This window comes from Mytilus californianus, unplaced genomic scaffold (assembly GCF_021869535.1).
Source record: "Mytilus californianus isolate M0D057914Y unplaced genomic scaffold, xbMytCali1.0.p SCAF_20, whole genome shotgun sequence".
Classification (NCBI taxonomy): domain Eukaryota; kingdom Metazoa; phylum Mollusca; class Bivalvia; order Mytilida; family Mytilidae; genus Mytilus; species Mytilus californianus.
This window is the reverse complement of record NW_026262669.1, coordinates 1622852-1767030: the sequence shown is the minus strand read 5'-3', so window position 1 is coordinate 1767030 and position 144179 is coordinate 1622852. Positions and strand designations below refer to the sequence as shown.

Sequence of the window (144179 nt, the reverse complement as noted above, 5' to 3'; positions counted from 1 at the left end):
GTTCCACATCTTATTATTCACATTACATATGTCTTTGATGAAAGTTTGCTAGTTCCACATCTTATTATTCGTTTGTTAGTACCACATCTTATTATTCACATAACAAATGTCTTTGATGAAAGTTTGCTAGTACCACATCTTATTATTCACATAACAAATGTCTTTGATGAAAGTTGGCTAGTACCACATCTTATTATTCACATTACAAATGTCTTTGATGAAAGTTTGCTTGTTCCACATCTTATTATTCGTTTGCTAGTACCACATCTTATTATTCACATAACAAATGTCTTTGATGAAAGTTTGTTAGTACCACATTTTATTATTCACATTACATATGTCTTTGATGAAAGTTTGCTAGTTCCACATCTTATTATTCACATTACATATGTCTTTGATGAAAGTTTGCTAGTTCCACATCTTATTATTCGTTTGTTAGTACCACATCTTATTATTCACATAACAAATGTCTTTGATGAAAGTTTGCTAGTACCACATCTTATTATTCACATTACATATGTCTTTGATGAAAGTTTGCTAGTTCCACATCTTATTATTCACATTACATATGTCTTTGATGAAAGTTTGCTAGTTCCACATCTTATTATTCGTTTGTTAGTACCACATCTTATTATTCACATTACATATGTCTTTGATGAAAGTTTGCTAGTTCCACATCTTATTATTCACATTACATATGTCTTTGATGAAAGTTTGCTAGTTCCACATCTTATTATTCACATTACATATGTCTTTGATGAAAGTTTGCTAGTTCCACATCTTATTATTCGTTTGTTAGTACCACATCTTATTATTCACATTACATATGTCTTTGATGAAAGTTTGCTAGTTCCACTTCTTATTATTCACATTACATATGTCTTTGATCAAAGTTCGCTAGTACCACATCTTATTATTCACATTACATATGTCTTTGATGAAAGTTTGCTAGTTCCACATCTTATTATTCGTTTGTTAGTACCACATCTTATTATTCACATTACATATGTCTTTGATGAAAGTTTGCTAGTACCACATTTTATTATTCACATTACATATGTCTTTGATGAAAGTTGGCTAGTTCCACATCTTATTATTCACATTACAAATGTCTTTGATGAAAGTTTGCTTGTTCCACATCTTATTATTCGTTTGCTAGTACCACATCTTATTATTCACATAACAAATGTCTTTGATGAAAGTTTGCTAGTACCACATCTTATTATTCACATAACAAATGTCTTTGATGAAAGTTTGCTAGTACCACATCTTATTATTCACATAACAAATGTCTTTGATGAAAGTTTGCTAGTACCACATCTTATTATTCACATAACAAATGTCTTTAATGAAAGTTCGCTAGTACCACATCTTATTATTCGTTTGTTAGTACCACATCTTATTATTCACATAACAAATGTCTTTGATGAAAGTTGGCTAGTACTACATCTTATTATTCACATTACATATGTCTTTGATGAAAGTTTGCTAGTACCACATCTTATTATTCACATTACAAATGTCTTTGATGAAAGTTGGCTAGTACCACATCTTATTATTCACATAACATATGTCTTTGATGAAAGTTGGCTAGTACCACATCTTATTATTCACATAACAAATGTCTTTAATGAAAGTTTGCTAGTACCACATCTTATCATTCGTTTGCTAGTACCACATCTTATTATTCACATTACAAATGTCTTTAATGAAAGTTTGCTAGTACCACATCTTATTATTCACATAACAAATGTCTTTAATGAAAGTTTGCTAGTACCACATCTTATCATTCACATTACAAATGTTTTTAATGAAAGTTCGCTAGTACCACATCTTATTATTCACATTACAAATGTCTTTGATGAAAGTTTGCTTGTTCCACATCTTATTATTCGTTTGCTAGTACCACATCTTATCATTCACATAACAAATGTCTTTGATGAAAGTTTGTTAGTACCACATTTTATTATTCACATTACATATGTCTTTGATGAAAGTTTGCTAGTTCCACATCTTATTATTCACATTACATATGTCTTTGATGAAAGTTTGCTAGTTCCACATCTTATTATTCGTTTGTTAGTACCACATCTTATTATTCACATAACAAATGTCTTTGATGAAAGTTTGCTAGTACCACATCTTATTATTCACATAACAAATGTCTTTGATGAAAGTTGGCTAGTACCACATCTTATTATTCACATTACAAATGTCTTTGATGAAAGTTTGCTTGTTCCACATCTTATTATTCGTTTGCTAGTACCACATCTTATTATTCACATAACAAATGTCTTTGATGAAAGTTTGTTAGTACCACATTTTATTATTCACATTACATATGTCTTTGATGAAAGTTTGCTAGTTCCACATCTTATTATTCACATTACATATGTCTTTGATGAAAGTTTGCTAGTTCCACATCTTATTATTCGTTTGTTAGTACCACATCTTATTATTCACATAACAAATGTCTTTGATGAAAGTTTGCTAGTACCACATCTTATTATTCACATAACAAATGTCTTTGATGAAAGTTGGCTAGTACCACATCTTATTATTCACATTACAAATGTCTTTAATGAAAGTTCGCTAGTACCACATCTTATTATTCACATTACAAATGTCTTTGATGAAAGTTGGCTAGTTCCACATCTTATTATTCACATTACATATGTCTTTGATGAAAGTTTGCTAGTTCCACATCTTATTATTCACATTACATATGTCTTTGATGAAAGTTTGCTAGTTCCACATCTTATTATTCGTTTGTTAGTACCACATCTTATTATTCACATTACATATGTCTTTGATGAAAGTTTGCTAGTTCCACATCTTATTATTCACATTACATATGTCTTTGATGAAAGTTTGCTAGTTCCACATCTTATTATTCACATTACATATGTCTTTGATGAAAGTTTGCTAGTTCCACATCTTATTATTCGTTTGTTAGTACCACATCTTATTATTCACATTACATATGTCTTTGATGAAAGTTTGCTAGTTCCACTTCTTATTATTCACATTACATATGTCTTTGATCAAAGTTCGCTAGTACCACATCTTATTATTCACATTACATATGTCTTTGATGAAAGTTTGCTAGTTCCACATCTTATTATTCGTTTGTTAGTACCACATCTTATTATTCACATTACATATGTCTTTGATGAAAGTTTGCTAGTACCACATTTTATTATTCACATTACAAATGTCTTTGATGAAAGTTGGCTAGTACCACATTTTATTATTCACATTACATATGTCTTTGATGAAAGTTGGCTAGTTCCACATCTTATTATTCACATTACAAATGTCTTTGATGAAAGTTTGCTTGTTCCACATCTTATTATTCGTTTGCTAGTACCACATCTTATTATTCACATAACAAATGTCTTTGATGAAAGTTTGCTAGTACCACATCTTATTATTCACATAACAAATGTCTTTGATGAAAGTTTGCTAGTACCACATCTTATTATTCACATAACAAATGTCTTTGATGAAAGTTTGCTAGTACCACATCTTATTATTCACATAACAAATGTCTTTAATGAAAGTTCGCTAGTACCACATCTTATTATTCACATTACAAATGTCTTTAATGAAAGTTTGCTAGTACCACATCTTATTATTCACATAACAAATGTCTTTGATGAAAGTTTGCTAGTACCACATCTTATCATTCACATTACAAATGTTTTTAATGAAAGTTCGCTAGTACCACATCTTATTATTCACATTACAAATGTCTTTGATGAAAGTTTGCTTGTTCCACATCTTATTATTCGTTTGCTAGTACCACATCTTATTATTCACATAACAAATGTCTTTGATGAAAGTTTGTTAGTACCACATTTTATTATTCACATTACATATGTCTTTGATGAAAGTTTGCTAGTTCCACATCTTATTATTCGTTTGTTAGTACCACATCTTATTATTCACATAACAAATGTCTTTGATGAAAGTTTGCTAGTTCCACATCTTATTATTCACATTACATATGTCTTTGATGAAAGTTGGCTAGTACCACATCTTATTATTCACATTACAAATGTCTTTGATGAAAGTTTGCTAGTTCCACATCTTATTATTCGTTTGTTAGTACCACATCTTATTATTCACATAACAAATGTCTTTGATGAAAGTTGGCTAGTACCACATCTTATTATTCACATTACAAATGTCTTTGATGAAAGTTTGCTAGTTCCACATCTTATTATTCGTTTGTTAGTACCACATCTTATTATTCACATAACAAATGTCTTTGATGAAAGTTGGCTGGTACTACATCTTATTATTCACATTACATATGTCTTTGATGAAAGTTTGCTAGTACCACATCTTATTATTCACATTACAAATGTCTTTGATGAAAGTTGGCTAGTACCACATCTTATTATTCACATAACATATGTCTTTGATGAAAGTTTGCTAGTACCACATCTTATCATTCACATTACAAATGTCTTTGATGAAAGTTTGCTAGTACCACATCTTATTATTCACATTACAAATGTCTTTGATGAAAGTTGGCTAGTACCACATCTTATTATTCACATTACAAATGTCTTTGATGAAAGTTGGCTAGTACTACATCTTATTATTCACATTACATATGTCTTTGATGAAAGTTTGTTAGTACCACATTTTATTATTCACATTACATATGTCTTTGATGAAAGTTTGCTAGTTCCACATCTTATTATTCACATTACATATGTCTTTGATGAAAGTTTGCTTGTTCCACATCTTATTATTCGTTTGCTAGTACCACATCTTTCTATTCACATTACAAATGTCTTTGATGAAAGTTGGCTAGTACCACATTTTATTATTCACATAACAAATGTCTTTGATGAAAGTTGGCTAGTACCACATCTTATTATTCACATTACATATGTCTTTGATGAAAGTTGGCTAGTACCACATCTTATTATTCACATAACAAATGTCTTTGATGAAAGTTGGCTAGTACTACATCTTATTATTCGTTTGTTAGTACCACATCTTATTATTCACATTACAAATGTCTTTGATGAAAGTTGGCTAGTACCACATCTTATTATTCACATAACAAATGTCTTTGATGAAAGTTTGCTAGTACCACATCTTTATATTCACATTACATAAGTCTTTGATGAAAGTTTGCTAGTTCCATATCTTATTATTCGTTTGTTAGTACCACATTTTATTATTCACATAACAAATGTCTTTGATGAAAGTTTGCTAGTACTACATCTTATTATTCACATTACATATGTCTTTGATGAAAGTTTGTTAGTACCACATCTTTATATTCACATTACATATGTCTTTGATGAAAGTTTGTTAGTACCATATCTTATAATTCACATTACAAATGTCTTTGATGAAAGTTTGCTAGTTCCACATCTTATTATTCGTTCGCTAGTACCACATCTTATTAATCACATAACAAATGTCTTTGATGAAAGTTTGCTAGTACTACATCATCTTATTATTCACATTACAAATGTCTTTGATGAAAGTTTGCTAGTACCACATCTTATTATTCACATTACAAATGTCTTTGATGAAAGTTGGCTAGTACCACATCTTATTATTCACATTACATATGTCTTCGATGAAAGTTTGCTAGTTCCATATCTTAAATTATTCACATTACATATGTCCTGTTTCCCCGGAATATTTGTTAGTATTCTATTTTGTTTATTTGTGAGTATTGAATTTTGTATGTCTTGGTGACAATCCTGTTTTTGGATATTAAACAAATAACTGATTTGATATGATTCATTGTAATATTTGAAAAAAAGCTATGTCGTAAATTAAACAACATTCGATAAATCGATTTCACAAATGTAACGAAGCTCTTAGAGCAATAATTTAATGAAGTTGTTGATTGGAGGATCAGTAAACAATGATAAAAAATTCTGTTAAAATGACAAATCAAAGAAATCAAAGAACCTTCATATGAGATAGCTGAAAGGAAAAGACACACAGATGTCATAATTTAGCGCACTTTTCCGACGTATCTTAAAGGAATTAATTGTATATTTTGTTGTATGTCGGATAATCTTTTTCAATATGAAATATCAATGTTTCTAATAAAATACCAGTATATGTTATACATTTTATATTAACTTTCAACATTATGATAACAATTTATCTTGTATTAATTTTTGTAAAACGAGATTTGAAACTCCCATGGTGATTTAGTTTTATCATTTTAATGAGACATCAATAATCAACATGTAAATTATTTAATAAAGTGCAATCAAGCTGAACTTGTTCATTGTTTATCAAAATGCAATTAGGCCTTAGTTTAGTTTCGTATGCAGGCATCAAGTTGAAAAGTACAAACCGAAGTACTTTTCTATGCATTCACTGAATGCGAATGTCTGAAACATGACAGGTCAGAAGGATGTGAATTCGAAGAAGGCAATATACTTACATTACAAAGAATGAAGAAGAATATGTAAATGAAGTATATGACCGTCAATTGATTATGCCTGACACTGTATGTTATTTTAAAAGAAACAAGACCACTTATAAGTTAACAAAATAATATTACTAATTTAGTAATTTTGTAAAACGTTTTGGAACACAAATATAACTGATTCATCTTCAGACGACAATTTCAAAATTTTACTCAGACATTTAAATAATCAGTTCTGTCTGAAAATACAACTTTGAAAAATGGACAGACGTCGGATAGTTTTAGGGCTTATATTTATCTGGATACACCGCAATGACTGTGAACTGTTGAATGATGTATGTTTCAAGGACGACGTAGAATGTAAAAGACCAAACATTAAAACAATCGGAAAGCTGCAACATGGAAAATGCCGGAAGGAGAACATTTTACGTCAATTGAGCGGGAAAAGTCTGCTTGAGTGCGTCAAAGAATGTTTGGTGACGTCACAATGTTTTGGTATAAATTATAGGAAGGCTTGGCCACTTTGTGACGTAGTTGGACGGTCAAATGAATCTCTCAGTGAAGAAACAGGGTGTATGTATAGCGACATTATCACGTGGTCTAAGGTAAGTTACTGCATTACACCTATATTATATTGATCTATATTGACTGTGTGTATTTTACTTTTTGAAATAGGCTACCTGTGGCTGTGAGTGTTTTTTGTTAAGTATAATAAAAAAAGAATGCGTTTCGGTCGCAACCAAAAAAAAAAAAGAAAAGAAAAGAAAAACTTACGTTATGGTTTTTTCCTAAAAATATATTCTGATCCCTAATTTGATGAAAACAAAATATTGTGTTCAAGCAGATTCTGACTCCAGATTTTCTCCATACCTTATAGTGTTCAATTTTGAAAAATATAATTTGATTGATAGCGTCGAAAAACTAAATTCTGACTCAAACAAAAAAACCATACCCCCCCCCCCCCCCCCTCTCTGAAGTTAATTGCTTGCTCAGTTACAGAATTTCACAAAACAATGTATTTTTCTTTTTTTTTAATACTAGTTAATGGCGTTTCAAACAATGCTCGCTGTTTAAGCAAGACACATCGTGTCGTCTGCTGATATGAAATAATTTCGACCTATCCTCTAATGCCGATGGTTTTACATACATCAACGTCATTACAGTACAAGACAAACAAACGGATCTTGTTCAATGTCCAGAACAAACCTGTCATAGAATTTTAACTTATTTCCTCAAAGTTCCAACATTTGAGCCTTGCTTAGTGAAGATTCCATACAGGAACGGGAGTTGAGTGGACTAAAATCGGCATCATAACTGTGTGTTATTAATTTACAGGACCTTGCAGGAAATTGTAAAGACGTAAAATGTGACGCTGGAAAACAGTGTAAACTGGACGATGCTGGACAACCAATATGTATACAGTCATGTAAGTCCTTTGACATGTACTTGTTAACTCGATGCTAGATGACCTTTGATGTATTCCGCTTCTCTGTCTTTTACTTTCCAGTTTGCCGTTTCAGAATCTAATGCATTCTGGGTAATATTTACAATTCTTTAGATTCTAAAAGGTTGAATCGTCTTATTCGAGATTTAAGTAGATCGGGTGTCTTCCTCAATCTTGTATTGTAAAATATCAAGACACAATCGGCACAGATCATTTATTAAATATGTAAATTTTTAGACAGGAATGCAATTAAATTTAAATCTTTTTTTTTTATCTAAATGAAGGAAAATATATATGTGATTTATCGTATTATGACAACTGTTGTACATATACTTAGTTATATTTATACTAAAACTACAAAAAATAAAAATAAATCCAATACTTCCCGACAGTAAAATGGAAAAGCTAAAACCTGCCTCTAATATTTCACAACCTTGATAATAGGAACTATGCCACTACAATTTTTCTGTTTTGTTGTTTTAAATGAGTTTATATTATTTTTTCTTGATTCTAATAAACTCCACAGACTGTGCTGAGGAACCTATGACTTCTAACGCGACCAGTACTGATAAGTTTGGTATGCACCGTGATATTGGGAAAGGAAACAAATACAAATGTGACGATGGTTACACCATGAGAGGACGTCCTTTCTTAGTTTGTAGGATGAATGGTACTTGGACATCTCTGTTTTGCTGTATTCGTAAGTTTGTGTTTTATACATGTTCTATTAAGATTGAGACAACCTTTATCATGAAAACGACTTACATATTGTAATAGTATGGTCACAGGAATACATTGTAATAGTATGATCACAACAAAACGTTGTAATGGTATTGTCACAGAAATACATTGTAATAGTATGGCCACAAAATACATTGTAATAGTAAGGCCACAGAAATACATTGTAATAGTAAGGTCACAGAAACACATTGTAATAGTAAGGTCACAGAAATACATTGTAATAGTATGGTCACAGAAATATATTGTAATAGTATGGTCACAGAAGTACATTGTAATAGTAAGGTCACAGAAATACATTGTAATAGTAAGGTCACAGAAACACATTGTAATAGTATGATCACAACAAAACGTTGTAATGGTATTGTCACAGAAATACATTGTAATAGTATGGCCACAAAATACATTGTAATAGTAAGGCCACAGAAATACATTGTAATAATAAGGTCACAGAAACACACATTGTAATAGTAAGGCCACAGAAATACATTGTCATAGTATGGTCAAAGAAATACATTGTAATAGTAAGGCCACAGAAATACATTGTAATAGTAAGGCCACAGAAATACATTGTAATAGTAAGGCCACAGAAATACATTGTAATAGTAAGGTCAAAGACATACATTGTTATAGTAAGGCCACAGAAAAACATTGTAATAGTAAGGTCACAGAAATACATTGTAATAGTAAGGTCACAGAAATATATTGTAATAGTAAGGTCACAGAAATACATTGTAATAGTAAGGTCACAGAAGTACATTGCAATAGTAAGGCCACAGAAATACATTGTAATAGTAAGGCCACAGAAATACATTGTAATAGTAAGGCCACAGAAAAACATTGTAATAGTAAGGTCACAGAAATACATTGTAATAGTAAGGCCACAGAAATACATTGTAATAGTAAGGTCAAAGACATACATTGTTATAGTAAGGCCACATAAATACATTGTTATAGTAAGGCCACAGAAATACATTGTTATAGTATGGCCACAGAAATACATTGTAATAGTAAGGTCACAGAAATACATTGTAATAGTAAGGTCACAGAAACACATTGTAATAGTATGATCACAACAAAACGTTGTAATGGTATTGTCACAGAAATACATTGTAATAGTATGGCCACAAAATACATTGTAATAGTAAGGCCACAGAAATACATTGTAATAATAAGGTCACAGAAACACACATTGTAATAGTAAGGCCACAGAAATACATTGTCATAGTATGGTCAAAGAAATACATTGTAATAGTAAGGCCACAGAAATACATTGTAATAGTAAGGCCACAGAAATACATTGTAATAGTAAGGCCACAGAAATACATTGTAATAGTAAGGTCAAAGACATACATTGTTATAGTAAGGCCACAGAAAAACATTGTAATAGTAAGGTCACAGAAATACATTGTAATAGTAAGGTCACAGAAATATATTGTAATAGTAAGGTCACAGAAATACATTGTAATAGTAAGGTCACAGAAGTGCATTGCAATAGTAAGGCCACAGAAATACATTGTTATAGTATGGCCACAGAACTACATTGTAATAGTAAGGTCAAAGACATACATTGTAACAGTAAGGCCATATAAATACATTGTAATAGTAAGGTCACAGAAATACATTGTAATAGTAAGGTCACAGAAATACATTGTAATAGTAAGGTCACAGAAATACATTGTAATAGTAAGGCCACAGAAGTACATTGTAATAGTAAGGCCACAGAAATACATTGTAATAGTAAGGCCACAGAAAAACATTGTAATAGTAAGGTCACAGAAATACATTGTAATAGTAAGGCCACAGAAAAACATTGTAATAGTAAGGTCACAGAAATACATTGTAATAGTAAGGTCACAGAAATACATTGTAATAGTATGGTCACAGAAATACATTGTAATAGTAAGGTCACAGAAACACATTGTAATAGTAAGGTCACAGAAAGACATTGTAATAGTAAGGTCACAGAAATACATTGTCATAGTAAGGTCACAGAAATACATTGTCATAGTATGGTCAAAGAAATACATTGTGATAGTATGGTCAAAGAAATACATTGTAATAGTATGGTCAAAGAAATACATTGTCATAGTATGGTCAAAGAAATACATTGTCATAGTATGGTCAAAGAATTACATTCACTGTGGAACTAGTGGCACTAGTGACACAAACTCTTCTGTTGTAAAAGTAAGTAAGTGATTGTCAAAATAGTGATTTGTAGACAACTCACTGTCCATTTTTAACGTTAGTTTGTCTACATCAGATTTTCGACAGGCACACAAATCCTACCATAAACTGAGTATGAACTCAGGTGCTCAGGTTAAGTGGCTCTTGCTCATCTAGTGGCACCAGTTGATTTGCTCATGACATTTGCTTAGGGCATGGCCAACCATTTCTTATTTTCTTTTTTAAAACTACATATTCTATAACATCTTGTGAGTACATGTGAACACCAACCCAACAACATCAAAAATAAAATAAGTGCAAGACGTCTAATGATGTCAATATAAGTCTTCAACAACATATCGATAAGTGCAATAATAAAAGAAACATATCAAGTGGAATGGTGGTCATTGATATAAACAATACATTGTCAACAACAAGACTATAGAAACTTAAAACAGCATCGTTTCCAATGTCAACAACAAGACTATAGAAACTTAAAACAGCATCGTTTCCAATGTCAACAACAAGACTATAAACTTAAAACAGCATCGTTTCCAATGTCAACAACAAGACTATAAACTTAAAACAGCATCGTTTCCAATGTCAACAACAAGACTATAGAAACTTAAAACTGCATCGTTTCCAATGTCAACAAGACTACAAACACTTAAAACAGCATCGTTTCCAATGTCAACAACAAGACTATAAACTTAAAACAGCATCGTTTCCAATGTCAACAACAAGACTATAGAAACTTAAAACAGCATCGTTTCCAATGTCAACAACAAGACTATAAACTTAAAACAGCATCGTTTCCAATGTCAACAACAAGACTATAAACTTAAAACAGCATCGTTTCCAATGTCAACAACAAGACTATAAACTTAAAACAGCATCGTTTCCAATGTCAACAACAAGACTATAGAAACTTAAAACTGCATCGTTTCCAATGTCAACAACAAGACTACAGAAACTTAAAACAGCATCGTTTCCAATGTCAACAACAAGACTATAGAAAACTTAAAACAGCATCGTTTCCAATGTCAACAACAAGACTATAAACTTAAAACAGCATCGTTTCCAATGTCAACAACAAGACTATAAACTTAAAACAGCATCGTTTCCAATGTCAACAACAAGACTATAGAAACTTAAAACTGCATCGTTTCCAATGTCAACAAGACTATAGAAACTTAAAACAGCATCGTTTCCAATGTCAACAACAAGACTATAAACTTAAAACAGCATCGTTTCCAATGTCAACAACAAGACTACAGAAACTTAAAACAGCAATCGTTTCCAATGTCAACAACAAGACTATAAACTTAAAACTGCATCGTTTCCAATGTCAACAACAAGACTACAGAAACTTAAAACAGCATCGTTTCCAATGTCAACAACAAGACTATAGAAACTTAAAACAGCATCGTTTCCAATGTCAACAACAAGACTATAGAAACTTAAAACAGCATCGTTTCCAATGTCAACAACAAGACTACAAACACTTAAAATAGCATCGTTTCCAATGCCAAAACAGGAAATAATTCAACGAAAACGAAATGGAAAAAACAACTTCAAAAGCTTTTAGTCTTCATTATCAGTCAAGCAGTTTAACTTAATTCAAAAGTGAACGAAATCAAAATGGAAAAATAACGTCAAAAGCTTTTCGTCTTCATTATCAGTAAAGCAGTCTAACTTGCACAACGATGAACTCACACGGTAAAGAGTCACTGAGTGACGTCACTTACGACTTGGACCAATTGAAGATCCTGTATGAGACATATATAAAGTGACTTGTTTTCTTTCCTTCAGCAAAGAAAGGCATCGTAGATTGTGGAGACCTACCTAGAGATAGCCCCTCTGGAGTGTACACAACAGTCTACAAGTTTGATGTTTACTGTGAAATAGACATCGCTGGGAGCGGATGGACAGTAATTATTGTTTAATTCATTTATCCATTTATCAAAACTTTATTTATAATAACTTTATTTGACAAATATAGTTTAATTCTGTAAAGAAAGCTTCATTTGGTCTCTGGTGGAGGGTTTTTTCATTGGCAATCATACTACATCTTCTTATTTTTATTATTAAGCCATACGAATATAATAAAAAGGAGATGAGTATGATTGCCAATGAGACAACTATCCACCAAAGTTCAAATGAAGTGGATGTAAGTAATTATAGGCAACCGTACGGCCTTCAACAATGAGAAAAACCGATACCACATATAGTTGGCTATAAAAGGCCCCGACATGAAAAATATGAAACAATACAATTGAGAAAACTAACTGACTTTGTTTTGTGACTACAATGACGGTCAACTTGAAAACAAGACATTGGGACAATAATTCTTTTAAAAAATTATAAAAAAGCACGAGGTTAAACAGTTCACACGATCATCGTCTATCGTTCAAATGTTACATTTAATATTTACTAACTATTTCTTTAAAAGACATTTCGCTAACTTGAAAGAGCGACATTATTAAAATGTTGCAATCTAAATGAGGAGATATTTCATTTATCAGATTAATCTTTACAACATTTTCTCACTGATAGTAGCAAGATTTCCAACAACCCTAAAACCATACGACTGAAGCTATTTGATGTACGTTTTACAATTTTATATCCAAAGATAATACAGAGGAGAACGAATGGTGCCACAGATTTCGATCGACTCTGGGATGAGTACAAACAGGGATTTGGTAGCGTTTCAGCAGAGCACTGGCTAGGTAATCAATATAGTGTTCAATATAAAGATAAATAAAAGCACACGTAACTTCCGTAAGGTATACGCCAGTTAGACACAACACAGCGAAATATACTAAAAAGACTCATATAGATCCACATACGGTTTTCACGTGTCTTGTTTCAGAGTATGATTTTCATTGGAATCCTTTCGTGTTTCCTTAATTTCTGACGTTTTTTACAAGCCCAGAAATTTTTTTTTTTCAACATTAAACACTGAATCAAAAGCAGTATACCCAAGTCATCTTTCAATCTAATAATTCGTATCAATTAAAGATAATATGGCAATTCTTAACTTGAGAAGAAAATGATATAACGGAGATTTGGTAAAGCGTCAATGATACATCAACCCACAATACAAAAAAAAAAACCAATTGACCGAAGAGAACAATATATCATGACGGTATTCAACAATTAACAGACGTCTATACCGTGACAATATGTAAAGCTCAAAATTACCCGAATCTTAGTTTTTTTTAAAGTAGTCAGTTGGACAATTTACCAATATCCTTATCATCTTTCAGTTAGAGACAACAGAAGATTTCCCATGTTTAAATCTCGTAAATTCTTAATGAATATACAAATAAAGATAAAAAGCAAAACTGGAAGCGCCAAAACGATCAAGACCAGGTGCCCTGCTGATCATGAGCAAATCGCTGTTAATAAATCCGTATTACATGGACATGTATGCGAGTTACGTATCAATAGAGATATGTGAACGCCATACGTTGGGACAGAGGGTTCTTTACAGCTGAAAACCAGGAACATGCCAAATTGAAAGTTGAAATCGTTTGTCAACCTCTATATACGTACTATTTGTAGGAAACAGTAAAATCCACAAAATGACGTCATCAAAGCACTACAAACTATTTATAGAGCTGGAAGATTTTGATGGCGAGGTTAGATATGCTGAGTACGGACAGTTTAGTGTTGGTAAAGAAGATTCAAACTATAAACTCACAATAGACCATTATACTGGGGATCTTGGTGTGTATACTCATTTATACTGTTACGTGTTATAACCTATTTAACCATTTGGTCTTACTCGACAGGTTTAGCGATATAGATAAATGGAGATGTGGGGCTTACGTCAATGATATAAGAACCCAACCGCGCAAATATCCAAATATATGCACAAATATCCAAATATATGCACAAATATCCAAAAGACACTTAGAAGTCTAGCCAAATTAACAAAATAATATGGAACATAATGATATGAAAAAATACGAACTTTGCCAAAACTGGCGGTAAACGCGTACGCTGGTGCTCCAGAAGGTAAAGCGGCTCCTGATTCGCCAAAGTTGTGTTACCCATAATATTATTGTTATATATATGCTATGTTAGGTATCACTGTAATTTCATTATTTTTCCTTTGAAGTACAATCCGCCCATTCAGTACAGTATTGGCATACTGTTTATGTACAAGTTCATTGTGAGAAAAAACATATGTATCCTCGTCTCATTTCGTGCTATTAAGAATGCACTGTGACGTCACAATTTCCATTGAAAAAGAATGCATAGTACGAATTCATATGACGTACGAATAAATATGATCTGACCATACGGAGAAGTAAGAACTATCTACAGTGTGACAGTGCTCCGTTAAAATAAGACTTAGTAAAAGATTGTAAATCTAGCAGAGCTGGACGTTTTGTACATTCTTTATGAAAAATGTAATGATAGTGCAACTAATAAGTTTTGGCAGACCATTCCAGATTCTCATGGTGTCGGGGAAGTCGGTTGGGACGGGTCGGTTTCTTTCAAATAGTTGCATAAAATCAATTCAAAGCGTGCTATACGTAATACATGTTTTCTCGTATATTTCTTATAAGTTATTGCATGAAAAGTTTTGTGATTTAACGTACCGAATAAGAATCCCGAGCTCGTCGCCTGTCTTTTCATTTTTTATTAACAAAGAAATTTTTTTCTGAACTTCTAGGAAATAAATTGTGTGAGGAGGCTTTGTATTAACTTATTCGTTTTCAATTTGTGCCACTTTATATCTAGACGATTCTCCTTCCAGAAGTATACAATGTTGTCTATAGATTTATTCCGTAATGGTATATTTTATATTATTATACTTCATGTCGAAAAGACATTGTCAACCTTGGCTTCGCCTCAGTTGACAATGGTTTTCTCGGGGTAACAATCTGCTCTATCACCCTCTCAGCTATGTGTTATTTATATATTGGAGCCACTCGTATGAAATTTTGTCGAAGGTATTTGAGAAATCTAATAGAAATATATATGTTTGTTGTTGATGTTCATCGAAAAGTCCTGAATTGAGTATTAGTTGGGATATACAAGACCGTTCCGTTTTCTAAAACATTATAATCAATCAATAAAGATTGGAGTGCATACCTCGTATAAATGAAAACAATCTTTATTTTTGTTTTTTAATAGTGTCGGGCTTTTCCCGACTTTTTTTAAGATTTTGTTTTAATTACAGGTAATGCCATGCATAATAACAACAACACGATGTTTTCGACGATTGACAAGGACAACGATAAACGGCTCTCTAGTACTTGTGTACACACTGGCGGATGGCAAGGGGGTTGGTGGTTCAATGGGGAGAACAGACCATGTAGTCTCTGTAACCTAAACGGAAAATACCTCCATAAAGACCAAACTAAAGACGTTTACAAAGGAATAGTCTGGAAAACATCGAGGTCAAAATCCTGGTATTCTTTTAAATCATCGAAAATGACAATTTTCCCAGCGGATGGGTTCAGTGATGATAGCAATTTTAGGAATCAGCAAGTGGATGTGAATCTTGATTATGGGAGTTTAAACAAACGTAATGACAATTAATAGTTAAATTAATGTTTTTTTTAAATTCGTGTTTGTCTTGACCTTAATAGGACATAACCATGACCCATAAACTGTGTCTATAATTATACCTTACTTTTCGTATTGTGTTTATAATAAAACAAATTCAATTGTTTACAAAATTGAATACGAAAATTGACCACTTCTTATTTTCATATGAGTCGGAGTTCCTTCAGATACTTGTCAAAAACAAGAAGATCAAAGAAGCCAGATCATTTGATTTCACATTCAGATATATTGATGATGTTCTTTCCATTAAGAATTGAAATTGTTTGGGTTCCATTGATATATCCTCCAGAACTAGAAATTAAAAAAACAAGAGACACGGCTTCCTCCGCCTCATTTTTAGACTTACACCTCGAATTTGACAAAAGAGGTCATCTCAGTACCAGAATCTATGACAAGCGAGACGACTTTAATTTAGAAATTATAAATTCCCCCCATCTTAGCAGCAATATACCAACTTCACCTGCATATGGCATAAACATTTCCCAACTTATTCAACAGCTTGCAGCTACTACTCAGATTTTATAAAGCGTCATAAGTGTCTGAGCAGAGAGTTGATAAACCAGGGTTACGTCAAAGAACGTCTCGTCCTTTTTCTAAAAAAGTTCATCGGAAGATATCAAGACCTTGTTGATAAATACCAACTTCACAAATTATACCTGATGGTCTTGAAGTAGTAGATTCTAGGTACTGTCGTTGTTTATCATCTTAATTACGCGTTATAGTGTTCTTTGTATTGGCTTTGTATAATTTTAACTTTTACTGTTAAGTCAGTTTTGGTAATACGTCGTCCGTTAACTTAAAACAAAGATCACCTTCTCTGAAACTACACAGCCAAATTTAACCATACTTGGCCAAAATCATCATTAGGGTATTTAGTTTTTAAAATCTGTCCGATGAACCCGCCTGCAAACCAAGATGGCCGACATGGCTAAAAATAGATGTGAAATGTAAGTTTCGTCTATTATTTTGGAAACTGCTATTATTAGAGATAATCTGACACGAGTAAAAATGTTCAGAATGTTGAGCTCTACCTATTTACGTCGAAAGTGTCAGACAATTTCTTATTAGAGTTATTGCCCTAAAATTACGCATTTTACAACTTTTTTCCAATTTGCTTATTATCTTTAAAACTATAATAGATAGAGAGAAACTTTAAACAGCAAAACTGATCAGCAAGACAAGATCTTCAAATAAGTCAAATATAGCGGAAATCGTCAATCGACTCCTTATAAGAGTTATTGCCCTTTAATGACAATTTCTACCATTTGTTTTGCGTCTTTGCCTAAAATCTTAAAAAACTAAAATAGATGAGGGGCCTGATGGGTTATTTTCGTTCTTCGTGATCGGCGCATTTTCGCTATCGTGATCCGTTTTTCTACAGATTTTTTTTTTATATTTTCGTGATCCGTGATCATGGAAATTTATTTTCTGTGAATCGTGATTGACAAAAAAATCAACTCGTGAATCGTGATGAGACCCCCCCCCCCCCCCCCCATCAGGCCCCTCATAGATAGATAAAAAAACTTTAAACAGCATAAGTAATCAACAAGACAAGATCTACAGATAAGTCTATAAGACGAATTCTTCAGTCGACATGTTATTGAAGTTATTGCTCATTAATGACGATTTTAACCAATTTTTGGCGTGTTTGCCTATATACCTTTAATCTATAAAGGATAAATAGTAACTTTAAATAACAAATATGATCAGTAAGACTAGATCTACAATCAGGTCAAATTCTGCCAAAAAAAGTTTGTAGATAGGAATGATTGCCCTTACCTTAAATGACGATTTGTTATTACCCTCCTTTGTGTTATGTTTGGGCCAAAATAAGATAGAGAGGAACTGTAAATAGTAGTCAGTAATGTTGAAGATGCACATAGACCTAGGTGAGTGACAAAGCTCTTTAGAGTCTCTAGTTACCTATTGTGTCTGTTAGTTTTGCTCGCACATTGTTGTCAATATAATGGAATTCTCCTTGTGAAGGTAATTCAAGAAAACCGCTTTCGACGCACCAAATTTCATTGGCAAACCAAAACGCAAAGAAGCGCAGATTTTATTGGTATTATTCATTATCAAAATCACATTGAGGCCTTCTAAAAATAAAAAATCTAACACATTACTTCAAGTTCACGACGGCATTTATGTTATCATCGGTTTGATTGAGTTGCTGTGGAATTACAAGGGTGTTAAAATTTTCATATGTGATATATATCCTTTTCCCAGCTTTTTAATTAGGAAAGGTATTTGCGACTGTGTAGAATTTAATACTAGTACATATCTTTATATTTTTGTTATTTGGTCACCGAGGGTATCATCAGCTAAGTATTCAGTACTTTGGTACTGACATGATTTATAACAAACTTTTCTAAAATTGTCCGTTTATAAATGTTTGAATTAAAAAAATCGTAAGGGGTTCCACGGAACCCAATGTCTCGCCTGCTATTGCTGCTGTCAGTGTAAAAGTGTGATATTGACTTTAAAAAGTTAGTCCATTTATCAGTAAATACAGAAGTTAAAAAAAAAAATAAAAAAAAATTCTTTAGATGCTATTTCTTGGTATTGAAGATTAGCTTATGTCCAAGTTTCATAACAATGGATGAAGGGTTACAAATTCATCATGTCAAAAAAAATTAATCCCAGACTGTCTCTAAATGTTAACTGTAAAAAACTAAGTCTATCTATCAGAAAAAAAAACTGAAAATGAAAAAAATATATTTTCAAAAGTTTGCTTCAGACATTATCTCTTAATCATAAAAAAGCTTCTGCCAAAGTTTCATAAAATTCTATGAAGCTTTGACAAAGTAATTGACCTGCAACAAACTATAACCCCAGACTGTATCAACTTAGTAACTATAAAAAAAAGTCCATTTATCAGTTAAATACGGGAAAATGATAATAAATATTTTGTTCTGGATACTGTATTTTGGTCATTTTCAAGCTTCTGTCACAATTTCATAAAATTCCTTGAAGGTTAGACAAAGTTATTGATGATTGAAAAACTTTAACCTCAGGCTGAATCTAAATGTTTATTTGTAAAAAAAAACTAAGTCCATTAATCAGTAACATACGGAAAAATAAAAATAGATATTTTCAAAATTTTGCTCTGGATACTGTATTTTGGTCATAAACAAGCTTCTGTCCAAATTTCCTAAAATTCCATGAAGGTTTGACAAAGTTATTAATGTCTAAAAAAAACTTTAGCCACAGACTGAACCTTAATGTTGACGCCGCCGACGACGGAATCGAGGATCGCTATGTCTCGATTTCGCGACATAAATGTCGCAGGCTCGACAAAAAACCTAAGGTTTCAACTCCCTCAGGTAAAATTGTCCTTAGATGAATTTGGCTATTTTATAGGTTCTTTTTGGTCTTATAGCTCTTCAACTGTTCTTAATATCCTTTGCTTTCAAATATTTGGCTTTGTGCGTTCCTGATGAAGGTAAATCCAGAAAAGCACTTCGGACGCATGAAATTTATGACTTGTTATTTTCAGTTTTTGGAGAAAGTTATGTTGACGGCAAATCTTTGATTTTTTCTGTTTAATTTATTCAAAACTTTATGCGCATTTTTTTTTTTTCTTTTTCTAATTCCTGATTTTGATCTTACTTTTAAGATCAAATTACCATGAGGGCCTAACTTTCCCATTTGACCTTAATCGCAAGTTTATCCAAAAATATCCCATTTTACACTCAGAATGATTTATCAAGACGTTAGATATATACAAAAATAAGAAGATGTAGAACTTAGTAACTATAAAAAAAAAGTCCATTTATCAGTTAAATACGGGAAAATGAAAATAAATATTTTGTTCTGGATACTGTATTTTGGTCATTTTCAAGCTTCTGTCACAATTTCATAAAATTCCTTGAAGGTTAGACAAAGTTATTGATGATTGAAAAACTTTAACCTCAGGCTGAATCTAAATGTTTATTTGTAAAAAAAAAAATAAGTCCATTAATCAGTAACATACGGAAAAATAAAAATAAATATTTTCAAAATTTTGCTCTGGATACTGTATTTTGGTCATAAACAAGCTTCTGTCCAAATTTCCTAAAATTCCATGAAGGTTTGACAAAGTTATTAATGTCTAAAAAAAAAATTTAGCCACAGACTGAACCTTAATGTTGACGCCGCCGACGCTGACGCCGCCGCCGACGACGGAATCGAGGATCGCTATGTCTCGCTTTCGCGACATAAATGTCGCAGGCTCGACAAAAAACCTAAGGTTTCAACTCCCTCAGGTAAAATTGTCCTTAGATGAATTTGGCTATTTTATAGGTCCTTTTTGGTCTTATAGCTCTTCAACTGATCTTAATATCCTTTGCTTTCAAATATTTGGCTTTGTGCGTTCCTGATGAAGGTAAATCCAGAAAAGCACTTCGGACGCATGAAATTTATGACTTGTTATTTTCAGTTTTTGGAGAAAGTTATGTTGACGGCAAATCTTTGATTTTTTCTGTTTAATTTATTCAAAACTTTATGCGCATTTTTTTTTCTTTTTCTAATTCCTGATTTTGGTCTTACTTTTAAGATCAAATTACCATGAGGGTCTAACTTTCCATTTGAGACATGTCTATTGTTAAGACTGCATGTTGTCCTTTAGATGTCTTTTTTGTTAATGTGTGTCTTTGGGTTGCTATCTAGACTGCATGTTGTCCTATATATGTCTTTTGGTAATGTGTGTCTTTGGGTTGCTATCTCTACTGCATGCTGTCCTATATATGTCTTTTGTTCATGTGTGTCTTTGGGTTGCTATCTAGACTGCATGCTGTCCTATATATGTCTTTTGGAAATGTGTGTCTTTGGGTTGCTATCTAGACTGCATGCTGTCCTATATATGTCTTTTGGTAATGTGTGTCTTTGGGTTGCTATCTAGACTGCATGCTGTCCTATATATGTCTTTTGTTAATGTGTGTCTTTGGGTTGCTCTCTAGACTGCATGTTGTCCTATATATGTCTTTTGGTAATGTGTGTCTTTGGGTTGCTATCTAGACTGCATGCTGTCCTATATATGTCTTTTGTTAATGTGTGTCGTTGCTATCTAGACTGCATATTGTCCTATATATGTCTTTTGGTAATGTGTGTCTTTGGGTTGCTATCTCGACTGCATGCTGTCCTATATATGTCTTTTGCTAATGTGTGTCTTTGGGTTGCTCTCTAGACTGCATGTTGTCCTATATATGTCTTTTGGTAATGTGTGTCTTTGGGTTGCTATCTAGACTGCATGTTGTCCTATATATGTCTTTTGTTAATGTGTGTCTTTGGGTTGCTCTCTAGACTGCATGTTGTTCTATATATGTCTTTTGGTAATGTGTGTCTTTGGGTTGCTATCTAGACTGCATGTTGTCCTATATATGTCTTTTTTGTTAATGTGTGTTTTTGGGTTGCTATCTAGACTGCATGTTGTTTCATATATGTCTTTTGGTAATGTGTGTCTTTGGGTTGCTATCTAGACTGCATGTTGTCCTATATATGTCTTTTGGTAATGTGTGTCTTTGGGTTGCTATCTAGACTGCATGTTGTCCTATAGATGTCTTTTTTGTTAATGTGTGTCTTTGGGTTGCTATCTAGACTGCATGTTGTCCTATATATGTCTTTTGTTAATGTGTGTCTTTGGGTTGCTATCTAGACTGCATGTTGTCCTATAGATGTCATTTGGTAATGTGTGTCTTTGTGTTGCTATCTAGACTGCATGTTGTCATATATATGTCTTTTGGTAATGTGTGTCTTTGGGTTGCTATCTCGACTGCATGCTGTCCTATATATGTCTTTTGCTAATGTGTGTCTTTGGGTTGCTCTCTAGACTGCATGTTGTCCTATATATGTCTTTTGGTAATGTGTGTCTTTGGGTTGCTATCTAGACTGCATGTTGTCCTATATATGTCTTTTGTTAATGTGTGTTCTAGACTGCATGTTGTCCTATATATGTCTTTTGTTAATGTGTGTCTTTGGGTTGCTATCTAGACTGCATGTTGTCCTATAGATGTCTTTTGGTAATGTGTCTTTGTGTTGCTATCTAGACTGCATGTTGTCCTATAGATGTCTTTTGGTAATGTGTGTCTTTGGTTGCTATCTAGACCGCATGTTGTCCTATATATGTCTTTTGGTAATGTGTGTCTTTGGGTTGCTATCTAGACTGCATGTTGTCTTTTAGATGTCTTTTGTTAATGTGTGTCTTTGGGTTGCTATCTAGACTGCATGTTGTCCTATAGATGTCTTTTGTTAATGTGTGTCTTTGGGTTGCTATCTAGACTGCATGTTGTTCTATAGATGTCTTTTGGTAATGTGTGTCTTTGGGTTGCTATCTAGACTGCATGTTGTCCTATATATGTCTTTTGGTAATGTGTGTCTTTGGGTTGCTATCTCGACTGCATGCTGTCCTATATATGTCCTTTGCTAATGTGTGTCTTTGGGTTGCTCTCTAGACTGCATGTTGTCCTATATATGTCTTTTGTTAATGTGTGTCTTTGGGTTGATCTCTAGACTGCATGATGTTCTATATATGTCTTTTGGTAATGTGTGTCTTTGGGTTGCTATCTAGACTGCATGTTGTCCTATATATGTCTTTTTTGTTAATGTGTGTTTTTGGGTTGCTATCTAGACTGCATGTTGTTCCATATATGTCTTTTGGTAATGTGTGTCTTTGGGTTGCTATCTAGACTGCATGTTGTCCTATATATGTCTTTTGGTAATGTGTGTCTTTGGGTTGCTATCTAGACTGCATGTTGTCCTATAGATGTCTTTTTTGTTAATGTGTGTCTTTGGGTTGCTATCTATACTGCATGTTGTCCTATATATGTCTTTTGTTAATGTGTGTCTTTGGGTTGCTATCTAGACTGCATGTTGTCCTATAGATGTCTCTTGGTAATGTGTGTCTTTGTGTTGCTATCTAGACTGCATGTTGTCCTATATATGTCTTTTGGTAACGTGTGTCTTTGGGTTGCTATCTCGACTGCATGCTGTCCTATATATGTCTTTTGCTAATGTGTGTCTTTGCGTTGCTCTCTAGACTGCATGTTGTCCTATATATGTCTTTTGGTAATGTGTGTCTTTGGGTTGCTATCTAGACTGCATGTTGTCCTATATATGTCTTTTGTTAATGTGTGTCTTTGGGTTGCTCTCTAGACTGCATGTTGTTTTATATATGTCTTTTGGTAATGTGTGTCTTTGGGTTGCTATCTAGACTGCATGTTGTCCTATATATGTCTTTTTTGTTAATGTGTGTCTTTGGGTTGCTATCTAGACTGCATGTTGTTCCATATATGTCTTTTTGTAATGTGTGTCTTTGGGTTGCTATCTAGACTGCATGTTGTCCTATATATGTCTTTTGGTAATGTGTGTCTTTGGGTTGCTATCTAGACTGCATGTTGTCCTATAGATGTCTTTTTTGTTAATGTGTGTCTTTGGGTTGCTATCTAGACTGGATGTTGTCCTATATATGTCTTTTGTTAATGTGTGTCTTTGGGTTGCTATCTAGACTGCATGTTGTCCTATAGATGTCTTTTGGTAATGTGTGTCTTTGTGTTGCTATCTAGACTGCATGTTGTCCTATAGATGTCTTTTGGTAATGTGTGTCTTTGGTTGCTATCTAGACTGCATGTTGTCCTATATATGTCTTTTGGTAATGTGTGTCTTTGGGTTGCTATCTAGACTGCATGTTGTCTTTTAGATGTCTTTTGTTAATGTGTGTCTTTGGGTTGCTATCTAGACTGCATGTTGTCCTATAGATGTCTTTTGTTAATGTGTGTCTTTGGGTTGCTATCTAGACTGCATGTTGTTCTATAGATGTCTTTTGGTAATGTGTGTCTTTGGGTTGCTATCTAGACTGCATGTTGTCCTATAGATGTCTTTTGGTAATGTGTGTCTTTGGGTTGCTGTCTAGACTGCATGTTGTCCTATATATGTCTTTTGGTAATGTGTGTCTTTGGGTTGCTATCTAGACTGCATGTTGTCCTATAGATGTCTTTTGGTAATGTGTGTCTTTGGGTTGCTATCAAGACTGCATGTTGTCCTATATATGTCTTTTGGTAATGTGTGTCTTTGGGTTGCTATCTAGACTGCATGTTGTCCTATAGATGTCTTTCGGTAATGTGTGTCTTTGGGTTGCTATCTAGACTGCATGTTGTCCTATAGATGTCTTTTTTGTTAATGTGTGTCTTTGGGTTGCTATCTAGACTGCATGTTGTCCTATATATGTCTTTTGGTAATGTGTGTCTTTGGGTTATTATCTAGACTGCATGCTGTCCTATATATGTCTTTTGGTAATGTGTGTCTTTGGGTTGCTATCTAGACTGCATGTTGTCCTATATATGTCTTTTGTTAATGTGTGTCTTTGGATTGCTATCTAGACTGCATGTTGTCCTATATATGTCTTTTGGTAATGTGTTTTTGGGTTGCTATCTAGACTGCATGTTGTCCTATATATGTCTTTTGGTAATGTATGTCTTTGGGTTGCTATCTAGACTGCATGTTGTCCTATAGATGTCTTTTAGTAATGTGTGTCTTTGGGTTGCTATCTAGACTGAATGTTGTCCTATATATGTCTTTTTTGGTAATGTGTGTCTTTCGGTTGCTATCTAGACTGCATGTTGTCCTATATATGTCTTTTGGTAATGTGTGTCTTTGGGTTGCTATCTAGACTGCATGTTGTCCTATATATGTCTTTTGTTAATGTGTGTCTTTGGGTTGCTATCTAGACTGCATGTTGTCCTATATATGTCTTTTGTTAATGTGTGTCTTTGGGTTGCTATCTAGACTGCATGTTGTCCTATAGATGTCTTTTGTTAATGTGTGTCTTTGGGTTGCTATCTAGACTGCATGTTTTCCTATATATGTCTTTTTTGTTAATGTGTGTCTTTGGGTTGCTATCTAGACTGCATGTTGTCCTATAGATGTCTTTTGTTAATGTGTGTCTTTGGGTTGCTATCTAGACTGCATGTTGTTCTATAGATGTCTTTTGGTAATGTGTGTCTTTGGGTTGCTATCTAGACTGCATGTTGTCCTATAGATGTCTTTTGGTAATGTGTGTCTTTGGGTTGCTGTCTAGACTGCATGTTGTCCTATATATGTCTTTTGGTAATGTGTGTCTTTGGGTTGCTATCTAGACTGCATGTTGTCCTATATATGTCTTTTGGTAATGTGTGTCTTTGGGTTGCTATCAAGACTGCATGTTGTCCTATATATGTCTTTTGGTAATGTGTGTCTTTGGGTTGCTATCTAGACTGCATGTTGTCCTATAGATGTCTTTCGGTAATGTGTGTCTTTGGGTTGCTATCTAGACTGCATGTTGTCCTATATATGTCTTTTGTTAATGTGTGTCTTTGGGTTGCTATCTAGACTGCATGTTGTCCTATATATGTCTTTTGGTAATGTGTGTCTTTGGGTTATTATCTAGACTGCATGCTGTCCTATATATGTCTTTTGGTAATGTGTGTCTTTGGGTTGCTATCTAGACTTCATGTTGTCCTATATATGTCTTTTGTTAATGTGTGTCTTTGGATTGCTATCTAGACTGCATGTTGTCCTATATATGTCTTTTGGTAATGTGTTTTTGGGTTGCTATCTAGACTGCATGTTGTCCTATATATGTCTTTTGGTAATGTATGTCTTTGGGTTGCTATCTAGACTGCATGTTGTCCTATAGATGTCTTTTAGTAATGTGTGTCTTTGGGTTGCTATCTAGACTGAATGTTGTCCTATATATGTCTTTTTTGGTAATGTGTGTCTTTCGGTTGCTATCTAGACTGCATGTTGTCCTATATATGTCTTTTGGTAATGTGTGTCTTTGGGTTGCTATCTAGACTGCATGTTGTCCTATATATGTCTTTTGTTAATGTGTGTCTTTGGGTTGCTATCTAGACTGCATGTTGTCCTATATATGTCTTTTGTTTATGTGTGTCTTTGGGTTGCTATCTAGACTGCATGTTGTCCTATAGATGTCTTTTGTTAATGTGTGTCTTTGGGTTGCTATCTAGACTGCATGTTTTCCTATATATGTCTTTTTTGTTAATGTGTGTCTTTGGGTTGCTATCTAGACTGCATGTTGTCCTATATATGTCTTTTTTGTTAATGTGTGTGGCTTTGGGTTGCTATCTAGACTGCATGTTGTCCTATATATGTCTTTTTTGTTAATGTGTGTCTTTGGGTTGCTCTCTAGACTGCATGCTGTCCTATAGATGTCTTTTTTGTTAATGTGTGTCTTTGGGTTGCTATCTAGACTGCATGTTGTCCTATAGATGTCTTTTTTGTTAATGTGTGTCTTTGGGTTGCTATCTAGACTGCATGTTGTCCTATATATATGTCTTTTGGTAATGTGTGTCTTTGGATTGCTATCTAGACTGCATGGTGTCCTATATATGTCTTTTTTGTTAATGTGTGTCTTTGGGTTGCTACCTAGACTGCATGTTGTCCTATATATGTCTTTTGGTAATGTGTGTCTTTGGGTTGCTATCTAGACTGCATGTTGTCCGATATATGTCTTTTGGTAATGTGTGTCTTTGGGTTGCTATCTAGACTGCATGCTGTCCTATAGATGTCTTTTGGTAATGTGTGTCTTTGGGTTGCTATCTAGACTGCATGCTGTCCTATAGATGTCCTTTTGTAATGTGTGTCTTTGGGTTGCTATCTAGACTGCATGTTGTCCTATATATGACTTTTGGTAATGTGTGTCTTTGGGTTGCTATCTAGACTGCATGTTGTCCTATATATGTCTTTTGTTAATGTGTGTCTTTGGGTTGCTATCTAGACTGCATGCTGTCCTATAGATGTCTTTTGGTAATGTGTGTCTTTGGGTTGCTATCTAGACTGCATGTTGTCCTATATATGTCTTTTTTGTTAATGTGTGTCTTTGGGTTGCTATCTAGACTGCATGCTGTCCTATAGATGTCTTTTTTGTTAATGTGTGTCTTTGGGTTGCTATCTAGACTGCATGTTGTCCTATATATGTCTTTTGGTAATGTGTGTCTTTGGATTGCTATCTAGACTGCATGGTGTCCTATATATGTCTTTTTTGTTAATGTGTGTCTTTGGGTTGCTATCTAGACTGCATGTTGTCCTATATATGTCTTTTGGTAATGTGTGTCTTTGGGTTGCTATCTAGACTGCATGTTGTCCTATATATGTCTTTTGGTAATGTGTGTCTTTGGGTTGCTATCTAGACTGCATGCTGTCCTATAGATGTCTTTTGGTAATGTGTGTCTTTGGGTTGCTATCTAGACTGCATGCTGTCCTATATATGTCTTTTTGTAATGTGTGTCTTTGGGTTGCTATCTAGACTGCATGTTGTCGTATATATGACTTTTGGTAATGTGTGTCTTTGGGTTGCTATCTAGACTGCATGTTGTCCTATATATGTCTTTTGTTAATGTGTGTCTTTGGGTTGCTATCTAGACTGCATGCTGTCCTATAGATGTCTTTTGGTAATGTGTGTCTTTGGGTTGCTATCTAGACTGCATGTTGTCCTATATATGTCTTTTTTGTTAATGTGTGTCTTTGGGTTGCTATCTAGACTGCATGCTGTCCTATAGATGTCTTTTTTGTTAATGTGTGTCTTTGGGTTGCTATCTAGACTGCATGTTGTCCTATATATGTCTTTTGGTAATGTGTGTCTTTGGGTTGCTATCTAGACTGCATGTTGTCCTATATATGTCTTTTTTGTTAATGTGTGTCTTTGGGTTGCTATCTAGACTGCATGCTGTCCTATAGATGTCTTTTTTGTTAATGTGTGTCTTTGGGTTGCTATCTAGACTGCATGTTGTCCTATATATGTCTTTTGGTAATGTGTGTCTTTGGGTTGCTATCTAGACTGCATGTTGTCCTATATATGTCTTTTGGTAATGTGTGTCTTTGGGTTGCTATCTAGACTGCATGTTGTCCTATATATGTCTTTTGGTAATGTGTGTCTTTGGGTTGCTATCTAGACTGCATGTTGTCATTTATATGTCTTTTGGTAATGTGTGTCTTTGGGTTGCTATCTAGACTGCATGTTGTCCTATATATGTCTTTTTTGTTAATGTGTGTCTTTGGGTTGCTATCTAGACTGCATGTTGTCCTATATATGTCTTTTGGTAATGTGTGTCTTTGGGTTGCTATCTAGACTGCATGTTGTCCTATAGATGTCTTTTTTGTTAATGTGTGTCTTTTGGTTGCTATCTAGACTGCATGTTGTCCTATATATGTCTTTTTTGTTAATGTGTGTCTTTTGGTTGCTATCTAGACTGCATGTTGTCCTATATATGTCTTTTTTGTTAATGTGTGTCTTTGGGTTGCTATCTAGACTGCATGTTGTCCTATAGATGTCTTTTGTTAATGTGTGTCTTTGGGTTGCTATCTAGACTGCATGTTGTCCTATATATGTCTTTTGGTAATGTGTGTCTTTGGAATGCTATCTTATTGGCATAAATCCTATCTTTTTTCTTTTTATTGTACAACGAGTCGATGGTTTATAATAGTTAACATGTCTGTAATACTATTTTCAATATACACAAAATATAGTGACCCTATTGCTTATGCCTTATAGTATATGAGAAATTATCCAAACATCAAAAATTAAACAATGTCCAATGAACCATTAAAATGAGGTCAAGGTCAGATGAAACTTGCCATTTGGACGTTTACATCTTACAATCATTCCATAAACCAAATAAAGAGGCCCTTGTGTTTATATAGTATATGAGAAATACATCAAACCACAAAAACTAATCATTGTCTACTGAACCATGAAAATGAGGTCAAGGTCAGATGAAAAGCTGTCAGTTGGACATGAACACCCTACAATCTTTCCATACACCAAATACGGTCGACCTATTGCCTATAGTATCTGAGATACGGACTTGACCACGGAAACTTAACCTTAATGACTGATCCATGAAATGACGTCGAGGGCAGGTGAACCCTGTCTGACAGACATGGATACATTGCAAGGAACCCATATACCAAATATAGTAATCATATTACTCATAATAAGTGAGTATTTTACATGACAATAAAACTATAATTTTTTTATCAAGCAGTCACTGAACCATGAAAATGAGGTCAAGCACAACGGAATGTGACAGATGGAAATTTCCTAATATAGGGTATCTGCGTACAAGGTATGAAGCATCCAGAACTTCTACCTTCTGAAATATAAAGCTTTATACAAATTGTTTACGCCGCTGTCGGATTGCTATCCCTATGTCTCGCATTGTATGACTTTAGTCTCAGGATAGACAATTAAAAACAAAATATTTTAATTTCCACATGGTATTTTTGTGACATTCAGGATAGAACATATAAAAATGTGTCAAACATACCAAAGTTCTACCTGCACAAGGTATTCTACTATATTCTTACATGAACTTAATTTTATGCGCTTTGCTGAGTGGTAGTCTTTTGATTGACAAGTTAGTGTGAATTATGAAACTATGATTTCCTCCAAGCACACGCCTTATAAATAGATGTGGAATATAATGTCAAAGGGACAAACACAAAACCCCAAATAAAAATGCATTAAATCATGAAATGGAAGGATGTGTTGCATTAATATTTCTCTTTTATAAAGGACTAAACAATCAAATTAGGATGTTCCACTTTCGTTTTTCCATCCACTTCGAGATAAAATATGAGGACTCTTGCAATTTCCAATCCAGGAGAGTACATGTAATAGTGAAAATATGTCGATTAGTGAATGATAAAATGAGGTCAAGGTCAGATGGGACATGTTCACCTAACAGTAATTCTATAGACCAGATATACTTGACCTATTACTCATAGAATATTAATAATCTGACATAAGAACGAAAACTTAACATTGATCAGCCACGGAAATAAGGTAACGGTAACGTGACTCCATCAGAGACCTAAATTGATAAGTTCTCATAACTTAGAAAATAACCTAAGCATAAAAACCCAATGTTTGATCATTGAACCATATAAATGAGGTTATTGTATGATGTTCCCTGCCATACATACATGAACTCCCAGATTTTATGGTCCAGTTGACCTACTACTGATAATAAAAGAGAAATGTGCCTAGTAAGTTCAACAAAAATAATATTAATCATTGAGCATGGAATTTAGGTAAATTCTGTTGCCCAATAATATTTTATTTATATATCATAGTCACAGTTATACTGACCTCAAAATGAAAACTTAACCTTGCACATGAGACCACTAAAATGGTCAAGGTCAGATGACTTTCGTCAGATTGACATGCACACATGTTAAACCTTTAAACTAAATATAGTTAACTTGTTTTAACAGTGATAAACTGACCTAGGCTGAAAACTTTAAATTGATCAATGATACAGGATATCAGGTCAAGGTCAGGTGACCTCTATAAAATTGACATGTATATCTTACAAAGATTCTATTAACTAAATATAGTTGAGGTATTAGTAAATGAGAAATTGACCTATGCCAGAGGTTATAAAGTTTACTTTACAAATACAAGTTACATACATACATAATAAAGTTGGAGAGTCAATGAACCATGCTAATGAGTTCATGGACAAGTCAACAGATAAATTGAAGAATGAAACATCACAACAAACTTTATTATTAAGCTTCTTACAATAATAAGACACTGTTGCTAAAGTCTGATATTGTTTGTATTACTTTTACAATATAAAGACTTCGGTGTGAGCCAATGCTCCGTGTTTAAGGCCGTACCTTGACCTATAATGGTTTACTTTTATAAATTGTAACTTGGATGGAGAGTTGTCTCATTGGCACTCATACCACATCTTCCTATATCTAATTAGTCTAGATAGTGGGTTTTTTGTGCAAGTAAAAAAAGGTTTAATTCCCACATTTTGTGCCTGTACAAAGTCATTCTATCTGGACTATGTGTTGTTCTATATTGTTTGTACATCAAATTCTTCAGGGAAGAGAGTTTGTCTTGAAATTTTTTTGTAATCAGATGTACAACTGATGTTAAACAATAGTGACAGCTCATACTTAAGACTAGCTGAGATAAATGTTGACACAGATATATGTCTCTCATTTATGTAATTATAGTATAATGTAAATGTTGAAATTGAAATAGCAATACTTTAACATGTAAACTATGCAAAACATTCAACTTCAGTGAACCATGACTAAGGTGCAAATAATCTCCATTGAAATGAGATGTGCCAATTCTTATACAACTGCATACCAAATATCATTGACATGCTACTAGTGGTTCCCTTAAACTGACTAAATCGTAAACTGGCAAAGCAAAAGTTGCAAAGTCAATAGACCATGACCGAGGGGGTGGGGCAAAAAAATTCTCTATGAAAATGAGATGAGCCCATCCTAATACAACTGCATACTAAATATCATTGACCTACCACTAGTGGTTCCCCTCGAACTGATCTAATCATGAACTTATACATTGTTGTCAATGTTGATGCTGCCACACTGGAAACAGCATGCCTGTTTTCTTTAATTCCATGAGGCGAAACAAAAAAATCAAATAAATCAATGTGTGTGAGCACAGAGAGGGTAAAGATTGCTTTTATTGTGGATTGTGAACTTAAAACTAAACATATTTGGATATATTGTGCACTATTTTACATGTAATTATCTCCCTCTGTCCATAACTACATAGACTTCCACACCATGAACTACTTTCGCACCTTGTGCAATTTGACATAAAATAGTTTTCTTGAAAAGAATGGTAATGTCTATACATGTCATTTTGAAAATTGAATTACTAGTATTTAATATTGTATTATTAATAAATTACTTGATTTGGAATTGGTAGGATCTAAAGAATGGTCTTCTAACTGCACTATAGTATATACACTCATGGTAGGATCTAAAGAATGGTCTTCTAACTGCACTATAGTATATACACTCAGGGTAGGATCTAAAGAATGGTCTTCTAACTGCACTATAGTATATACACTCAGGGTAGGATCTAAAGAATGGTCTTCTAACTGCATTATAGTATATACACTCAGGGTAGGATCTAAAGAATTGTCTTCTAATTGCACTATAGTATATACACTCAGGGTAGGATCTAAAGAATGGTCTTCTAACTGCACTATAGTATATACACTCAGGGTAGGATCTAAAGAATGGTCTTCTAACTGCACTATAGTATATACACTCAGGGTAGGATCTAAAGAATGGTCTTCTAACTGCACTATAGTATATACACTCAGGGTAGGATCTAAAGAATGGTCTTCTAACTGCACTATAGTATATGGGTCATTATCAAAAAAACATGCAAAACTAATAGATGTTATTTGGTCTTTTCAAGTCAAAAGACATGAAACTATATCAAAATGTATCAAAATAACTATTGCATATGAAAGATATGAATGTTTTGTGATATACTATACACAGTTTACAGTATGAAATGTTATAAAAACATTCTTAATTTTTTCTCAAACCCTTGGATATAGCCAGAATCAACTGTTATTTTTCACTATAAATCCCTTCAGACCTGAAATAGGGCTATTATTCATATCATTTGTTATTAGAAATTATCACTTTTTATTGCATTTGATACATACAAACATTTTTTTAATGATTTGGAAGGTGTATGTTGGTTTTATAATAAAAAATTTAACCAAAAGGAAAAGTCTCATTTTTTAAGTCAATGGTGTAACCAAAAGACAAATTGGTAGGGTAAGAGTTATCTTTCTCAATATTTCAGCATTTACAATAGTTTCTCCCTTAGCAATGTTACCTGTAAGCATGTTATGCAAAAGAAAACAAACTTTTATGTTGAAAATTTAGTAAAAAAATATTAAAAGTAAGTACAAGCTATATCGTAATTGAAAATAGTGTCCATGGTGTACCCTTATAAAAATCTGTTTTTTTTTAAATTCCTAAACTTTGAATTATGAAATATATTGATTGTAGAAACATGCACCAGGAACACCATATAAAATAGGGGAATGGAGCCCTTATTTTGTAACTAAACCTTAAAATACACCTGAAAATCAATGGTATTACTGTCAATGGTGAGACCATTTTAATAAAATAACACCATTGACCAGCTTAGTAACACCACTGAATATATTATGACTATCAGCATTTTTTGGTGTTTCTTTCATGTTTAACAGGCGAAACATCATATTATTTATAACAAACAATACTTATTTAACAATGTTTTAACAATATCATGTATTACATATACAAAGTTTTCAAAAAATGGTGTATGCTGGTAACACCAATGACACTATTTAGTAACACTACTGACATTTTTAGTTACTGATATTATGTTATATAATTTGAGATTTTTAAGCCTAAGAATTATTTTTTCTTCTTTTTCTTTTGCTCAGTGTTCTCTGTTTTGTGTTCAGTACTTAATAAAAGTAAAATTTGAAATGTGTTGTCAATGGCGATACTTTTGTGTCATTGGAGTTACTGAAGAGTCAGTGGTGTTACTATATAAAATTGCGATACTTTTTAATTTTTATTCATAAATGAAAGCGTTTTTAGGTTGTATACGAAGGATTAAGCATATTCTTATCATTTCATCTTATACATTATACATATATTCAATTTAAGTGTATTTTTTAGTATTTACAACAGCCATAATTAGGACAGCCAACTTTTTTACGACAATGTATTCTGAAATTTATGTTTAAAAAGAATGTATAGCTAGAGGAATAATGTCAATAAGTAGTAATTTAAACCTTAACAACAAATTGGAACAGTTGTTTGATGTTTAACAATAATATTTAGTACCTAAATGCATGTTTTAAATTGGTAACACCATTGACACGATTCTATCAAAGGATGACCTAAAATTGTTGAAATTGAAGGAACCCTTCATTTTTCCCATTGCATATTTCTGAAAATAGTTGCTACCATACTATAGAATAGAGAGACACATTTAAATGTTTTAAACAATGACATCGTTTTTCCAAATATTACTTCATCGAAATTTGCATGTTTTTTTATAATGACCCATATACACTCAGGGTAGGATCTAAAGAATGGTCTTCTAACTGCACTATAGTATATACACTCATGGTAGGATCTATAGAATGGTCTTCTCACTGCACTATAGTATATACACTCAGGGTAGGATCTGAAGAATGGTCTTCTAACTGCACTATAGTATATACACTCAGGGTAGGATCTAAAGAATGGTCTTCTAACTGCACTATAGTATATACACTCAGGGTAGGATCTGAAGAATGGTCTTCTAACTGCACTATAGTATATACACTCAGGGTAGGATCTGAAGAATGGTCTTCTAACTGCACTATAGTATATACACTCAGGGTAGGATCTAAAGAATGGTCTTCTAACTGCACTATAGTATATACACTCAGGGTAGGTTCTGAAGAATGGTCTTCTAACTGCACTATAGTATATACACTCAGGGTAGGATCTAAAGAATGGTCTTCTAACTGCACTATAACATATACACTCAGGGTAACAAAGAACATACAAGAAAGTACTTTATATTTTTAACAAAATAGTTCTATACTGTAACTTTTTCAATAAGCAAAATATTTGGGTCATTTTGATATCAAATGAAAGCTCAAGGACTTAGGATTACTGTAGAAAATTTTCTCTTGAATGATAAAAAAATATATGGGGAATGCGTCCATGGGACACAGATGATGCCCCCAATTGCATATAACATTATAAAGGGACATAACTCAAGAATGATAAAAATGATGCCACCAAAATTCAAACTGTGGTAATAAGCATTGTGTATAAGAGTCATAACATTTGGTTGAGGCAAACTTAAGTTAGAGAATGCAAATGAATAATTCAGCAAATTTTCCATTTGTAAAGGGGTATAACTCTAGAACGGTAAAAGTGATGCCACCAAAATTCAAACTTTATCTGTGTTTTGTGGTAATAAGCATAGTGTGCAAGTTTCTTAACATTTGGTTGAGGCAAACTTAAGTTAGAGAATGGAAATAAATAATTCAGCAATTTTTCCATTTGTAAAGGGGTATAACTCTAGAACGGTAAAAGTGATGCCACCAAAATTCAAACTTGATCTGAGTTTTGTGGTAATAAGCATAGTTTGTAAGTTTCATAACATTTGGTTGAGCCAAACTGAAGTTAGAGAACGGAAATGAAAAGTTCAGCATTTTTTCCATTTGTAAAGGGGCATAACTCTAGAACGGTAAAAGTGATGCCACCAAAATTCAAATTTTATGTGTTTTGTGGTAATATGCATTTTGTATAAGCTTCATAACATTTGGTTGAGGCAAACTTAAGTTAGAGAATGAAAACTAATTTCGGGACGTAGGTATGTACCTACGGACAAGGGTAAAACTTAATGCCCCCTCCGCTACGGTGGGGTTATAAATATGAAATTAAAATTGGGCATGTTTGCCCTGTTACTCAGATCAGAGGTACCTGTTTTAGTACTACCAAACTAATGGAAGCCAGTGCACTCTAATATGCAATTGAGGGTATGATGAATTTTTCAGTCCAAGTCAGGATAAGGTATAGTTTTGATATGAAATGAATGTCACTTTATTTGAACTTGAAGAAATAAATTGAGGACTGAACACTTCTTCCTATTTTTAATGACAATTAAATTCCCAAGCTGTTACAGCAGCTGATCGTAACCTGTTCCAATGAAGCCGACCCTCAAGAGACAACTACAAAATGTAACTTTTACTTAATATGTTAAAACACAACAATATAGCACAGGTACATTTATTTGCCATAAAACTGTAAACAATGTACAAAGATAGCACATGTGACTAAAGTAACAGTAATAAAGGTCATCACAATATATGAAGGTCAACTCCATGGTAACAGAATAATTCACCATTATTTTTCTACATTAAATTGATCATATTCTAATTTTCAATACTGATTTACATATGAAAAACCAAGGAGAAAGTGCAGTAGCTTAACAAAGCTAATGTTTTTTTTTAAATTAAGAATTTATAATTATGTATTCATTATCACTGTTTGCTTCTTAAATTGTAAGACGAGAAATAAAAAATAAAAATGTCATCTTTCGTTTGTCATTTCATGAAACAGTACATATCTAAAGTGTTGTTATAATATTACAGTTTACTTTTGGAAACGCCATAATGTCAATGAAATATGTCGATTTACATGTAACATTTATGAGTATCTGTTCTCTCTTGTCATATCTGAATGGCAGACATGGTTGACTTGTTTGTTATACCTAGACTTTTGAAGAGGATCCACTTTTAGCCTGGAATTTAAAATTATACCAAATGGTCTTAGAATATAGAATGGCGGAAGGACCTTCTTATGGAATTCAGGATGGAGTAGTTTAATTCATGGCCAGTTAAATTGTCAGTTATTTTGGAATTAATTATATTAGATGCCCGAACTTACACATTATTTTCATAGGAATTTAGGGATTTGGCATTCATTTTCTCAGGAAGTTGGGATGAGACCCCCTCCTACCCGACTAAATATACAAATATTTAATAAACCAAATATTAATGATTCTTCAAATAAATATGTTCAGAGCAGCTGATCTACAAAACTGCATAATTTCCAAATCTAATTATTAAATCTCCTCTTACTATGGGCTTACTTTTTGATTAAAATAAATTTGTTACCAAGGTGCCAAATTAAAATATGCATTAAAGCACAAAACCAGGTACCAAGCACAGCACATCATAAAAGAGCAAACTGATTCTAATTCTTTGTAATGTAACTGATTGGGAACCAGATTAAGGTTATATGATTTTCATGACATAGAGACATTACATATAACACACTAATTGTGGAGAATAAAACAAATATTTAATAATAGTGTATTTACTGTGTGACCTCTAGTTACAGGTCAACCTATTGTTGTTTAACTGAACCAGAAATAAATTTCTATTTGTAAAATTACCTTTTATGGACAATTTTAACAGTTGAAACATGATTTGTTATATTTGTATAATCAACAAACAACAATACACATAAATCTTTGATGCATAAAATGTAGGTCACAATTACCAGCTTTATATTTTCTACTTCCTATATTTTTGTAATTATAATTTTACGCACAGGTAAATTTGCTCTTTCCAATAGCTTACCATTGTCAATGAATGGTTCCCCGGGTTGATAAGGGACAAGGGAGGTAACCAAAGTTGATATTCATGGTTATTTTTCCCTCCCAATTTGGTATGGAAGTGATAAAATTATTTCAAAGGCAAATTTCAAATGTACTCTTCTTTGCCCTTCTTTACATGAAATGAACCAAAATTGTTTCCTCTATTTTATGGAACAATTGTCTTTAATTTTCTGTTATGCAAAAACAAAGGTAACATTGTTAATTAATTAAAAATAACATGTGAACTTTGACACAAACAGAAGAAATACTGTTTGGCCATTGTGATATAAGTAACATAGGATTTAAAATCAATGAGTCTACATAATTATAAAGCACCATTGTAATGTGTGAAACAGGTTGAGAAAGCTACTAGTTATACATATCACTCCTCAAACTTTAGGTCTCGACTCTACATTGTATCTGAAAAGGGTTATTTTAATAGATGCAGAGAACATCCCCACTAATGTTGCTATTATATGTTTCATTCCAAAAAACCTTTACCTTATAACATTTAGTATTCTGTCAATGTGATTAAAAAAAACTACATGAAAAAGTCTTTGGGTATTCCTGTTAACTATCTTTCAATGTGATCTAAGTTACAAGTCAAAAATAGTTCTACCATACATTTGATGGTCTTTTAGCAAAATCAACAATAAGCCACTATTTTGAAAAAGCTTTCAACTAAAAATAATTTACCTGATTTTTGAAAGAAATATTTGTAATATACAGAAGCAATGTACAAGCTACTATAGAAGGGGAAGTAACTCTATTGGTCACCGGTATCATTATAACATCCTGAGGCACTTTACACATCAGAGTTACCCCCCTTAGTTTTGGCATTATAATATTTACAGCATCACACAACATTCTATTAAATAAATGTCTTACACCAGAAACCACTCATGTGTAAACCAATTCTCTTCCAAGTATTCAGATATATCTGTAATTTTATAAGAGCTATCAAAAAAACATTCAGAAGTTGGAAACATAATATATCAGCCAGAATTTGATTGATTGATTGTTGGTTGCTTAACGTCCAGTGGCAAATATATCATGTATGCTCAAGACAAAGCCAGACTTTGGGTGTCTCAAAAACAAAATGACCACAATTGATGTTTTTCACCAGAGCAATATTGAATTTAACACCAAACAATGTTGTTTAGAAAGCTCTTTAAAAATCAACTGACCTTTAAAAAAAATAGTAATTTACACATGAGTAGTTTTGTTGTAAAATAAAAAGCATGTCAAATTCTTCCATTACTGGGTGCCTTCATAAAACCCTCAGCCAGTTGAGTCAAATTCTCCCATTATTAGGTGCTTTCATACACCCCTTAACCAGTGAGTTAAAATAGTTTTAACTACATGTCTGTTTAATAATTTTATATTTTTTGGCACAAGAAACATATAGTTTCCTGAGTTGTGATTAATATCTACTGTAAATTCAGAAATAACTGCCAGAATTTTATTATTGTGAATAATGTGACTGGGTGAGTATCACAATAGTGGGAACTCCCATGTGACTGGGTGAGTATCACAATAGTGGGAACTCCCATGTGACTGGGTGAGTATCTCAATAGTGGGAACTCCTATCCCAATTTCTGTTACATATATTTGTTTGCAGCTTTTCCTGCAATCACAATAATTATTTTCACATTTGGTCTGTCATGTAAAAAATGCATGTAATAATTTCTGTATTTCTTGATAACATTGCATTGTTGGAAGTTTTGTTAGCAACAGAGCTATTGGTGTCTTATCCAATCATAAGGTTTTACACAAGAGAGATAAATCAGATTATAAAATTTGGTACTGGAGCTCCTTGTTAATTCATACTTCTTTTAAAGCCTTTTTTTTCTTTTAACTTTTGACCCTGTAAATTGTCTCCCTCGTATTGGCCAATCAAAATCTGGCATTTTGACATGAAGTATAATACATATCAATATTCTATTCTTGTAAGCATTATCTAAAACTGCACATACAATGAAGAAACAAATCCCTTTTAAGAGAAGCAGACTTGCCTGAGAAGTAAATTTCTTGGTGGTCAATACATAACATCAATTTAACTTTAAAATTCATTGACAGTTCAACATTGAAAGAATATATCACCATACGTTTTATTTCACTTTAAAAGGAATCAAAATTTACAGGTGAAAAAAAAATAGTACTTTCTAAAAAATAAACAGTAACGACTACATTTGTATCTTATCAGTATACTGTTCACTGATCACAGATTGAAAATGAAATTAAAAACATTATAAAAATTGACAATAAATTTCTGTTTTAAAATATCTTAATTTACACAATTTAAAAACATGCAATCTATGAACATAATAATCAGCTAAGTAAAACCATGAAACCCTTGCTCTTCTTATAACCTCCCACTTACTGAAGTGGTGGTACAGTAATCAGTCAAGTGAATTATGGACACTGGCTCTTCTACAAACCACCCACTTACAAAGTGGTAGGTATAGTGGATCATTGTGCTAGTTGGTTAATTTATTTATCTAAATTTCTCCTTATCCATTCATTTCCATAAGTTTAATTACCATAATAGCATTGTTGAACTCCTGTTTTATTTTTAATCCATATTTATGTTAAATTAAGCTATGTTTAGATTGTCAGTTGGTCAATTTTCATAGAGTGGCAATTTAAGTGCATAGTTAAATTCAAGCCAACAAATTGATTCAGTTTTGTCAACAACCATTCTATCCAATGTGATTAGGAAATATGTACGAAAAATAAATTAAGCCAGGGTTCCAAGCTTTCTCTCTTAACAATGAAAAATCATAATTATGTATAATGTGTATATAAAATCAATGATCAGCAATGTGATATACAATAAAATACAGGGGTAAACACATACAAAGCACATGACTAATCTAACTTTTCTACCTCCATCTATAGAGAGCAGTTAACAACTTTTCTATCTCCATTACAAAAGAGTTCAATTACAACCTTTATTTCATGACTTTGTCAATAACAATTCAACATAACAATGCCACTTTTCAGTTCATTTGATGACTATTTTGACCTTTTGACTTTCTGACCTATGACATACTAGAACATGGAAGTCCTGGTGACCCCATCTGACATAATACTCTATCAAGCCATTGCAGTGGTCCATTCAGATGGATCTCAATCCAACATGGTGTACTGGTTACAGTTTGTCGTCTGCAAAATTAAACCACCATTAAATATTTTACCGGTATATATAAATCCGCTATAAAAGATGCAGTTGAACTTGCAGTGAAAATCTACTGATTGTTATTGTCAGACAGTTCTAACTAAGTTTTTAAATATTTTTTTTAATATTCATATAAAATTGCTTGAAATCTGTATTTTTTTGGTAGTTGCATGGCTTTTAATATTTAGTTGTATGTTTCATATGTGCATGAAGATTTTATTTTTGTTTTGTATATGTTTTTATATTTGGTAAAAAAAGAGCTTATGTTAGTATGTTTTATACCATGCTGAATCAAAATAAAGTGGTCTATGTGAAGTGTAAACTTTGCTCTGTGTTGAAGGCTGCACTGTCAATGTTAAGATGAAGAACTGCATATAAGAGCTATTCCTTTGCTTTAAGGTTTTCTGACGGTCATGAATGGATTTTATGACATCGAGGACAGTGGATATAATCCAGCAACTCTCAGTAAAATAAATTTCTATGACTGACATTCAGGTTTAAATTCTACAATGGAGGTCTACTTCACATAAATATAAAAAGCACAGCTAAAACTTTTTGGGTGTGTGTGCTCCAAATGAATGGAAACCTTCTATGATCCCAATGTATGTAACTAGTTACTTACATACACACCACTCGATTGATTGATTGATGGATTGGTGTTTTTTTAACACCACTTTCAACACTATTGTGCTACTTCGAGGCGGTCAATTTTTATTGGTGGAGTAAGCCGGAGTGCCTGGAGAGAACGACGACCTTCAGTAGGAAAACTGACAATCCTAGTCAATTAAGATTGGAGTTGAGTGCACCTGCCCTGTGCGGGATTTGAACTCACAACCTCAGTGTTGACTGGCTATCGATACAGTAGTTGGACTACTTAGACCACTCGGCCACCGAGGCCCCTCACACACACCACTCGATCTCTGGTGGATACTTAAGGGCAATCAAACTAACATTACATATTGAGGGGCCTTGGTGGCCAAGTGGTCTAAGTACTTTAACTACTGTATCACTAGCTTAACACTGACGTTGTCAGTTCAAGCCCCACATGTGGCAGGTGGGCTGGAATCCTATCTTAATTGACTTAAGATTTTCAGTTTTCCTACTAAAGGTCGAAGGTTCCCTCTGGGCACTCCAGCTTCCTCCAAAACTGGCCACCACGAAATAGCAAACAGTGCTAAAAGTGGCCTTAAACACCAATCAATCATCTAACATTACATAGTCATTACCTGTACTCAGCTCCCCATCCTTTGACAAAACTCATACGAATAGTACACATGCGAGTTAGTTGATAAACAGATTCAAATCCTTGATTGACAGACTGGGCAAGCAATGCAGCAAATTCTTGGTTGTTAAAGATCTTTAAATTACATCCTGAAAAAAAGAAACAAAAGTCAGAGATAATATTTAAAATTTGCAAAACTTGAAATATTAAGGGTTACCTCCCTTCTACTAAACTTACTTGAATTATTTTATAAAGAACCCCTGTACATGCTATTTATAGCTTTCATGGGTTAGCATAGGTTTAAACTAGATGAGTCGGAAAGATACAAATGGCATGCTCGCAAAAAAAAGGTTGAAACAATTTTTAGGAGTGGAAATTTGAGAATGAATGTCTGTATAACTGTTATTTTCACGAAATATTCAGAGGCGTTTAGAAAAAAAGTCTGTAAAACTGTTCGTTTAGGAATGACGGAATGATGGATAAGGGTAACACTATATGGCCCGAACACTTTGTGGTGGGGCCATAAAAATAATCAGCATTGTTTGAGGCTATTAAAGCTTCAACTATTGATCAAAGGTTATGTTCTACTTTTAATTGAGTAATGAATGTTTAATCATCTATGTAAATTTAAACACAAGTGAATCAACGCCTGGTAAATCTTCTGTCAGTAGATTCCATAAAGTGGATACCTCGGGTATGAAGGGTCGTTACGATAAAAACATAAAATGTAGAAGGTCCAGTAGCAACAACACTTTAAGGAATGCTCCAGTAATTTATTGAGATCGACATGTTTCAGTGGCTAGGCCACCATCATCAGGATAGAAAACAATACATAAAATCATGCTGAGGTACAAAATCGGGTTGAGAAAATTAAAACGTCACAATGTTGCTATGGTGAGTAACGTTATAAATAGCAATTGAAAGAGAAAGTAAAAGTAAGTATATATGGAAGTGAACTATTAAAATAAAATAAAATAAAAATACAATGTTTTTGTTGTTAAAATGTTTGTTAAAATTATTCTATGTAAATTGTTGATATTTTCAACCTGAATATAATTTATCTTTTTACCTGTACTCATATGGATACTGTGACGGTAGATAACTGACAAAGAAACTGTAAAGGGGGAGACTTACAAAGAAACTGTAAAGGGGGGGGGGGGGGGGGACTTACAAAGAAACTGTAAAGGGGGGGGACTTACTTACAAAGAAACTGTAAGGGGGAAAACTTACAAACAAACTGTAAGGGGAAGACAACTCACCTGGTGGTATTTTACATACTGTAGCAGGATGCCAACCATATCTTTGGTTACAATTAGGACTTTGTACAAATACAGCACTTTCACTCAGACATTCAGCAAATACCTCTCCTCCTATGTAATATAGTCTCACGCCTTTACCTAGAAATACACAAACACGTAACGTTAAAACACTTTTTGCTGTTAGTTGAGACAGTGAGTAAATAATCAGTTAACTAACAGTTGCAATTTAGACAGAATATCAATATTTAATATCAGTTTACTTAAAATTTCAAGGAAGACCGAATTTGACTTAAAATCACTGAAAATTTGAGGTTTGACAGGGTTTAACTGTATTATCGATGTAAAATTGTGATTAGACAGGGTTTAAACTGTATATTTGAGGTTAGACAGAGTTTAAACTGTAAAATTGAGGATAGACAGAGTTTAAACTGTATAATTGAGGTAAATTTGAGGTAAGGCTGGGATCAAATGTATAACTGAGGTCAAGTAGAGGTTAGGAAGGGTTTAACTGTATAATTAATTTACATTTGAGGGGTAACACATGGTTTAACTGTATAATTGATGTAAATTTGAGGTTAGGAAGGGTTTAACTAAATAATTGAAGTAAATTTAAGGTTTGGAAGGGTTTAACTTATAATCATTGTCAAGACAGGGTCTCATTGTATAATCATTGAACAGACAAGGTTTAACTGTATAATCATTGTAAAGACAGGGTATAACTGCATAATTGTTGGAAAGAAAGGTTTAAATGTATACTCATTGTTATCAAGGTTTAACTGTATAATATAGATAACAATATGTCTCCCTGTCATTGAGGTTGGGAAGGGTTTAACTTATAATCATGTCAAGATTGGGTTTAATTGTATAATCATTGTACAGACAAGGTTTAACTGCATATTTATTGTAAAGACAGGGTTTAATTGTATATTCACTGTAAAGACAGGGTTTAATTGTATATTCATTGTAAAGACAGTGTTTAACTAAAAATCATTGTAAAGACAGGGTTTAACTGTATATTCATTGTAAAGACAGGGTTTAATTGCATATTCATTGTAAAGGCAGGGTTTAACTTAAAATCATTGTAAAGACAGGGTTTAACTGTATATTCATTGTTAAGACAGGGTTTTAATGTATATTCATTGTAAAGATAGGGCTTAACTGCAGAATTGTTGGAAAGAAAAGTTTAAATGTACAAGCATTGGAAAGACAGGGTTTTACTGTATAATAATTGGAAAGAAAGGTATACTTGTATAATCAACTAGATGTAAGTTTGAGGTTAGGCAAAGTTTTACTGTATAATCAACTTGATGTAAGTTTGAGGTTAGTCAAGGTTTTACTGTATAATCAACTTGATGTAAGTTTGAGGTTAGGCAAGGTTTTTCTGTATAATCAACTTGATATAAGTTTGAGGATTAGGCAAGGTTTTACTGTATAATCAACTTGATGTTAGTTTGAGGTTAGGCAAGGTTTTTCTGTATAATCAACTTGATATAAGTTTGAGGATTAGGCAAGGTTTCACTGTATAATCAACTTGATGTAAGTTTGAGTTTAGGCAGGGTTTAACTGTATATTTGATGTAAATTTGAGGTTAGTCAAGTTTTAACTGTATAATGTAGTTGTGATAGACAGGGTTTTACTGTATAAAAGATTTGATAGACAAGGTTTAACTGTATAATATAGATACCAATATGTCTCCTTGTCATTTCCACTTGTTGTGTTCTGTTGATATTAGACAACAGACCGAGACAGAATCTCTCAGAGTTTGATGGATCAGTGAACCCATCTACTGTCAACGAGGGCATTGAAGCATGAAATGTCTCCCCAACACGATTATTTAGTTCATAATATGCAATGGAGCACCAAAATGCTGGCTCCTTGTAAGTGACTGGTTCTGCATCTAAAAATAACAATAGTATCATATAAGTGACAGAAACTGCCACTGGAATATTAACAGGCAATACATTCCTTATATATATATATCTATCTGTTTATAATTAAGATCCATTTATCACACCAGGTGATCCGTTTATTTGGCAATCGCCAATGGCAGTCAGCAGGGTTTAAGAACATTTGTTGTTCGACCTGTTAGTCAAATGCGTTTTGTTAAAATATACTTTTTCACTTTTTTGATCTTTTGGAAAATGTTGTTTGTGCTGTATTTAGACCCCTCTAACAAGAAATTTGTTTTGCATGCACACGTATAAAAATTGCGGTTTTTATCCGACGCAATCATAGGTTTGAACGTTGTTTTCAATTTAGACTTGTGTATATCTATCTTCTTATATACTAGCCCCTTCCCATCACTCCATTGTTACTGATATCACTGATTGCTACTTGCTTAATGTCTATAGGCAAATATTTCATGCATATACATGACAATCATCCCTTTGTGCTCTAGATTAAGTCAGAAGCATTTATTCCTTATATAAATTAATATACCTATATGGAGCTTTTTCCTTTCAGAACAACAGGTCATTCTTTTCAAGAAACAACCTGGATGATACCAAGTTTCAATGAAATGGGCTTCAAGGCATAAAACAATGACCTGCGTCAGGTTATTTACCATGATTAAAATGATTAAACTACAGAGTACTTAAACATATAATTTGTGTGTTGTTGCCAAATGGGGTTTTACTGTAAAATTTTCTATCTTGAACATTTCTTAAAAGTTTAGGCCGAAACAATCCTTTCCTCCGTTTATTAGGCTGAAATAAATACCATTTACTCTATTAAAGAACAAAATATTCCTATTTAAGAAAGGGAACAGCCACGTTCTTTAAAAAAAGGGAGTGTAATATTTGATACTGATTCTCAATTTAAAAAAAAAATTGTATTGCCAGGCATAAGAGAGAAAAAATTAATCTGAAAAGTTTGTTAAAAATTATTGAAAAAATAATCTGTTTTTCCTTGATAAAAATATCGTGAAACGTGAGAACAAAATATAGCACCCCTTATATATAGCTTATATGATAAATTACTTACAAAGTGACTTGTATTTTTCATCATCATACAATTCATTTGCTTCTTACTTCATGCAATAACTGTAACATTTATATTGTAACTGGACAGTGATTTCTAACGTTTATACCTAGATTAATTAGTGAGTTTTATTTCACATTTATTTTTAGCCTATTAGGCGTGTACATACCTAAACGCTTAAGAAAAGAATATCCCATTTCAATGTGATCAGTAAAATAGGATACAATTCTTAAAATATTTGCAGAAAATGATATTTTTTGACTGTATATAAGTCAGATAATGTATATTTCATGGTTTTTCTTGTCGTATAACACACCTTGTGGTGTCAGGATTGCCCCAAAAAAGACCTCCCTACAATCGGTCTTTCATTTGATCAATCCTGACACCCCTCGGTGTGTTATACAACAAGAAAAACCTTAAAATATACATTAATTATCTATAACATATACACCTATTCCCATGACAGAGGAACTATCAACCAAATGCTAGTAAAAAATTCACTGGAGAACAATCATGGATACATTAATATTTGTATATTTACCTGTGAATCTGTTACCTAAATAGTAATTACAACGTTGAACCTTTTTTCAATTACTTTTTTTCCCATCCCGCCCAATGTCTCTTCCTATATATAAGCCTGGTTTAACAACCGCCCACTGTCCCTTCCTATATATAAGCCTTGTTTAACAACCGCCCACTGTCCCTTCCTATATATAAGCCTGGTTTAACAACCGCCCACTGTCCATTCCTATAAAGACCTGGTTTAACAACCACCCACCCTCCCTTGCAATATAAGCCTGGTTTAATAACCACCCACTGTCCCTTCCTATATAGACCTGGTTTAACAACCACCCACCCTCCCTTTATGTATATAGACCTGGTTTAAACAACCATCCACCATCCCTTCCTATATAGACCTGGTTATACCACCACCCACCCTCCCTTGCAATATAAGCCTGGTTTAACAGCCACACACCCTCCCTTCCTATATAGACCTGGTTTAACAACCACCCACTCTCCCTTTATGTATAGGACTGGTTAAACAACCACCCATCCTCCCTTTCTATATAGACATGGTTAAACAACTGCCCACTGTCCCTTCCTATATAGAATTGGTTTAACAACCACCCATCCTCCCTTTATGTATAGACCTGGTTAAACAACCACCCACCCTCCCTTCCTATATAGACCTGGTTTAACAACCACCCATCCTCCCTTTATGTATAGACCTGGTTTAACAACCACCCACCCTCCCTTCCTATATAGATCTGGTTTAACAACCACCCACCCTCCCTTCCTATTTAGACCTGGTTATACAACCACCAATCCTCCCTTCCTATATAGACCTGGTTTAACAACCACCCACCCTCCCTTCCTATATAAGCCTGGTTTGACAACCACCCACCCTCCCTTTATGTATTGAACTGGTTTAACAACCACCCACCCTCCCTTCCTATATAAGCCTGGTTTAACAACCACACACCCTCTCTTTATGTATAGAGATGTGTTGTGTTTCTTTAAATGATAAACTTACCAAGAGGAGAACTTGGAGAAACATCCACGCCATCTATAAAAACAAAAACAAAAACACTTTTACAATTAAACAAGGAGTTGCATACAATTTCATGCAAAAAAATATTTCTATTCATAATCAGACATTGCACAAAAAACATACATCCTCACAAGGTATAATAAAAATTCAAACTATCATCAAACTGTTAGAAACTGTCGAGTAGAATAGCCTGCATTCAGTGGTTGTCATTTATTGCTGTATATCATATTTGTTTTTCATATATTGTTTTGTACATTAATCCGGCCTTTAGCTTTTTTGTTTGAATTGTTTTACACTTGACCATGTCAGGGACGTTTAAAGCCTGCAATGTGGTTTTTCTCATTGTTGAAGGCCATACTATGTTGCTAACTTCTACATCATATAATATCTGATAGATGGTTGTGACATAGGCAATCATACCACATCTTTTTATTTTTGCATGGTGCATTTGTACAACTCAAATTATAAAGTTCTTGATCAAATATTAAATCAGGACTTGTACAGAAACTGAAAATTAAGTAAGAAGGAAAAAAATCTCTTAGTCTAAAAATGCTCTGATGAGTCTGTATAACAAAGGTTCAAAGTCTTATTAAGCAGAGGTTGACTTCCTGGCAGATCTGATGCTGGTTTACTACTCAACATTCAAAAAATTTCTTTCCTTAATAGATTTATAAGCTGAGTAATATGTAACAAATTCCATGTTCAGTGTGTATATTCAACAAAAGTTTTACAATAGAGTATCGCCAAACAGGAAGTGACTACCCAGTAGATCTAAAACAAACCACAAACTTGATCCAATAGCACTGCATCAGATTATAAATCAACCAAATCATCTCAATATCTACAGGTATGAAGAAACAAGAATGTGTCCATAGTACACAGATGCCCCACTCGCACTATCATTTTACATGTTCAGTGGAATGTGAAATTGAGGTCAAAACTCTAATTTGGCATTAAAATTAGAAAGATCATATCATAGGGAACATGTGTACAAAGTTTCAAGTTGATTGGACTTCAACTTCATCAAAAACTACCTTGACCAAAAACTTTAACCTGAAGCGACCAAAAACTTTAAACTGGAGTGGGACAGATGGACAAACAGACGCACAGACCAAAAAACATAATGCCCCTAGATGGGGCATAAAAATAAACAGACAAGCACAATTTTCATGAAATTTTTTTAAGACAATTATTTCATGAAAAGTAGCTAGGTCATACAAAGGGTAATACAACGCCAGCTCCATCTGTAACTCACTATTATTATATATTTTAACAATCAAAATTCACTTCATAGTGGAAAAAATAAAGCTTAAACTGTTGAATTTCAGAATAAATGACTAACAGAAAAGACTTAAGACTGTAACACTGACTATATACCCCTAGCAACTGGCCAAAGTTATCCTGAAATAGCATAAGGCTGACAGACTTAATACTGTTGTGTCAAAATATTGAAATAAAGCATTTAACAGTATATTATCACATGTCTTTTTAAATATTTAAAATCAATACCATACTGAAATTGCCAATATAAAAAATTTATCAAGTAATACTCTGAAAGTTCAAGGTCAAGGCAAACCATGTGTTGTCACTAACATCCGTGTACATTTAATCTAACAAAACCCTTATTATTAATATTGGGTTATACAAAGTCATTGCCATCCTGAGTATAATTTTAGTAAATATCAAATATAAAAATTTAAGTATTTCTAAATCAGATTTGAATAAATCTTCTGGGACAAGGTGCTAAACGATCTTATTAAATTTATCAAAAAAATACCATGTCTAGTCACGAAAAAGTATACATGGGTAATACAAATTCCTAGTCATCATTTCTGTTATTGATTAAAACCAAATATTTTATTATATGGTACTTCAAAGTCCAATTAAATGAACCTTCTGAGTAAATAAAGCATTTTTTGAATGTTTTCAAGGGAATCACAATGTAAAAATCAACTAATAACTTCCGAGAGGTTAATGACTTCTGGGACCAATCTTCTCTGACTGAAGAAATAAATTAGGTTAGGAAATAATCTTCTGAAGGATGATTCCTTGGAAGAAGGCTGAACATTTTTAAACCTAGATAAGTCACGATTTCTTGTATTTCCTTATTGTCTTTTTGACCTCATTTAACCAGAAAAATCTGCTTTTGCTTTCAAATTTCATTTCATGGTAAAATGGGCTGAGATGTAGGTCAAATTTGTGCAGGTTGAACTGTATTGGAGAAACAGTCATAAAATATGTACACTTATTCTGCTTATACAGCAAAAAAATCTAGTATGATCATTTGCAGTCAGACATGTTGCTGTCTAGCTGATTGACATGCTCTGAACGTTTATCTTAGATGACAATTTGTTGTTGGGTTGCTGAAGTATACCCCACATCTCCATTTTATGTATACTTACCCATGCCCTGTGTGTCTGTGTTGTCACCATCCTCACTCATGTACCCAGGAGGAGGGGTATCTGTAATAAACAACAAACACATGTAAAGATCTAAAACAACACATATGTAAATCTAAAACAACACATGTATAGATCTAAAACAACACATATGTAAATCTAAAATAACTCATGTATAGATATAAAACAACACATATGTAAATCTAAAACAACACATGTATAGATCTAAAACAACACATGTATAGATCTAAAACAGCACATATGTAAATCTAAAACAACACATGTTTAGATCTAAAACAACACATGTGTAGATCTAACTAACACATATTTAGATTTGAAACAACACATGTTTAGATCTAAAACAACACTTGTAAAGGTCTAAAACAACTTGTATATAAATCTAAAACAACACATATATATAGAAGTTAAAACTCAAATAACCTCTACAAGTCATGTAAGAGGGTATTGGTATGGTTTACAGAATACAGAATAGTGGGATAAATAAAAATAAAGAATAGAGAAAAACAGGCAAACATAAAGAAAAGAGTATGATGGGCAAACATATATAAATGTGGAAAAAATTATAGAATACAGACCCTTATTCAATGCTCCACATTTCATCATCTACTCATACAGTGGGTATCCCAAACAGTGGATATACACTAAAACAGTACACATTGATCACATGATATTTGTTACACCTTTTTATACTTCAGTATTTCCAAGCTCTTAAAACACGAGGGAGGGGAGTTGGAGATATGGCAGGTCCTTGTAAAGGGGGGGGGGGGAGTTGGAGATATGGCAGGTCCTTGTAAGCTCAGGGGGGGGGGAGTTGGAGATATGGCAGGTCCTTGTAAGCTCAGGGGGGGGGGGGAGTTGGAGATATGGCAGGTCCTTGTAAGCTCAGGGGGGGGGAGTTGGAGATATGGCAGGTCCTTGTAAGCTCAGGGGGGGGGGGGGAGTTGGAGATATGGCAGGTCCTTGTAAGCTCAGGGAGGGGGGGAGTTGGAGATATGGCAGGTCCTTGTAAGCTCAGGGGGGGGGGGAGTTGGAGATATGGCAGGTCCTTGTAAGCTCAGGGGGGGGGGGGGGGGGAGTTGGAGATATGGCAGGTCCTTGTAAGCTCAGGGGGGGGGGGAGTTGGAGATATGGCAGGTCCTTGTAAGCTCAGCAAAGTCTGGATACAGATGTTTGGATTCTTAGTTATAATTATATAAACAAGTAGATTGATTGATTGATTGGTTGTTGGTGTTTAACACCACTTTCAGCACTATTGGCTAAACATTCAATGGTGATTGGATTCTATACATGGATAATACAATTGAAAACAAATGATATTAAATAACAAATTCTAAGTAGTTACTGCAGTCTTTATCAGCAATTTCCCCTTTGGATCTTACAGCCGAATATTTTTCTATATCATGGACAGGACCTGATACTCGAAATTATTCCACCCGGGTAAATTAGTGACGTTATAATTGGTTTAACGCCCTCACATGGTGAGCCCCTATGGGTCAGTCTACTATTATCGCTTAATATTCTTGCTGATAAAGTCTGTATCAAAAACAAAAATGCCATTATTGTATATATCTGCCAGCTATCAGGAAGACATTTGTAACCTGTGTCACTCACAGTCCACCACAGTGGGATGATAAACAACAGTTTAATTCTTTCTATATATAACTTATCCTAATGACCAGTGATTTTTTTATCGATCCATGCTGAGCTTCTAGGATAAAGTGTTTTGAATGACAACTGCTAATTAATTCCATCTTTCTACTGACAGTCTATATATAGAATTAATTTTTGTACTTCTGGTGGAATGAGCAACATCATTCAATCACATCAAACATTATAGTATCCTTTTTATTCAACATCATTCTTTTTTTATGGTATAATAAATATTAAGAAGATTTGAATTAAAACAAATCAATTGTGTGAACTCAAATTTTGTTCTTCTATTTATTCATGAACAGATAAGAATTTTATTAATAATTTTCAATATCTATGATTTTCTACTAAGAAATATTTAACCCCACATAAACAACATGAGAAATTCTTAAATATCTTCTTCAACAACAAATATTCTTTCCTAATCTTAAAGTATAACTTTCATTGCTGTCTTTAATATGTCGTTCTATAACAATGTTTTTAATTTGTTGTGAAAAATAAAATTACAAAAATACTTAACTCCAAGGTTAAAGTTCAAAAGGAGAAATCCATTATAACAACCCAACAAAACCAAACACTGCGCTATATTAACCTATGGAATGATAGGAAAATAAATGTCATATTCCTGAATTGGTACAGACATTTTCCAAAGAATTGAATGACGGGTCAAACACTAGCTAAACATCCCATTAGTATGACAGTTGACTATAGTTCTGTTATATATTGACAAAAATCATTGTGAGCAGCCCAAACAGAGATGACAATAATTCAGATCCAGTTGTAATATATAACACAACTAAATTAAATAATATAATTACAAAAAACAAAACAATCATCAAGAACTCCATACATATCTAACAAAAAATTGATAGCAAAATATCTTCGACATACACACACTTTCCTGATAAAAGAACAAGTAAAACTGTGAGCTACTGCTCAGTGATGATACCCCTGCCATAATATTTCAGTAAACAGGAAGTTGTTGAGTGATGAATCTGAAAACGCATCACACGGTAAAGCTGACTTATATAAACCCTGAAACCAAATTTCAGAAATCCTTGTCAAGTAGTTCCTGAGAAAAATGCGACAAAAATATTCATGGGACGGACGGATGGACTGACGGACTGACGGAAGGACAGACAGAGGTAAAACAGTATACCCCCCTTTTTTAAAGCGGGGGTATAATTAATGCGGGGATATAAATATAGTATGGTAAAATATCTTTGACATACACATACTTTCCTGATAAAAGTACAAAAGTAACAATTAAAATGATTTTTTTCAATCACATCTTGTTTATAATTAATGGCTTAATGTTAATTGTCATTGTGGAAATCTAATGGCAGATCACTGATAAACTCTTGTTAAATTTTTAGAATTTTGGGTCCTCAATCAGCTCTTCAACTTTGTACTGGTCTTTTTAACTTTTTTTATTCAAGAGACGTTGTTTCAAATTTTTATTGAAAAAGATTTTATCCTGTTCTAATGTTGTTTTCTTGTCTAAAACATGTAGCTTATGTTGTTGGCAAAAATAAAATAAGTCTTTAACTACCTAACTAACCTTAAGGATGTACTTGGGTCAGGTTTAGGAATTTTTGTCAGATGTTCGGACACCTTTGTTTTTTTCCTATGATACAATTAAGGTAAAATATTTTGCCCCAATTTAACACCCATTTTTCTTTTCATATAAGACTTCAATAGATCATAAAAGGTCATTTACCAAAATTTAAGCAGATTCTAAATATTCTTTTCTTTTGATTTGAGACCCAAATCATACCAATGCAAATATAAGGTAAAATTCAGAGTCAGCCTTTTCCTGCCATTTTTTAAAGATTGAAGATCTCAAAAAGGAGCTCCATAACCTATCAATATTTATAGCTTATTTTGTTCCTTTACTAATGCTCTACTGACTAATTATAGTATCAATTTTAAATTCTAGATTTTTTAATTTCACCTAAGTACATCCTTAAGAGGCATGGGTACTGGCAACATCAAACAAATAATTCTTGAATGGTGGCCTGATGTGAAAACATTGACTTCAAAATTGTATTATGGTTAAGATTTCCAAACATAGCATTTAATCCCATTGTGTAATTGACATTAATCTTAATCCACGTAATATTTAACATTTTGTTATATCTATAATAATCCACGTTATATTGAACATTTTATTATATCTACTATAATCCACGTCATATTGAACATTTTATTATATCTATTATAATCCACGTTATATTGAACATTTTATTATATCTACTATAATCTTCTCCTTTTGTTAATAATGATCTCTGTTTAGAAAAACTTCAGGCTATGAGCATAAGGGGCCGACCTCCCTTAACTTCAGGCTTTGAACATAAGGAGCCGACCTGTCTAAACTTCAGGCTTTGAACATAAGAGGCTGACCTCCATAAACTCCAGGCTTTGAACATAAGGGGCTGACCTACCTAAACTCCAGGCTTTGAGCATAAGGGGCTGACCTCCCTTCACTCCAGGCTATGAGCATAAGGGGATGTCACCTCCCTAAATTCCAGGCTTTAAAACTAAGGGGCTGACTTCCATTAACTCCAGGCTTTGTACATAAGGGGCTGAACTCCCTAAACTTAACACTTATTTAGAATCATTACTAATGTTATAATGTATTGAATGATTTGTATGAAGCCTCCCATACTAATTTTTCCAATTTATATTTTCTTCTTTTTACATGATTTTTGCATTGCAATAAATCATCAATTATTTTCCAGCCTAAGAACTGCTATGGACTACTATCAACTAAATCAATTAATCACCACAAGTAAAGATCTACTTAACTTCTATACCACTATTTTCTTTTTTTATCTGGGCTTGTAGTCACTCAGTTTTATCCACTTCTCTAGTTTTAATATATTTTAATCCATATTTCCCCCTATAGCTGTTTTTTCTTACCTTTTTTCATTAGTTAATTAATCAGTCAGGAGAAAGATTTAATATTCTATACATTTTTTTAAGCAAGCCAATGTTCACTCTATGTCCTTGATGGGGAACAACTCTGATTATAAGCATCAGTGAAGTAAAAATGGTTTTAAGCTAGCCAATGTTAAATCTATATCATTACTCAGGATTCTAAGAGGGGAACAACTCTGAATATTGAGCATCAGTGAAGAGAAAGATGTTTTCAAGGTCGCCAATGTTAAATCTATATCATTACTTAGGATTCTTAGATGGGGAATAACTCTGAATATTAAGCATCAGTGAGGAGAAAGATGTTTTTAAGGTAGCCAATGTTAAATCTATATCATTACTCAGGATTCTTAGAGGGGGAACAACTCTGAATATTGAGCATCAGTGAAGAGAAAGATGTGTTAAAGGTAGCCAATGTTAAATCTATATCATTACTTAGGATTCTAAGAGGGGGAACAACTCTGAATATTGAGCATCAGTGAGGAGAAAGATGTTTTTAAAGTAGCCAATGTTAAATCTATATCATTACTTAGGATTCTTAGATGGGGAATAACTCTGAATATTAAGCATCAGTGAGGAGAAAGATGTTTTTAAGGTAGCCAATGTTAAATCTATATCATTACTCAGGATTCTTAGATGGGGCACAACTCTGAATATTGAGCATCAGTGAAGAGAAAGATGTTTTAAAGGTAGCCAATGTTAAATCTATATCATTACTTAGGATTCTAAGAGGGGGAACAACTCTGAATATTGAGCATCAGTGAGGAGAAAGATGTTTTTAAGGTAGCCAATGTTAAATCTATATCATTACTTAGGATTCTTAGATGGGGAATAACTCTGAATATTAAGCATCAGTGAGGAGAAAGATGTTTTTAAGGTAGCCAATGTTAAATCTATATCATTACTTAGGATTCTTAGATGGGGAATAACTCTGAATATTAAGCATCAGTGAGGAGAAAGATGTTTTAAGGTAGCCAATGTTTAATCTATATCATTACTCAGGATTCTTAGATGGGGCACAACTCTGAATATTGAGCATCAGTGAAGAGAAAGATGTTTTAAAGGTAGCCAATGTTAAATCTATATCATTACTTAGGATTCTAAGAGGGGGAACAACTCTGAATATTAAGCATCAGTGAGGAGAAAGATGTTTTTAAGCTAGCCAATGTTAAATCTATATCATTACTTAGGATTCTAAGATGCCCCGGGAACAACTCTGAATATTCATAAAACAATAGTAGTTTAAATATCTAGCAGAAGGTATTTTTACATTAATTAAACAACTCTGGCCAAACTGTTCATGTGTAATTTGCTCTTAAACCAATTCAAATGAAATAAATTGCTTCGCTGAGCGCAGCTGGATACGACCGCAGAGGTCCAACCCTGAACAGTTGGGGCAAAAATGATTTCAAAAAGTCTCAATTCAAATTTCCAATGGAGTTTGCAACCATAATTTCCCATTTTAATACATCATCAAAGTCTTAAAATAGAAAATGACATACATAATTATGGCTAAAATTAATATTCCTTAATCAGTATTTTTAAATAGTAACTTCTAAAAATAAATTGACAGCTAATCACTTCAAGACAATACAACATTTCTTTATACATAATTTAAAAGCAGTGTAAGGGAGGTAATCCAAACATAACATTGTACTTTTTTTTAATTGTCTATTAACTAGGAAACCCTTGATTTTCCCCCTTTTTTGCTCCTAATTCCTCAACGGTTTGAGCCATAACCCCCCAAAGCCAATCCTAACCATCCCTTTGTGGTATGGAAACTTGTGGTATAATTTCAGAGAGATCCATACACTGTTCCACAAGTTATTGTCTGGAAACTAGAAAAATGCTTACTTGGGCCCCTTTTTGGCCCCTAGTTCCTAAACTGTTAGGACTATAACCCCCAAAATCAATCCCAACCTTCCTTTTATGGTTATAAACCTTGTGTTTAAATTTTATAGATTTCTATTTACATTTACTAAAGTTATTGTCCGGAAACAAAATGTCTTTGGACGACACTGACGACGATATGATACCACAGTCGTATAAAAATTGAAGGCAAGCAGTAACTTTTCCTGTGACTAAATCAAAACTAATAAAATATGATTGGAAGTAAAAAGGTGATAAATCACAATTAACTCTTTAATAAGAAATTACGATAGTATTTTATCAGTATCTTATGCTTGTGAAAATAATTGAATCTAATTCGGTACAAACCATTGATATAAGATTGATTTCCCACTTTTTTTAAAAATAGATTCAATATTGTTTTCCAAATATTAAATCGACACAAAGAGATTTTTCATTTATAATAAGTAATTATGCTTCATTACAAAATTCTAAAAGAATAAGACTTTTGATCTGGAAGAAGGTGTGAAACCCCTTTTTACAACTGATATCCTTGACCTTTTCTTGGGAAACTGTGAAGGTCATGTCCTTACCATTTTGCTCATCTTCCTGGCATTCTGTTTTCAGTAAAAGCCCCCAACTTTGTAGCCACTAACTTAGTTTTTAAAAATACACAACAAAATTGAAAAAAAAAGTATTATCTGTCAAATTTATTTTTAAAAACTTTTTTGCTTATTGCAAATAGTGATTTCCATAAAGGTTAATTATGTGCTTAATACCAGAACCCAACTATTTGGGGATATAATATCTTCAGCTTTTTATATAAAATCTTTACCAACCTTCCCAATGCAATAGACTTTAAGGGAATTTATAACCCTAAATGCACATATTTGCTCTTCTTCTCTGGAAATGTCAAAATAATAGATATTGTTGAGAAAATCAAAGAATTTATCAAGAAAATCAATTTCTATATACAGGAATTTATTAAGAAGAATTCTTTCTGACAATTAGAGCAATTTTTTCCCTTAAATAAAAACTGTTAGTGAATCTTGGTTTGAAATATTTCTAAATTGAAATTCCAACAACTATTTGGAATAAAACATTTGTAAAGAAATTGTTTACATGTATGAATATGATGTTACAGTGAAAATTAAATTCAGCTGGCTAACATTAACCGATGGTGCTTTGATTTATATTCCTAAGTGTTAAAATTTTTTTTTATAATCAGATACTAATGTTCTTTTTTTCTGTTCTGTTTTTTTTTTTTATATAATTCATATTTTGTCTGTCGCAGTATGCGAGACATAGGTTTTACTATCCAGCGGCGGCGGCGTAAACTTTTTATATAAAGCTTTATATTTCAGAAGGTAGAAGACCTGGATGCTTCATATCTTGTATGTAGATACCTTATGTCACGAAGTTTCCGCCTGTCATATGTCCAGGCAATGTCCTTGACCTCATTTTCATGGTTCAACAACTAATTGAAAAATAATTTGAGTTTTTTTGTCACGTGAATTTCTCACTTATTATGAGTAACAGGATAACCATATTTGGTATATGGGTTCCTTGCAACGTCTACATGTTCATCAGGCAGGGATCACCTGACCCCGACCTCATTTCATGGATCAGTGATCAAGTAAATTACACTGTATTCAATCTTTATAATGTCCAATCAGAATGGATGTAGTAAATTACACTATATTAAATCTTTATAACGTTCAATCAGAATGGATGTAGTAAATTACAGTCTATTAAATCTTTATAATGTCCAATCAAAATTGATGTAGTAAATTACAATGCACTAAATGGAATAGGATCCCAGTTACAAGATACCAGTCCAGTACACACGAATGAAGTCCCTTAATAAATCTACCATCTTTTAAATGGGATATTGTACCAAGATGAAAATTATGTAAAGTTGCTTAAATTTGTAGTATATCCAAAGGGTATTCATTAAACTTTCAACTTCTGTTAAATTTTAAGTGATTCTGAAATGTATAGGATGGATGATTGTCTGAGTAAATGGTCCAGTTTTTATTTTCGATTTTAACCAGAAAGTTAATAAAATTACCCTATTTAATTATACTCAAAATAGTATTGACCCTTCAAGAATTCTCCAAGAAACCATGCAGGGGGCTACTAGTATGATAAAGTAATAGAAATTTTGCAGTCTTATATAGGGAATAAAAAATCTGCCCCTCAATTATGATGACATTGCATTGAAGTAATGGGGGAAGTAATTGGGTCCTTCCAAATCTTCATATCTACAATAACCTGTCCTGATAATTGATGGATGACTATATATATAGCTAACTATTGGAAATCAATATCATCAGGTCAAAAGTGGTCAGTGACTACTAATGAGTGGCCTTAAAAGGGTAAATCATTCAACATACTGACCTGTTATGAATGGTCTTTATAATCATTCATATCTACACATATATATTTTTTCTTTATCAAAACAAGTTTAAAGTAAAAGTGATAAGAAAAGTGCAGTTTGTAAGTGAAAAACAATTTATAATCTGAGAAAAAAAAGTGAAATTATCTGGAACTGAATCCCTGTTTATTCTTATAAAACTGTTACTTGTTAAACCAAGAGTTAAGACATGCTAAAAATTTGAGCATAACGAAAACTATATAGTAGAAATCTTAGTTAAATGACTTTTATAACAAAGTGATTATTTAACAATGCCAGTATCATAAGATCTGTCAGGTTTTTATCCTTAAGAAACCAGCAACTTGGCAATAAAACGTAAAGTCTGAATTTAAATTAATTTCTTGACCATCTCATTACACAACTAGCATTTAATAGCAAAGACTTTATAACCCCACTGTCCCCTACACATGATATACATCTCACAAGGTAAAGTCTGAATTAAATTAAAATTAGTATAAAACAGTTTAATCTACTAAAATTGAATTTCTTGGCCATCTCATAACACAATTTGCATTTATGTCACTATCAGGTATACATATGCTACCATTAGATCCTAATTAAATGGCAAATCAGGGTTACTTATGCTACCATTAGATCCTATTTAATGCCATATTAAGGCTGCATATGCTACCATTAGATACTATTTAAAGGCCAAATCTGGGCTACACATTCTACTATTAGACCCTATTTTAAATGCCATCAAAGTCACATATCTCCTCATTGGTGCTATCTGCATGTGTAAAACACAACTAATTCTCATGAGGATCAAATGTCAAACAGACGATAGTTTGTTTGTTGATGTTTAACGCCAGCTATTTATTGGCTATATGGTGGCACCTAGTTTTTATCGATGCAGGAAGCTTGAGTGCACAGGGAGAACAAATTGGCAACGCATTTCTATAAGAAAATTGGAGTCGAAAGCACGTGCCTTCTGAAGGGTTTGAACTATCAACCTCACTGTTGACAGGCTAGTGATACTCAGCCACTGAGGCCCCTGAAAGAGCATATGAACTATGATATACATGTATATCAAAGAAAAACTATTGAATATTCTTTAAAAGACCCAGAAAGCCAATAATATCCTTGATAATTTTTATTAAATCATGCCACTAGACAATATATTTTATTCATAACATCCTATCAATACAAATTTACATTGATTTTGTAAACTGAGATCTATCTTTTGTGCATGGCTACAAAATTTATTTTAGAAAAGATCTTATGTATTCTTTGGTTTTAAATAATAACCTGTGTACATGTGAACAACCTGTTTACCCATCAACAATGGGTGAACAACCTGTTTACCTATCAGAGATGGGTGAACAGCCTGTTTACCTGTCAGAGATGGGTGAACAGCCTGTTTATCTGTTAGAGATGGGTGAATGTCCTGTTTACCTGTTGGAGATGGGTGAACAGCCTGTTTACCTGACAGAGATGGTTGAACAACCTGTTTTCCTGTCAGAGATGGGTGAAACAACCTGTTTACCTGTCAGAGATGGGTGAGCAACTTGTTTACCTGTCAGAGATGGGTGAAACAACCTGTTTACCTGTCAGAGATGGGTGAAACAACCTGTTTTCCTGTCAGAGATGGGTGAACAACTTGTTTACCTGTCAGAGATGGGTGAGCAACTTGTTCACCTGTCAGAGATGGGTGAAACAACCTGTTTTCCTGTCAGAGATGGGTGAACAACTTGTTTACCTGTCAGAGATGGGTGAAACAACCTGTTTACCTGTCAGAGATGGGTGAAACAACCTTTTTACCTGTCAGAGATGGGTGAACAACTTGTTTACCTGTCAGAGATGGGTGAAACAACCTGTTTACCTGTCAGAGATAGGAGAACAACTTGTTTACCTGTCAGAGATGGGTGAACAACTTGTTTACCTGTCAGAGATGGGAGAACAATTTGTTTACCTGTCAGAGATGGGTGAACAACTTGTTTACCTGTCAGAGATGGGTCAACAATTTGTTTATCTGTCAGTGATGGCCCCACTGATGAGTGAACAACTTGTTTACCTGTCAGAGATGGGAGAACAACTTGTTTACCTGTCAGAGATGGGAGAACAACTTGTTTACCTGTCAGAGATGGGTGAACAACTTGTTTACCTGTCAGAGATGGGTCAACAATTTGTTTATCTGTCAGTGATGGCCCCACTGATGAGTGAACAACTTGTTTACCTGTCAGAGATGGGAGAACAACTTGTTTACCTGTCAGAGATGGGTGAACAACTTGTTTACCTGTCAGAGATGGGTCAACAATCTCTTTATCTGTCAGTGATGGCCCCACTGATGAATGAACAACTTGTTTACCTGTCAGAGAGAGGTAATATTACCTTTATTAGACAGGTAAAAGCCCTATATATATGTAGGACTCAAATCTATGGTGGGTTCCAAATCTATGGCAGATTCCTAATCTATGGTAAATGTGACGTCATGCCACCCCAAATCTATGGCAGATTGTTTTACAATCCTAATCTATAATGGCAAGTTTTGTAATTTCCTAATCTATGGCAGGTTTTTTGTTGTTTTCAAATCTATGGCAAATTTGTGCAAATGGAAAACAATGCAGTACATATACGACCAATGACTTGTCTTATACAAGTGGGCATGTACGACGGGAGCATGTATATAAATATTTGTGAAATTTCATAATGGTCAACCAAATCGTGTTGGCAACCAATCAAATTCGTAAATGATGAAATCATATACCTTAATACAGACTTCAAGATTGAAATGATGTGCACCGTAAAAATAAACATTTTTTAATCTGTGAATGTTACCTATTTAACCCATTCATTAAACCAACTAGTAAGTCCCTTATAAACAAAAAAAGGGGATATTTTTTTTATAAAACAAAAATGATAAATAAAAATGAACAGTTTGAGTTTTCAAATAATATTTACTTCATCGTTAATATCATTTTTATTTGAAGACGATTTAAATCAAATTGGTATCCGGTAATTTTATCGTTCACTTTATTAACTTTGCCAGCTGTAGACAGTAAAATATTTACTATAACTCCTTTTCTAAAATATCCGGTACTGAAAAAAGCGGTGCCCTTGTTCATCGCGGGTTTCGGCCGGTACAGCACATTTTGTCCCTCTTCCGGATAATAAGTCATATCTTCCTTTAAACCATCCGCAAATTGTTGTCGAGGGAAATACCTTCATCTGGAATCGTGTTCAAATCTATGAGTTCCGCTAACGTTTGCGGCGGCGACGATGTAATATTGCGTTATTCTATTGTGACGTAATTTAAAGATCTGCCATAGATTTGGAGAAAACAAAAATCTGCCATAGATTTGATTTGTTTGACGTTTGTTACGTCACATTTGCAATAGATTAGGAATCTGCCATAGATTTGGAACCCGCCATAGATTTGAGTCCTACATATATGCAAGAAATTTTTCGAAAATGTTGTTTTTCACATACTGTGAAGTGAATTAAGAAATTTTCTGTGCATTTATTATTGAAATTTTTTTAACAATGAACAAAAATGTAAGTAAGTTATTCTTTTATATTTTTGTTACGTTTATACGATATGATAGGCACAAGGGCGAAGATTTCACTGCATTGTTTGTCTTTTTGCAGATTGTTCCAAATTGTTTTCTTATAATTTTACTTAAATTCAAGGTTGAAGTTAGAAACAAATGTAGCGTTCATACTAACAAACGATGAACGACAAACTGTAGACGCACTTTTAGCGAGTGCATAGTTTGTCAAAGTTTATGTAAACTTTGCAAACGTATGTTAGAAACAAATGATCAAAACGCTTAGCCGTTTGCATCATTTGTGTTAGAAAGAAATGCACTCTTATTCAGATCTTAGGAAAAGCTGTGAATACAAAATTGCTACCATAATTTTAAAATGTGAGTTTTTATTTTCAAGAAACCTATTTATCACATTGTAATTTTTCACAATAATAAAAACAGTCCCCATCTTATTTCCGTCTTATAAACAACAGATGTCCATAATTAAAAGTAGAAGATCATTGATTTCTCCTTCAATACAAGGAAGTAAAAATAGTACTGCACAACAATCCATACATAATCTATAAGCAGTTGTATGTTATTGTTTGTATAATGAAGGCTATGAGTTATTATAAAGCAATAATATATACTGTAAATAAAAATTATTGGGATGTTTTTATTGTTTGGAATAATGCAACTTGGTGAGTGTCGCAATAATAAGAGCTCGCATTTTGATATCAGAGATACATACATCATCCTTTTATTTACTTATAATGAAATAATAAAAAAATAGAAAGGTTTTAACCTGATGAACCCCGTCTTTCCTGCCATGAAGTTCTTATCACTTTAAAAGTGCAATGTTGACTGCAATAGACTTCACCTATTTATCAGTAAAATATGGAAGATATAAAAAAATATTATTTTTTCTTTAGATGCTATTTCTTGTTCATGAAGAATTTTCCATACATGATTGGTAATATTTCATGTTTTGAAAGTTATTGATGTTTATCAAATTTAAGCTCTTCAACGTTTTGAATTTTCTAATATTTTGGCCTCGACCATCACTGGAGACATTAATTGTCGAAATTGTGTATCTGGTACAGTAAAATTGGTACTGTGGCGTTTTTATTTAAGGAATGACTGAAATAACATAAAAAATGTGGTGCGCACTGAATAATTCCCACGTAGCGGGTTATTTAAACGTGTGCACCACATTTTTTATGTTATTTCGAATAGACAGAAAAAATATTACAGTCATTCCTTATAATTTGATTCTAAAAAGGAGTAAATAATGATAAAAATGTTGATGACGTCGCAGTCACATGACAAAATTATGTCTATGAGATGATAGACAAAACACTTTCAGCCAATCAGAAGCCGTGTTACATCCAAAATTAAATCATTATTAAATGTATGTAATTGTAACTGTAAATTGTAAGTCAATCTATAAGTTAAATACAATAAGAATAAAAAAAAAAAGAACAATGCTTCTGAGGACATAAATCTCCCCGCTCAAGCTTAAAAAGGTGCATAACTCTAGAACGGTAAATGATTCCCTGCCCAAATTCAAACTTTGTCTGCGTGTTGTGGTTCTTAGCATTGTGTATGAGTTTCATAACATATAAATGAGTCAAACTTAAGTATATAAGAGTGTGGAAACCAAAAAAAATTGCAATTTTTCAAGTTATCAAGGGGCATAACTCTAGAACAGTAAGTTACTCACTGCCCAAATTCAACTCTATCTGTGAGTTTTGGTTCTTAGCATTTTGTATGAGTTTCATAAAATTTGGATGAGAAAAACTTAACGAAAATGGGACTGACAGAAGGACAGTCAAAGGTAACAAACACTTTATGCCCATTGCGTACAGTGAGGGCATTAAAAATATATTGTCATAGTTTTGCTAAACTTAGATGTTGACTATTTTCATAAAAAATTAAGATAGTGTTCCAAGTTTTAATTAAATTTTAAGACAGTTTGATCATATGATTATTTAAATAAATGGGGAATGTATCCATGGGACACAGCTGATGATGCCCCCACTTGCATATAATGTTATAAAGGGACATAACTCAAGTACGGTAAAAGTGACACTACCGTACTTGAATTTTGTGGTAATAAGCATTATGTATAAGTTTCATACCATTTGGTTGAGGCAAACTTAAGTTAGAGAATGGAAACGAAAACATTCAGTAAATTTTTCCATTTGTAAAGGGCATAACTCTAGAACAGTAAAAGTGACGCCACCAAAATTCAAACTTGATCTGTGTTTTGTGGTAATAAGCATTGTGTATAAGATTCATAACATTTGGTTGAGGCAAACTTAAGTTAGAGAATGGAAACAAAAATTCAGCAATTTTTCCATTTGTAAAGGGGCATAACTCTAGAATGGTAAAAGTGACGCCACCCAAATTCAAACTCAATCTGTGTTCTGAAGTAATAAGCATTTAAACCTTAATGCCCCCCTCCACTACAGTGGGAAGAATAAAAACAAATTTTACCAAGGACTTTATCTAAATGTTTGTTGTAAAACTTATTAAGTCAATTTATAATTTAAATACAGAAAAAGGAAAACAAATCAAATATTTAAACTCTGGACATTATATTTTATCCTGAAGAAGCTTCAATCCAAGTGTATGTGTTTTCAATTTCAGATAATTTAATAGAAAAGTAACTGCAACAATTCAAAATTAAGGTACAGAGCACCTAAGGGAGTTCACTCTTTAAAAATCAGCTGAACGTTTTAATCACCTGCTATTTGTAAAGACATATCAAGCTTCTAAATGATCAAAATTAGTGTTTGTCAAACTGCTATCTACCCAAAGAAATTATTCATGTAAATTGTGTGGTTCAAATTTCTTGAAATTTCTAAATTTTTGTTAACAGATCAAAGTAAATATTTTGTCAATTTTTTTTTTAAATAAACAAGTAACATCTATTTTAGTCAAAGTGTTGGGTACCACCTTAATATACAGATATATATTATAATATTTTGACAATGCTCATGAAGATAAAATCAATACATTTTTTCCATTTATTTAATGAACATATTTCATCCAAGAACCTATATATTTTGAACTAAACTGAATGAAGAATATAAGACTATGTGCAAAAATAACATTTGTAATTAATAATTTAAATTTAGTAATTTAAAAAATATGATTTTATGACATTCGGTTCAATAATTTGCATTGTAAATAAGTGTGTTAATTCTTTTTTAATTTACTATAACCTTAAGGAATCTAATTGCAGCTCAAAAACAATTTGAACATACAGAATACAGAATTTTTCAAATTTTGAAATTGTTCATTTAATACCAGTTATAACTAAAAAATGATATACTGGATTGTGAAATTAAAAGCCTGAAAATTTCTTCTGCATTTCTGTCTTTGGTAAACAAAGGTTTATCATACATGTTTCTCCTTCTCTCGATCTTTCCTTTCCTTTTTCTTCCTTTCTTTAGTTTTCAAAAACCTTGTTTAATGATATACATGTCAAAACTTTTGAACTGTTTAATAGTCCCTTACCACTTATAGTGCATAAGAACCATTCAGTATATCATTGTACTAAATACGAAAAACAATCAAAACTTGTTGAAATGATCAAAAATGGCACAACAGAACTAGAAAACTTCTGCAAGTATAATCATGGAGGTCAGACTGACCTTTTATTGATATATCCAATTGCAAATCAATTCAAAAATAAAACTTGAATAATCAATTATATAACATTAGAGAGGTAACAGGTTCTCTCACTTTCAAACCAGGTCCATTTGCAAAAAGTTTATAATCTTTACTAAAATTCATTCTTTTATGTGTGTATTTTGAGGACAAATTATAAATGCTTAAATATTGGCTGAATATGGTTACCAAATTATAAATGCTTAAATATTGGCTAAAAATGGTTACCAAATTATAAATGATTAAATATTGACTAAAAACGGTTACCAAATTATAAATGATTAAATATTGACTAAAAACGGTTACCAAATTGTAAATGATAAAATATGGACTTAAAACGGTTACCAAATTATAAATGATTAAATATGGTTAAAACCTTTTTTACCAAATTATTAATGTTTAAATATGGATAAAACTGTTACCATATTATAAATGCTTAAATAAGGCTAAAAAAAGTTCCCAATTTTTTTATTTATGCTTAAATATGGCTAAAAATTGCAATTTTTTATAGATTTTTGTTAAATCTAATTTATTAATCCAAAAAGGATTTAAGGAAGACATTCTAAAACTACTACAAATATCTATTCTAAATAAATCTCTGTACATTAGCCTTTCACATACATTTTTTCATGTTGATTATTGAAAGTTTTTACAATAGTTGTGTACATTTCATATGTTATACCAAAATTGCCAATTAATTTATTGTATTATTGGGTTATACATCAATAAGACAGCAACCCAATGACAAAATATAACCAACAAACAACTTCAATGAGTCTTCGTGGGGGGCCTCAGGGATGATTAGTTTTATAGTTAACTGACTTTAAATAAAGAATTATCATTATTATTATTATTACTGTAAATTTATTAATGCAAATAATGCGATTGGATGAGTTATAATTGCAATAATAAGAACTCACATTCTGATATCCTATACATATATCTACATGCACTTTCCTGAAACCGCAGTAATCAATCTCACATTTTTGTCCACTTTTCAAAATTTGCAATGATAAATGCATGCAATAATTTCTGAATCTACAATATAATTATTCATGACAGACAGGTGTCTATACTATATATGTCAAGCTAAACTTTTAATGAGTCTAAAAAGTTGTGAAATAATTGAACAGAAACAATCACAGATCATGCTGCCATCTGAAAATCAAATTCTCAAAACAAAGAAAAAAAAAATAGATATGACATGGGACAACTACTAACAAGGCTTTGGACTTTGGACAGGCACTGAGGAAAATATTTTACCAAAATTATCTCTTAAAACAAAACAACTAAACTAAAATTTCAAGAAACCAATTCAAGATGAGACTTAAATTTGTTTTTATGACTTTTTCTGTAGCTGGATATCAAAGTTGACTTTTCTTACCAACACTGATCAATTTCAAACCTTACATTACATTTGCACACAAAAAGTCCCTATTAATTGCATAAGTATTTTACACTTTTAGTTTCATTCATATACACTACTTAAAACTTTCACACTTAAACTTGGCCATGAAGATACATAAGTCATGCCATTTATGTTCTAATTGTTTCATCAGAAATAAGGGTATAATAGTCTTATTGTTATTTTATTCAATATCTACGCTGATTTTTAAATCTGAAAGTTGCCTCTTTAATACACCCATCCCGTTCCCACCCCACCCCCCTCTTTCATGGAATTTACAGTGTTGACATTTTGTAACTGACACTAAATCTAAAAGTGTCAAACTTCCATGAATAATATATACCAAATTTAACATATATACCTACAGTTTCAAAAAATTATTAAATCTTGGAAATTCCTAAATCAGCAGCTAAGTCTTTTTAACATCAATGAATTATCTAAAAAAATATGTGATTCAAAGACCTTGCATACATCTAAATTTCTTGAGAAAATGCAACAGTTTGGACCTTTAACGTCTATGAATCATTAATACCAAAAGATGCAAGTTTTAATTTCTTATGTATATTGTACCATTTTTAGTATTAACATCGATGAATTATTAAATAGGCATCAAGGTTAAAAAGAATAAAATTATATGATTTTCTCATACATGGCTTAAAGTATAATACTAGAACATGTTTTACCTATCCTGTGTTATTAATTCTTGAAAAACAACAGCATTTTTGAATTCTTATATATATTGTACAATTTTTACTTTTAAAGTCTCTGAATTATTAATATAAATAAAGAATAAAATTATATGATTCTTGCATACATGCCTCAAGTATATATATAATACTAGAACATTTTTTACCCATCCTGTGTTATTAATTCTTGAGAAACAGCAGTCATAAGCTACGTACCATCTTGTTAGAACAGATTTTTTTCCACACAGTAGTGGACAGTTTACATTTTTAACTCGATCAGCTGATAAACCATCCAGAGCAACAAATCAATATTTTTTTAGAAGAATTAAGAATCATATCACTTAAACTAGCTTTAAAATCTACATATTGTTCATTAAGTAATTTAAATAAATCATATTAAGACAAATAAATTAAGCTTACCAGCTGACTCAAAACATCCATGTTCAAAGTATGGCATCATTATATTAAATATCCACGTTTTAAATTCCAAACTTCCTCCTCCCAAGTGGGCCCCTTATTTTATAAGACAGTACAAAACATCAACCTACCGCTTGTGCTCGAACAGACATGCTCACAGAGTGGCATCGCTTTACTAGAATCCACACAAAATGATGGCAGATTAATGCTATCCACACGATTTATTCCACCCAAGTTACGGTGGATGGCCATCACCACATTTAGATTTCCATCGATATTTTTTTTTTACCGATTTGACCAAACGACTTTGTGAGAGGTCATTTGAATGTTTTAATCTGGTTTTCTGTGCTGGCAATCACTCAGAGTCTTATATAACAACAAACTGTAGAAAAAAATCTATATCTACATAGCTATATTTAGACTGAAATCATTATACAGAAAAAATTCTATGTATATATACTGTCTATTGACTTACAGGGGAAGTCTTAATATAAAACAGACATTTATACCAGTATCGTCTGTACACTAAAAGGGGGGTTAATATTATACAGACTTACAAACCAGTATATATACCATAGTATACTGATGGTTGACTTAAATAGGGGGAGTCCTTAATAGACTTGGATGGAGAGATGTCTCATTGGCACTCATACCACATCTTCTTATATCTATTTACCAACAAGAATACAAATAATTTTCTGTCTATTGACTTAGAGCGGAAGTCTTAATACAAAACAGACATTCATACTAGTATCATCTGTAGACTAATTAGGGGGAGGGGGGGTGTTCATGACCCAAGACTTACAAACCTGTAGGTATACAATAGGATACTGATGATGGACTTAAAAAGGGGGAGCCTTAATATTATACAGGCTTACAAAATAATACACCAATTGAAATGCTATATTGATGTTGACTTTAAAAAGGACAGTCCTTATATTATACAGACTTACAAACAAGTACACCAAATAATATGCTTTTTGTTGACTTAAAAGAGGACAGTCCTTATATTATTAAGACTTACAAACAAGTACACCAAAAAATATATGCTGTTTGTTGACTTAAAAGAGGCAGGGTCTTTATATTATACAGACTTACAAACAAGTACACCAATTAATCTGCTGTCTGTTGACTTAAAAAAGAGGATACAGACTTACAAACAAGTACACCAAATAATATGTTGTCTGTTGACTTAAAAGAGGACAGTCCTTATATTATTAAGACTTACAAACAAATACACCAATTAATTTGCTGTCTGTTGACTTAAAAGAGGGGGAGTCTTTATATTAAACAGACAAGCAAACAAGTACACCAAAAAAAAAATGCTGTCTGTTGACTTAAATGGGGTGCACCCTTACATTAAACAGATCACAAACAAGTACAAAGTTAGTATACTGTCTGTTGACATACAAATTGGGTTACGTCTTAATATTAAAGAGAATTACTAATCAATGAATAATATGCTGCCTGTTGACTTAAAGGAGAGGGCGGAGTTTAAACATTAAACATAATATATCTATGGCCAAATACAGGAAATATTGATATTATATATCTATGGCCAAATACACGAAATATTGATATTATATATCTATGGCCAAATACACGAAATATTGATATTATATATCAATAAGGCCAAATACAGGGAATTTTTTTGGTTGGGTTCGTGTGGCGCAAACTTTAACTACCTGTGTAGTGTTTTGTAGACGGGTTTGTCTTTAAGGTTCACCCTCAGTTTTTGGTTGGGTGCATGTGGCTCAGGCTTAAATCTGTGTAGTTTTTGTGGACTGGTTTGTCTTTAAGGTTCACCCCAGTTTTTGGTTGGGTTCATGTGGCTCAGGCTTAAATCTGTGTAGTTTTTGTGGACTGGTTTGTCTTTAAGGTTCACCCCCAGTTTTTGGTTGGGTTCATGTGGCTCAGGCTTAAATCTGTGCAGTTTTTGTGGACTAGTTTGTCTTTAAGGTTCACCCCCAGTTTTTGGTTGGGTTCATGTGGCACAAGCTTTAAACTCTGTGCAGTTTTTGTGGACTAGGTTGTCTTTAAGATTCACACCCAGTTTTTGGTTGGTTTCATGTGGCGCAAGCTTCAACTCTGTGCAGTTTTTGTGGACTAGTTTGTCTTTAAGGTTCACCCCCAGTTTTTGGATGGGTTCATGTGGCGCAAGCTTAAACTCTGTGCAGTTTTTGTGGACTAGTTTTTCTTTAAGGTTCACCCCCGTTTTTGAATGGGTTCATGTGGCGCAAGCTTAAACTCTGTGCAGTTTTTGTGGACTTGTTTGTCTTTAAGGTTCACCCCCAGTTTTTGGTCAGGTTTAACTTTGTGTAGTTTTTTTAGGACTGGTTTGTCTTTTAACCCCCGCCCCCCGCTCCCCCATTTTTTGGTTGGATTTAACTTCGTGTATTTTTTTTAGGACTGGTTTGTCTTTAAGGTTCCCCCCAGTTTTTGGGCAGGTTTAACTCTGTGTAGTTTTTTGAGGACTTGTTTATCTTTAAGGTTCATCCCCAGTTTTTGGTTGGGTTTTTCATGAAGCTTTTTTAGGACTGGTTTGTCTATCAATCTATTCCCTTTGTTGTCTGTTCTTGTCTTCTGAAGGTTGATAGATTGATGGTTGGTGTTTAATGCCAATTCCAGATCTTTTGGCTTTTCATGAACTATTTAGACAGCCAGTTTGAAGGTTGAGTCAAACATATAGAGAGACAATTACTAGATGTACTAACAGATGTCAACCATTTTTTTGTAAGAAAGAACTCTTTATATTCTTAACACATACACGGCTCAAATTATACATCAATGTAAAATCTTGTTAAAGCATTATTGGATTAATATCAAACACAAGTAAAGACAAAGGCAGAATGGAAAAGTCATTGTTTTGAATGTGATTATTAGTTATGAAGGCCATTGATCTTAAATTATTGTACAATGTCATCAGATCTTTCAATATTATTAAGAGTGCAAATGTTGAAATGTCTTGATTGCAAACTTTATGTTGAAATACTTTCAAGATCAATGTCTTATAGGTTACACCCTTGTAAATACAGCTGATTCACAAACCACGCCTCTTTTGGGGAGATATTTAATATTCATATATAATTTGTTTTGTTTACCTACTGGTTCCCAGATATGATATCCATGTTTCATCTCATAGAGACATAACTTGGGAATGTTACCAGTATAAATACTGATGGAAAGTGGACAAATTGAATTCTCAGAAAGACTCAAAGTAAAGGGAGGGGTAGTACAGTAATTAGTATAAGTTTAAACTCAAGAAGTTCAAGGCATGTAAATGTTGAAAATATGCTGCACCACCCTATGTTTGAACCTTTGCAAGAAATAGTAGTGCATATGAACTTTCTATTCCAGGATATTTTTTTTACGAAACTTCATAGCAAAAGTGGCACAGTCTTAGCCGTAAAAGGAATTCCTATGGGAAATTGCATTATCTTTATTTACTAACATTATCAATGTTTACACAAAGATGAAGTGAAGGTCAAATGAAACTGTTCAAAAAACATGCTCACCTAACACTCATTCTATATACGGAATAAAATTTTCCATTACTATGAGCATCTAAGAAACTTGACCAATGAACAATGAAAATTAGGTCAAGGTCAAAGGATTCTGTCAGATGGACAAGTACACCTTAAAATCATTCTATACAACAAATATTGTTGATTTATTACATATTGTATTTAAGAAATTTACCAAATAACCAACACTAAAATTATCACTGACAAATGAACCATGACAATGAGGTGAAGGTCAAATGAACCATAAGTATTGTAACCTTGCAATTATTCTTTTCATTAAACAGTCATAGGAAGTGGAAAAATATCATGTGATACAAAATTATTAATTTTATTTAAAACACATGAAACAGTCATTGAACCATGAAAAAGAGGTCAAGGACAACAGATATATGCCAGACAGAAATTTCAGATTTTTGGGCATCTGTATAGCAGATATTGGATAATCCAGCTCTTCTGACATTATATAACCCTTTCAACAAAAATCTTATGTCATTCCAGCTATGTCTTACATTCTGCATCATTTTTATCCACTTATGATTAGATTGTTTTAGTAACAACCATTAAATTGTAAATTGTCACGCAAATCAGTGTTTAAACTTTCTAATAAAATCTTTTACACCTGTAGGTTGTCATGGTTACAATTTTATTGTAGTTTATATATATTTAATATAAATAAGACCAGAAATAAATGTCACACTCATTTACACAATATCTTATTAAACAAAGAAATAAACTCCTACAACCATTGTTAATCTATTTTATAGAATCACTGTTTAGGAAATCATCCGGAGTGCATGAGAATTCACACTGAAATGTCTGACTTAATGGTTTACCATCAGAATTAAATTGATGCTGAAAATATTTTAGATAAAAGTTTTTAGGAGTACCACATAAAAATAAAATAGCCGACATAAATGAGGTCAAGGTCAGATGAACCCTACCAGACAGACATGAATACTTTACAATCATCCCATACACCAAATATAGATGACATATTACCTATTGTATTTGAAAATCAGTCCATGGTAAAAAACAAACAAAAAAAAGAACCAAAAGACAACCAACAGTCTACAAAACACAGCATAGAACCAGGTGAGATCACAGGTGCCTTGGAAGGGAAAGCAGATCCTGCTCCACAGGTCTTATACTTCTGAAATACAATGCTTTATCAAATAGAGTGTGCCTTCACATTCTCTAACTTCAGTCCTAAGCACCAATAAAGATTGCTTAATGTGAGCTAATCAGACAGCAGAAAGCCATTTAACTTATTTAAAACTCAATACAATACTCAGCGTTAGGACTGGGACATATAAATGATTTATGCATTAACCATATATGAAGCTCCATATATCTGCCTCTGTGTTCAATATCAAAATAAGATGTGATATTATTGACAATATGAGACAACTTTCCATCAGAAGACTAAATGACTGCCTTCAACAATGAGCAAAATCCATACTGCATAGAAGCTTTATACTGCCAGACATGAAAAAAATAAAACAACTCATAGGAGAAAACTAACAGCCTGATATAAGAACAAACTATAATTAATAAACTGTTAACACAGAGATATGTCTCGCCTATTTGTTATTTTGATAATGCAAATGTTGAAATTAAAATAGCAATACTTTAACATGTAAGATATATATATATATATGCAAGTATTCAAAGTCAATGAACCATGACTGAAGGTACAGGGCTAAACAATCTCCATGGAAATGAGATGTGCCAATGCGAATACAAATGCAAACCAAATACCATTGACTTTTCATAAGTCGTTCCCATTAAACAAACCTAAACACAAACATTAACTTGTAAACTATGTAAAAGTTTCAAAGTCAATGAAGCATAATTAGGGGGTGGGGTTATATAATCTCCATGGAAATGAAACTTGCAAATGCCAATACATTTTCATACCGAATATCATTGACTTAACATTAGTGGTTCATCTTAAACTAACCTAATCACAAACTAATACATGTAAACTAAGCAAAAGTTTCAAAGTCAATAGACCATGAATGAGTAGCTGGGCCAAATAATCTCAAAATAATGAGATATGCCAATGCTTATACAACTGCATACCAAATATCATTGACCTACCACTAGTGGTTCCCCATAAACTGACCTAATCACAAACTAATACATGTACATGTAAACTAAGCAAAGTTTCAAAGTCAAAAGACCTTGACTGAGGGGCGGAACCAAATAATCTCCATGGTAATGAGATGTGCCAATGCTAATACAACTGCATACCAAATATCAATGACCTACCACTAGTGGTTCACCATGAACTAGACCTAATCACAAACTAATACATTGTTGTTGCTGCTGCCGTCGCCGGAAACAGCATACCTATGTCTCGCTTTTTGACTCTGTCAAGGCGAGACAAAAATCAGTTGAAAAAGGCTTACCACTTCATTTGAACTCTGGTGGATAGTTGTCTCATCTCCTTATTTTTATATTGACTCGTCAGATTGACACAAAGAACACAAATAAACAGACTCAAGACTAAAAGTACTAATCTGAGAGAACTCACAGTTACTGAAAGTTAGTTGAAAATCCTGACAACTAATAATAAACTATTGACACAGAGATATATCTTGTATTTTGTTATTTTGATGGTATAATGTATACATATGTTAAAATGGCAATATTTAAACATCTAAACTATGTCAATGAATCATGACTGAAGTAGAAGGGCCAAATAACCTCCGTGGAAATGTGAAATGCCAATGCTCATAAAACTGCATACCAAATACCATTGACTTATCATAAGTGGTTCCCTTTAAACTAACCTAAACACAAACTTTAACTTGTAAACTAAGTAAAAGTTCAAAATCAATGAACTATGATGAGGGGGTTGGGCCATATTATCTCCATGGAAAGGAGAATTGCAAATGGCAATACAACTGCATACCCAATATAATTGACTTCCCCATAGAAAATGTTAATGGAATTCCAGTGGAATATCAGTTGATTCCACTGGAATTCCACTGGATTCCATTGACCCATTGGAATTCCACTGGTAAATCATATAAAACTAAAAATTCCAGTGGAATTTGATTGGTGATTCCACTGGAATGACATCGGAAAATTTTACCACTGTAATTCCACTGGAATAATGACATTGGAAAATTTTACCACTGTAATTCCACTGGAATACATTGTTCCTTGATTTAAATATAAACATGCATATATAACTACTCATGATAATGAAATACCTTGGAAAACCAAGTGTACATAAAAAAGAACTCATGAGTAGTTTGATCATTTAGTGATGAAAAACCATGAACAAAAACTTGTGCACTTTAAAAGATTGTTTTCAAAAATTAAAGCAGGGTTGCGTGATTTATCATTAAGATACTGATGGGCATTATTTTCTGTAGAAAAAAAGTACTTATATTGAATTCTAAAGGCTATTATCAGTACAACTCATTTGTACCTAGTCCAAATAATTATGACGTCTTGAAAGGCTATTTAATTTTTGCTTTGACACCTTCTGCAGCAAGGTGCAAAGCAAAAAAATAAAATAGCCATCCAGTTGAAGAATGTTTTTAATGCAACACCCTAATTTGTTTCTTATACATTGAAACTTCTCTGAATATAGTTCTCCCACCATACCAGCCTTATCAAGATGACTCGGCAGATTAGCATTCAATTAAATGGGTATTTAACCTTATAAAACTGGCCATTCCTTTAAATCGGGTACCGGTCAAATAATTAAAATCATTAAAATTCAACCTCATAAAACGGGCCTTGTCATCTGAAATCACTGATCCGAAGATATAATTGTTATCAAGAGACATATAATACAATTGTATTATGTGTTTCTGTTGTTATGTAACTTAAAAATCGTCCGGACCGGTCAATCAGGTCACCTAAATACTGTACATCTGATTACTGTTCACCTGTCAATTTCCAGCTTGTAACAATTTCAAATACTACACAATAACATAGGTTATTATGAAACAGTATCATAGTATTGGTCTAAATGTGGGTAGAACATTTTACTTAATTATTAGTGAAATATCATTAATGTATGGTATTTTTATTTTTTATTCCTGCAAAATAAAAAAATAAATTAAGATGAAATAGAAGTTGTAGCTGTATTTTACGAAAGATATTATATACAAAACTAAAATTCACAAAGGAAAACGTATATTTTGATTAAGGTAAAATACATTTTCAAATATTCTCAAACACCCATATTAAAGGGAAATAACTCTTGGTGCTTTCAAATTTCAACAAACCGGCAAGCCCCGCAATCGGCCGTTTTTCGTAGTCCGACTGGCGCCCGGTTTTGAGAAAATTCACTGAAATAACGTTACAGGGACAAATCAATTTCGGGCCGATATTATATGGGGCGAGATTGACACCTTGACGTAAACGCACTTGCATACGTCATCAAAATATGATTACGCTGGATAATCAAAATGGAGAATTCAAACGCAGATGTTTTCAGATAAGTATTTGATTTAACATATAATGACTATAAAATACAATTTGTTGAGACACTATAAAACATTTAGGATTTTAATATGAGCAAAACATCAGAAAGTTTTGACAGACAATTAATATAATGAATATATATTGTTGTCACATTCATAACATACATAAATCATGTAAATGGTACTGATCGAATATAGGATAATCTGATATGTAGAAATTAAATTGTGTGAATGAACTTGGTGAAAATTATGTCGCCAGTTTTATCTTCAAGGGATAAAAAAGGGGGGTCCTTAATCTGAGTTTAGGCTTCCCATGACAATGTAAGGTGTAATATATACCCGGTATGCATAATGCAATAATGTTTCTATTGAATTTATTGCTTCATAGAATCATAACCTCTTCAACAATTGATTCTTTGTGGATATTTTTGTACTTTTAGGGGATTAAATATGAGCTGCCAGCAATGATATGAAACAGATTTTGTGCAGAATCCATTTATATACCTTTATTCAGCAATTCTAGTTGGAAGTAAAGAGACAGCAAGTTTTAAATTACAGAAAGGAAGAGAAGTTTATATCTGACACATAATTTTTATATTAGTTAATCAGTTTGTGGGTGAGGTTTAAGCTGACCATAGTCACTGTTTTGATTCTACTTATATATCATGTATATACAAACCATGCAGGCCATTTTTCTGTTCATGAAAAGGATGTTAAGAATGTTATTTATTTGAATATTTGAATATGATCAGATCAATCATGATCAAAGCACTATATTTTGTGTTTCTCAGAAGTAGTGATAAACCTTGGGCTTGGAAGATCAAATCAGTAACATAGGGTTTTGATTGCATTTCATGCAATTCCACTGGAACTGCACTATCATTCCACTGAAATTACACTGTTATTCCACTGGAATTCCAGTGATTTTCAGTGGAATAATTTGGCTGGAATTCCACTGGAATACCAATGAATTTCCACTGGAATTTCCACTGTAATTCCAGTGGAAAGCCAATGTAGTTCCAGTGGAATTCCAGCCAAATTATTCCACTGAAAATCACTGGAATTCCAGTGGAAATTACAATGGAATATCAGTGGTATTCCAGTGCAATTCCACTGATCTTTTTCTCTAGGGTTAACATTAGTGGTTCATCTTAAACTGATCTAATGACAAACATTAACATGTAAATAATGCAAAACATTCAAAGTCAATGAACCATGACTGAAGGGGGTAATAGTAACTATACCCGTGGAAATGAGATGTGCCAATGCTAATACATCTGCAGACCAAATATCATTGACCTACCACTAGTGGTTCACCTTAAACTAGACCTAATACCATTGACCTACCACTAGTGGTTCCTCATAAACCTGACCAAATCACAAACTAATACCATTGACCTACCACTAGTGGTTCCTCATAAACCTTACCAAATCACAAACTAATACATTGTTGATGCTGGCGAGGGAAACAGCACTCCTAAGTCTTGCTTTTTCAACTTTGTCAACAGGAGATAAAAACATCCTGTATTCGAGACAGTTTACCTTGTCCCAAGGTTGACTTTAATATGCAGGTTTGACTGTAGTAATTCAATAAAACCTAGTCATCTTTTATATAAACATTTATATGCTGATTTGACTGTGGTTATTCAATAAAACCTAGTCATCTATAAACATTTATATGCTGGTTTGACTGTGGTTATTCAATAAAACCTAGTCATCTATAAACATTTATATAAATATGCAGGTTTGACTATAGTTATTCAATAAAACCTATCTAGTCATCTATAACAGAATCTATTTTTGATCATGTTTTGAACAAGTCTTATCCCACATATTTGCAGACATGGTACAGAACACATATTTTCTATGAAAAGAAATGATCAAAACTCAAATGTTGCTCAATCATTATTTCTTCACTTTCGAAAGATTTCTAAAATAAATTTTTTCAATTTCAACCCCATCTCAAATACATAACAGCAAGTTGATGCAAAAAGAGAGAAGAAAAACAAATGGTTGGCCTAATTTTAAATGTAAGATAAATCTTATTTCTTTATACAAGAGCTTTTAATGAAAAAATCACAAAACACATATATTTTATAAGAAGTTGACAATTATTTTTATATACTGCCAGCAACAAAGAAAAATCAATACCGTCTCTCAAGATTCAAGACAGAAAAAAATTTAATTTATAAAACCTTCTGTATAGAACTAACTAACAATTAAATGGATTATCAAGTTACAAGCCCAAAAAAATTGACTGCCGCAGGCCCGTATAAATTGAATTCAGTTATTAATTGAGGTGGGAGAAAAAAAAACAGGTTTTATTTAGTCTGGAGATACTGTATAATATGATGGAAATCGTCATAAAAACAATACTTGACTCTTAGAACTTCTAATGAATGTTTTCCAAGAAAGTCGTCATTTGTGTTTAGTAACAGATTATAATACAGAAGATGCCTTTTGTGGTTATAGTAGCTATTATACCTATAACCCAAATTCAAATATTCAACAAAATACAAATTTTCTTTAGGCTTTAATGCAGAATATCTCAACTACCAAACCCCAAGCGCAAGTTTTAACTTATACGACATAGCACCATAAGTCTAAAAGAAAAAAGTTTTTCTTATTGTTTTTTTATTCACCCTTTTTTCTTCATCAATGGCTTATGCACAATGTTATTTCTGGCTATAACATGTAAAAATAAGTTTCAAAGAAGCATTTTACTAATTTTTCCCATATAATCAATGGTGGTTGCCTGCATACTTACAGTAAGTCCAATCACCTCTTTTATTTCAAATAATTATGATGTCTTAGAAAACTATTTCATTCTTTGCTTTGAGGCTTTCTGTATCAATGAGGGATCTCTTAAATTAAAAAACACCCAGCAGACGTCCTAACTCTCTTGACTGCTAATTACATAAATACATGTAACAATTTTCAAGGTTTTCTGAATAGACAACTTTCAATTTTGTTGCATTTCTGTCAGAAACTTTTTAGTGAACCTCATTCGTGGGTTTAGGGGCATCATCTCTTTCTTCGCATGTTGAGCGAGTGGTTGAAAAAATATAATGCTGTATTGCACGAATTATTCGGCAAATTAAATTCTTATAATTGATAATAAGCACTGCTGTCATTAGGGAATTGTGATTAAGTACCGACTGTACCTACGGAACAAAGATTATTTCTAGTTCGTCCTGCATAATGACAATCACGAAGACGCTTGATGAACTTTAATAGTGCATGGATACAGGCGATCCCCTCTATCTGGTAAATGATGTCATAAAGGCGCGCATAATTGATGAACTTTTACGGTGAAGGACATAACTCAAAAGTGGTCTATTACATTTATTAAATTGAAGACCTTTCAGTGTTCTATGTAACTGAGATTTTTAAAGTTGGGATGACTTCACAATGTCACTTGGCTACTGTTTAAATGGCTGATGTATACTTTTAAACTAATGATTCTGTTGATTGATTATTGTTGGTTTAACACCACATCTGGATACTTGAAAGTGCATTGACAGAACGTTTCATATCCTAATACCATTACTTAAAGTCAGACAAAAGAAAAAATAATAAAATGCTTCGCTAGGGCGCAGCTTGATACGACCGCAGAGGTCGAACCCTGAACAGTTGGGGCAAGTATGGACACAACATTCAAGCTTGATACAGCTCTGAATTTGGATTGTTATTAAATATTTGACACAGCATAGGTTTCTGACACAGAAAGAATGTGGTCTAAGAACTTGAATTTTTTTAATTTACCTATTATGGTCCAATGTCCAAAATCAAAATACATGGTTAGATTCAGCATATCAAAGAACCCCATATATTCAATTTTTGTTAAAATCAAACAAAAGTTTAATTTTGGACCCCAACTTGGACAAACTTGAAAACTGGGCCCATAATCAAAACTCTAAACACATTTTTAGATTCAGCATATCAAAGAACCCCAAGAATTCAATTTTTGCTAAAATCAAACTAAGTTTAATTTTGGACCCTTTGGACCTTAATGTAGACCAATTTAAAAAACGGGACTTAAAATTAAAAATCTAGAATATACAGTTAGATTTGGAATATCAAAGAACCCTGATAATTCAATTTTTGATGAAATCAAAGAAAGTTTAATTTTGGACCCTTTTGACCTCAATATGAACCAATTTGATAGCGGGGCCCACAAATAAAAAATCTAAATTCATGGTTAGATTCAGAATATCAAAGAACCCCATATATTCAATTTTTGTTGAAATCAAAAAAAATTTAATTTTGGACCCCAACTTGGACCAACTTGAAAACTGGGCCCATAACAAAAATCTAAACACATGTTTAGATTCAGCATATCAAAGAACCCCAAGAATTCAATTTTTGTTAAAATCAAACTAAGTTTCATTTTGGACCCTTTGGACCTCAATGAAGACCAATTTAAAAAACGGGACCCAAATTAAAAATCTAAAAACACGGTTAGATTTGGCATATCAAAGAACCCCAATAATTCAATTTTTGATGAAATCAAACAAAGTTAAATTTTTGACCCTTTTGACCTCAATATGAACCAATTTGATAACGGGGTCCACAAATAAAAAATCTAAATACATGGTTAGATTCAGCATATCAAAGAACCTCAAATATTCAATTTTTGTTGAAATCAAAAAAAGTTTAATTTTGGACCCCAATTTGGACCAACTTGAAAACTGGGCCCATAATCAAAAATCTAAATACATGTTTAGATTCAGCATATCAAAGAACCCCATATATTCAATTTTTGTTGAAATCAAACAAAGTTTAGATACTGGACCCTATCTTGGACCAACTTGAAAACTGGGCCCATAATCAAAAATCTAAACACATGTTTAGATTCAGCATATCAAAGAACCCCAAGAATTCAATTTTTGTTAAAATCAAACTTAGTTTAATTTTGGACCCTTTGGACCTTAATGTAGACCAATTTAAAAAACAGGACCCAAAATTAAAAATCTAAATACACAGTTAGATTTGGCATATCAAAGAACCCCAATAATTCAATTTTAGATGAAATCAAACAAAGTTTAATTTTGGACCCTTTTGACCTCACTATGAACCAATTTGATAACGGGGTCCACAAATAAAAAATCTAAATACATGGTTAGATTCAGCATATCAAAGAACCCCACATATTCAATTTTTGTTGAAATCAAACAAAGTTTAATTTTGGACCCCAATTTGGACCAACTTGAAAACTGGGCCAAAAATCAAAATCTAAATACATGTTTAGATTCAGCATATCAAAGAACCTCATATATTCAATTTTTGCTAAAATCAAACAAAGTTTAATTTTGGACCCTTTGGACCTTAATGTAGACCAATTTGAAAACTGGACCCAAAATTAAAAATCTAAATACACTGTTAGATTCGGCATAACAAATAAATAAATGTGATCAAAGATTTTACAAATCTAATGCGCCATACTGTGCAATTAAAGATTACTTCTTGAAATTTTTCAATATTTGAAATTTGAAAAAAAAATAATATTTGAAGAATAATTCTTTTTAATTTCTGAAATCTGAAATAAGAAAAAATTGACCCCCCACAATTTCTTTTTATCCCCCCCCCCCCCCTTTTTTCCCCAAAAAAATTCTTTCCCTCAAGATATGGTCATAATCTCAATTCAAATTTCCAATGGAGTTGGCAACCATAATTACCCATTTAAATTTACCATAGTGCTAACTTAATCTATTTTATAATAGAATTAAAAATATAGTGTCAAATCTTTCATATGGATTTTTTTGTAAAAAAAAAAGATGCAACATTTGCAGATATTTTTACTGGTCTTCCTTTATAAATATGCATTTCTTTAAACATAATTTAAAAGCAGTGTAAGGGAAGTAACCAAAACGTTGTATTTTGATTACCTCCCTTACACTGTTTTAAATTATCTTTATTGTTCATTAACCATTACTTTATACATAATTTTAAAGCAGTGTAAGGGAGATAATTTCAATGATGAATTTGATTTATCTCCCTTACACTGCTTTAAATTATGTTTTGTACTAAAGTATTTGTCCATTAACCAGGACAACCTTGTTTTTCCCCCTTTTTTGCCCCTAATTCCTAAACGGTTTGAGCCATAACCCCCCAAAGCAAATCCTAACAATCCCTTTGTGGTATGGAAACTTGTAGTATAATTTCAGAGAGATCCATACACTGTTCCACAGTTATTGTCTGGAAACTAGAAAATGCTTATTTTTGGCCCCTTTTTGGCCCCTAATTCCTTAACTGTTGGTACAATAACCCCCAAAATCAATCCCAACCTTCCTTTTGCGGTATTTAACCTTATGGTCAAATTTCAAAAAGATCCATTCACTTAAACTAAAGTTAGAGTGCGAAAACCAGTGTGTATTCGGACGACGACGCCGGACGACGACGACGACGACGACGACGACGCCAACGTCATACCAATATACGACCACAAAATTTTTTTGCGGTCGTATAAAAATCACTGTCTAAAACCTTCTGACTAGCCACTTATAAGATAAAACTATGTCTGTGTGTGTAACTTCAGGGGGTCATTTTCACTTAATTGATTCCTGAATAATACAGATTTCTGACTGCTAAGCTATTAAATATTAAAAATGGAATATTTTCAACTCTTTTTTAACCACAGCCAAATTTACTTATCCAGGAGTATTAAACAGATTTGTGCTTTAAAAGACATATGAACTCTGCACACTGGCAGTGACAGCTAGCAGACAGCATATTTGTCTATTGTTTATATACAGATCAATACATGTCCATGAGAATAGGGTAGTTGGGAGAATTTGGCATAATAGGATTGGTTTATGTTTAAGAAGAACTTTGTCTCTGCACAGACAAAGAGAAATTACCTATATAAGTATAAGATACACCTTGAGAGCATTAGCCTAAATGTGTGTACCGGAGGTATCTAATTTGCACCAAGATATTATTGTCAATCAAGCAGAATGATAGTTTTCAATAATTTAAGAGGTGGGTCTTTCAGTGATTTGATCATTTGTTATTGAAAAACATGATAAATGCAGGGTATTCAATTTCATTTCAAGAAATCTTTGTGTAATTGAAAAATCTTAATGAAAGCAAATGATACATTTACTTTAAAGACTTTAATTACAGCATATGTTTGGACAATTGAACAGATCATTATAAAGTAGTTAGGGAGAATTTGACCCAATAGTCAATATACATTGGAACTGAATTGTGGAAGGAGATACAAGTAAGGAGAATTTGACATGATGAAGTGGAAAGAAGTTTGACAAAATTTATTGAAGCTTAAAACTGTGAACATTAGTTTACAAACAGGGAGAATTTGACATAGTATATTAAAACTACAGATTGATGTATGCAAGGATATAAAATTATGAAGAATTTAACACTGCTGATAATTGATTAATGCAAGAATAAACAATTAATAAGAATATAACAATTGTTTAAAACAGTTTTAAAAAAAGGAAAATTTTGACATTGAAGATTGGGGGAATTTAACAATGTGAAATCACGATAAAGTGCACATGCTTGGTTTACAAAAAGGAGTTACTAAGTAGTGTATTGTTATACAGTATTATAACAGAAGAGATATATTTTGGAGGGTTTTCCACGTGTTATGTGTTTGTAGTGTATTGTTATACAGTATTATGACAGAAGAGATATATTTTGGAGGGTTTTCCCAGTGTTATATGTTTGTAGTGTATTGTTATTTACAGTATATATTATGACAGATGAGATATATTTTGGAGGGTTTTCCCCTTGTTATATGTTTGTAGTGTATTGTTATACAGTATTATGACAGAAGAGATATATTTTGGAGGGTTTTCCCCGTGTTATATGTTTGTAGTGTATTGTTATACAGTATTATGACAAAAGAGATATATTTTGGAGGGTTTTCCCCGTGTTATATGTTTGTAGTGTATTGTTATACAGTATTATGACAGATGAGATATATTTTGGAGGGTTTTCCCCTTGTTATATGTTTGTAGTGTATTGTTATACAGTATTATGACAGAAGAGATATATTTTGGAGGGTTTTCCCCTTGTTATATGTTTGTAGTGTATTGTTATACAGTATTATGACAGAAGAGATATATTTTGGAGGGTTTTCCCTGTGTTATATGTTTGTAGTGTATTGTTATACAGTATTATGACAGAAGAGATATATTTTGGAGGGTTTTCCCCGTGTTATATGTTTGTAGTGTATTGTTATACAGTATTATGACAGATGAGATATATTTTGGAGGGTTTTCCCAGTGTTATATGTTTGTAGTGTATTGTTATACAGTATTATGACAGAAGAGATATATTTTGGAGGGTTTTCCCCGTGTTATATGTTTGTAGTGTATTGTTATACAGTATTATGACAGATGAGATATATTTTGGAGGGTTTTCCCTGTGTTATTTGTTTGTAGTGTATTGTTATACAGTATTATGACAGAAGAGATATATTTTGGAGGGTTTTCCCCGTGTTATATGTTTGTAGTGTATTGATATACAGTATTATGACAGAAGAGATATATTTTGGAGGGTTTTCCCTGTGTTATATGATTGTAGACTGAGTAATTTCAACAAGTGTTCTGTTTAATCAAGTTCAAAGCAATTTTTTTACAATTTTGAAGAAAAAAGCCCTCATTTAACATGTCAGTTTTGTAAGTTAAAGACTAAATTTATTGTTATCGTTATTAAGGTACATTTTCATGCATTGCTGTTTGAAATTTTTGTTTTGGTTTTTAGTCTTATCTATTTATGTAAGAATGGTTTGGTTTGTTGCTGTTTGGAAATTTTTGTTGCATTTTAGTATCTTTCATGAATCAAGAAAAAATTGTGCATACACACCCTGTACATATAAAAAGTTGATTCAACAATTCTTACAATTTTAGCTAAACTAGAAATTCCATATGTTCTTCCTGAATGGGCTGAGTGAGTTGTTGGGATCAGACTTGGAGAAAACATCTGATTTTTTTAAATTTCTTGAAAATTATAAATCAAAGATATATGTTTATTTGGCCAAAACATGCAAAATGAACAGCAAATTTTGTTTTACATTGAAGTTTAAGGAATGTAGGGAGGCCCCATTGCATGGAGTAGACAAAAAAAAGTAGGGATAATGTAGACCCCTTGTCATGGCGTCAACAGGATAGTCAGAAGGGATAATGTAGCCCCCTGCCATGGAGTAGATAGTGACCAGTATGGATAATGTAGACCCCCTTTCTGATAAAATCAACTTAACAGACTGGCAATGTTTTTATCCATTAAAGCCATTGACTTTTTATAAGATAAAATCAATATAGAGTTTTGTCTTAATGAGAAGTTTTTTTCTATGACTGACAAGGAAGATATTTTTTTTAGAATTTATTGGACATGTTTTACGTCTTATTTGAATTTTCAATTAATTAGAAAATCTCTGTGGGTTAATGATAAAAAACCGAAGAACAATTTCAGGCGAACAATTTCTGGCGCTAACATGTTCCGATGTATAAATGTCATTTAAAATTCCTGTTAAATGAGAAAACAAAAAACAATTCATTTCAAACATTGAAATACTGGATTAGTAACTAACTTCTCATAAACACTGGTTTTAACGTTTTGCTCCTTAACCAATTCTGGCTATTTGGACCATGCTTTGATCATTGAACTCTTTGTTTGGACATCAACTTTATGGAAGATTTAGATGTTGGTGATTAGTGTGATTTATTTTACTGCCTAATATTTTGGGTCAATTTTCTTATGTATTAATATTTAGCTTTAATACAAAATCTACAACCTGACAACCACTGGATTGAATCTAGTATTGGAAGAAGTTTCTTGTCAAGTGGTCACACTGGATGGATGCAACTAGTGGAGGAGGTTTCTTGCCCAGTGATCACACTAGATTGATGCCACTACTGGAGGAAGTTTCCTGTCCAGTGATCACACTAGATTGATGCAACTAGTGGAGGAAGTTTCTTGCCCAGTGATCACACTAGATTGATGCCACTACTGGAGAAAGTTTTTTGCCCAGTGATCATACTAGATTGATGCCACTACTGGAGGAAGTTTCTTGCCCAGTGATCACACTAGATTGATGCCACTACTGGAGAAAGTTTCCTGTCCAGTGATCATACTAGATTGATGCCACTAGTGGAGGAAGTTTCTTGCCCAGTGATCATACTAGATTGATGACACTAGTGGAGGATGTTTCTTGCCCAGTGATCACACTAGATTGATGCCACTACTGGAGGAAGTTTCTTGCCCAGTGATCACACTAGATTGATGCCACTACCTATACTGGAGGAAGTTTCTTGCCCAGTGATCACACTAGATTGATGCCACTACCTATACTGGAGGAAGTTTCTTGCCAAGTGATCACACTAGATTGATGCCACTACTGGAGAAAGTTTCCTGTCCAGTGATCACACTAGATTGATGCCACTAGTGGAGGAAGTTTCTTGCCCAGTGATCACACTAGATTGATGCCACTACTGGAGGAAGCTTCCTACCCGGTGATCACACTGATTGATGCCACTAGTGGAGTAAGTTTCTTGCCAAGTGATCACACTAGATTGATGCCACTACTGGAGGAAGCTTCCTACCCGGTGATTACACTAGATTGATGCCACTATTGGAGTAAGTTTCTTGCCCAGTAATCACAGTAGATTGATGCCACTACTGCAGGAAGTGTCTTGCCCAGTGATCACACTAGATTGATGCCATTAGTGGAGGAAGTTTCTTGCCCAGTGATCACACTAGATTGATGCCACTACTGGAGGAAGCTTCCTACCCTATTGTGCTGACATAAAACATCTTTTTTTAATTTTCTTTACATAAGAGACTGAAATCATTCAAAACACTTTAGTTTTTCTACCTCCAGATATAGAGGAGATCTTAGCCAGATTTGGAACAACTTTTAGGAGTTTTTGTTCAATCAAAAGACCTACAAATATAATCCATTGATATAACGTTTTTATTTGTATTCACCATTTCTACCGATCCATTCAGGTACTGCCCCATGGTGGATCCATGGAAAAAGCAAAACCCCTAACGACCAATTCAAGCACTGCCCCATGGTGTATCAATGAAAAAAGCCAAACCCCTACCGACTCCCATTCAGGCACTGCCCCATGGTGGATCAACGGAAAAAGCCAAACCCTTACCGACCCATTCAGGCACTGCCCCATGGTGGATCCATGGAAAAAGCAAAACCCTTACCAACCCATTCAGACACTGCCCCATGGTGGGTCAACGGAAAAAGCCAAACCCCTACCAACTCCCATTCAAGCACTGCCCCAAGATGGATCGAAGGAAAAAGCAAAACCCCTACGATTCTATGTCCCATTCTGACAGGCTCTGCTCCAAGTTGGATCGATGGAAAAAGTAAAACCTCTACACACTCTTCAGGCACTGCCCCAAGTTGGATCGATGGAAAAAGCAAAACCTCTACACACCCTTCAGGCACTGCCCCCAAGTTAGATTGATGGAAAAAGTAAAACCTCTACACACCCTTCAGGCACTGCCCCAAGTTGGATCAATGGAAATAGCAAAACCTCTACACACCCTTCAGGCACTGCCCCAAGGTGGATCAATGGAAAAAGCAAAACCTCTACACACTCTTCAGACACTGCCCCAAGTTGGATCGATGGAAAAAGCAAAACCTCTACACACCCTTCAGGCACTGCCCCAAGTAAGATCGATGGAAAAAGTAAAACCTCTACACACCTTTCAGGCACTGCCCCAAGTTGGATCGATGGAAAAAGCAAAACCTCTACACACCCTTCAGGCACTGCCCCAAGTTAGATCAATGGAAAAAGTAAAACCTCTACACACCCTTCAGGCAATGCCCCAAGGTGGATCAATGGAAAAAGCCAAACCCCTACGAGCTGTAGTGTACATCAATATTCCTTACATTTTTACTGTTTCTATCTACAACTTTATGTGTTCTAGACTATTGGTCAGTGACTCGAAAATGGTCATGTTGACATTTGACACTCTTGGTAGGAGAGAGATTTTTAAGATGGCAACATTAAAAATAAATTGTGAAAAAAATACTAAGACTTCATCAACTTCAATGGTCAAGATGACACCTCTTTTTTAAACCAGTTCAAAAACAAGATACAAAATCATCCATAATCATCTACTAATTGTGAAAGATCTTGATATCAAAAAATCCAGTCTGATTTGTTTACTTTCATCACTGACCTTCAACTAATCCATCGGTCAAATGACCCATTGTTTCAATCTAGTTCATAGACAAATCACCCATAAACATCTTCTAAATTCAAAAGATCTTGATATTGAAAAAAAGCCAATCTAATTTGTTTACTGTCTCTGTTAATTTATGAAGCTATGTATAAATGATTTAAAGCAAGGAACTGTCAGATAGTCAGATAGGAGCTTTATAAGACAAGAAGTTTTCATGATAAATTTGATTGACTCTCGTCAAAGGAAAACATATGTCACGTTTTTTTAAAGGACAAAGTCACATTTTCTAATAAGAAAAGAAACTTGAGGCTCCAAGAAACATGATTGGCTCATCTGTCAAGTTTATAAGATATTGATCTTTCCGTAAGTCAGGTTGAATAAATATTCACAAAATATTCTTTTCCCTCCCTTAAGGGGGTACCAACACTTTGATTAAAATAGATTTTGCTTGTTAATTTGTATAAAACTTTAACTTAATATTTACTTTGACCTGTTGACAAAAATATAAAAATTTTAATAAATTTTAACCATACAGTTTACAGGAATAATTTCATTTGATATGTAGCAGTTTGACAAACACTAATTTTGATCATTGAGATGCTTGATTACTCTTTACTACATTTGTAATAGTATGTGATTAAAACGTTCAGCAGATTTCTAAAGAGTTAGCTCCCTTAGGTGTTCTGCACCTCCTTAAGCAGTTGTCAATATATTAACTACCAATGAAATGTTTTGTGATCTAAATTGTATTGTTTATGCTGTTTCTCTCTATTACTATTGTAGTTTTCAAGATACTGAAGACATTCAGAAATTCTAAAAGGTTAAATAACACAGAGATATGTCTCTCCTTTTTGTAACTTTTATAGTATAATGCAAAATTAATTAATTAAAATGGTTATTTTAAACATGTAAAAAATGCAAAATATTAAAAGTCAATGAACCATGACTGAAGGTGCAGGGCCAAATAATCTCCATTTTATAAGTTATAAGTGGTTCCCTTTAAACGAACCTATAACACATATTTTAACTTGTAAATTTACAAATGATTCAAAGTCAATGAACCATGATGAGGGGGGCAAGGCCATATAATCTCCATGGAAATGTGACTAGCAAATGCTAATACAACTGCATACCAAATAACATTGACTTAACATAAGTGGTTCATCTTAAATTGATCTAATCACAAACTTTAACATGTAAACTATTTGTAAAATATACAAAGTCAATAGACCATGACTGAGGGGGCGGAGCCAAATAATCTCCATGGAAATGAAATGTGCCAATACTATTACAACTGCATATCAATTATCATATACTGTTACCTATACCCTTTTGTATCTGTTTATTAACTTGCTAAAATGATTTGCTATTTTAAATACACATGTAAACCTTAATTTCTGTCTAAGAGACAACAGCGCGACCAAAGAACAGAAAACAGCCAAAGGCCATCAATGGGTCTTCAACACAGCGAGAAAATCCCGTACCCAGAGGCTGACTTCAGCTGGCCCCTAAACAAAAATGTGTTCTAGTTCAGTGAAAATAAGCCTTTTTACATACACAGGTGCCTATGATTTTTTACATACACAGACGTCTATGATTTTCTCTCGTACAGATGTACTTTTCTTTATTATACAAAAGTACAACAGATTTTTTATGTACATAAGCACATCTGATCCTGAAGACAAAAAAAAATACCAATCAATGCCAGAATATTTATTGAGTATCTGTCAATATATCAGTTAAACCTATTGGTATTTCATCTCTCCCACAAAAATTATATTTTATTACTATAAATATTACAGATTACTACTAGACTTGTGGGTGGACACTATAACTGTTTTTTCCCATCTTCCATCTTGAGATATATATGGACAGATAACATAACCTCATCAAGTTAGAGGTCAGTCAGGACAATCGATTGTCCTACTTCTACTGACCATACATTTCTGGACAATTGTAATCTGGTTAACACAGATTTATTCCTTAGAGAAAATTTCCAATAGAGATCTATATATACATAGTGGGGTTCCATACAGGATAAAACTTGAAATAGAGTTCTGTATAAATAAGTGACCATACTGAGCTTGACCATTGCAATCAGGTCAATACAGATCTATTCATTAGAGAAAATGTCCATTACATTTCTACAGCGGGGTTCCATACAGGATATTCATTTCACAATTTTACAGGTTAAGTTAGGTAGTCTTCATGAATTAAATGTTGAATGGATGTTCAAAAATTATATATCTTTGGGTAATATTTAACTGAACTAGCTATTATTTTTCTGTAGTAATATAGAAGATGTGAACTTACCAGGTATATTAAAGACTTCACTGTTACCACTTGGAAAGTCTGTATTTTCAGGCACTGTCATGGCATAGTTTTCTAGTTGTGGTAAGTTGTCCGGTATATCATTGTGACGTGGAACCAATACTGGTGGCAGGACTGGAAAAAATAATGAAAGGCAACAGGTAAAATCTGGTCTGTTAATGAGACATGGAACTATGGGTCTTCACTGCTTTGAATATGAGTCTAATTATTCAATTGCTTACTTCAATGGAGGAAATGAATAAGTCTATTTGTGGCTTTGAAAAAATAAATTTATCAAGCTGGATAAATCAAAGTTATCAAAATCACAAATAAAATTTCTGATGAGCTATAGAAGTTCACTACTTCAGAGATGACTGCCTCCTTCCAAACCTCATTAGAATTCCCAGTTTGAATATTTGTACAACTCCAGTACAACTCATCTAAAGAATGCATTTCTATCAAATTTCTTTCCAAAATCCTGAAATTCATAAAAATACTTAAATGTAAAAATAAAAAGATGTGGTATAATTGCCAATGAGACAACTCTCCACCATAGACTAAATGACATAGAAGTTAACAACTAAAGATAACCGTACGACCTTCAACAATGAGCAAAACCCATACAGCATAGTCAGCTGTAAAAGTCGCTGAAATGATCAATGTAAAACAATTCAAACAAGAAAAACCAACGGCCTCATTTATGTGAAAAACAATTAACTAAATACAAATATGATATATACAGCAAGAATTACAGGCTCCTGACTTGGGACAGGCACATACAGAATGTGGTGGGGTTAAACATGTAAGCATGACGTCTTGTACATAACAACCATCCATATTTAATAAAGCGCACAATTGATCAAGCGTCTCCGAGAAGGGTAATAGAGTATTTGCCATGGGATAGAGTAAATTATCTACCTCGTATTAACCAATCAAAATCTGCCATTTTGACGAAGTATTATAACACTAAATGTTTTTTTTCTCAGATATGTATCAGTATGTAAATACCTGGAGCTTCTACACGTGTGTACTGATATGTGTAATTACCTGGAGCTTCTACACGTGTGTAATGATATGTGTAATTACCTGGAGCTTCTACACGTGTGTACTGATATGTGTAATTACCTGGAGCTTCTACACGTGTGTAATGATATGTGTAATTACCTGGAGCTTCTACACGTGTGTAATGATATGGATTAACACACACTTCGTCCTTCTTTAAATGGAAGGCATATTCACATACATCCACTGCACGTAACTCCTGATGATTCTGCAGATCAGGCCATCGCCATAAACGACAATATATTACATGTGGTAAGCCTTTACGATGAGACACTTGTAATCGACCGTCCAATGATCTGTAATTAGAAATGATGTATTTATACTATATAGTATACCAACAGTGTTCCAGCTTGATCATTTTCACGGGGCATTCGCCCGCCCTTTCGCGAATGACGCCCTGTGCCATTTTTATGATTCCCTGTGCCTTTTTATAAATGAATTCCAAATATCAATTTAAACGTTTTTACAGGGATAATAATTATGCAGTGAAAAAGTCGTTACAATATCATTTATGCTGTGATTCCTAGTTTTAAATAAATGGGGACATAGACACAGATGATGCCCCCACTTGCATATCATATAAATTTATAAAAGGACATAACTGAAGAACGGTAGAAGTGATGCTACCCAAATTTGTAGTTGATCTGAGTTTTGTGGTAATATGTATTATGTATAAGTTTCATAACATTTGGTTGCGGCAAACTTAAGTTAGATCTCAGAACAGAAACGAAAAATTCAGCAATTTTTACATTTGTAAAGAGGCATAACTCTAGAACAGTAAAAGTGACGCCACCAAAATTCAAAATCGATCTGTATTTTGTGTTAATGAGCATTGTGTATAAGTTTCATAACATTTGGTTGAGGCTAACTTAAGGATGTATTCTTCTGACGTTTCAGTCTCGTTGAAATCTCGTTCTGGAATTATTTCCAAAACATGTGATACAAGTGGAAAATATCAATGAATTTTAAAAATGTTATAATTAAACTTAACTCTGTGAAAAAATTGTGTATTTACAATGAGTAGTTTTTGAGTAATCAATTTTTCAAATTTTACGACCAATCAAGTCAGTCTTTTTAGCCAAAATTTTGAGAAAATGGGTGAGGGGTACAAAAAATGATTTTACCAGAATCATGTACATCCCATATCATTTTTTTCTTTTCAAATTTCTAAGATATGTATGTATTTTTTCAATCATTTATAACAAAAAAGTTGAAATAATATGCATTTTGTTCTTAAAACTGAGAAAAATCACAAATTTACGAAATTGACAGCACTGTAAATTTGACACAAAAAAGCATCAAAATACGATAAAACATTCTTATATTAACACCTACCTATAGTTTTTTTTAGTTAAATTTATTCAGATTGGTCCAATGCATCTTTATTGAAAGTTTGAATAAAAGTTTAATTGTGGAACTGTGATTTTTTTCACGATAATAGCCCAAAAATAGGCAAAAATTTATGAAAAATGGGAAAATCATCAAAATTGGGTACTTTCAAAGGGCCGTAACAAAAAAAGAAGTGCACCACCATAAGATTTTTTCTTCAATTATTTTTTTACAGTCATATAAACCCAAAAATCAGGTTAAGAAAAAAAGTTTAATTCTAGAAATTTTTGGCTCCTCAGAGGTGTACATCCTTAAGTTAGAGAATGGAAACGAAAAATTCAGCAATTTTTCCATTTATAAAGGGCATAACTCTAGAACGGTTAAAGTGACGCCACCAAAATTCAAACTTGATCTGTGTTTTGTGGTAATAAACATTGTGTACAAGTTTGATAACATATTGTTGAGTCAAACTTAAGTTAGAGAACGGAAACCAATTTTAGGACGTACGGAAGGACATTAAGGGTAAAACTTAATGCCCCTCCGCTTCGGCGGGGGCATAAAAAAGTCTGTATAATGGTTTGTTGCGGAATGACAGAATCACGGAATAATAGACAAGGGTAAAACTATATGGCCCAGACAACTTTGTTGCGGGGCCATAAAAACAATGTTCGATTGCCCATTTTGAATAATCAATCAACTGCTAAAGTGCCATTTTCATGATTGGCTCCCTGCCCTGTTGAAATCCTAACTGGAACACTGACTAAGAGAGTTAGCTCCCTTAAACATTGGATATTAAATAGAAAAACAATTTGATTTTTTTTTAAAGAAAAGAATTGACTAACAAAGTTTAAAGTAGGCTGATTTTTTACATATGCTAGCAGATCCAAAATCACAAGCAATTTAAAAAAATTTAAAAACAATCATTTAAATAAAATCTTGGAAGGTTGGGGAAAAATTGAACAGGAAAAAAGTGCATTACGTGTATTATGAAGTTATGTTTCAATACTAACTAATAGGTTGTACTTAACTGTATGTCTTTACCTCTGAGCTTCAAATACAAACAGCAATATTCAATTTCAAGAAGTATGAACTGAACAACCATAGTACAAATTAGATAACCTAAATTAGTACAAAGATAGTACTTAAATGGTGACAAATTGTTTGTTTGTTTTTTGAATACATTAAATTTGGTGTCTGGGCAGAGAACACAGTTATTTCGTAATGCATTTCTTTTAGACAATAAAGGATATTAAAAGATCACTCCTGGTCTTTCTCAATGAGATTTTTTTACAGTGTAGTGTACAACTTTTGGGACAAATTATATCAAAATTATAGAAAAGTCTACCAGCTCTAACTAAAAATATAGATAATTTTATGTTAAGAGGTTTTATTATTCAGTTTGACAGCTTCAGACATAATAATTTTTTTGAACTCTTTTAAACTATCCCTTTGAACCAGTATATATCTAAGATCAAATTTTTAGTATTGCATCTAGACTCTAGAGAAGCCAGTCATGAAGATATTCATTTTAACTAGCATAAATATAATGCACTTGGATTGTGGAGTGAATATAGATTTTGGAGAAATAAACTAAACAAATAATAGAGAATTATAAAAACATGATAAAAGACTCTAATGACTCAAAATCTTTATGGAAATGCCTTCATAGCCTGAACCCTAAGGTAAAAAAAATCCCCACATGAGTTAGCTACAGATGAGACCAATACAACAACAAATAATAATAAAATGCTCTGCTGGGGCGCAGCTTGATACGACCGCAGAGGTCGAACCCTGAACAGTTGGGGCAAGTATGGACACAACATTCAATCTTGATACAGCACTGAATTTGGATTGTAATTAAATATTTGACACAGCATAGGTTTCTCACACAGAATGAAAGTAGTCTAAGAACTTAAAATTTTTTAATTTACCTATTCAAACCATATCATTATTATTTGCTTTTATATATAAATCAGAAATAACCAATTTAAAATGGAAAATTTTAAAGAAAAAAAAGGAAAAAAAAATCCCCCCCCGCAAATTTTTTGAAACCCCCTTATGATTCATCACCCCCAAACTCAATCCCAGCCTTCCCTTTGTGGTATGGTACCTTGCAGTACAATTTCAGAGAGATCCATACACTTGAACACAAATTATTGTCTGGAAACTAGAAAAATGCTTGGGTTTTTTGCACCTTTTTGGCCCCAAATTCCTAAAAGTTTAGGGCAATTACCCCCAAACTCAAACCAAGCTTTCCCTTTGTGATATGGAACCTTGCAGTACAATGTCATAAAGATCCATACACTTACACACAAGTTATTGTCATGAAACTAGAAAAATGCTTGTTTTTTGCCCCCTAATTCCTAAAATTTGGAGGCAATTACCCCCAAAATCAATCCCAGCATTCAAACCCTCAATCAGCATCATTTAACAGTAATATCTAAAAATGGAAATTACATAATAAAGGTATTAAAATAGAAAATGACATCATAGTCATGGCTAAAAATAAACAAAATCCTTAATCAGCAACATTTTACAGTAATATCTAAAAATAAAATTCCTTTGTAACCATAAAAGCCCATTTAAATACATCATGACAGATATTAAAATAGAAAATGACATCATAGTCATGGCTAAACATAGCAAAAACCTTAATCAGCATCATTTAACAGTAATATCTAAAAATAAAAATTTCTTTGCAACCATAAAAGTAAAATAGAAAATGACATCATAATCATAGCTAAAAATAAACAAAATTTTTTTTTATTACCAAATTTTAAATGGAGTTTATTAAACTAAAACAATAAATTTGCAACCATAAAACCCCATTTAAACACATCATAAAAGTATTAAATAATTCAACTACATCATAAGGCTATAAAAATAGAAATTGACTTCATAGTCAAGGCTAAAGGTAAACAAAAAACCTTCATCAGCAAAATTTTATATTGGCAAATTTCCAATGAAGTTTATTATACTAAAATTGTTGGCAAATTTCAAATGCATTTATTAACAATAAAGTTATTGGCAAATTTCCAATTTACATAATTTAAAAGCAGTGTAAGTGAGATATTTAAATGAGTTTGAATTACCAACCTTACACTGCTTTTAAATAATGTTTTGTACTTATTTGTCTATTAACCTGGAAACCCTTATTTTTTCACCTTTTTTTCCCTTATTATTTAAAGGTTTGAGCCATAACCCTACCCCAAAGCCAATTCTTAAATTCCAATGTAACCTAAATTTACAATATACATAACTTCAATTTAAGTTTTTGATAAAATCAAACCACATCATTATTATTTGCTTTTATATCTAAATCAGAAATAATTAACCAACTTTAAGTGGAAAATTTTCACACATCACGCCCCCCCAAACTCAATCCCAGCCTTCAGTTTGTGGTATGGTACCTTGCAGTACAATTTCACAGAGATCCAATTACTTAAACACAATTAATTGTTGGAAACTAAAAAAAAATGCTTATTTTTAACCCCTTTTTTAGCCCCTTATTCCTAAACATTTGAGCAATTATCCCCCAAACTCAATTCCAACTTTCTCTTTGTGATCAGAATTAACCAACTTAAAATGGAAAATTTTAAAGAAAAAAAAAAGGAAAAAAAATCCCCCCCCCAAAATTTTTTGACCCACTTCCCTTTGTGGTATGGTACCTTTAAGTACAATTTCAGAGAAATCCATACACTTGAACACAAGTTAATGTCTGGAAACTAAAAAAATGCTTATTTTTGCCCCCTTTTTTGGCCACTTATTAATAAATGTTTTGGGCAAACATTTTACAATAATATTTAAAACTGAAATTAATTTGTAACCTTAAAATTAAATAGAAAATGACATCATAGTCATAGCTAAAAATAAACAAACTATTGGTAAATTTCCAATGGAGTTTATTATATTAAAACAATAAATTTGCAACCATAAAAGCGCATTAAAATACATCATAAAAGTATTAAAAAAAATTTAACTACATCATAAGGCTATTAAAATAGAAAATGACATCATAGTCAGACTAAAGGTAAACAAAAAACCTTCATCAGCAAAATTTTATATTGGCAAATTTCCAATGAAGATTATACTAAAATAATTGGCAAATTTCCAATTTACATAATTCAAACATAGTGCAGGTGAGATATTTAAATGAGTTTGAATTACCAACCTTACACTGCTTTTAAATAATGTTCTTTACTCAATTATTTGTCTATTAAAATGGAAACCCTAGTTTTTTAACCTTTTTTCCCCTTATTCCTTAAACGAAAAAAAATAATTACCCCTTTTTTGACCCCCCCCCCCCCTATGATTCATCACCCCCCCTTCCCCCCCCCAAACCAAGCTCAATAACAGCCTTGCCTTTGTGGTATGGTACCTTGTAATACAATTTTAGAGAGATCCATACACTTGAACACAAGTTATTGTCTAGAAACTAAAAAATGCTTATTTTTCACCCCTTTTTAGGCCCCTTATTACTAAACGTTTTGGGCAATTACCACAAAACTCAATTCCAGCTTTCCCTTTGCGAAATGGAACCTTGTAGTAAAATTTCAGAAAGATCCATACACTTACACACAAGTTATTGTCATGAAACTAGAAAAATGCTTGTTTTTTGCCCCCTTTTGGCCCCTTATTCCTAAAATTTCGAGGAAATTAACCCCAAAATCAATCCCATCATCGACCCTTTGTGATATGGAATCTTGTAGTACAATGTCAAAGAGATCCATACAATAACACACAAGTTATGTCTGGAAGTTACAAAAATGCTTATTTTCGGCCCCTTTTTGGCCCCTAATTATTTAACTGTTGGTACCATAACCCCCAAAATCAATCCCCACCTTCCTATTATGGTATTGAACCTTATGGTAAAATTTCATAGAGATCCATTCACTTAAACTTAAGTTAGAGTGCGAAAACCATTGTGTATTCGGACGACGACGCCAACGTCATACCAATATACGACCACAAAATTTTTTTGCGGTCGTATAAAAAATCTATAGCAGATACTTTTAATAACTTTTTTACTTTCTGTGCTGAAAAACTAAGAGAGCAAAGAGATATTACATCTGTTGACAAGGCAGATTTCAATAATCTTAGCACATTCATTAATAATCAATTAAAACAACAAAAACATGAGAAATTTACCATACCACCAATAAAGATAAATGAGCTATTTGATGAGTTAACCAAACTTGATGTAAATAAATCATCAGGAACTGATAATATTGGACCCAAAATCCTTAAAATAAGTGCACCATATATTGCCACTCCTCTCACATATATATTCAACAGAATGATAGATACTGGTATATATCCTTCATTACTGAAAAATGCTAAGGTAACACCAGTTTACAAAGATGGTGACAAGGTTTTAGCAACAAATTACAGACATATCTGTTCTTCCATCTCTATCAAAAGTATTAGAAAGGCATGTCTCAAATAACATGTACAAGTACTTGTCTAAATTTAAACTTTACATCCTACACAATCAGGTTTCAGGCCACATCATTCTTTCAAACTGCACTTATTGATATCATTGACAAATGGCTGCAAGAAATGAATGATGGTAATTTAAACTTAGCAATACTGTTGGACTTCAAATTTTCAGGTCATACCTAAGTAATAGAACACAGCAAGTAAACATTTGCAATGTTAATTCTGATAAAAAAGATGTGAAATTTGGTGTCCCCCAAGGATCTATACTAGGTCCTCTATTATTTGTCTTATTTATAAATGACCTTCCCCTTTGCATTAAAAATTGTAAAACAGACTTGTATGCTGATGATACTACTCTCCATAAATCCTGGAAAAACATAGAAAATTTACATGATGATGTACAAGAAGATTTATGCAGAGTTGAAGAATGGTGCAAAATTAATAATATGTTCATCAATACCAAAAAAACTAAATGTTTGGTTACTGGAACAAGTCAAAAGTTATATCAACTCAATCTTTTCAACCAAATTTACTAATAAATTCAGAAACACTACAAAATTCATCATGTGAAAAATTATTAGGTGTTAAAATTGACAGCACACTTTAAGCTGGACAAATCAAATTGATCAAATTTGTGCTAGCATTTCATCAAGAATATACCTTCTTTCTAAATTAAAGAAATTTTTAGATATTGATGCCAGGAAAGCATACTATAATGGGTATATTCTGCCGCTCATCGATTACTGCTGTATTGTTTGGGGAGAATGTAAAAATGAAGGGATGGTAAGAATATTAAAACTTCAAAAAAGAGCAGCAAGATTGATTCTTGATGCAGACCCTTTATCCCCATCAGCCCCCTTATTTAAAGACCTTGGATGGATGACAGTTGAAAACAGAATCAAATACCACAAATATTTACTGCTACATAAATGTATGCGGAAAGAAGCACCACAGTACCTACTTCAAAAGTTTCAACTTATATCTGTTAATAATCCTTATGCTTTAAGGAGTGTCACTCAAGGTAATTTGATAGTCCTTAAGCCAAAAACTGAACTGTTTAAAAAATCTTTTGCTTATTCTGGATCAGTTTTATGGAACGGACTACCATATGAAATGCGTAAAGTGCAAAACACTTTTTCTTTTAAACAAATTATAAAACAATACTTGAGACAGTCCCAATATTCAGTCTTGAAATGATTGCAACTACTACTCTTTTTTTTAGAATGTATGATTTTGATTTGTATATAATATCTATTCACTACATGCAATCTGTAACTGTTTTATATGTTCTAATTATGGTACATGTACATTGAACTATCATGACTATACGATTGTGTTAATATGTTGTATGTTTGCTTTTTTTCTTTTATTATTATTTTTTACATGTATATGAGGGCCTCAGGGAAGATTAGTAATTGTAACTAACTGTGTTTACCCTCTTTAAGTAAAGAATTTATTATTATTATTATTATTATTATTATTCATCCCTAGTGGCCAGTTTCTAGCCCTACTGGGAAGCCTCTAGCCCTATTGACCAGCCTCTAGGCTTACCTACTTTACTAAAACAGTTCCGTCATTTATCAATATGACTAGTGAAGCTAGATATTAATGTATGTAGACTTGTGAAGAGAATGATATCACTAGAATTATTATATAAGTAAAGTGATTATGTACAATACTTGAAATGCTTTATTGAGTAATAAATAACCATTGTGGTACCATCTCCTAAGAGTGAGACCAGATTATACAAATATATATCAATGTAACAATATTCTCTTTTTTAGTCATGGAGGGAATATATACATGTATATGCCTAAAAAGTATACAAAACAACAACAATATTATATATTAATATCCAACTATGTTAACCACGCCACATTTTGTATGTGCCTGTCCCAAATCAGGAGCCTGTAATTCAGTGGTTGTCGTTTGTTGCTGTATATAATAATTGTTTTTAGTTCATTATTTTGTGCATAAATCAGTCCGTTAGTTTTCTCATTTGAATTATTTTATATTTGTCATTTCGAGGCCTTTTATAGCTGACTATGCGGTATGGGTTTTACTCATTGTTGAAGGCCATACGGTGATCTATAGTTGTTAATATCTGTGTCATTTGGACTCTTGTGGAGAGTTGTCTCAGTGGCAATCATACCACATCTTCTAATTTTTTATATATATGTAAGTGTTAACTGATATGTATCTGTGTGTTTATCTAATGTATATTGTGAAATGTTAGTAGCAATCCTGTCATTTTGGACTAGAAACCAATAAAATATCTGTTATCTTTATTTTGATCTTGATGACAACCACTGAATAGGACTGCTGACCAATAGGACTGCTGACCAATAGGACTGCTGACCAATAGGTATGATGTTTCACATCTACGTTTTACACTTAAACATTAAGTCTTAATTTGCAAGGGTTGTCAAAAAGTACTAAGTCACCTATATAATTTCAAACTTTAAATATTTAAAAAATTCAGTCGGTTTGACTATAATGTGATGAGTTAATCCATCACTAAACCATTAGACCAAGAAATTAACTAAACTTTACAAAATTCCAGGTGGTGGAGTTAAAAAAATAAAACCGAAAGTGGAAAAAAATAATTCTAGCTTTATATTATATAGGGGAGATAACTATTGAAATATCAATACATCATCAATAATTTACTTCTTCAAGGTTAGCCTACAGTATAAAACACATTGACAATAAAGTCTCATTCTTTAATATAACTTGATGATATGGTAGCCTGTTTAATTGGTAAAGGGATAATTGATATCTAATGCAATGTATAAATATATATTTTTTGAGAAATCATAGATCAATTACTATACAAGTATGGACCTTATGTTCTTTAATGGCAAATATATGAAAGTAGATATAAATATCAATCCTGTTTAGGGGGATTTGATCCTATCTTCTCCCTCCATATACACATAAAGACTTTTAGTTAGAGCAGGTACGCTTGCACTGTAAACTTACCTGCTTTTTACCTGATGAAATATTCTCCACTGTGACCTTGGTATTGGGGCCCCCTTTAAGGAGCACACACACCCAAAGATATACCTCAACAATCATATTAACATATCTTTCAATTGCAAACAATCTATACAATATGTTATTTTAAAGCTATATTAACTTAAATCTTTAAAGAATTTTATGTTTTTTCCACTTATCTAAAATGATGGCATTGTAATACCACTTAAATGTGAAATGCAGATTAAGCTATCCTGCGTGTGGCCCCATAACAAAGATGACCCAGACAGTTTGACCTACCTTTGAGAATGACCTTAATTTACCTCACACTACAGCAGGTGCCCTCCTGAACACAATGTATTATTGATTACTTTTTTTATCTCTATACAGAAGAGTTTTTGTGTATATATAATCAGTGACATACGTTTTATTTATGGCATAGTGTTATTTTTGTTTCGATCTTTATTTGGTATAAATAGATATACATTTGTAGCATGATAGTGACAAATTTTACAAATGTACTGTGTATAACCATTTAAAGACAGAAAAAAATTGCAATAGTTCTTGAATAATTTTGTATTTAATACTGAAATATAGAATTGATCTGTCATCTTTAGTAGGGGCCTTACCCTTGATTAAAGGATTGGACAGGAGACACTTGTCATATATTCAATGCATGAAACTAATAAATATATTGCTATGATGCTGTTAAATGTCAACTGGATTTCCTACATTTATCATGTTAACATAAGGCCAAATTCCTTAAAGACCCTCTCCTAATTTATTGTAAATTAATCTGTCATTTTGTCTCAACCATAAAATCTTGATACGCCCAATCAGATTAATTCCTTAACTGTATCTAATAATTAATAAAACAAATTATGCAATAATTATTGTGTTACTGAGATAGATTTGAACATTATTCATAAGGTGGGGACTTGACAGTGTTCGAGAGAAAACTTTCTTGATATTTGGTACCAAGCCTCATATTGGTGAGCTATAAAATATAACACATTTTCCAATTGGTCACTTATCTACTTCTGTTTGCTGCATACATGTATGTTCTTCTCATTAATGCATGTATAAGATCTGTTCAAAACTTTGATTTCTAGTGGATGAGGAAAATGATCAATGATGAACAAAATCTGCTACAAACTATTTGGAGGAAAAATGTAAACTAGTACACTCCCACTCAGTTGAAGCTAGGGTATAAAGAGAGGCTTCATGGAGCATGTATTTCCCCAACTAGTATACTCCCACTTATTTGAAGCTAGGGTATAAAGAGAGGCTTGGTGGAGCATGTATTTCCCCAACTGGTATACTCCTACTCAGTTGAAGCTGGGGTAAAAAAAGAGAGGCTTGGTGGAGCATGTATTCCCTCACTCAGTTGAAGCTAAGGTATAAAGAGAGGCTTGGTGGATCATGTATTTCCCCAACTGGTATACTCCCACTCAGTTGAAGCTGGGGTAAAAAAAGAGAGGCTTGGTGGAGCATGTATTCCCCCACTCAGTTGAAGCTAGGGAATAAAGAGAGGTTTGGTGGAGCATGTATTCCTCCACTCAGTTGAAGCTAGGGTATAAAGAGAGGCTTGGTGGAGCATGTATTTCCCCAACAGATATACTCCCACTCTGTTGAAGCTGGGATAAAAAAAGAGGCTTAGTAAAGCATGAATTTCCCCAACTGGTATACTCCCACTCAGTTGAAGCTGGGGTATAAAACGAGGCTTGATGGAGCATTTATTTACAAACTAGTATACTCCCACTCAGTTGAAGCTAGGGTATAAAGAGAGGCTTGGTGGAGTATGTATTTCCCCCAACTGGTATACTCCCACTCAGTTGAAGCTGGGGTATAAAAAGAGGCTTGGTGGAGCATGTATTTCCCCCAACTGGTATACTCCCACTCAGTTGATGCTGGGGTATAAAGAGAGGCTTGGTGGAGCATATAATTGCCCAACTGGTATAATCCTACTCAGTTGAAGCTGGGGTATAAAGAGAGGCTTGGTGGGGCATGTATTTCCCCAACTGGTATACTCCCACTCAGTTGAAGCTGGGGTATAAAAAGAGGCTTGGTGGAGCATGTATTTCCCCCAACTGGTATACTCCCACTCAGTTGAAGCTGGGGTATAAAGAGAAGCTTGGTACAGCATGTATTTCCCCAACTGGTCTACTCCCACTCAGTTGAAGCTAGGGTATAAAGAGAGGCTTGGTGGAGCATGTTTTCCCCAACTGGTATACTCATACTTTTTGGCATGGGGCTTCGGTAGTCAAAGGGGTATGAAACATACAGAATACCCCCTTTATATTTAAACTCACGGAGTAATCACATTCCCATATCATTCACATACAGCACTGTTAAAATACAATGTTATTCAAGTAGTTTAAGATACCACATCCCATTTTAGAACTACGAGAGGTCATTTTACAAAATGTAATCATCTCTGAAACTCATATATCTTTTATTCCCTGTGTCAAGGCTCTTTGAAGAGAGGAGATGAACCACAGCTGTTATGCAATAATAGGTTTGTTTCCTGTTAACAATGGTCAATAAAATTTAAAAGTACTTTCCAAAATCAATGCAAGACTCACTGATGAAGTATATTACATTGTATAAAAAAAAATCAAGAAACAATGGAAGGGAGACAACTGTGATTTTATAAAAAGTACATTTACCTTTATTAACAAAAAGGATATTTTTTAAGGAATGGAGACTTCCATTTGAACCCCTCAATTGTCAAAATAAGCTTACATACATTAAGAGGGTTCAAAAGGAAGTTGTCATTTTTCAAGAAAAATTTAACTCAATAGAAAATCTCAAACAGGTTCTACCCACGGTAAATAAATGACATTGTTGTTTCAGGGGAGACCATTTCAAAATTCAGCCAATCAGAATATAAGTTTTCTCAGCCAGTCAGAATATAGATTTTCTCAGCCACATGCAGGATTCAAACTCACAACCTCAGTGTTACATTGTAACAGGCTAATGAGACAGTAGTTGAACTTTACTTACCTGAAGACTCCCAATTTGAATCAAAGATTGTCTCTGGAGGTTCCAATGTTTTTTCTTCTCATTAAAATCATATGATTATTATTGCATACATATTTCCTGCCAAGTTTGACCAAATTTTTTTTTAGTTTGAATTTGGTTTATTAAGAGTCAAAGACTGCTTCTGGAGGTCACATTTTTCATCCAATCAAAACAAAATGCAGATCATTTATACATGTAGAACATAAGATGACCATACAAAGTTTGGTTAATATTTACTCATTAGTCTTAGAGACTATTAGGGTTGATAGCTTAACGCAAAATGAAAGATTTTAATAATTTAGTAGGGGGTCGAAGCTACATGTAGATACAATAGGTAAAATGAAACATCATTACTTAGTACTCCCAAGATATTCTCAACAAAATCATCCCCTTTAAAAAGTCTGAGTCGTCTGACAGTTTTTCTGCTTTTTGCCCTAATTGTAGATCTTGTTTTGCTAATAATTTTTGCTGTTTACAGTTTCTATCTGTCTGCTTAAGTTTTTTGCCCTAACACTAAAACTCCTTTAAGGAGTCAAGTTCGGCTATGTTGACCTTTTTATAGATCTTGTCTTGCTGTTAAAAGTATTTCTCTGTCTATTACCTTTTTTTCAAATAATGGACATAAACCCCAAAAAATAAGTAAAATATCATCATACAAGTTCTATATTACTATAAGGAGTCAACTGACAATTTCAGCCATTTGACTTATTTGTAAATCTAGTCTTGCTGATCATTTTTACCGTTCAAAGTTTCTCTCTAATTCTCTATATTAAAATTTTCAAATGCAAGCAAAAACCAAATAAATGTATGTTCTACAATGTTCTTTGTCACCATGTTGGTTGGCTGGCTGAATAATCGGACACTTATTTTTAACTTGATACCCCAAGGATGATTGTGTCCAATTTTGGTTCAATTTGGAACAGCCTTTTCAGAGATTTTCGTAAAAACAAAAAGTTAACAGACAGGCTTCCCACAGTCAGGTAAGTTGATAGGTGGAAAAAGCAAAATGCACTAGAGCTGTAGAGTATTATTAGACATGATTGATTGATAGATTGATTGTTGCTAACTTCACACCCAGTAGCAATTAGTACATGCATATTTAGGACTGAAACTACAAGTAATTAATACAATATGTAGGCTCTTCACGGTGGGTTGACAGGGATGAAGGGTAAGATATTGTAACTGCTACTGGAAAACAATGGTGTGCTGAATAGGGAAAAAAATTTGCCTTGCAATAGGCAACATATGAATCCCTAACTTGTGCCATGGTTGAAAGGTAAGGTCTTTAGCTACCACTATTTTTATGCACAATTAGAACCAATTGACTATAACTGCATAACAAATTTTAGAAACCATCTTGAATTATAATCCAAAGGGTCCACCAAATTAATGTTTAATGCCCTTAGGAAAATCATGCTAATGATTGCTAATTTCTTGTACAGGTACAAATGTAGACACACCCAACAGGAGAATACATAGATCAGACAATTATCTGCATTACTAATTTATTTAATTACTTTCCGGAAAATGCTAATGACACTTTAGATTACGAAATTAAACTTTATAATATTCAATTAGAAAAAAAAAACACTGAACAAGTTGAATATTTGCCTTTGATCCAATATTGACTTACGTAATAAGCATTCCCCTATTTTTTTAGGGAGTTCAAGATTAGACTCTTAATCATGTTTATCGTAAATTACAACACAATTTCATGCCAAATAACCTGTCATATACAACAATTATCAATCTAATTAAAGTAAATATACGAAAGTATTATATGCCACTTGAAAATCTAAGATATTTCGTAACGTAGTTCCTCATTTCTTTATAGTTTTTACAATTAATTTGATACATCTTGTTTATATTCTTTGTCTCAGAATAGAAGGATTCATGGTCTATTTTTATGGCATTTAATATTTTAGATCTTTAATATACTTCAATTTTTTGCAATTGCAGTCCTCAAATCTGTTTAGAAAAAATTGTACAAATTTTTTGTTGTTGATGCTGCAAACTGTTGATACTAATTTGTTTATTTGACTTGTCCTCTGATTTGAATTTGACATATCCATTATTGAGGAAAAACCACCACCATTTTTTAAGTCCTTACTTAACAACAAAATTAACTAGAGAGAAAATTTCTGAACCATTGGTTCACAATGTATTTAAGGTTAAAATAGAACTCTTGATCTGTCTACTCAACAGAGAAAGAACTAACGCCAGATTCTAACTTAATCACAGGTGTTGAGTAATCTCATGGTTGTCATTGTTGATTAAGAGAAACCAGGCTTGATGTTGGAATCAGAGGCAGATTTAGGGGGGCGGGGGGCCAAGGGGGCCCGGGCCCCCACTTTTCTGAGAAAAATTTGGTTGATTATATAGAGAATCATTGAAGCATGACCTAAGCGGGCCCCCTCTTAGGCAGTCAGTGGGCCCCCACTTAGGAAAATTTCTGGATCCGCCACTGGGAATTGTTACACAATTACAATGAATTAATGATAATACATATAGGTAATTCCATAATGAAATTAATATTAATATAACAAATAATATATTAGTATATTCACTATTCCAACAAAATCATGAAAATGGAGAAATGATTAATTTTGATTGTGACATGCAGTGTTTTGTCCTTTTGAAAGTTCCTCGATAGATTCAGGTACGGTGTATTGCTGTTTCAAATAGCTAAACTTATACAGCTTTTATCCCTTTTTTCCAGGTAACACGGTCACCTGCCTCATATAGACTTTATAGCTATTCGGGAATCTGTGACACTACATTGTAGTTGAACTATTGATGTTATACATGTACAACAATCACTTTTTCTTTGTGGCGTCAGACATTTTTTATTGTGACCTTAAAATTTTGCTGGAACCTTTGTGATGTCCAGTAATCAGGTAATGGCGGACAAATAGCAATAAGGTGTATTAAATTGTAACAGGATTGCTACAAGAACCAAAACCAAGTAGGCCAAACAAACGCCATAGAGTCATGCAACTGTGGAGCACCTGAAACACCTCATCACTTTCTCCTAGTGTCCTTGCTATGAGAACGAACAAGAAGATATGTTCCATGAAATATCCAGAGGTCAGGATCCGAAACCCTTGATTTAGCTACATTGTACCATATTAACCAGACTAGAAGGCAAGAACATCGAAGAGACGAAAGCCAAACTATGAACAGTGGCAAATTATATCGACAGAACTGGCAGATTTGATACTGCAGTTCTTCAATCCCAATCTTAACCAGCCCATACCCTTTAAAAGCACAGAGAGAAAATATGTTCAGCATCACGCAGGAAGAAGTGAATCTGCACATTTGAGACAATTTGTGCCCACAGCCACAGGCCTCTTGAAGATTGAGGATTGCTTCCTTTAAATAGTAAATACTTAGGCAGTTGTAAACGTTTGAGCTAGGGAAGTTGTTTAGATCAGTTTGAATACTACAGGAGATGGTGTGATTTTCTATTAAGAATCACCCTCTCTGGTTACAAAATTAAAGGCCAATTTGACCACCTACAGTACAGGTCTTCTTAGAGGTTTTTATATCAAAATTAAACAATACTGTTCAGGATGTTGAATTGATTTACCTTGGTATAGTTATACATTTTGTTGATTCGTCCTGCCTGGTGATTGCCTTTTCCAATTCATCAAGACCTCCCGTTTTCTTTAGTTTTTTCACCAAACTTTTGACGGCCTTTTCACTCCATTTGTCATCCCTTTCAGAACTGTCTCCTTTTTTCCACCCTAACAAACGCTTTACAATAGGGGGTGTAAAAGGAGACAGTGTTGTCATTTTCTGGGCCTGAAATTTGTAATTTCAATCTTGACTGAGGCTTTTAGACTATAAAATTGAGATTCATAACAAAATGACACTACGCTAAAATTGACCGGAAGTTTAGATTAATTGGAGCATGCGTAACACATTTTGCTATACATATTTCTCCTTTGACGGAGCACCGTCTTTTTGTCAATCAATGGAGAAAAGAGGATAGTTGGATAATAATAATAATATTTGTAATTAATTTACCGAATGTAAGTCATTCAATGATTACATGATACCAAAGAGACATTCAAAAGCCTTTATATACTTTTTCCCTGCAACCGTGAAATTATGGAATAACTCTCTCTTTCTATTTAAAAAACATATTTGTAAACAAAATAAGAAGGTTCCCACACATTATTATGTTGGAAATCGCATTGGACAAATTCTCCATGCACGCTTGCGAATGAACTCTAGTGCTTTAAACTCCGATTTATTTTTACGTAATTTAGTGGATTCGCCAAATTGTCGTTGTGGTGCTATAGAAACAAGCTCTCATTTTTTATTAACGTGTCCTTACTATACTAACATACGCCAAGTGCTACTGAATTCTCTTGCTGATTTTCCGCAGCGTATTGATGTAAATATTTTGCTTTTTGGGTCAGATTGTTTAACTGATGAAGAAAATTGTACTCGTTTTGTATTGGTACAAAAATACATATTGAAAAGTAAAAGATTCACACCATAATATGAAAGCATCATTTATATGTTTTCCTTGCATTTCATTTAGCTCATTTCAATCACTTGTTTTTTGTTTTTTGTTTTTGTTTTTGTTTTTCTCCCTTTTTTCTCAAACTATATAGTCAATCTTTTTTTGTATTTACTATTCTTAATATATTTCAATTGACAGAGCATGCTCCAAGTATTCATTATATTGTATGTCAACATTCTTTTGGAGACAGATTAAAATAAGCAATGTTGCTTGTTTCTGAATCCCATTGTTTATACTGTATTATATTATATAGCATGATTTGACTTATCGAATAAAATATTGTTTAAACCAAAAGCCTTTGACCAAAAAGGGTGAAGGTTTGGTACCATTAAAACGTTTAAACCCGCTGCATTTGTTTGCACCTGTCCTAAGTCAGGAATCTGATGTTCAGTAGTTGCCGTTTGTTGATGTGGTTCATAAGTGTTTCTCGTTTCTCGTTTTTTATATAGATTAGACCGTTGGTTTTCCCGTTTGAATGGTTTTACACTAGTAATTTTTTGGGGCCCTTTATAGCTTACTGTTCGGTGTGAGCCAAGGCTCCGTGTTGAAGACCGTACTGTGACCTATAATGGTTTACTTTTATAAATTTTGACTTGGATGGAGAGTTGTCTCATTGGCACTCATACCACATCTTCTTATATCTATATATGAAAAAAAAAACTACAGTCTACAATACACTACATACAAAACTTGCACTGGCTACAGTTACTCGCAAGAAAGTAACAACAAGGAATAGTTATTGTTACTTCCAAGACTAATTGCCGATTTGAATTTCCGGAGAGGGAGCCAATTCCATACGGAAATTGCAGGTAACAATAATATATTTTTTTATTGTTACCTGCAGTCATTGTTACCCGCAAAATATATCAAAAATGTTTGATTTCACGGCGAGCAATCTGTGAAATAAATTTTAAATTTATGATGTAAAAACATTAACATGATTAAACTTACAGATATTGTGACAGTTGTTGTCAGTTTTGCCATCGATATAGTCTAGAAAAAAAAAATCTGAAATGGGACCGGAAAAACAGCAGAATCTATATAAATCGCTATTCTGCCGGAGCCGGTAAAATAGCACTAAGCTAGGCGGCTATTTTGCCATAAAAAAAACGGGAATAAGGCAGCAATGTTTGGTATTTACAGGCACTGCAAAAACATTTTTGGCCACCACACCCGGAGCAGAATTTTATATTTGGTATGCAGCTTAATATTGTTGAATTGTAGCGTGTTAGTAATTTTACATCTGCCGAGCAGTCGCGTCCTGTTTGCCAATAGTTTGAAATTTTACAACACTCATTTGACAGGAAAAAATTTTCATGCAGCGACGTTTTGATGTACTCTTTTGAGAATATTAACCAGAAGGCATTAGATTCTGAAACGGCGAATTGAAAGAACCATTACAATCAAGTAGTTTCTCTTAAATATTCAAAGACGTTTTTACCATTTTATTTTCACAATTAAATAGATAATAAGGAACTAGTCTAAATGACAGAAAGATTAGTTGTAGATCACTTACTCGAAGCTGAGGTGAAAACATATTTGACCGAGCATTAATGAGTAGTGTAGGTAGCCAATACACAGTATTTTGATGTAGATTTGCAAAGATACTAAGGTTCAATTATGAAACAAAATATTTGAGATTGAATCTCTAGCAATATTTGCCACTGCACTTTAAGCAATTAACAATCAATCAATCAATCTAGTAGCGGAGTAAGAGAAACTTAACTACATGAGGGATCATTACTGTGATTTGAACATTGGAATTGCTTATGCAAAAACGAATCCATTTGTTTACATCAGTGCCAAATCCAGAGAAGAAAATAATATTAAAAAAATATAAAACCTTTAGACAGTATTGTAAAGAAAGAAACATAATACAAAAAAATATTTGAGAAAGATAGAAAATGATTAGTTTGAAACCTGTCATAAATTCTCTAAAATATACATTATCTAGCACTAATTGTATATTTTTATTGTTGATATTCACCCCATATGTACCAAGTGTTAGATTAGTTTTATTGATATTAAAGAAATTTCTTGGTATTCCTAAACGGAAGATTTTATACACACAGAAGAAGAAGTATACTTAACAACAAAATTATTTTCATTTACCTGTGTATAATATGACGCAGGTTTCTTCAAAAGGGATGATTTTCTAAAAAGTGTTTGAAATTTCACAGTGACATCATACTTTAACTTTGTTTAAACCTGTTTATTTACTTTTGACTTTAATTATTTATCCCTTGCAATTTTTTATTAACTGTGTATTTGCATTCAGGTGTCACAGGTCAAATTTATTCGTTCATTGTGTGTTAATTTACGTTTTTTGATTGAGTTAAGCCTTCCAATTGATATTTTATAGTGTGTTTTTCTATGTTGTCATGTTACACTATTGTTTCAGAAAAGGGAAAAGGTTTGGTACCATTAAAACGTTTAATCCCGCTGCAAATGTTTGCACCTGTCCTAAGTCAGGAATCTGATTACAGTAGTTGTCGTCTGTTTATGTAGTTCATACGTGTTTCTCGTTTCTCGTTTTTATATAGATTAGACCGTTGGTTTTTCCGTTTGAATGGTTTTACACTAGTAATTTTTTTGGGGCCCTTTATAGCTTGCTGTTCGGTGTGAGCCAATGCTCCGTGTTGAAGGCCGTACCTTGACCTATAATGGTTTACTTTTATAAATTGTAACTTGGATGGAGAGTTGTCTCATTGGCACTCATACCACATCTTCCTATATCTATGGGATGGAGAGTTGTCTCATTGGCACTCATACCACATCTTCCTATATCTATGGGATGGAGAGTTGTCTCATTGGCACTCATACCACATCTTCCTATATCTATGGGATGGAGAGTTGTCTCATTGGCACTCATACCACATCTTCCTATATCTATGGGATGGAGAGTTGTCTCATTGGCACTCATACCACATCTTCCTATATCTATGGGATGGAGAGTTGTCTCATTGGCACTCATACCACATCTTCCTATATCTATGGGATGGAGAGTTGTCTCATTGGCACTCATACCACATCTTCCTATATCTATGGGATGGAGAGTTGTCTCATTGGCACTCATACCACATCTTCCTATATCTATGGGATGGAGAGTTGTCTCATTGGCACTCATACCACATCTTCCTATATCTATGGGTTGGAGAGTTGTCTCATTGGCACTCATACCACATCTTCCTATATCTATGGGATGGAGAGTTGTCTCATTGGCACTCATACCACATCTTCCTATATCTATGGGATGGAGAGTTGTCTCATTGGCACTCATACCACATCTTCCTATATCTATGGGATGGAGAGTTGTCTCATTGGCACTCATACCACATCTTCCTATATCTATGGGATGGAGAGTTGTCTCATTGGCACTCATACCACATCTTCCTATATCTATGGGATGGAGAGTTGTCTCATTGGCACTCATACCACATCTTCCTATATCTATTGGATGGAGAGTTGTCTCATTGGCACTCATACCACATCTTCCTATATCTATTGGATGGAGAGTTGTCTCATTGGCACTCATACCACATCTTCCTATATCTATTGGATGGAGAGTTGTCTCATTGGCACTCATACCACATCTTCCTATATCTATTGTGACTTGGATGGAGAGTTGTCTCATTGGCACTCATACCACATCTTCCTATATCTATTGGATGGAGAGTTGTCTCATTGGCACTCATACCACATCTTCCTATATCTATGGATGGAGAGTTGTCTCATTGGCACTCATACCACATCTTCCTATATCTATGGATGGAGAGTTGTCTCATTGGCACTCATACCACATCTTCCTATATCTATTGGATGGAGAGTTGTCTCATTGGCACTCATACCACATCTTCCTATATCTATTGGATGGAGAGTTGTCTCATTGGCACTCATACCACATCTTCCTATATCTATTGGATGGAGAGTTGTGACATTGGCACTCATACCACATCTTCCTATATCTATGGATGGAGAGTTGTCTCATTGGCACTCATACCACATCTTCCTATATCTATTGGATGGAGAGTTGTCTCATTGGCACTCATACCACATCTTCCTATATCTATTGGATGGAGAGTTGTCTCATTGGAACTCATACCACATCTTCCTATATCTATTGGATGGAGAGTTGTCTCATTGGCACTCATACCACATCTTCCTATATCTATTGGATGGAGAGTTGTCTCATTGGCACTCATACCACATCTTCCTATATCTATTGGATGGAGAGTTGTCTCATTGGCACTCATACCACATCTTCCTATATCTATTGGATGGAGAGTTGTCTCATTGGCACTCATACCACATCTTCCTATATCTATTGGATGGAGAGTTGTCTCATTGGCACTCATACCACATCTTCCTATATCTATTGGATGGAGAGTTGTCTCATTGGCACTCATACCACATCTTCCTATATCTATTGGATGGAGAGTTGTCTCATTGGCACTCATACCACATCTTCCTATATCTATTGGATGGAGAGTTGTCTCATTGGCACTCATACCACATCTTCCTATATCTATTGGATGGAGAGTTGTCTCATTGGCACTCATACCACATCTTCCTATATCTATTGATAGAGAGTTGTCTCATTGGCACTCATACCACATCTTCCTATATCTATTGGATAGAGAGTTGTCTCATTGGCACTCATACCACATCTTCCTATATCTATTGATTCGAAAATTAATCAATAATGGAAAACGATATTTTACTTTTTACATTTTCTTGAAAATTCAGCCGTCTTAATTCAATAAATAATTTAATTTTATTCAAAAATTACTTTATCTATGTTTATTTAGAAACTTTACCCCTTTACAACGGGGATACTTGCGGACGGGTTATCCACAAAAAAATATCAATATGTCATTATCAGAGTTGAAAATTGGTACATCATAGAATAGGATTGATGTTTGAGTGCTCGGAAAAAATATTACTTTCAGTAACTTTGAATTCTCTCAGACCGGTACTTTGTGTCTTAAGTCGTTTCCCAAGTCAGGAGCCTGTAATTCACCAGATGTCGTTTGTTGCTGTACTTCATATTTGTTTTTTCGTTTGTTGTTTTGTAAATAAATCAGGCCGCTAGTTTTCTCGTTTGATTTGTTTTACATAGGTCATGGCGGAGCCTTTTAAAGTTTGCAATGCGGTATGAGGCTTTGCTAATTTTTGAAGGTCGTATGGCAACCTATAGTTGCTAACTTCTACGTCACTTGGTCTCTGGTGGAAAGTTGTCTCGTTGGCTATCATACCTCATATTCTTATTTCTATATTGATGTTGATATTGATTAACCCCTGTTGTCACTATCATAGTTTCTTTGGCCAAGACAACTTGGTAAAAGTTTTAAAAAGATATCTGACAGTGTCAACGGCCAAAGAAAACTTTGATTAAAATCTTAGACAAACTTTGAAGGAATATAGAATATCATCCTATATTTTGTCTTGAAACGTAGATAAACGTTAATAGGAACTAGCCTATCAGAGTTCAGTTAAATAATGAAGTTGTTTAAAAAACAAAAACAAATGGTATAAAAACGACTTCAAAAGAAAAACTGAAGAAGCAGCCTAAATTCCAGTAAAGCTAAAAGAATATTGTCATGGACAAACGACATAACAGAGGTTTTGATTGGATAGACTACCAACAATTAAGATTACGATTCACTCGCCTTAAAACAAACAAGTATGCTGTCTAATGTATTTCGGCAAAAACGGTATTTTAGGATTTAATTGGAACCATTTTACACTTTGTATCTTGAAATCCCGCCTTTTATTTTTTCAAGTACCATGAAAACGTTGACAACGAAAACAGAAGACTTTGAACCAGTTTTTTTTTCAATTTTTCATTTATAATTTTTTTTATGGAAAACTTTGATAATGACAAATGGGCTAATTATGTTTTACTGTTACACCGCTGTCCCAGGTTAGGGGGAGGGTTAGTACCTTCAAACGGGTTTCACCCCGCCACATTCTGTATGTGCCTGTCCCAAGTCAGGAGCCTGTAATTCAGTGGTTGTGTAACATATGTGTTTTTCGTTCATTATTTTGTACATAAATTAGGCCGTTAGTTTTCTCGTTTGAATTGTTTTACATTTTTCATTTCGGGGCCTTTTATAGCTGACTATGTGGTATGGGTTTTGCTCATTGTTGAAGGCCGTATAATGAACTATAGTTGTTAATTTTTGTGTCATTTTGTCTCTTGTGGAGAGTTGTATCATTGGCAATCATACCACATCTTCTTTATATAATTGTAAGGTTTGTATCTAATGGATTTTTATAAGAATTGAACATTGGTAAACTGCTGTTTCTATTTAATATGGTTTAGGGTAAAATAAGGAAATCTAAGTAGAAAATGGTGTTGTCTTTTACAAAGCATGAAACGACAAAGGTGTATACACATTGTAAACGATTCAATAGATGAAGCAGGAGAAATACTTTCCCTTAATGGGGCATTAAGTTCGAGATATATACAATGAATTTGTTCAATCATCAATGAAAGTGAAATAGTGAACTAATGGTTCGCTTTTACCAGCCAGTTTGTTTCAATTTTACCAAAATAAGATAAGAAACATCGCTGATGAATTGTTCACTTGCAAGTGAATAATTCGACCTCATTGAATCCGTATTCATGTGACCTTCAATTTAACCCCTTAGCTAGAGATGGGTAACGCATAAACTAGGCTTGTTCAGCTTTTGATAGGAAAAGAATGTCAACATTGAAAGTGAAACAAGGGTAAACCATTTACTTGATTGATTCGATTAACAAAAATTCATTCTTATACAGGTAAAGACGATGATAATATGAAATCAGACAGACCTAGAAAAATCCAATTGCACGTGTTCGTTATCTATTTATATCTATATTTATGTTTATATCGTGTTATATAGCCGTCGGCAGTCTTCGGAGGTCACATCGATGGTAAAAATGGATGGCGTCTAGACAAAAATAGACACGAAATGCTGATTCATATTATCGAGTAAATGCGACGTAATTTTTTTTATTTTGGACTTTTTATTATTTTTACGTTTTAATATGTTATAAATCAAATATGAGAATTTGAGTCAAACCGGGGAACATGAATTTGACAGCTAATGCCCCTTTGATTCACCCTATGAATAAAAACTTTCTGAATGTTACGGCTTACCACAATGCATAAAAACAGTATTCTTGAAACTTTATTAAACACAGTTTAATCTTCAATGAAGACTAGTGCCCAAGCATTCCCAACAATATAAATATTTTCCTTATATATTCTTTTATATTTTGTGACACTATGTGAAAAAGTAGAAGTTATTGGGGTTAGATCTATACCTTGGTTTGAGTCCTATTTGACAAATAGAAAACAGGTTGTAAGTGTAAATGGAGTAACTTCAGGAGTGTGTAGTGTCTCTCAAGGCAGCTTACTGGGTCCATCATTTATTTTTTTTTGTATCTGTGTCAATGATGTTCAAACTAGCATTGACTCAGATTGAAAATTATATATATATGCAGATGATCGATACTGCAATTTTATTTTCCCATATAGACCCTAGGTCATCTTTAATAAATCATCCAGAATGTTGGAGTCATGCCATGAGTGATTAACTGACAATAAATTGTTTCCTACATTTGGCAAAGAGTAAAATGTTTAGTCCTGGTCGAAAACTTCGGTCTCTATTACCTGGTTATTTTGCTATTTCTTGTAATGGTATTAATATTGAATCTAAAAAAATTGTAAAATATTTGGGTATAATAATTGATCAGTTTCTGACTGGTGATTTTATTGTCATTTCTTTAGTGAAAAAAGTTAATCAAAAACTTAAATTTTTATATAAAAACAAAGAGTGTCTAAATTTTCAATCTAGGAAAACATTGTGCTCTTCTCTGATTCAATGTCATGTTGATTATGCATGTGCATGTTGGTATGGTATCAAAACAAATGAAGAATAAACTTCAAAGGGCACAAAATAAGATTGTGAGATTTATTCTGCAATAACATCATAGAAAGAGTGTGACATATATTTTAAAGTGCCAATCTGCCTAAGAATCAGACAGTGGTGAAAACATGACAAACAAAAACCCACTCAAGTTGACATTAATTTATGTTCAAATTGTATTATGGTGCAAGAATATAACAATCGTTTCCTATTCCTGTTCTGGTAATTCAAGATATAATTTGGTTGAAATGCACTAGAAATTAACAATTAAAGGGAGATAACTCCGTAATTTGCTATCATTCTAACTAAAAGTTATCTAGAGATTTCTCGAATTACCAGAACAGCAGAAACGAAAGACCTACAATTTCTTACTCAGGATGACGGTAACTTCAAAATAGGATAGATTGGTCGGTGGTTTTTTTCGGCCATGTTTTGAAATTTTTCAAAATTGCCTGATTCTTACAAAGACTGGCACTTAAATTGGAAAAAAAAATGGTTTTTTAAATAATAGTAATAGAGTCAAACAACTGAGACTCAATCATGTTTTCAACATCTTTAACAATATATGCCCAAATTATTTACATACTAATTTTGTTAGAAATGAGACATCTTTCAACACAAGATCTAGTAGATGAATTTTTATATACCAATAATTAAAGGGTGTGAATCTACCACTTTTTTTATAATAATAACATTACATGTATGTTTCATTATAATACGTTACTAGTATTTTGATTGGCTAACAGCAATCTCGCGTCATTCTGAAATTAACCCTCATTTCAAAATGAAATGTAACATTCATGATGACACGAGCTTCCACAATAAAGTGCACAGGTAAATAAAAGAAAAACTTGATAGAAATCGTGTTTTCATGATCCTAGCAAAAAAATGTAATTATAAGTATTGAATGTTCTTTTAGTCATTTTTAGAATGAAGCGCTTCCGCGCCTCATACAAAATGTACTTCGGTCAACGATTTTACACCCCAATAAATTTACAAAAAGAAGCATTCAATTCTGAAATGGAATAAAAGACTAGAACTCACTACCAGAAATAGTTAAAAGTTGCTCAAAGAAATATGATATTAAAGTACCAGTAAAAACATTTTTAATGGATAATTTTAAATCCATCTTTAATAGTGATTTTTTGTTATTTATTTTACTGAGGCTTCGAGCCTTTGTCTGTGATAAGTTTTAATGATTTTTGTTTTTCATATGTGTCAACCTTGGTGAGAACTAGAAGTCTATCCTTAAAAGGACCCCACTGGAAATAATTTTCAATAACTTTTGTGGTCATCCTAAGATATTAGGCTGCAGTGAAAAGCTATGATGACAATTTCCATAATTTGAATTTTTAAATTATAATTTTTAGTGATCATGTAAATCATGTCTAGTGCTATATATGTGTGTCATTTTAATCTATTGTGTCTGTCAAACTCATTCCTTTTATCTTGAATAAATATATATATTTATATAGTTACATTGTATATTCGTAGAAGTTTAATTCACGATGATATCAGATAAATATCAGAAGAAATATGTACGTGGTCACATGCACTATATAGTATACCATTTATTCAATCGTAATAGTGATTAGTTTATATTTTTCTGAATTAATTTTAGACCTTACTGTACAATATTTTATTATCACTGTAACCTCTCGCCTGTTTTTGCAAATCTTCCTTGACGTCACGTACATCACGCACGAGGAAGCAATGACAAAAGAATCGTCTATTTCGGCATAATTTGTGGTTATCCACAGCGTGCGTTGTTTTAAGTACATTGTAGTATTGCATTTGGCATTCCCATGAAAACCAATGGGCTCCTTTTCTTATCGACTTGTTCCTTCATTCATATGAGGCTAACTTCATACAGAAGCTTCTTAGCATTATTCTTAACGTTAACTTCACTTTGCGCTATTAGGATGATGTCCTCTCACTAAATAATTCAAATTTTGGTGACTATATTAAACGCATATATCCCATCGAACTTAAATTAAAGGATACAACAGATACTGCTAAGTCCGCCTCATATCTTGATTTATATCTAGATATTGACAATGAGGTCGGTTGAGAACAAAACTTTACAACAAAACAGATGATTTCAGCTTCCTAATTGTGAACTTTCCATTTGTATGTAGCAACATTCAAGCAGCTCCTGTATATGGAGTATATATCTCCAAGTTGATACGATATTCCAGGGCTTGCGTTTCCTATAATTGATTTGCATAGAAGGTTGCTTCACACAAGGAAGCTATTAAATCAAGAGTTCCAAGTGGTGAAGTTAAAATCATTCCGACGAAGATACTTTTTCGTGTAATTCCAGTGATAACTTATAATGAATTGTGTTGTGTTGTTGTTGAACATGTTTCTTTTTGGTAATTTCAAGTTATCTTTATATCTAATACAACAATTGAAGACAAAAATCATCTGTATTGTATGTACTATCTCAATATGACTTGCCTATCTTATGGAAAGAAATATTCTATAGGAATCAAACCGTTGCCGTGACGTTAGCCTATTCATTTATCGTGGTCTCTTTTTCTAAAATCAAGGCTTCCTAAATCAGAACCTGAAATGGACTTATCAAATTATATTCAATTGTTTCCTTAATTTCATTATGTTTGAATTGGCTAATTTACTAATCTAATTAATTGTTCACTAATGGAATTAATTTATAAACTTGCCTTTAACTTTTGTAATTTTTATATGCCTTTACTGGGAATCGAACCTCTCCTTGACGTCTGTTATGTTTGACTGACATCAAAACATCGATGAAACCTTTCGGCTACCAATGGGTTGCATTGAAGATATATTATATATATTTATATATTAATGAACATATGATACAAATCTAAACAACGGACACCAATTGCATGTACCTTTATGTATACATAATAGACTAATGTATAGTATAAGTTAGTAGCCGCGAGGTTTAGATGATTGAGTTATAGAGTCAAGTTAGAACTAGAGATTTTTCGGTGGAGTTTCGAATCCCTATTTTCCCTTTGTTGTCCCTTTTCTTCAGATTTTCTGTTTTTCTTATTTTGTTTGTTATTATAGCGTTTTTTTCTTTCATTAATATTTAAGGCATGCAAACGTGTATGGTTGGTTTAAACTATAGTTAAGATAATTTTATGACAGCTAAATAGTATCCAATAGTCGCTGTACTTACTGGACATTAAATATATATAGGCCATGGTATCTTTTTCAAGAACCAACGCTTAACCGTTGTATTTCTGATACATAAACTCTACATTGATCAAAGAAAAGGCACATTATTTGCTGACCTTTGTCATAAAGTAGCTTAAGGGCCGTCAGTGATGAAATAAAAAATCCCGTACCAGTGAAAAGTAAAATAGCAAAAATACAAAATTCCAATCAAATTCAAAACGAAAAGTCCTTTATCAATAGGCAAAATCAAAAGCTCAAACACATCAAACGAATGGAAAACAACTGTCATGTTCCTGACTCAGTACAGGCAATTAGTAAACAAGACCAAGACCTCCTGAACTTACAAAAAGCTGAGAAACTATCTGCTACATGTTTCTGATATTGTAGTTCTAATACTCACTCAATCACTGTTTTAAACACCTCATACTATCTGTGATTTGCCGAAATGTATTACAATGTTATTAATTGTTTTCGATTAAAATACATTCAAATGCTTGCACAAATAATTCGACATACAACAACGAGAAAATAAAATAAGAACAAGTCAGGGATATGACAGTTGTTATCTATTCGTCTGATGTGTTTGAGCTTTTGATATTGCCATTTGATTAGGGATTTTCCGTTTTGAAGTTTCCTCGGAGTTCAGTTTTTTTTGTTATTTTACTTTTTCTAACAATTTTAAATGTAATATACAAACAAATTGTCTTCGCGTTTTTGTATAATTTAATAAAAGGATAATACAGTGAACATATCGACATCGTTTCTAGTTGTTTCGATAGCGAGGCTGTAATTTATTTGTTTTGAATTCAGAAATTAATATTCAAATATCTTTACTGAGTGTATTCGTTGATGGTAAGTTTAATACTGAACCTGAATGTTATAAAAATATGTTTATATTTCGTTATGAATGCATAGGTTCACAGACGATCTTGTGTCGCAATCTATAACGACGCAATTTGAAAATAAATGGTGTTTTCTTTTTTATTCGTCGACTAAGTTGTTTTAGTCACTATATAAACATCTAAATGTGTCAGTTACAAACGACAGAACAGCAGAAACACTGAACTGCAACAAAAACAAACGCCAACATACATAGAAACGGACTGTAGATAACAACTGCCATATCCCTGACTTGATACATCATGGTATTTAAAGAAAAAAATGGTGGGTTGATGGTTGATGAATTATTAATATAAACAAGTTAGAGTCTATAGATTTTTATATTATACTTTAAACAGATGTGGTTTTTTTCACGTGACAGGACGTAATGCAGCTTTTAGAAACATATGCAAAGCCTAACCTATTAATAGGCTGAAATAAAAAAAAAACTGAATATTACATTATATTTATTTTTGTCGAAACTTATTCGAAAATGTATCTGATAATTGCCATCTAGATATATATTCAGCCAATTTGTTCGCAGACCCGGCCAAATAAATAGCCCGTAATTCACATTTGTGGATTGCAGCAATGTAATACAATTCTCGCATACAGTTCTGACGGGTCTAGACCTTACTGTGCTAATCACTGAGACAGATACTTGATTGTCACACAAAATTCCTTTTCTATAAAAAAATATTGCCCACAACTTTTCGGAAAACTACAACAGAAAGCAGTTCAAGACCAGAAGTGAAAGCATCAGACGAAACGATTTCGTCGGGCTGACTATTCCTCATAAATCATCATGGAGATTCTATTATGAGTAGGGAGAAGATTTTATCTTTTTGAATAATTCCAGGACCATAACATATCCGACCTGACCATACAATGATAGAGGCCGGTTTGACATACGTAACATAAACAAAAAAACGTCCTGGCTTGACATTCATTGCTTAGAAATTTAGCTTTCCCGGTACCAAAGACTGAATTTCTCGTAAATTTTCAGATTTTCTTTTTAACTATCAATGCGAAGTCTAACGACTTGTCTTGTAATTTATCTTCAGGAATTTGTTATATATAAGCTTGTGTGTGTGTGTCATAAAAATTCCTTTCTCGTAGACAGGGTACTTCTTGGTGAAACGATTATTTTAGCCCACAAAAAAAATCAAAAGTTGTTTTCAAATTTGTTCAAATACAGATTCGATTACTAATTCATACTGGAGAGGAGACTGAGGTCAGATGACCGTTCTTAATTTTTACAGAAGCTTAAGATCCTAACACAGACCTTTTATTCTTTTTCTTTTTCTTCAAAAACTGATTGAACTTGAATCTGAGCTATAAGACATTTCAATCTTTTCCAATTTCTTGAAACTGATTTTTTTTTTTTAGATTTATCACTTGCAGATGAAGAATTTGAGAAGATTTTAAGAAACAATTTGAACAATCTAACTTGTATTGGTTTTTTTGTTTGCGTTAAACCATTCTAACAAAATTTAAATGAATGACAACAAAAAAATAAGTGAATACTATTCAATGGTTCGTTAAAATAGGTCCAAGAGAAAACTAGAAAAAAACAAACGAATCTGAATGACAACGCATAATAAGTGAATACTATTCAACTGTTCTTTAGAATAGGTCTAAGACATAACCAAAAAAAGAAAGCACACGAAATTAGATCCGTATACGTTTATTGTAGAGGAAGTTTGACAATTATAATAATAACTTGACAAAAAAGAAATAAGCCAAATGTGGCACGTCAAATTACTGATGCCTATGTTTAAATCATAATTTAGACTGATTTTCTTTGTTAAGTGGCATATTTCATCCTCATACATCCATTTATATCCATGTATAATATATCTTGCCCAATAGTATAGTGGGTATATACTTAAAAGAAATACCCCTTAAAATAAATAAGGGTTGCTGAGATTAATTATCCTATTTTTAAAACATATCAAAATAAATGAGTATCCATCGATTTGCACTTTCCTATTTATGAGTACTCCTGGCCCGAAGGCCAAGTGAGCTTTTCCCATCTCATGGCGTCCGTCGTCCGTCGTCATCGTCGTTAATGTTTTACATTTTGAACTTCTTATAGAGAACCACTGAATGGAATGAAACCAAACATGGCATGAATGTTCCTTATGAGGTGGTGACCAAGTGTTGATACTCTGTAGCCAAACCATCATCCAAGATTGCTGCCAACGGGGAACTCAGTTTAACATAGGACCCTATGGGAAATATATACAAATGTCTTCTTCTAGAAAACCGCTTAATGGATTGAAACCAAACATGGCATACATGTTCCTTATGAGGCACATGAAGTGTTGCTACTTTGTTGATTTATTGTTCAAGATGGCCACAAGGATTTTTCATTAAATAACGGGGCCAATATTAAACAAAATTTGACTCCAATCAATATTAGGGTATCTGTTATGATTTTAGTCTATTATTACATGATTTCCAAAACCAAAGTAGAATCAGGTGAACGACACAGGCTCTTGAGAGCCTCTAGTATGTTTATTTGATTGATTGATTTATTGAGAATTTCTTGCAAACGTACAGTTGCACATATTCTATGCATATTAAATACCATATCCATATGTTTTAAACTTGTGATATCATATTTACGTGTCGTGTTCAAACCTTTGTAGCCAATACAAATGTTCATCTTTCCTGTTTCACTGACCTTCGATATTTATATTCTATGTTTTGAATACTTCCCGACATATTTAATATAGTATATACATTTTCAAGCGTTTTTACAGAGTGTCAGTTACTTTTTATATAGTATGATTTTTAATACTAAAAATCTATGTAAAATATATGAAATCTGGAACATGGAAAAGTATGGAAAGAAAAAAAAACAAAATACCGATAACCTAAACGGAAAGTTCCTCGTCTTCGTTAGCCAAGGATTTCGATCCACTTCCCTCCTCTCCGCCAAGGTCGGGTTAAGAGGAGGGGAGTGGATCGCAACCCTTGACTAGCGAAGATGAAAGTCCCTAAGCAAATGGCAAAATCAAAAGCTGAAACACATCAAACGAATCGATAACAACTTAAGCATAATCCTGACTTGGTACAGGCATTTTCTTGTGTAGAAAATGGTGGATTAAGCCTGGTTAAGTAATTTTTCAGTCATATTAGTAAATTCAAAATTGGTACTTCTATTTAATTTGACGTATAATAGCGTACTTTAAAAAATATTGAAAATGTTCATTCAATTCAAATAGGTTTTTGAATGGACACTTTAAAACTCTAATCACGATATCTTAAAGGGTACATTGCTTGTAAAATTTCAGTGCTCCTACTAAAGAAGTATGATGGAAATCTGACATACAACAACTTTGATAAGATGGCACAATCTTACTGTGCGGGTAGCTTAACAGGTGGTTGGGTGTTTGCTCTTCGAAGAGACTGTCCAAAAGTAGCAAAAAATTACAAAGCTATATGTGCTGGTGCAAAAAATAAAATACTGGCTTCAATCAGAAAACAGAAGAGACGGTGAGTACATTTTGCAACTGTAAAAAGGCAGGCAAAGTTTTTCAATTTGTCTTCGGTAACGACATAGTCACAGGGAAAGACTGCTTTTCTAAACAATTTAGTAGAGGTATTTGGACCCGGAAATGCAGTGTTTTCTTCATATCCGGAATCTTGTGTGAAAGTTGGTAGTGAACTATTAAAAAATTGTAATGCATTAATAAAAAGAAGATTCCCAATGAAAAACTGAAATATATTTTTCTTATAATAACACTTATGTTTTCTGTAAACTTCCCTATTTTACTGATGATTAGAATCCTTTTCAAATTATGTAAAACAATAAGTTTGAACGTTTTCTTTATTGACAAATTACAATTGTTACAGAAAACATCCGTCAGGTGCCTAGTAAGGTAGTCATGATCTTTAACCTCCGGATTGTTCTTGCAAATAACATTCTGCAGCATTCTAATTATCAATACCATCTATATCAAGCGAATGTTGGATTTTGCAGTTCAACTTTTTTAAAGTCCTGCGCTGACAGTTCTCAGATCCGGACATCCTGGCATTTATATTTTTCAAGGGGTGATGCCAATAGGAATCCTCTAGATTTTTCATCTATTTGAAGGTGATTACTGATTATTTATATTGCCGATTATTTTTTAACCAGAGAATATAGTATGATAAAAATCAAAATGGAGATATTGTATAGTGTCTTTAACAATATTAAAGAGTAAAATTACTATATTCAACTGGTGTCGATATATATCAATTAAATTAATTTGCATTGAAGTCTATGGAAAATCTAGAGGACTCTTATTGGCATCACCTCTCAACATTGTTTACATAACACAAATGCTAATTATTGATTGGTCAGTTACATGTTGTGATGTCACTGCAGATCTGACAGTTGTTGTTCTTTCTGTAATATATCTATCTAGAATGAATGATTGGCACAAATTCACATATCAATTATATAGGTTTACTTGTTTATTCAACAGATTAACTAAAGCGGACGTACACATATGAACGGGTACGCATATATGCAACGTTACAAGATTTCATTATGAGGGGTGTGCTTCAGACACGAAAACAGCTCCAGCAAGTTATATATGAGAAATTACAACAACTGAAATAGACACTACATATGTTTGATTGTCCCAATGCATCACGAATTTGTTGATATGATATGTCCTAGACCTAACTTGCACCGACGTGCTTTCGCGAGAATGATATGATGTGCCCTAGGCCTATCCTGAACCGACGTGCTTTCGCGAGAATGATATGATGTGTCCTAGGCCGAACTTGCACCGACGTGCTTTCGCGAGTATGATATGATGTGTCCTAGACCTAGCTCGTACCGATATACTTTTGCGAGAATGATATGATGTGTCCTAGACCTAACTCGCACCGATATGCTTTTGCGATAATGATATGATGTGTCCTAGGCCTGACTCGCGCCGACATGCTTTCGCCAGAATGATATGATGTGTCCCAGGCTTAACTTGCACCGACGTGCTTTCGCGAGAATGATATACTAGTAATGTGTCCTAAACCTTAATAAAGGCAACAGTAGGATATATAAAATCCCAAAAATACTGAACTCCGAGGAAAATTCAAAACGGAAAATCCCTAATCAAATGGCAAAATCAAAAGCTCAAAGACATCAAACGAATGGATAACAACTGTCATATACCGCTGTTCAATAGTCATAAATCGATAAAGTGAAAACAAATTCGGGTCACAAACCAAACCCGAGAGAAACACTTCAACTCTAACTCGCACCGACATGCTTTCGCGATTTTAAATCTTTGGATATGAGAATAATCATTGCATCTATTTACCGATTGCATTCTATTTATGACTTGGTGGATTCGCATTTCGGGTCGGTGCATGCATAACAGAGGGGCTAAAGATATCAGAGGGAAATTCAAACTCATAGATCGAAAATAAACTGACAACGCCATGGTTAAAAAAGAAAAAGACAAACAGACAAATAATAGTACACAAGACACAACATAGAAAACTAAAGACTAAGCAACACGAATCCCAACAAAACTTGGGGGTGATCTCAGGTGCTCCGGAAGGGTAAGCAAATCCTGCTCCACATGTGGCACCCATCGTGTTGCTAATGTTATTACAAACCCGGTAAATAGTCTAATTCGGTAGATCACATTCGTGGAAAGGAAACGGGATTGTAGTTACGACATTAGGAACATATCCGATATCATCTGTGAAACGGATATTCCGTAATGGTCAACCAACTCCGTCTCGTGATGGCGTCCGTAAAATTTACGAAGGGATGATTTCAACTTTACCATTTGGAACTCTTGGTTTTATAGCTTCCTTGTGAGCAGCAATCCTCTATCAAGGAAATCATTATAGGAAATACAAGCCCGGGAATATCATATCAATTTGGAGATATATATTCCGTATGCAGGCGCTCCTGGAATGTTGCTACATAGAAATGGAAAGTTCACAATTGGGAAGCTGATTTCATCACTTTTGTCGTAAAGTTTTGTTTTCAACCAACCCTCATTGTCAATTTCTAGATGTAAGTCAAGATATGAGACAGACTTTACTGTATCTGTTGTATCCTTTATCTCTAGTTCGATGGGATAGATGAGTTCAACATAGTCACCAAATTTTGAATTATTTAGTGAGAGGACATCATCTTTATAGCGGAAAGTAAAGTTAAAGGATATTGCTAACTTCTTTTCTTTCTTACTAAGAAGTTTTTGTATGAAGTCCGCCTCATAAGAATAAAGGAACAATCGACAAGAAGAGGAGCACAGTTGGTTCCCATGGGAATGCCGATAGTTTGTTGAAAAACACGTCCTCCAAACGTTACAAATATGTTGTCAATCAAGAAATCAAGCATCTTGATAATGTCAGTTTCATAAAAAATTTTGTTTGAATCAGAGTGATTCTTTACAAAGTAGGATTTATCCCTCCCCAAGACAAGATTCTTGTATCTACGTTGGCCATTCTTTTTTATGAAACAAAGCAATACCAACTCTTTCAATTTGTCTTTTAGTTTAGAATGGGGAATACTTGTGTAAAGTGTAGAAAAGTCAAATGTTTTAATACTATTGCAAGATGAAAGAGTCTTAGATTGTATGTACTCTGAAAGATCTTTGGAATTTTTAAGTATCCACATCTGATTAACGCCACCCCTAAAATATGCAGTTTCACAATAACTTTGAAGCCCGGTTTTGATTACTGATAACATAGATGTTAATAATTTAGAAAGAGGCTTCGTGGAGCACTTGGAAGACCCAGCAATATACCGTTGTTTGTAAGGACACCTATGTAGTTTAGGTATACAAAACAGTGATGGAAGATCCAGTTCTTCATCGTTAGTTGAAATTCCAAATGATCATAGAACAGACCTATGATTATCCAGGATTTCCTCTTTGGTAAGTGTCGTGGGGATATATGTTGAGTTTCCAAGTGAATTGTCAATACCTAATTCATTTATCAAACAGTGTATGTAATGAGATTTACACACAAAAACGATGTTGTTTGGGACTTTTTCTGCTGGGAAAACAACATATTTGTCATGGAGGTAGGACAAGTGTTTTGCAACATTTGGGTCTTTAAAGATTGACGTAGCATGGGTATTTATAGACGCATTCAGTTTCTTAATTCTGATTTGTATCAACGACCTCACAGCTTTAATCCATTCGGAAAAAGTATCTTCGTCTTCTTTCGAGCAATTAGCCCATTGCCTGGCATAATCCTCGACTGAATCCATCAGTATTTTGAAGTTGTATTTCCAATTGATGGATTTAGGCTCACGATATTTCGGACCTTTGGATAACACAGTTTCGCAGGGAACTGTTATTGACAATGTTGAGGTCATCGGTAATAACGTGGCCAGTCAGGTTATATGTGAATTGGGAACTAGCACAGGTGCAATCAGGATAGTTAGTCGACGCACACATCTCTCTATGTTTTTGGAGTTCATGCGGTTGTTCCTGTTTTGTTTTTATCTTGATTTGAGTATGCTAAATGAATTTTAGAGATTTAAAACTCGATATATGTCTGATGACTTAAATGTTACATTTTTGATCATTGACTAATAAAAGGTAACCCAAGGTTAATGAAAGAATTTACAGTAAAGACATTAAATGATATAAAAAAAATAATAGATAAGAAATCAGAAGTATCAAAAATAAAAATAGACAGATCTGAAGCTCTATACAGCAACGGAGTGAACCGTATTGGGAAATGAAAATTACCTCTGATAAGTTTCATGCATGACGCGCTTTTCTGGATTTATTTTTATAAGGATCGCTTATAGTCCAAACATCTAACCATCCAACCAGTCCATGACATCAAGGATGTATAAATACCTCAAAACCTAAGGCGCTATATGACCGAAGAAACCTTACTAGATCGATTGAAATGCTGAGAGCAAACTTTGTCCTCAATTCCATGCAGAAAAACAAAAAGTCTTGTTTCAAACTATACATTAGCGAATTGTTGTTCCTCCTAAAAAAAAATGCACACCATTATGATTATGATATCAATGCATTTCATTTAAGAATTATAGATTATCGTTGGTTATCTCAACGAGTTTGATTTTCTCGCTTGAGCCGGTACGGCGAAAGCGAGAAAAGCAATCGAGTTGAGATGACCAATGATAATCTGTTTATCGCTATTTTACCTATGAAGACGTTGTTAATTTCCTTGACAATGGCACGTGTTCCCTTAGTTTCTAGCGATAATTTTCATATCACTCGACTCAACTGAGAACGGAAATTATCAGTCAACAAAATCAAAGGAAAAATTCGTAAAATAGCGATAATTGACCCTATCAGTGCAGGATCTTTGCTTATTATGTTGCTAACTGTTCTTACTCCATACAATACATTTTCCCCAATATTCAAATTTCAGTGTCAGTTGCTTTGATGCATACCACATTGTTAAACGTCAAAGCAAGCTCCGGGACAATCCCTCGAATTCCCAGCCTGACGGTTATGGTACAGCAGGATGTACCTACCCAGGGAAAATTTGTGAACCAAACTACTGCTGTTGCAGGGCTTTCTGAAAAGTCTGAAAAGGGCAATCTCAGTTACCCATGAATTAAACTAATCCTATATTCTTGCCTTTTATTTAATATATATCATATATTACTGCTTTACTTTCCTTTGCATAGTGACTTTAATCTGTTTTGTGTTCTAACCTGACATACTTTTAAGTTAAAGTAACTATAAAAATAAAGTATGACTCCCATTTTCGATGAGAAATATACTCTTTAAAAATATTTAGATGCATTCCAATACTAGTACATGATTAAAACAATTAATGTGCATCTGATTATATCACTTACTTACTATACATTTTGTTTGACTACAATTAAGAAAAGGCTAGAATAAAGTGATGACTTACACATCAACTTCCCGATTGCGGTTTAATTTGGGTGTCAGACCACCAATTAAAAATCCCTATCTGTTCAATCAAATTTTGCAATTTGCACAGCTTTCGTAATATTTTACCTTAAGTTTAACTTCTTAGAAACCAGGTATATCCTGAATTGTACATGTATCACCTTTCTACATGCCAATTTTCAACCTACCTTTAAAGTCATATAAGAAAAATCTGACCTTGGGAACACAGGTACTACCAAAATAATCCCTGGTTTTCTGGAAATCTTAAATTAGTATACCATGGAGCGCATTAATCCTGAATTTTTAATGCAAACTCATAGACAAGTAAATTTTGGCTCAAGGTTTCACATCCACTGAGTTCATGTATTTAATAGTGCTACTGTCAGGAAACATCATTAGTATATGGTAATTATGTCATCAATTAAACTAGGGGCGAAAGATAACAGTGACATTCAAACTCATATGTCGAAAATAAACAGACAACGCCATGGCTAAAAAAGAAAAAGATCACTAAACAAACAATAGTACACAAAACACAACAAAGAAAACTAAAGACTGAGCAACATGAACCCCACCAAAATCTGGGGGTGATCTCAGGTGCTCCGGAAAGGTAAGCAGATTCTTCTCCACATGTGGCACCCGTCGGGTTGCTCATGTTATTACAATTACTATCATATCCGTGTTTTACTGGAATTTCACTGTTTTTACAAGGGCAAGCTCTGTTCCCGTTTCAAGACTATGTCATCATTAATATCAGATATTCCGTTTGCATTAACATTTATCAAACACATTGTAAATTTGAAGACTGTTATAACAATAGCTTTTACGGCTAAATTAGATCGGTATGTTTCTGTGCCTAAGGCGCCGTCATCGAGATAAGAACAATAGACAAAAGTGCCATTTGATAGTTTTGAATTTTCCTTGGAGTTCGGTATTTTTGTTATTTTACTTTTTGCGCCGAAGTACATATTTTATGTCCTTATCATTACTACCCTGATTCTGTTGTATTAAAATTGTAAAAAAAAGTTTTTAGAATTAGAAACTTTTTTTGGATTGTATAAGAATGGGAGTCTGCTGCTGACAATCACTTAGGTCGCACAAGTACAAGTCTTAATATGAAGCAGAAAATACCATTAAAGTCAATTCATATATAAACTGATCACTTGTCATATATTACCACACACACTTGAACAGGATATGTTACATAACATACTTTAGAGCTTAGTAACATCTACATAACTTTCAAACGAAAACATTTAAAAATTGAAGATTTAATGAGATAATAATGTAAAAATAAGACGATGTGGTTAAAATTCTTTTGCTTATATGTTATACACAGTTGAGAGAAAAAAATATATGGAAACATCAAAATATCGCTAACGTCATGGATACATTAGTTCTATTGTCTATCTAAAATAATAAATGCGTCGTTAGGTGCAGCCAATCTGCGACAGTAAAACCTACGATATACGTATAGGGTTTTAAAACAATGCCGCTATATCCTTATCTATTTTGATTCATATCAAATCATATTATTTTATGACATTTTTTATAACACATTTTTGTAGGATAGTTATTTCTTTAATAATACAATTTACATGGTAAATGTTAAATAACATTTTTATCGAATCAGTTACCTGCACATGCGTGCGACTACCGCAACGACCAATCAAACTACAACAAACATACACAACACATATGCGCAGATTAGACAAAATATATTCCTCGACAAAGTTAGGCGTACTTTTTTGCGTACTTGCAGTGATATTTTTAAAATGAATCTCGTTGTGGTGTTGTTGAACATGTTTCTTTTTGGTAAGTTCAGTTAATTTTTATAGTTTATAGTTTATACACCAATAGGAAACTAATGAAATCTGTATTGTATTTACTATAAATAAGAAGATGTTGTATGAGTGCCAATGAGACAACTCCCCATACAAGTTACAATGTATAAAAAGTTAACAATTATAGGTCAGAATACGGCCTTCAACGCGAAGCCTCGGCTCTCACCGAACAGCACTTATAAAGGACCCCGAAATGACTAGTGTAAAACAAATCAAAAAGGAAATACAACGGTCTAATCTATATAAAAACGAGAAATGAGAAACACCTATGAACCATACCAACAAACGGCAACCATGCACTGAACTACAGGCTCCTGACTACATTTATCTTAATATATTTCTTTCCTATCTTATGAAATACAAATGTATTGTAAGAAATAACCATTACATGAAGGAAAATTAACTTTGTTTGCTTTTCTTTATCTTCAAAGTAGTCATAATAGGGCAGTCAGCGGTCAGTTGAGGAGCCGTCTCCCCACAAATCCAAGACCTCATGAACTTATAGCAAACAAACAAACATTATCTGTTTCATGCTTTGAATAACTTTTAATATTCGCTCGTTCACTATTGTCAAACCTCTATCACATTATATCTGAATTGATACCAAAAAAAAATCAATTCATTAATTGTTTTTGATTGAATATGTTCTAAAAATTAAATAAATAATTAATCCACGAGAAAGTAAATGAATAAACAAGATAAATCAATATAAAATTTTCAAACGTAACTTTCACAAATTGTTCGCCAAAGTGGAAGATCAAAGCTTGACCTTTTCCACGTGAAAATAAATCAACGTAAAATATGTGAAATAAATGACATGTTTAAAGGATCTACAGGGCACAGAATGACATTGTGGTTAGTGTGGGTTTCTCAATGAAAAAAATATAAAAAAAAAACGTAGTAATATGAAAACAAGGAAATGTGGTATGATTTCCAATGAGACAACTATACACTAAATTTCAAATGAAGTGGATTTAAGCAATTATAGGCAACCGTAAGGTCTTTAACCATGAGAAAAAAACATACCGTATAGTCGGCTATAAAAGGCCCCGACATGAAAAATATGAAACAATTCAATTGAGAAAACTAACGGCTTAATTTATAGCAAAACAATTTACGAACACATATATGAAAGACATGAACCAACAACAACAACTGAATTACAGGCTCCTGACTTGGAACAGGCGCATATAGAATGTGGCGGGGCTAAACATGTTTGTGAGAGCTCGATCCCCCTTTTTTTTTACCTGGGACGGTGGTGCAACAGCACAACATAAGAACAAACTGAATATGAATAAGAATATTTATATTAGAAATTTTGATAGTCATTATGGTATGCACACGAAGTATGACAGAACACATCCTGATTCTTTAAATTGAAATATTTTATTCTTGCATTTTATACCACTAATATAGTGTTAACTTCATAACTGATTTTCTATTAGAAGAGGGTGGAAGTATTGTGTGATTTAACCACAGTAAAACAGTATTACATAATCTTAGTTATAGATGTATTTCACCATACACAAAATCGAAGCTGCACGTCTCGACGTCAATTATCTGCTTTCTCCGAGTGAGTACTTTATTAAGAAGTACAAAGATAGATATAAGAAGATGTGGTATGAGTGCCAATGAGACAACAAGCCTTACTTTGAGAACAAGCCTGTAATTCAGTTATTGTTGTTGGTTCAGTTGTTGTGCTTTGAGAACAAGCCTTAATTACTTTGAGAACAAGCCTTACTTGGAGAACCTATTCATCACTTTAAATAAAATATAACATCATTAGCAGTAAACAATTAATCAATCAAAAAAGTCCCAATTATAAAAGGGACTATGTGATAAACGTTAACAAGGCAGCAACCTGAACAAATAAAGGCAACAGTAGTATACCGCTATTCGAAATTCATAAATCGATTGAGAAAAAAACAAATCCGGGTTACAAACTAAAATTGAGGGAAACACATCAAATATAAGAGGAGAACAACGACACAACAGAAACTCAACACTAAAATGCAACACACACAGAAAAGAACTATAATATAACAATGGCCATTTTCCTGACTTGGTACAGGACATTTTAAGAAAAAATTTAAATGAAAAAATACGTTTAGATTTTGATACAAAACATTACTTTATATAATTCATGGGTCCGAAGCACTTCTCTGGGTTTACCTTCACAAGGAACTTTCACAGACGAATATATCAAAGCCAAGAATGTATAAAAACTGAAACATGCCTTATAATTTCAAAATTGGTAAAATTCGTTTCTTGGCTGTTAATTGATTTTTTTTTAGTTATTGTTGTCATTTAAATAATCAGTGGCGGACCCAGAACTTTTTGTAAGGGGGCCCACTGACTGACCTAAAAGGGGGGGGGGGGGGGTGCGCCCGCTCCAGTCATGCTTCAGTGATTCCCTATATAATCAACCAAATTTTTCCCACAAAAGGGGGGGGGGGAGGCCGGGCCCCCTGGATCCGCCTATATTGATTTAGCTTTTCTGTCATGTATTAAGCTTGGTAGGCTCTGTACAATGCAATGTCTTAACAGTTGTTACAGATTCAGGACACCTTAAAGCTTGCAATCTAATTAAAATATAGAACTCGCATTTCGTTATACTACATTTTATTTGTAAAGCTTAACACGTGGCAATGAAATTTTTCAGGCCTCTTGTGTCAATAACTTTTTCTGAACCTATTTATTAATCTGTTCACACAATCTCTTATATATATTGTCATAGTTTGATACTTCATTTGATAGGAGACATGTTTTCATTTGTAGCAATCTTCATTATAAGCTGTATCAATGGATTGGATTATGCATCCTTTGACAAAACAGCACATTCCTACTGCGCAAGTCATTCAAATGGTCACGTGTTTGTTTTGAGAAGGGATTGTGAGAAAACTACAAAGGACTGCAAAGCAATGTGTTCAGATGCAAAAAATGCAATAGTTGGCACAATTTACCATAAGAAAGACACGTAAGCAATCTATGTTTTATGAACGCAGGCAATGAAGTTACTGAAGGATTGTGTGTAATTTCATTGTTCTTACCCCAAAATACTTGCTCATGTATTGACACACGTCGTTTGTGATGCTTATGACCAGTAAAAAACGGTAATAAATCACTTAAATGAAAAATGTGGACTTGATTGTAGCTACGACAAGTGACACATATTATCGATGACACATATAATATATTCCAGAGTGTTGTGGTTATGGTCAGCAGCTCTTGCTATGCCGTTATCACCGGTCAATCGATTCCCTACATCTTACCATTCATTTATATTCGGCGCCAAATGAACTTTTCCACTTCTTTAATGCAGGACTTAAACGTTTTTATTTTTTTTTGTCAATTTCAGAGTTGTCTGCTTCGATGCTTACAAAGTTTACACAGACCAATATAATTCCAGTGATGTTATGCAGACTACTGGTTTAGTTGGCTTCCATACCTATGGGTTCGGTCCAAGAGGGTGCACTGGATCACCAGATCACTGTGGACCGAACTACTGTTGTTGTGTGGCATATTAGAGGAACTTCTGAATTGTCTAGTGTAAAAAGACCTTCAAATGTGTTATACAAATAAAAGAAGCTTTAGCACTTTTTTGTTCCCATGGGATGCCCGTTAAAGTTTAAATACTACTCTGTACTTTTTTTTATTCAACTGCATATATGGTATGGACACTTTCCGTGGTCATTGTTTCACTGGAAGAATAAGTCTTAGAAAATATAGAAATTTTTATGGGATTTGGATATTTTAGTATAAGAAAGGTACTATTTGTCTTTGTCTTTTTTAAGTTATTTTTGTGCTTCGTGCCTATGTGACGAATCAAGCCATTTACAACATTTTTTTACAATTTGTTATTATGTTGTGCTGTTACCCCATAGTCCCGAATAACGGGAGGGCTGAGCGCTTACAAACAAGTTAAACCCCGCCACATTCCTAATTTGCATGTCCAAGGATTCTGTAATTCAGTGGTGGTGGTTTGTTTCCGTCTGTCATAATTGATGTTCGTTTATGTTTTTAAGCATAAGTCTGGCGGTAAGTTTCCTCTTTTGAAATATACTAGTCAACAAAAGAAACGATACAAGGCAATGCATTTTCCATATATATAATGAAATTGGATACACTACCAAGGTAAATAATTGCCCGATTGGTCAAATATTTACAGAGTGTTATTTTCTCATCAAAACTATTGATTTAAGGCAAATACGCGAATTTTATTTTTGCTATTTTTGTTATTTCAAAAATCGTAAAATCGATATTAGGACTTAAAACTTTAAACTAAAACATGGTCTGCTTAAAATCTTGAATGCCTTTGCAGATATTTGAATACTTAATTCTCATCTTTGAAATTAAGTGCCGACTTTTGTAATCATTTTCCGCAAAATAAATTTGACCCTATGTTCAATAACACGGTATTTTCTCACTTTCCAATTTGGTCAGATTCTTTTAATCATATGCATTTGCTTTGCAATTTGCAAATGAATTTTTTTTTATTGGACAATTTAACAATTTTTTTCTTATTTATTATATTTTATGATAAATTGGAGTCCAAACTTGTGTATCGTTACTTTTGTTGACTAGTAAATTTTACATTTTGTCTTAATTGCCAGGATCTTCTATAGTTTACCATTCGGTATGGGTTTTGCTCATTGTTGAAGGCCGTATTTTGGACTAATTGTTGTTCACATCCTGATTCTTTGGTCTCCGATGGAAAATTGTCTCATTGGCAATCATACCACATCTACTTATTTTTTTATATTAAAGACTAGTTTCTCAACATATGTAATCCTGTACAGATCAACTAATGATACATGCTTCTTGAAGACAAGTATAAATATATTACAAATGCTACATTTTCCCGAAATTTCGTAACATGAGTCATCTGATTACAAGGTATAAAGCATCCAGATCTTCTATCCTCTGAAATATAAAACAGTAATGGTTTACGATGGCACCGCTGGATAGTGATCCCAATTGTCTCGCATTCTAAGACTGCCGTCGCAGGCGAGGCAAAAACTGTAAAAATGAATTCTCCGGGTCTGACTCATCAGATCAGTACTCAGTACGAGCATGTTTATCCCCACGACATAAGTCATGTTCCTGTTCCAAGCCAGCAGCCAGTTGCGGTCTGACGTAATCGAAACACAGCAATACACACAGTAAAACTCAGTTTAAAATAAGAATTAAGTCCGATTCCGATGTTAAAATAGGTGACAGAAAAAACTAATCAAAAGTAAAATAACAAAAATACCGAACTCCAAGAAAAATTCAAAACGGACACTCCATTTATCAAATGACAAAATCAAAAGCTCAAACACATCAAACGAATGGAAAACAACTGTCATATTCCTGACTTGGTACAGGCATTTACTTTTTTTTGAAAATGGTGGATTAAAACCCACATAGGACTAACAAAGGCTAGAGGTTTCTGACTTGGGACAGGCACAAAATGTAACAATGACAATGATTTATTTAACTTAAATTAACAATCTAATTGAGACTTTTTAGTACAGTTTACCTAACCCATGGAGACCTTCATTGAACCAATCTTATTGAACCCTTTTTGTTCCAAACCCATGGAGCCCTCCAGTTCCGCCGAGGTTAAGGAATGCATGGTTGAAACTCTCATTAAACAGATGTGTATACCACTTTATTTTTTTTCTCTCTAAAATATCTTTATTGCACTTTTCTTTGCTGTAATGACAAATTACTCAACCTACAGAATTTGGCCGAGTATCCCCTGAATTAGTCACTTTATTAAGATATGGAGACCTTTATATATAGAAACCTCTGTAAACTCAATACATTATACGATTTTAGGTCAAATTCGAGTTGAAGAAATAATTCTATTAATATATCAGGGTATCTTGTTTGTGAAAGCTGTAGCAATAAGGTTATTGTAACAGCTTTAGACCAATAAATCAATTATCATATTAAAAAAAGAAGAAAAAAAAAAGAAATACTTCTTAAGGAAATATAACTTCGTTATAGAAAGAATCATTTTAAAATTAGCATAATAGGTATCTTTTTTTAAGTTAAAATAAAACTTTGAACATTTGATTCAAAAATTATCTTAATCGTTTGTTTCCTTGACATCATTTGGTATGTTTTTCCGGATGATAAGATAAGAGGTTTTAAAATGTTCTCTCTATAATTAGAATAAGGTCTAGGTACATTAGATGTCAACACCTGAGGAATCCATATTGCTGGTTTTTTTTCACCAGTATATATATATATATATATATATATATATATGTATGTTATATATTGAAGTTAGCAACGTTGGCCAATGGACGTTGCTAACTTCAACTACCAATTTTGTAAAAATCTTGAACTTCATCCAAATTATGTATTATTTTCAAGGCAGCTAAATTCAAGTGCAACATATACATTGAGCTGCAAAAGTTTCTTATCATCTACATCCGATTTCACCTGGATAGATGCACGCTTGATAAAGCTATTTAGTCTAGCGAAATATTGCGTTTATTTTCATCATTTTGTAAATATTTTAAACATTCTTATATTTACATACTAAATAGTGTGTTAAAATTACATTGTTAGGCAATCTATAATTTTATTTGTGTAATTGAATTAATCTCTGTACTGATTAATCCACACTCCCATAGATTTGTATGTCATGTGCTGCTATTTATAGGCACTTATATATATATATGTATATATATATATTGCGCAGTTCTTTTCTTTAATAAATGTATATATGTTCAATGTTTTAACTCAATCAATCAAATCATGTTTAATATCAACATGGAGCAAAAACTCTCGACTCACTGCAAATTTAAGACGGCCCCTAGAACCGGTTTGAGCGGAATTCTTTGCAAATGACGATCATGCGGTACCTGAGATAACGCCCTGTTTTTGTTGGGGTTCGTGCTACTCAGTCTATAGTTTTCTACATGTACTGCTGTTTGTCTTATCGTCGTTTTAAGTTTTTTGTCATGGCATTGTCAGTTTGTTTAATTTCAACTTATGAGTTTGAATATCGCTTTGGTATCTTTTGCCTCTCTATCACTCTAACTTGACCTTAAAGATATATATTTTTTTAACTTTCGGAGAACTATTTGACCTATTTAACGGCCGTCTATTCAAACAAATGTCATCCCGAACATCACACTACGCTTAAATGTTAGCTCACTTGAATGAATGAATGAATTCTTTATTTGCAAAGCAGTAGTTACATGCTATAGCAACACCAACATATTTACATTGTGACACACAATAAACAGCAGAGAACAATATTAATAGATATTACAATAGACAAATAATCAACTAATTAGATGTGATCTAATCTGCCAGGCAGATTTCAAATAATTACATAATTTTCCACTTATAATTATATATTCAATCTTTTCAAAGTTTATTTTTTACAACAAAAGATACTATTTTTATGTACCGATGTTATAAATACGTGTCAGAATACATCATATAGGCTTATCTTGCCCTAAAAGAGACTGGTACCGATAAACCAACACCAGTTCAATTTAAAAATGAAAGAGATAAAAATCAGTATCGTTTATCTAAGAATCTTCATACTAACAATTATCTTTCTACTGAATCTTGACCCCAGAAAAATTGGTTCTTATATCCCGGTTAGTTTCAATACAACGTCCACCATGTATACGTGACCAATGCGAACGTAGACACTATCCCCCTTTACAAGATGTAATGGTGTTGCTGTTGTTACTTGATTCCTAAAGTGACCTCCATCCATGGAGGAATCAGGCATACTAATATCTCTGATTCGCCCATTTTGCATTAACTGAATTATTGCCAATGATTTAAAACATACGCCCGTGGAAACATGGAACAAATACACACCCGTATATAGATGGCGCTGTGAATATACCGTTATGTCTGTTGTATGAATTCCCAATGTTTAGATCATCACGGTCATACACAATAGTACTGTCTGTTCGACCAAAGCGGGAGCTTGTACCAAGATTTCCACTTCGATATGCAAAGAAGGCAACAGCGGCAGATTTTTCTCTACGTGCTTCAATGATATGGTATATAGTATCATAGGAACGATATTTCCCGGCTCCCGATCAAGAAATGTGAATAAATTTCTACCAAATATATAAAATCAGTGTGTTACATTTAAGGAATATGAAAGTTATATCACGTGATATAAAGTTTAAGCGCTGGTCATTCATCCATTTATTTTTGGTCTACTATTGGTGGCTGTTGATTATTTGATTCAGTGGTATATTATACAATTATAGCCTTTGTAGGAGGTCGATACAAGGATATATTGACCTGAAAGAAGTATATTGACTGAGGACGAAGTCCGAGGTCGATATACATCTTTGGGTCGATATATCCTGTATTGACCTCATAAATAGGCTATAATTGTTATATTATTAATTTCCGACCATAATTGTATCAAAATCGTCATTTGATTTTGTTGTAATTTTATAGATATCATATTGTCTCCTAGACAATAACAACAGATTAGTTGTTATTTCATTTACTTTTTTGATATTATTTGCTCAAGGGATTATATTGGTTGAGGGTTGATACGGTGTGTGATATCGAAAAAGCCATATCATATACATATAGATTCTACCACTGCATCGAGTGTGATACGATATTTATCCACTCGAGACAGTTAAATTTTCAAATTTAAAACGCGAGGCTCGCCGAGCGTTTTAAATATTTAAAATTTAACTGTCGAGAGTGGATAAATATCGTATTACACGAGATTTGGTGGTGGAATCTGTTTCTCTAATGATTTTCAAACAATATGCAGGCAAACTTCTTCCATCTTTTTGAATGATCTGCAAAAAGATGTGTTCTTTCTATGTGACGTCATCAGGCATGGTCGCCTTTTTTCATGCCGTCACAATAGGAAATTCAGAGGAAAGCAAGAAAATTCTACGTCATAATCGGATTTTAACCAATGAAGAACTGAGATCAAACGAACCACACGTTGATTAAATTTTTTTTATACAATGGGTGCAGAATGGGATAAATTGACGAAGAATTAGAGAAACTTTATTATATACATATACCTCACGTAGATGTTTTTTATGTGACATGACGTCATACAGGTAAGTAGGTTTGAAATGACGTCATACAGATTATAGGATTGACATGACGTCATACAGATTAGGGGTTTGATAAAGCCTTTGCAACAGTGACTGCAATCGATGACGTGAAGTCATACAGATTAAAGGTGTGATAAATCCTTTGCAACCGTGCTGATATCGATATCATCACGGGTGGCTGATACAGCACGCTTGCCAATGATTGTATTACACATACAATTTATCTGTATTTACTACTAAGTATATAATAAATATATATAGATTCTACCACTGCATCGAGTGTGATACGATATTTATCCACTCGAGACAGTAAAATTTTCAAATTTAAAACGCGAGGCTCGCCGAGCGTTTTAAATATTTAAAATTTAACTGTCGAGAGTGGATAAATATCGTATTACACGAGATTTGGTGGTGGAATCTGTTTCTCTTATGATTTTCAAACAATATGCAGGCAAACTTATTCCTTCTTTTTGAATGATCTGCAAAAAGATGTGTTCTTTCTATGTGACGTCATCAGGCATGATCGTCTTTTTTCATGCCGTCACAATAGGAAATTCAGAGGAAAGCAAGAAAATTCGACGTCATAATCGGATTTTAACCAATGAAGAACTGAGATCAAACGAACCACACGTTGATTAAATTTTTTTTATACAATGGGTGCAGAAAGGGATAAATTGACGAAGAATGAGAGAAATATATATACCCCCGACGGAGGCATAAATGTAAGATGGTCTTGGGTCTATGTTTACCACTAATGTACTGAAAACCCGTCAACAACTAACTTTCTGGTTTTACTTTTTCTTACGTAAAACACAATAAAGAAGTTTACAATTCCTGAAAATTTGTATATCTGATTTCCGCCAAAAAGGAGCACACGATTTTCCGCAAATATGTATATCTGATTTCCGAAAAAATGATGGCATGTGTATTCAGGTATTTGTAACAAATGGGTGGAAGACAACAAGGATACACACAAAACTCACGAGAAAACCGAGTACGACAAAAAGACAAACAAAGCCACAAAACATCATATTAGCAACACGAACCCAACAAAAGTGCTCCGGAAGGGTTGGCAGATCCTGCTGCACATGTGACCAACATCGTGTTACCTTGTAAAATTTAACATTCGGGACGTTAACAGGTAGCATCTGTCTCATAATATCGGACTATTATTTCTCATTGTGAATGGCCGTACGGTGACCATTGTCCTCTGGTCTCTTAGTAAATAGTTGTCTCGTTGGCAATCATACAACATCTATTTTTATATATTTATTCATTTGTAGGTTCCGATTGACGAGTACAGTAATTAAAAGTCAAACTTTGGTTTTATAAATCTATATAGGATTTTTTTCACACATCATCAAGATTTTTTATAACATACTGACATACCTGTAACTTCCCTTTTCTGTTCATTCAGGTCACTAGTTTCTGGTCTTTTAATGACGTGTATCGAAAACATAAATGCATACGGCAGGAACAAAGATAAGACCAAAAGTGGTAGCATCATTGTTAACAACGTATAACAACAAACAAGCAGTGAAAACAGATAACTTCCCAGGCGCTTTGGAAGCAAAACAAATGAAACATAATACGTATAACATCTGTGCCTTTACCTTGCCTATCATTTTCATCTTTCTTGGATTTTTTTTTTGTATAAGGTTACTGAAATAGGTAACAACGAAGAATCGAATTTTGATATTAAATCAATTATATGTGTCAACTGATCTTTTCTGCATATAGCTTGTCTTATTTATTTTGTGTAATGTCAGGACTCCTCAGTTTTAAGTCTAAAACAATGTCAACTGACCAATATTGATCTTGGAAAACGAAAGAAAAACAAACTTTGTATATGTCTGTCTTGTAGTGGACATACGATCTAGGGTACATAATTTGTAATGTGTACATGTCCGTCTTCTAGGGTACATTTGACCTTGGATATAGAAGTTGTATTTTTTTACGTCAGTCTTCTAGGTGACATCTGACCTTTAATACAGAAGTTGTAACTTGTACATGTCCGTGTTCTAGGGTACATTTGACCTTACGATATAGAAGTTGTAATTTTTACGTCAGTCTTCTAGGGGACATCTGACCTTAAATACAGAAGTTGTAATTTGTACATGTCCGTGTTCTAGGGTATATTTGGCCTTGGATATAGAAGTTGTAACTTTTACGTCAGTCTTCTAGGGGACATTTGACCTTAAATACTGAAGTTGTAATTTGTTAACTTTTTTTATTCGAGCGTCACTGATGAATCTTTTGTAGACGAAATGAGCGTCTGGCGCAAATACAAAATTTCAATCCTGGTATCTATGACGAGTTTATTGTACATGTCCGTGTTGTAGGGTATTTGTGGCCTTGATATAGAAGTTGTAATTTTTACGTCAGCTACTAGTCTTCTATGACCTTTAATACAGAAGTTGTAATTTGTACATGTCCGTGTTCTAGGGTATATTTAGCCTTGGATATAGAAGTTGTAATTTTTACATCAGTCTTCTAAATGACACCTGACCTTCGAAACAGAAGTTGTTATTTGTACATGTCCGTCTTCTAAGGGACACCCAGACACTGGCTTTGTTATACAATCCTTTTTTTACTTAGTGATATTAACATCAGTCCATTTTAGCAGCTGTTTCTTGCTGTGTGTTCTGTGTATGGATATCACTGTCTACTTAATGTCCAGTGGCATCTATTATAGGTATATTTCTCTGTTTCTTGTTGTGTGTTCTGTGTGGACATCATGAATGTCTACTTAATGTCCAGTGGCATGTATTATAGGTATATTTGATATGACAACATGTTAATGTGATGTCAAGATAAGCTTCATTATACTACTAGTATACATACTGTAAATTCAGAAATTATTGTGTGGATTTATTATTGTGATTTTCAATAATTGAATCAAAATGAGATTAATTATTGCAATTTCAGAAAAATCTTCATTTAGAACTATGTATCAGATATCAAAATGCAAGTTCTTATTATTGGGATACTAAACCAGTCACATTATTGGAATTAATAAAAAACCTCACAATAATTTCTGAATTTACAGTAATGAACCCCATTTATAATATCTTATATCAAAAATTATTCTGACACAAGAGTCAACCTGCTCTTCT

General features: G+C 33.2%; 2 protein-coding genes and 1 long non-coding RNA gene across 4 annotated transcripts; 2 read left to right on the top strand and 1 right to left on the bottom strand.

The window, feature by feature from the left end:
* The first annotated feature begins 6332 nt into the window (after nucleotides 1–6332).
* Nucleotides 6333–16481, top strand: LOC127731686 (fibrinogen alpha chain-like). Its single transcript, XM_052240468.1, has 7 exons — nucleotides 6333–7029; nucleotides 7760–7850; nucleotides 8395–8568; nucleotides 12585–12703; nucleotides 13405–13501; nucleotides 14340–14504; nucleotides 15970–16481. Exons 1-7 carry the CDS (start codon nucleotides 6685–6687, stop codon nucleotides 16329–16331), a joined length of 1353 nt encoding a protein of 450 aa, XP_052096428.1. The 5' UTR covers nucleotides 6333–6684; the 3' UTR covers nucleotides 16332–16481.
* A 19480-nt stretch (nucleotides 16482–35961) lies between these two features.
* LOC127731685 (mothers against decapentaplegic homolog 3-like) lies at nucleotides 35962–108687 on the bottom strand. Of its 2 annotated transcripts, none has more exons than XM_052240466.1 (9): nucleotides 108367–108687; nucleotides 92073–92305; nucleotides 90951–91082; nucleotides 49946–50005; nucleotides 47526–47558; nucleotides 44697–44909; nucleotides 43013–43150; nucleotides 41758–41902; nucleotides 35962–40518 (listed from the first exon to the last, which is right to left on the bottom strand). In XM_052240466.1, exons 1-9 carry the CDS (start codon nucleotides 108570–108572, stop codon nucleotides 40395–40397), a joined length of 1284 nt encoding a protein of 427 aa, XP_052096426.1. In that variant the 5' UTR covers nucleotides 108573–108687; the 3' UTR covers nucleotides 35962–40394. The 2 variants fall into 2 exon arrangements, with proteins under 2 accessions (XP_052096426.1, XP_052096427.1); XM_052240467.1 differs by having other exon boundaries at nucleotides 92112–92305.
* A 23136-nt stretch (nucleotides 108688–131823) lies between these two features.
* On the top strand, nucleotides 131824–135591 carry LOC127731684 (uncharacterized). The gene is made up of 3 exons (XR_007995688.1): nucleotides 131824–131966; nucleotides 134774–134972; nucleotides 135354–135591. It is a non-coding gene; the product is annotated as an uncharacterized LOC127731684 (long non-coding RNA).
* The last annotated feature ends 8588 nt before the right edge of the window (nucleotides 135592–144179 follow it).

Excerpts from the sequence above, each read along its gene's own strand:
- LOC127731686 (XM_052240468.1), top strand. The coding sequence starts at position 6,685 with ATGGACAGACGTCGGATAGTTTTAGGGCTTATATTTATCTGGATACAC. Across the intron at positions 7,030-7,759 it reads ACATTATCACGTGGTCTAAG|GACCTTGCAGGAAATTGTAA; the intron begins GTAAGTTACTGC and ends ATTAATTTACAG. Across the intron at positions 8,569-12,584 it reads ATCTCTGTTTTGCTGTATTC|CAAAGAAAGGCATCGTAGAT; the intron begins GTAAGTTTGTGT and ends TCTTTCCTTCAG.
- LOC127731685 (XM_052240466.1), bottom strand. The coding sequence starts at position 108,572 with ATGACAACACTGTCTCCTTTTACACCCCCTATTGTAAAGCGTTTGTTA. Across the intron at positions 50,006-90,950 it reads TGAAGTCTTTAATATACCTG|ATACCCCTCCTCCTGGGTAC; the intron begins GTAAGTTCACAT and ends TGTTTATTACAG. Across the intron at positions 44,910-47,525 it reads TTCTCCAAGTTCTCCTCTTG|ATGCAGAACCAGTCACTTAC; the intron begins GTAAGTTTATCA and ends TGTTATTTTTAG.